Source organism: Oncorhynchus gorbuscha, linkage group LG26 (genome assembly GCF_021184085.1).
Source record: "Oncorhynchus gorbuscha isolate QuinsamMale2020 ecotype Even-year linkage group LG26, OgorEven_v1.0, whole genome shotgun sequence".
NCBI lineage: Eukaryota > Metazoa > Chordata > Actinopteri > Salmoniformes > Salmonidae > Oncorhynchus > Oncorhynchus gorbuscha.
Window position 1 is genome coordinate 25,286,659 of NC_060198.1, and position 121,896 is coordinate 25,408,554.

The 121,896-nt window shown below is 42.8% G+C and overlaps 1 protein-coding gene and 1 pseudogene across 1 annotated transcript; both read left to right on the forward strand.

Annotated features, from left to right (window-relative positions):
* Positions 1 to 38,662: 38,662 nt before the first annotated feature.
* On the forward strand, positions 38,663 to 41,784 carry LOC124015342 (annotated as a pseudogene).
* A 5,678-nt stretch (positions 41,785 to 47,462) lies between these two features.
* LOC124016106 (syntaxin-1B) lies at positions 47,463 to 120,575 on the forward strand. The gene is made up of 10 exons (XM_046331634.1): positions 47,463 to 47,742; positions 83,167 to 83,241; positions 85,787 to 85,886; positions 90,509 to 90,583; positions 104,230 to 104,303; positions 108,431 to 108,539; positions 109,975 to 110,048; positions 110,320 to 110,457; positions 112,301 to 112,411; positions 112,947 to 120,575. The coding sequence occupies exons 1-10, from the start codon at positions 47,713 to 47,715 to the stop codon at positions 113,025 to 113,027; spliced, it is 867 nt and encodes a 288-aa protein (XP_046187590.1). The 5' UTR covers positions 47,463 to 47,712; the 3' UTR covers positions 113,028 to 120,575.
* Positions 120,576 to 121,896: the final 1,321 nt, after the last annotated feature.

Consider the following 121,896-nt stretch of genomic DNA (forward strand, 5'->3'; position numbering starts at 1 on the left):
AGATGAACGCTAGATCCACATCCGGTCCTCAAAGATTTTTTATTTTTTTATTTCACCTTTATTTAACCAGGTAGGCAAGTTGAGAACAAGTTCTCATTTACAATTGCGACCTGGCCAAGATAAAGCAAAGCAGTTCGACAGATACAACGACACAGAGTTACACATGGAGTAAAACAAACATACAGTCAATAATACAGTATAAACAAGTCTATATACAATGTGAGCAAATGAGGTGAGAAGGGAGGTAAAGGCAAAAAAGGCCATGGTGGCAAAGTAAATACAATATAGCAAGTAAAACACTGGAATGGTAGTTTTGCAATGGAAGAATGTGCAAAGTAGACATAAAAATAATGGGGTGCAAAGGAGCAAAATAAATAAATAAATTAAATACAGTTGGGAAAGAGGTAGTTGTTTGGGCTAAATTATAGGTGGGCTATGTACAGGTGCAGTAATCTGTAAGATGCTCTGACAGTTGGTGCTTAAAGCTAGTGAGGGAGATAAGTGTTTCCAGTTTCAGAGATTTTTGCAGTTCGTTCCAGTCACTGGCAGCAGAGAACTGGAAGGAGAGGCGGCCAAAGAAAGAATTGGTTTTGGGGGTGACCAGAGAGATATACCTGCTGGAGCGTGTGCTACAGGTGGGAGATGCTATGGTGACCAGTGAGCTAAGGGGGGACTTTACCTAGCAGGGTCTTGTAGATGACATGGAGCCAGTGGGTTTGGCGACGAGTATGAAGCGAGGGCCAGCCAACGAGAGCGTACAGGACGCAATGGTGGGTAGTATATGGGGCTTTGGTGACAAAACGGATTGCACTGTGATAGACTGCATCCAATTTGTTGAGTAGGGTATTGGAGGCTATTTTGTAAATGACATCGCCAAAGTCGAGGATTGGTAGGATGGTCAGTTTTACAAGGGTATGTTTGGCAGCATGAGTGAAGGATGCTTTGTTGCAAAATAGGAAGCCAATTCTAGATTTAACTTTGGATTGGAGATGTTTGATATGGGTCTGGAAGGAGAGTTTACAGTCTAACCAGACACCTAAGTATTTGTAGTTGTCCACGTATTCTAAGTCAGAGCCGTCCAGAGTAGTGATGTTGGACAGGCGGGTAGGTGCAGGTAGCGATCGGTTGAAGAACATGGATTTAGTTTTACTTGTATTTAAGAGCAATTGGAGGCCACGGAAGGAGAGTTGTATGGCATTGAAGCTTGCCTGGAGGGTTGTTAACACAGTGTCCAAAGAAGGGCCGGAAGTATACAGAATGGTGTCGTCTGCGTAGAGGTGAATCAGGGACTCACCAGCAGCAAGAGCGACCTCATTGATGTATACAGAGAAGAGAGTCGGTCCAAGAATTGAACCCTGTGGCACCCCCATAGAGACTGCCAGAGGTCCGGACAGCAGACCCTCCGATTTGACACACTGAACTCTATCAGAGAAGTAGTTGGTGAACCAGGCGAGGCAATCATTTGAGAAACCAACGCTGTCGAGTCTGCCGATGAGGATGTGGTGGTTGACAGAATCGAAAGCCTTGGCCAGATCAATGAATACGGCTGCACAGAAATGTTTCTTATCGATGGCGGTTAAGATATCGTTTAGGACCTTGAGCGTGACTGAGGTGCACCCATGACCAGCTCTGAAACCAGATTGCATAGCAGAGAAGGTATGGTTAGATTCGAAATGGTCGGTAATCTGTTTGTTGACTTGGCTTTCGAAGACCTTAGAAAGGTATGGTAGGATAGATATAGGTCTGTAGCAGTTTGGGTCAAGAGTGTCCCCCCCTTTGAAGAGGGGGATGACCGCAGCTGCTTTCCAATCTTTGGGAATCTCAGACGACACGAAAGAGAGGTTGAACAGGCTAGTAATAGAGGTGGTAACAATTTCGGCAGATAATTTTAGAAAGAAAGGGTCCAGATTGTCTAGCCCGGCTGATTTGTAGGGGTCCAGATTTTTCAGCTCTTTCAGAACATCAGCAGAATGGATTTGGGAGAAGGAGAAATGGGGAAGGCTTGGGCGAGTTGCTGTTGGGGGTGCAGTGCTGTTGACCGGGGTAGGAGTAGCCAGGTGGAAAGCATGGCCAGCCGTAGAAAAATGCTTATTGAAATTCTCAATTATGGTGGATTTATAATAATAATATAATATATGCCATTTAGCAGACGCTTTTATCCAAAGCGACTTACAGTCATGTGTGCATACATTCTACGTATGGGTGGTCCCGGGGATCGAACCCACTACCCTGGCGTTACAAGCGCCATGCTCTACCAACTGAGCTACAGAAGGACCTATCAGTGGTGACAGTGTTTCCTATCTTCAGTGCAGTGGGCAGCTGGGAGGAGGTGTTCTTATTCTCCATGGACTTTACAGTGTCCCAGAACTTTTTTTGAGTTAGTGTTGCAGGAAGCAAATTTCTGCTTGAAAAAGCTAGCCTTGGCTTTTCTAACTGCCTGTGTATAACGGTTTCTAGCTTCCCTGAACAGCTGCATATCACGGGGGCTGTTCGATGCTAATGCAGAACGCCATAGGATGTTTTTGTGTTGGTTAAGGGCAGTCAGGTCTGGGGAGAACCAAGGGCTATATCTGTTCCTGGTTCTAAATTTCTTGAATGGGGCATGTTTATTTAAGATGGTTAGGAAGGCATTTAAAAAAAATATCCAGGCATCCTCTACTGACGGGATGAGATCAATATCCTTCCAGGATACCCCGGCCAGGTCGATTAGAAAGGCCTGCTCGCTGAAGTGTTTCAGGGAGCGTTTTACAGTGATGAGTGGAGGTCGTTTGACCGCTGACCCATTACGGATGCAGGCAATGAGGCAGTGATCGCTGAGATCTTGGTTGAAGACAGCAGAGGTGTATTTAGAGGGGAAGTTGGTTAGGATGATATCTATGAGGGTGCCCGTGTTTAAGGCTTTGGGGGGGGGTACCTGGTAGGTTCATTGATAATTTGAGTGAGATTGAGGGCATCAAGTTTAGATTGTAGGATGGCTGGGGTGTTAAGCATGTTCCAGTTTAGGTCGCCTAGCAGCACGAGCTCTGAAGATAGATGGGGGGCAATCAGTTCACATATGGTGTCCAGAACACAGCTGGGGGCAGAGGGTGGTCTACAGCAGGCGGCAACGGTGAGAGACTTGTTTTTAGAGAGGTGGATTTTTAGAAGTAGAAGTTCAAATTGTTTGGGTACAGACCTGGATAGTAGGACAGAACTCTACAGGCTATCTTTGCAGTAGATTGCAACACCGCCCCCTTTGGCAGTTCTATCTTGTCTGAAAATGTTGAAATTTGGAATTAAAATTTCAGAATTTTTGGTGGTCTTCCTAAGCCAGGATTCAGACACAGCTAGAACATCCGGGTTGGCAGAGTGTGCTAAAGCAGTGAATAGAACAAACTTAGGGAGGAGGCTTCTAATGTTAACATGCATGAAACCAAGGCTATTACGGTTACAGAAGTCATCAAAAGAGAGCGCCTGGGGAATAGGAGTGGAGCTAGGCATTGCAGGGCCTGGATTCACCTCTACATCGCCAGAGGAACATAGGAGGAGAAGAATAAGGGTACGGCTAAAAGCAATAAGAATTGGTCGTCTATAACGTCTGGAACAGAGAGTAAAAGGAGGTTTCTGGGGGCGATAAAATAGCATCAAGGTATAATGTACAGACAAAGGTATGGTAGGATGTGAATACAGTGGAGGTAAACCTAGGTATTGAGTGATGAAGAGAGAGATATTGTCTCTAGAAACATCATTGAAACCAGGAGATGTCATTGCATGTGTGGGTGGTGGAACTAATAAATTGGATAATGTATAGTGAGCAGGACTAGAGGCTCTACAGTGAAATAAGCCAATAAACACTAACCAGAACAGCAATGGACAAGACATATTGACATTAAGGAGAGGCATCCTTAGTCGAGTGATCAAAAGAGTCCAGAGAGTGGAGTGGTTGGTTTCGGGGTCAAGGCGATTTAGACAGCTAGCCAGGACATCGGTAGCAAGCTAGCATAGGAAGGGGGTCTGTTGTTAGCCACCTCTTGCGTTCCGTCAGTAGATTAGTGGGGTTCCGTGTGGTAGAGGGAATTAGTCCAAATCACACAACAACAAAAATAAAATAAAAACAATAGATATAGTTATAGAGGCCCAAGAATAAACATAATAATAATAATTAATAAATAAAAATTGTCCGATTGTCTATTCTGAGAGCTGCCGGTAAGACAGCTAACGGTAGTAGGCCGCAGATGGGCGTTCAGGTAACGTCGAGACGGAGGAGCCAGCCGGATCTCCTTCGGGTAGACAACGTCGGCAGTCCAGTTGTGAAGGCCCGGTGGGGCTCCGCGTAGGCAGTAAAACGGGTCCGGATAGGTGACTGCAGCCCAGGAGTGATTGACGGAGCCCAGGAGTGATTTACGGAGCTGGCTAGCTCCGGAGTAATTGATGTTTGCTCCGGAATCGACGAGAGCAGATAGACACACGGATAGCAGCTGGCTAGCTGTGAGATCCGGGAATGAATGTCCAGAGAGCAGTTGAAATCCAAGGACATGGAGAGAAAAATTGGTCCGGTATGTTCCGTTCCGAGCCGCGCTGCGCCGTACAAAACTGGCGATAGATTTTCAAGCTAAAGGATAGCTGATGACCACAAACCGTGGTTAGCTGAATACTAACGATTTGCCAGTAAAGAAGCTAACTAGCTTCTGAACTAGCTTCTGATTAGCTTCTAGCTAGCTCCTGGCTAGCTTCTGGCTAGCTTCTTGGAGTTTCTGGCTAGCTTCTGGCTAGCTTCTTGGAGGATTGCAGATTTGAGGTAAATAATACTTATTTATAAATATAAATTGGTGAGGCGGGTTGCAGGAGAGTGTTTTGAAGATGAGTTGATGGAAAATAAAAAAAAATGTATGTGAAAAAAAGTTGTAAATATATATATATATACAGGACACGACAAGACGAGGACAAAAGACGTCTGAACTGCTATGCCATCTCGGGAAAATTAATTATTAAATCCCTGGACATGAACCAAATCACTGGACATGAACCAAATCCCTGGACCTGAACCAAATCCCTGGACATGAACCAAATCACTGGACATGAACCAAATCCCTGGACCTGAACCAAATCCCAAATCCCTGGACATGAACCAAACTGGACCTGAAAATCCCTGGACCTGAACCAAATCCCTGGACCTGAACCAAATCCCTGGACATGAACCAAATCCCTGGACCTGAACCAAATCCCTGGACCTGAACCAAATCCCTGGACCTGAACCAAATCCCTGGACCTGAACCAAATCACTGGACATGAACCAAATCCCTGGACCTGAACCAAATCCCTGGACCTGAACCAAATCCCTGGACATGAACCAAAATGAAGATGGAAGGAGGCAAGATCAGATGGAACCATTCTAGCCAATGAGAGAGCAGATACGTGTGTGAACAACAGGCACAACTCTGATATAATTTTTTTTCTCTCCAAAGTTTCCAAAATCCACGTATCAGTGCATTCATAACAACCTAACCATTACGAAACGTCTTTTTTCACATAGCAAATTAGAAACTACATTTTTAAATGTTTTGACCGAAGTCGAGACTCTGACCTCAATACAGAAATTCCTCACTTTGTGGTCATATTTTGAAAATTATTTTTTCACTTCATGTACAGATTTTGGGCGGAGTAAACCCTCACGCTTTGCCAAATCCTCTCTGGTGTAAATGTGTTAGTAGGTGGACAGAAGAGTGTCCTCCCCAATAGCCACATTTTATCAAGGATAGTCATGTGTATTCTATCTGAGACCTTTGTGAAAGATTTTTGATATTTGCCACACCCCATTTGAAGCAGATACTGTTTTCTCAAAGTAGAAAAGTATGCAAACATTTTAAAACGATATACTACTTAACCTATCATTTTATCTATAAAATGTCTTGCACAACTAGCTAAATTAGTTTTATAATTTGTACACATTTATTTTGGGATTCCACCCCTGTAAATGTAATTTGCCTGATGACACGTGAGTGGAGAGGAGTGTCATTTCATACAAGTGCATTTTCATCCAGGTTTCTTTTAGTCGCCGCCTCTCCTCGGTTACCTTTGACCTTTTTAAAGGAGGCGAGAGATGACGCAGGAGTTGAGCAAACCAATAGAGAAAAGGCCAGGGCATTGTTTTCAAGAGAAAACAAACTGTATACAGGCAGACAAAATGTTAAAGTGAAGTTGATTGAATGAAAGTTCTGGTACATAAGGCATGTTGAGGGATAAAAACAATGCCCTGTTGGGTTGCAGAGTGCACGTAGGCCTACCCTACACAAAAATGATTGTGCCGATGTGTTTGCCTACTCCCCAGAAATGTCACAGTTTATGTATGCTTATGTATGATAATTTATCATGAAGTAGTTTGGCTGTAGTGAACTACTTTTTCAGAAATAACGTTAGTTAAGTAAACTGTATGTTTCTAAGGGTACTTTTAGTGTAGCTTAACTTCTACCAGTGTGAAGTAATTGGTAGCTTGGTAAACTACACCGAGTGTACAAAACATTAGGAACACCTTCCTAATATTGAGTTGCACCCCTATTTGCCCTCAGAAAAGTCTCAATTCATCGGGGCATGGACTCTACAAGGTGTCGAAAGCTTTCCACAGGAAAGCTGGCCCATGTTGACTCTAATGTTTCCCACAGTTGTGTCAAATTGGATGAAAAACCCAGCAGCTTTGCAGTTCTTGACACACTCAAACTGATGTGCCTGGCACATACTACCATACCCCGTGCAAAGGCACTTCAAACTTTTGTCTTGCCCATTCACCCTCTGAATGGCACAAATACACAATCCATGTATCAATTGTCTCTAGGCTTAAAAATCCTCCTTAACCTGTCTACTCCCCTTCATTTACACTGATTGAAGTGGATTTAACAAGTGACATCAATAAGGGATCATAGCTTTAGCCAGGATTCACTTTGTCGGGAAAGAGCGTTTTGTACACTCAGTGTATATTTTCAAAGTAGCTTCCCCAACACTAATCAATACAAACTCTAATATTTTACAATACCTTCAGAAACTATTCAGACCCCTTGACTTTTTCCACATTTTGTTACGTTAGTCTTATTCTAAAATGTATTAAATGTTGTTTTTCCCTTGTGAATTTACACACAATACCCCATAATGACAAAAGCAAAAACAGGTTTTTAGACATTTTTGCAAATGTATAAAGAAAACAGAAATATCACATTTACATAAGTATTCAGACCCTTTACTCAGTACTTGGTAGAAGCACCTTTGGCAGTGATTACATCATCGGGTCTTCTTGGGTATGACGCTGCAAGCTTGGGGAGTATTTGGAGTTTCTCCCATTCTTCTCTGCAGATACCCTCAACCTCTGTCAGGTTGAATGGGGAGCGTTGCTGCACAGCTATTGTCAGGTCTCTCCAGAGATGTTGGTTCTGGTTCATGCCTGAGCTCTGGCTGGGCCACTCAAGGACATTCGGAGACTTGTCGCGAAGCCACTCCTGCGTTGTCTTGGCTATGTGCTTAGGGTCATTGTCTTTTGGAAGGTGAAACTTCGCCCCAGTCTGAGGTCCTGAGTGCCCCAAAGCAGGTTTTCATCAAGCATCTCTCTGTACTTTTCTCTGTTAATCTTTGCCTCTGACTAGTCTACTACTAGTCACTGCCGCTGAAAAACATCCCCACAGCATGATGCTGCCACCACCATTCTTCACCGTAGGGATGTTTCCAGGTTTCCTCCAAATGTGATGCTTGGCATTCAGGCCAAAGAGTTGAATCTTGGTTTCATCTGACCAGAGAATCTTGTTTCTCATGGTCTGAGAGTATTTAGGTGCCTTTTGGCAAACTCCAAGTGTGCTGTCATGTTCCTTTTACTGAGGAGTAGCTTCCGCTGGCCAATCTACCATAAAGGGATGATTGGTGGAGTGCTGCAGAGATGGTTGTCCTTCTTGAATGTTCACCCATCTCCACTGAGGAACTCTAGAGCTCTTTCAGAGTGACCATCGAGTTCTTGGTCACTTCCCTGACCAAGGCCCTTCTCCCCCTATTTCTCAATTTGGCCACGCGGCCAGCTCTAGGAAGAGTCTTGGTAGTTCCGAACTTCTTCCATTTAAGAATGACGGAGGCCACTGTGTTCTTGGGAACCTTCAATGCTGCATAAATGTTTTGGTACCCTTCCCTAGATCTGTGCCTCGACACAATCCTGTCTCGGAGCTCTACTGATAATTTCTTCGACCTCATGGCTTGGTTTTTGCTCTGACATGCACTGTCAACTGTGGGCCCTTATATAGACAAGTGTGTGCCTTTCCAAATCATGTCCAATCAATTGAATTTACCTCAGGTGGACTTAAAGATGATCAATGGTCTCATAGCAAAGGGTCTACATACTTATGTAAATAATGTATTTCTGTTTTGTTTTTCTATACATTTGCTAACATTTCTAAAAACCTGTTTTCGTATTTCGTGTAGATTGCTGAGCAAAACATAATATTTAAGCAATTTTAGAATAAGGCTCTAATGCAACAAAAATGTAGAAAAAGTCAAGGGGTCTGAATACTTTCTGAAGGCACTGTATATGACTGACATGCAGTATGCCATTTGTCTGTACAGAGTAGTCCATAACTTTATACGTTTGTGTAATTTTATTTGATCAAATCTGTCATTTAGGAAATTAGGAGACACATCTAATGCAGATCCTATAAATATTCAAATGGTCCACTAGATTTATATTTAATTGCAGATTTTTTTTTCAATCAGGCTTGTAGAATGTAAATTTGACATACTATGGTAACTCCCCTGTTTCCTCTTTTGATTAAAAGGTTATTACAGCCCCTCGTGCAATATACTCATTCCCAATCTGGTATCTTTTGTCTTTGTGGTGGACAGATTGTATTTGGCATTAAAAAGTATCTCAGGAGGCTCAGTGAGAGCAGTGGAGTGACTGCTAAAAAAACATTTGTGACTCAGTGGAGGTCAGAGGAGGAATACCCATTAATATAGTCAGAACGGGTTTCCTCCTTTATGATAAACCACATATTTAAATTTCATGTTTCCTCGAAAACCCAATTCAAACACTGAGTAACTTTTTTTCATCATGTATTTTAATGTGATTGTAATGTTTTTTTCCCCCACCAGAAGACATGACCCACTTAGTATTTAGTATTTTATTAGGATCCCCATTAGCTGTTGCCAAGGCAGCAGCTACTCTTCCTGGGGTCCAAACAGAGATAAAAACATTTAATCAAACAAAGCAATGTGCATTATACAAATTTTCATTGGTCCATTATAATATTACAATACTATGTTACATTACTAAGAATAATGTGTGGGTGTGTGTTTTATAGTGTGTGTGTGTTAGGTAGTGTGTAAGTGTATGTCTCTTCACAGTTTGCGTCGTGCCGTTTAATCAGGGTTTTTTAAAATCAGATTTTACTGCTAGCTTGAGTTACCTGAGGTGGAAGAGTTCCATGTAGTCATGGCTCTACATAAGTTATGTATGGCAATTTGGTACTTTAACATGTCAATACCTCTCACAAAGACCATTAGTGATGCAGTCAATATCTCCTCTACTTTGAGCCAGGAGAGATTGATATGCATGTTGTTGATATTATCCCTCTATGTACATTTAAGGGCTAGTCATGTTGCTCTGTTCTGGGCCGACTGTAATTTACCTATGTCCTTCTTTGCCACACTTGACCATAAATACGGTGCAGTAGTCCAGGTTTGATAAAACTACGGCCTGTAGGACTTGTTTGGTTGATTGTAATGTCAAGAAAGCAGAACAGTGCTTTGTCACGGACAGCCCTCCCCATTTTAGTAACCGTTGAATTTACATTATTTTAACCACGTCAGCTTACAATTGAGGGTTACACCAAGCAGTTTAGTCTCAACCTGCTCAATCGCCACCTCATTCATGTCTGGATTTAGCGAATGATTTGTCCCATAAACAATGGTTTTCATTTTTTATATATTTAGGTCTAGCATATTACTAGCCACCTATTCTAAAACTGACTGCAGCTCTTTGTTAAGGGTTGCAGGGATTTCTTGCTGTGGTAGCTGATGTGTACAATGTTGAGTCATAAGCGTACATAGACACACAGGCTTTATTCAAGGCTAGTAGTAGGTCATTAGTAAAAAAAAAAAATTAAAGAACAGTATAGGGCCAAGGCAGCTGCCTTGAGGTATACCACACTCTACCTGGTTTACGTTAGAGAGGCTACCATTAAAGAAACCCCTCTCTGTTCTATTAGATAGGTAGCTCTCAATCCATAATATGACAGAGGACGTAAATCCATGACATATACATTTTTTCATCAATAGATTATGCTAAATAATATCAAGAGCTACACTGAAGTCTAAAGATACAGCTCCCACAATCTTCTTCTTCTTAATTTCTTTCAGCCAATCATCAGTTATTTTTGTCAATGCCATACATGTTGAGTACCCTTCCCTATAAGCATGCTGAAAGTCTGTTGTTAATCTGTTTACAGTGGAATAACATTGTACAGTGGGAGAAAAAAGTATTTAGTCCGCCACCAATTGTGCATGTTTTCCCACTTAAAAGATGAGAGGCCTGTAATTTTCGTCATAGGTACATTTCAACTATGACAGACAAAATGAGAAAAAGAATCCCGAAAATCACATTGTAGAATTTTTTTATGAATTTATTTGCAAATTATGGTGGACAATAAATATTTCGTCACCTACAAACAAGCAAGATTTCTGGCTCTCAAAGACCTGTAACTGCTTCTTTAAGAGGCTCCTCTGTCATCCACTTACCTGTATTAATGGCACCTGTTTGAACTTGTTATCAGTATAAAAGACACCTGTCCACATCCTCAAACAGTCACACTACAAACTCTACTATGGCCAACAACAAAGAGCTTTCAAAGGACACCAGAAACAAAATTGTAGACCTGCACCAGGCTGGGAAGACTGAATATGCAATAGGTAAGCAGCTTGGTTTGAAGAAATCAACTGTGGGAGAAATTATTAGGAAATGGAAGACATACAAGACCACTGATAATCTCCCTCGGTCTGGGGCTCCACACAAGATCTTACCCCGTAGGTTCAAAATGATCACAAGAAAGGTGAGCAAAAATCCCAGAACCACACGGGCGGACCTAGTGAATGACCTGCAGAGAGCTGGGACCAAAGTAACAAAGCCTACCATCAGTAACACACTACTCCGCCAGGGACTCAAATCCTGCAGTGCCAGACGTGTCCCCCTGCATAAGCCAGTACATGTCCAGGCCCATCTGAAGTTTGCTAGAGAGCATTTGGATGATCCAGAAGATTGGGAGAATGTCATATGGTCAGATGAAACCAAAATATAACTTTTTGGTAAAAACTCAACTCGTCGTGTTTGGAGGACAAAGAATGCTGAGTTGCATCCAAAGAACACCATACCTAATGTGAAGCATGGGGGTGGAAACATCATGCTTTGGGGCTGTTTTTCTGCAAAGGCTGATGTGAGTAAGCCCTTTAACACTCATAAGGCCGCTGACCAGACGAAAAACCAGGGTACGACCTCAGGGCATGTGTAGACCAGCTGGCAGGTGTCTTTATGAACATTTTCCACCTCTCCCAGTCCCAGTGCGTAATGATCACATGTTTCAAGCAGATCACCATCGTTCCTGTTCCCAAGAACTCTAAGGTAACCTGCAACAATGAATGCCACTCTATAGCATTCACATCTGTAACAATGAGGCGCTTAGAAAGCCTGGTCAGGGCACACATCAACTTCATCATCCCTAACACCTTAGACCCACTCCAGTTGGCATACTGCCCCAACAGATTCACAGACTATGCAATGATGAACAAACATATAAATGCAACATGCAACAATTTCAAAGATTTTACTGAGTTACAGTTCATATAAGGAAATCAGTCCATTGAAATAAATTCAATTTGGCCCTAATCTATGGATTTCACATGACTGGGAATGCAGATATGCATCTGTTGGTCACAGATACCTTTAAAAAAAGGTAGGGGTGTGGATCAGAAAACCAGTCAGTATCTGGTGTGGCCAACATTTGTCTCATGCAGTGCAACACATCTCCCTCACATAGAGTTGATCAGGCTGTTGTTTGTGGCCTGTGGAATGTTGTCCCACTTCTCTTCAATGGCTGTGCTAAGTTGCTGGATATTGGCGGGAACTGGAACACGCTGTCGTACACATTGATCAAGAGCATCCCAAACATGCTCAATGGGTGACATGTTTGGTGAGTATGCAGGTCATGGAAGAACTGGGGCATTTTCAGCTTCCAGGAATTGTTTGCAGATCCTTGCGACATGGGGCTGTGCATTATAACGCTGAAACATGAGGTGATGGCAGCAGATTAATGGCATGGCAATGGGCCTCAGGATCTCATCACAGTATCTCTGTGCATTCAAATTGCCATCAATAAAATGCAATTGTGTTCATTGTCCTTAGCTTATGCCTGCCCTTACCAAAACCTGACCGCCACCATAGAGAATTTGACAGTACATCTGTTCACAATGTTGACATCAGCAAACTGCTCGCCCTCATGACGCCATACACATAGTCTGCGGTTGTGAGGCCGGTTGGATGTACTGTCAAATTCTCTAAAACGACAATAGAGGCGTCTTATAGTAGAGAAATTAACATTAAATTCTCTGGCAACAGCTCTGGTGTACATTCCTGCAGTCAGCATGCCAATTCCACGCTCCCTCAACTTGACATCTGTGGTATTGTGTTGAGTGAAAAAACTGCACATTTTAGAGTGGACTTTTATTGTCCCCAGCACAAGGTGCACCTGTGTAATGATCATGTTGTTTAATCAGCTTCTTGATATTCCACACCTGTCAGGGGGATGGATTTTCTTGGCAAAGGAGAAATGCTCACTACAAGTGATGTAAACAACTTTGCGCACCAAATAAGCTTTTTGTGCATATGGAACATTTCTGGGATGTTTTATTTCAGCTCATGAAACATGGGGCCAGCACTTTACGTGTTGCGTTTATATTTTTGTTCAGTTTCATTTTCAATCCGCACTGCCCTCACCCACCTAGACAAGAGGGGAAATACAGTGACTTGTGAAAGTATTTGCCCCACTTGGCATTTTTCTTATTTTGTTTCCTTCCGACCTCGAATTAAGATTTGTATCATTTGATTTACACAAAATGAGTACCATTTTGAAGATGCAAAATATTTATTTTGTGAGACAAACCAGAAAAAAGACAAAAAAGAACTTGAGAGTGCATAACTTCACCCCCCCCCCCCCCCCAATAAGTCAATACTTTGTAGAGCCACCTTTTGTAGCAATTACAGCTGCAAGTTACTTGGGGTATGTCTCTATAAGCTTGGCACATCTAGCCACTGAGATTTTCCCCATTCTTCAAGGCAAAACTGCTCCAGCTCCTTCAAGTTGGATGGGTTCCACTGGTGTACAGCAATCTTTAAGTCATACCACAGTTTCTCAATTGGATTGAGGTCTGGACTTTGACTAGGCATTCCCAAGACATTTAAATGTTTCCCCTTAATCTGCTCGAGTGTTGCTTTAGCAGTATGCTTAGGTGAACCTCCATCCCAGTCTCAAATCTCTGGAAGACTGAAACGGGTTTCCCTCAAGAATTTCCCTGCCATCCATCATTCCTTCAATTCTGACCTGTTTCAAAGTCCCTGCCGATGGAAAAACATGCTCAGAGGATGATGGTTCCACAACAAACATTCTTCACTGTGGGGATGGTGTCTGGGGGGGATGAAAGGGGTTTGGGTTTGCGCCAGACATAGCATTTTCCTTAATGGCCAAAAAGCTACATTTTAGTCTGACCAGAGTACCTTCTTCCATATGTTTGGGGAGTCTTCCACATGCCTTTTGGCGAACACCAAACGTGTTTGATTATTTTTTTCTTTAAGCAATGGCTTTTTTCTGGCCACTTTTCCGTAAAGCCTAGCTCTGTGGAGTGTATAACTTAAAGTGGTCCTACGGACAGACTACAATCTCCGCTGTGGAGCTTTGCAGCTCCTTCAAGATTATCTTTGGTCCCTTTGTTGCCTCTGATTAATGCCCTCCTTGCCTGGTCTGTGAGTTTTGGTTGGGGGCCCTCTCTTGGCAGGTTTATTGTGGTGCCATATTCTTTCCATTTTTTAATAATGGATTTAATGTTGTGCCGTGGGATGTTCATTGTTTGGGATATTTTTTATAACCCAACCCTGGTCTGTACTTGTCCACAACTGTCCCTGACCTGTTTGGAGAGCTCTTTGGTCTTCAAAGTGTTGCTTGTTTGGTGGTACCCCTTGCTTAGTGGTGTTGCAGACTGTGGGGCCTTTCAGAATAGGTGTATATGTACTGAGATCAAGTGACAGATCATGTGACACTTAGAATGTACACAGGTTGACTTTATTTGACTAATTATGTGACTTCTGAAGGTAATTGGTTGCACCAGATCTTATTTAGGGGCTTCGTAGGAAAGGGGGTGAATGCACATGCACGCACCACTTTTCCATTTAATTATTTTTAATAATTTTTTTAAACAAGTCATTTTTTTTCATTTCACTTCACCAATTTGGACTATTTTGTGTATGTTCATTACATGAAATCCAAATAAAAATCTATTTAAATTACAGGTTGTAATGCAACAAAATAGGAAAAGGGCCAAGGGGGATGAATACATTTGCATGGCGCTGTACCTACAGTTGAATTCGTAAGTTTACATACACCTTAGCCAAATAAATTTAAACTATGTTTTTCACAATTCCTGACATTCAATCCTAGTAAAAATTCCCTGTTTTAGGTCAGTTAGATCACCACTTTATTTTAAGAATGTGAAATGTCAGAATAATAGTAGAGAGAATTGTTTATTTCAGCTTTTATTTCTTTCATCACATGCCCAGTGGGTCAGAAGTTTACATACACTCAATTAGTATTTGGTAGCATTGCCTTTCAATTGTTTAACTTGGGTCAAATGTTTTGGGAAGCCTTCCACAAGCTTCCCACAAGAAGTTGGGTGAATTTTGGCCCATTCCTCCAGACAGAGCTGCTGTAACTGAGTCAGGTTTGTAGGCCTCCTTGATCGCAAAATCTTTTACAGTTCTGCCCACACATTTTCTATGGGATTGAGGTCAGGGCTTTGTGATGGCCACTCCAATACCTTGACTTTGTTGTCCTTAAACCATTTTGCCAAAACTTTGGTAGTATGCTTGGCACACCCCCATCCACACCAACAGAGTGGAGATGAGAGGGTCAAGCACTTTAAGTTCCTTTGTGTCCCAACCACGGATATCTTAACATGGTCCACAGTTGTGGAGGCGTGGCACCGCCTCTTCACCCTCAGAAGGCTAAAGATATTTAGCAAGGCCCCTCAGATCTTCAAGAACTTCTACAGATGCACCATTGAGAGCATCTTGACTGGCTGCATCACTTCCTGGTATGGCAACTGCACCGCCCTCGACCGCAGAGTGCGGATGACCCAGCACATCACTGGGGACGAGCTCCCACCCATTCAGGACATACACACCAAGCAGTGTCTGATGAAGGCCTGAAGCATTACCAACGACTCCAGTCACCCCTGCCATAGACTGTCCTCTCTGCTTCCATCTGGTAGGCGGTACCAAAGCATCAGGTCTCGGACCAACAGGCTCCGAGACAGCTTCTACCCCCATGCAATGAGATGTTTAAACAGATAGACAAAATATGCCCACCCCCACCAAGGACTATATGCACTGACTATATGCATACTCACAGGTCTCTACCCACACACCTACACTGACACTCTTGCACACACACACACACATACACACACACACACACACACACACACACACACACACACACACACACACACACACACACACACACACACACACACACACACACACACACACACACACACACACACACACACACACACACACACACACACACACTCATGTGCCTTCAGAAAGTATTCACACCTCTTGACTTTTCCACATTTTGTTGTGTTACAGCCTGAATTTAAAAAACAAAATGTATGTAGCTTTTTGTAACAGTCCTGCACACAACACCCCATAATGTCAAAGGGGAATGATGTTTTTGAAATGTAACAAATTAATAAAAAATATATAAAAAAGCTTTAATGTATTGAGTCAGTAAGTATTCAACCCCTTTGTTAGAGCAAGCTAAATGAGTTCAGGAGTAAGATTTTGCTCAACAAGTCACATAATAAGTTGCATCAACGCTGTGTGCAAAACAAAAACATGATTATAGAATGACAACCTCGTCTCTGTACCCCTCACATACAATTATCTGTGAGGTCCCTCAGTCGAGCAGTGAATTTAAAACACAGATTCAACCAGAAACAACAGGTAGGTTTTCCAATGCCTCGCAGAAAAGGGCACCTGTTGGTAGATGGGTAAAAGTTAAAAATAAAAGCCTACATTAAATATTCCTTTTAGAATGGTGAAGTTATTCATCACACTTTGGATAGTGTATCAATACAGCCCAGTCACTACAAAGTTACAGAGTTTAATGGAGGTAATAGGAGAAAACTGAGGATGGATCAACAGAATAAAAATATTCAAAAACGTGCATCCTGTTGGCCATAAGACACTAAAGTAAAAACGGCAAAAAGTGTAGCAAAGAAATTAATACAAAGCGTTATGTTTGGGGGCAAATCCAACACATTACTGAGTACTACTCTTCGTATTTTCAAGCATAGTGGTTGCTGCATCGTGTTATAGGTATGCTTGGCAAGGACTAGGGATTTTTTTAATGATAAAAATAAACAGAATCGAGCTAAGCACAGGCAACATCCTAGAGGAAAACCTGGTTCAGTTTGCTTTCCAACAGACACTGTGAGACAAATTCACCTTTCAGCAGGACAATAACCTAAAACCCAACTATACACAGTTATCATAAGCGTGGTTTTGATCAGAATGTTCGTTCTTTCTCGATGACTCACTTGGCAGTTGATACATCATTATTGAGTGTTTGATATACCAGACCTGGGTTGAAATACTATTTGAAACCTTTAAAATACATGGATCATTTGCTATAGCCTGCCTGGTGGGCAGAGTTTGCATTTTGTTTTAAATAAATCTATTGGTTCTGTTATGCTAGTCAACCTCAATCAAGCACAGCTGTAGTATTTGCAATTATTTCAAATAGTGTTTGAATCCAGGTCTGGTAGATACACAAATGGCCTTTCAAAAACTTATACCAACCAAGGCTTATACAAACCAATGCTGTGGCTTCTGCTACTTTTGCCTTTGCTTCCACCAGAGTAGTGGAGCCCACGTCTGAACTCGAAAGCTTCATAAGTTCCATGATCGCCTGTTCCCCATTCCATATCCCAGAGGGCACACATGTGTTCAGCTATCACTCTGGAGGTGTAATTTACACCTCCCCAGCTGAGGCAGTCTGTTGCATCATTGGCACATCTCCTACCTTTGTCTGGTTGTTGGGGAAGAGATCCAAATGCCTTTGGAACCTGTTGAAATGTTTTCGTACCGTTTGGCTTGTTCTGAGATCACTGCCGTGCTGTTAGTTGATATGTCAGTTTGGTAACATAATGACGGCCTTGTGTAATGCGCTATTATAGCACCGACTTCAAGCCTTTTGCACTCTACTCGCTTGTTTTGTCCTGTTTTAACCAACTAACCAATTGTAATTGCTTAATTTTCAGATCAGTGTAAATGTCTAAATATATAGTTGTTGTTACTTGGAATTGTACACCTTGGAAACGTACCCCTGCTGGCCCCCACAACTGATCTGTCATACACTTAGATGGGAGTGCCTGGCTCCATATCAGGCCTCTATCACCGGGTCTGTCTCAACCTTTCATTGCCTGTCCCAGAATCCTTACCTAGGTAGTTGTTTGGTCTTGAACTTCAAGATCACATAAGGAATCATTCACAAAAATTAAACTCATCTGTTGTGGCACTTAGTATATTAATGCTGTAACAATGCATTAGTGTTTAGTAATTGTTCTTTAGTTAACTAATGTTTTATGGACCATCTATGTCCATATTTCAAGCATTTAAAAAAACTTTTATAAATGAGGCACATTCAATGCCTTATGAGTGTTTTTCAGAGAGCATGGAGGCCTGGTCACTGAGATCCATTACTTTCGGTGAAAGCAGAAAACTTGGAAAGTAAGTGAAACATGTGCCTTAATCCTCCAATGCTCATTCAATTAGCCAGTTACTCAATTTACAGTATGTCAAGTAGAGGTCGACCGATTATGATTTTTCAATGCAGATACCGATTAACACTTGTTTTAACTTAATATAATACATCAATAAAATCCATTTAGCCTCAAATAAATAATGAAACATGTTCAATTTGGTTTAAATATTGCAAAAACAAAGTGTTGGAGAAGAAAGTAACGTTTAAATTCCTTGCTCAGAACATGAGAACATATGAAAGCTGGTGGTTCCTTTTAACATGAGTCTTCAATATTCCCAGGTAAGAAGTTTTAGGTTGTAGTTATTATAGGAATTATACGACTATTTCTCTCTATACCATTTGTATTTCATTAACCTTTGACTATTGGATGTTCTTATAGGCACTTTAGTATTGCGCGTGTAACAGTATAGCTTCCATCCCTCTCCTCGCTCCTACCTGGGCTCGAACCTGGAACACGACAACAGCCACCCTCAAAGCAGTGTTACCCATGCAGAGCAAGGGAACAACCACTCCAAGTCTCAGAGCGAGTGACGTTTGAAACGCTATTAGCGCGCACCCTGCTAACTAGCTAGCAATTTCACATCGTTTACACCAGCCTAATCTCGGGAGTTGATAGGCTTGAAGTCATAAACAGCGCTGTGCTTGCGAAGAGCTGCTGGAAAAGCGCACAAAAGTGCTATTTGAATGAGTGCTTACGAGCCAGTTGCTACCTACCATCGCTCAGTCAGACTGCTCTATCAAATCATAGGCTTAGTTCCGTATTTTATCTAACGGGTGGCATCCATAAGTCTAAATATTCCTGTTACATTGCACAACCTTCAATGTTATGTCATAATTACCTACAATTCTGGCAAATTAGGCAGCCCAAACTGTTGCATATACACTGACTCTGCGTGCAATGAACGCAAGAGAAGTCACACAATTTTACCTGGTTAATATTGTCTGCTAACCTGGATTTCTTTTAGATAAATATGCACGTTTAAAAATGTATACTTCTGTGTATTGATTTTAAGAAAGGCATTGATGTTTATGGTTAGGTACACATTGGAGCAACGATACGCACCGCATCGATTATATGCAACGCAGGACACGCTAGATAAACTAGTAATATCGTCAACCATGTGTAGTTAACTCGTGATTATGATTGATTGTTTTTTATAAGAAGTTTAATGCTAGCTAGCAACTTACCTTGGCTTCTACTGCATTTGCGTAACAGGCAGGCTCCTCGTGGAGTTCAATGTAATCAGGTGGTTAGATCGTTGCACAAGTTAACTGTAAGGTTGCAAGATTGAATCCCCCGAGCTGACAAGGTAAAAATCTGTCGTTCTGCCCGTTCCTAGGCTGTTATTGAAAATAAGCATGTGTTCTTAACTTGCCTAGTTTAATAAAGATTAAATAAAGGTGTAAAAAAAAAAATCGGTGTCCAAAAATACCGATTTCCGATTTGTTATGAAAACTTGAAATCATCCCTAATTAATCGGCCATTCCGATTAATCGGTCGACCTCTAATGTCAAGTACTGTGGGCCAGAGTACCACAGAGGTCCTGACCCCCAAATGATGGGGGATAAAAGGAGGGGTACAGACAATGGCTTTGCTCAATATACAGGAGCAACGGCTTAGTTTACAGATAGATGTAGAATTCCTGCACTGCAAGAATGTTGTCCTGAAAAAAGGGTGAACAAATTAAGATACCTGGGATTAAACCTGCATGACTCACACAGCATGGTGGAATTTGTACCCTCTGTAAATGTAGTGGTACATTCATTATGGCAATAAATAAGGAAGAATTATTGTGTGATAGTCACACACTGCACAGGTATTGGTTTTATGTTTAGTCAACAACACTTTGCTGCAATGTAGTCATGTTGGCAAATCAAGTACTAAGACTCATTTTTCGATTACAAACTCAAAGATAACAGGGCAAAGAACTTCCTGTATGTATATTAGGAATGTTGAAAGGCTGCAGGGATGACTCTTTCTACCACACTCTTCTTTACAAGTGGTACTGAGTTCTCATGTCCCAAAATTTCTCACCAAATTTGTCATCCCAATTGCAGTGCTATCTTGACCGTTTAGAATGTACTGAGGGCTGTGGGTTTGTAGAGAGCACTGTACTGCACACTGATATGCTGCGGCTTCCATCATTAATCCTCGTATTGCCATACCATAAAAGATCTAACCTCAAATATATACACAATTTTAAAATCTGATATCTATAGGAAATAACAGTTTCATTCTATTTAAAAAAAATGTTTAAGAAATCTATAAATTCAGTAAATACCAATTTAAGAAAATCAAATGTAGATTAATAATTTATTGTCGGACATAAACAATAATATATTTATTTTGAAGATGATCTTGTAAACATTTTTCTTCTATGTTACCTCAACTCAGCCAAGTAATGCTGTGCTATTGGATTCGACCAGCAGGTGGTGCAGTTTGAAGGAATTTTATTGTGGAAATTGTATGCATCCTGCATATTGTATGCATCTTGCATACAAGGCTCATTGGAATTGATCACCATGCACTGGATGACAGTGTTTTAGAGCAAAAAGTTACAGGGCGTTTGGAAAGTTTTCTTAGGGAAGTTGGTTCTCTCACACAGATGCCACTGGAATTCCTTAGTTAATAAGGAGCTGACACACACGCCTACACACACACACACACACTGTCTGTCTCTGTCTCTGTCTCTGTCTCTGTCAGATATGAAGTGTGAAAAGCAACAACAATTGCAACGCTGCAAACCACACAGAAATATTGGAACACGGGAGTGATGTTTCAAAGTAAAGACCAGGCCTCTTCCTCAAGAGCCTGATCGAATGTCTTCATTGATCCAGACAGACAATGACGTCATTGGCCTTGGCAAGCTCCCTTACTGTACTCTGGGTCTGTTGTTGTACCTGCAGAGAGCCGAAGGGGACATGCGCACATAATGACAGGGATCTTCTAAACATGTCTGTCTGAGCCTCAGGTCACCTTCACCAGAGACAAACATAACGCCTTTCCAAATAGAATTGAATAAGGATTCAGTTGTATTAGAAGCCTACATTGCAACACTATTGGAATTGTATTGTATACTGTCTACCCTTGGAAACCTACTTTATAAACCTGAGCTCTTTAATAACTGACAATTGAGCCGTTTTAAGAGCCCATCTGATTAACCCAAGCGAAAAAATTAATTGAAGTATATTTAAATCATACTACATTAATATATTTGAATATATTTAAGTAGGTGTGTGATAAATATACTTAAGGATATTTAAAATGATCTAAATTGGAACAGTTTTAAATACATTTAAAGTCAATTGTATTTTTATTAGCATTTTATGTATATTAAATCTTTTTTAAATGATCTAAATTGGATAGAAAAAAAATGTACTTAAGTATATTGTACTTAGTATATTAGATAAAGAGCAATGCAAATATGCATTGAATACACCTTAAATACATTTTATGTATATTTGTCATGATTTTGAAGTATATTGAAATTGTATTTGAATTAGAATTTCTGTGTTTCCTTTACAAATAAGGTGTATTTACAATGTGTTTCCAGTATTATTTTACAAATAGACTTCACCTCATTAACAACATTTGATATTGTAATTAGCCATGTAAAGGTTACCTTGGATTGACCAAGGCATCTTCTCAGCCAATGTTTACATGTTATTTACAAAGCAGTGCTGGCTGCAGCAACAATTGTCAAGTAATGTGTTTGACTGTGCACCAGTAGCATTTCACACTTTAGTTGCTCATATTACGGTGATAAATTAACATTTAAATAAAATGTGTAATGTGTAATATGCCATGTGTAGTTAAAAGTACACTATTCAGTTTGAAAATGAACATGAAAACATTTTAATAAGCTAAATATGAGGAAAAATATCAAATTATAAATCAGAACTTCAGCTGCAGAAAAGGATGCTGGGTAATATGCACATATTTTTGGCACATGCGTTTTTGAAAGCAGACTTTAAGTATATTTTGTGGACATTTAAGTTAAGTGTATTTTCAAAAAAGTATATTTAATTATATATTTTTGAGATATGAGTATACTCTCGGGAAGCATGTTCCTCAGCTGTGCATGTTTCCTTATGTTGAATAAACAATCTTATCATTGCCAACTGTCCCTGCACACTTCTGAACAGGAATTCAGAAAGTACTTAACTCATTATTGGTACTGAAACTATTGTACCTTGCAAAAGTATTCATACCACTTGGATTTCTTGAAATTGTATTGTTACAAAGTGGGATTAAAATCCTGTGGTCCTTCTGTAGCTCAGTTGGTAGAGCATGGCGCTTGTAATGCCACGAAAGTGGGTTCGATTCCCGGGACCACCCGTTCGTAGAATGTATGCACACATGACTGTAAGTCGCTTTGGATAAAAGCGTCTGCTAAATGGCATATATAAAATGGATTACATTTTTGGTCAACAATCTACACAAATACTCTGTAATGTCAAAGTGTAAGTGTGTTTTAACAGTTTATAGAAATGAAATAACTAAAACATAATCATTGCGTAAGTATTCACCCCCTTGAATCAATGCATGTTAGAAACCCATTTGACACAGATTACACTGGTTTGTCCTCTTGGGTAAATCTATCTAAGAGCTTTACATACCTGGATTGTGCAATATTAACACCTTATTGTTTTCATAATTCTTCAAGCTCTGTCAACATTTTGGGTATCATGGCTAGACAGCTATTTTTAAATCTTGCCATAGATTTTCAAGCAGATTTAAGTCAAAGCTGTAGCTTGGCCACTCAGGAGCATTCACTGTCTTCTTGGTAAGTGACCAGTGTAGATTTGGCCTTGTGTTGTAGGTTACTGTCCTGTTGAAAGGTGAATTCCTCTCCCATTGTCTGGTGTAAAGCAGACTGAAGCAGGTTTTCCTCTAGGATTTTGCCTGTGCTTAGCTCGATGTTTTTTTTTATCCTGAAAAACTCCCCAGTAAAAGATACCCATACCATGATGCAGCTACTACCATGCTTGAAAACAAGGAGGCAGTTCCTCAGTGATGTGTTGGATTTGCCTCAAACATAATTATTTGCTTTGCATAATTATTAACTTGACAATGCTTAAAGAGCTATTCAATGTCTGATTTGATATTGTTACCCATCTACCAATCAATGCCCTTCTTTATGAGGCTTTGAAAGGCTCCCTGGTCTTTGTAGTTGAATCTGTGCTTGAAATTCAATACTTGACTGAGGGACCTTTATAGATGTTGTATGTACTGTATGGGGAACAGTATGGTTAGTCATTTAAAAATCATGCCAACCCCTATTATTTTTGTGCATCTTTGTGATTTGTTAAGCTTGACATATTTAAACATTTGCATAACATTATCTACACAGTTGTCCTGTCAAGGGTGTTACAGATCCTTCTTTGAAGTTCTGCTTTTAGGGCGATTTGTTTTTGCAAGAATGTGTGGCTATTTTGGTGATTTCCCTATTTTTGAAGTCAAATATAGGCTAATACTTCAACTTGATTATTTATAATTATTTCAGAGACGTATAACTCACAACAACAAACACATTTGTTGACCAAATGATAGAGCTAATGATCTTGTTTAGAGCTGAGGAGGCTCCCTCCAGGCAAACCAGCCTATACATACTGTAGCCCTCAAGGAATTGATTTCGCTGTTCCTGTCGTACACTGTACTATAATTAGCTTCAGGCTTCACAGTTACAACAACTCTGTAGGATGGCCTCCCTCGCATCCCGACATAATTATTTATCGCTGTTACCTACAAACACACCGTAAACCAATGTGTCTTTAGTACAGTTATGTTGGGGGATTAAGTGCAGTGATGGATACACAAGCAATACCGTCACTGTAGCAGTGCTTTTCTAAATAGGCCCACTCTCTGTGCGGGTGAAAGAACATCGCCTACATACAGTACATTACCAAGCCTCTACCTTTTTGTTTTAGTTAGAGGATACAAAAAGAGGACACAGCCAAAGACTGTGAGTTTTTTTTCTCTCCTCTCTTCTTTTTCATTATCTCATATGCGCTGGATCATTCTGCTAAGTGTAGCGCTGGTATCTCCTGGCTGGCATCAGTTAATTGGGTAACCTCAACAGGGAGAGACAGGGTCATCGCAGCAATCTAAGATCCTCCACATACCCGCGGTTTTGAAAAGATTGACCTTTATAACCATAACACTTGTAGATATTAGTATCATCAAACCAGAGGGCTTTGGTTAAATGCAGAATATACTTTTCATTTCAGGCATTCAGTTGTACAACTGACTAGGTATCCCCCTTTCCCTTGATTTTGACAGAGAGGTCATGGTCTCTTTTTCATATGAGCCCTGTGTAAAAACATCAAACATACAGTATATACAGTGCATTCGGAGATTATTCAGGCCATTTTACTTTTTCCACATTTTGTTACGTTACAGCCTTATTCTAAAATTGATTCAATATTTTTTTTCCCTCATCAGTCTACACACAATACCCCACAATGACGAAGTAAAAACAGGTTTGTAGACATTTTTGCAAATATGTTAAATTAAAAAACGGAAATATAACATTTACATAAGTATTCAGACCCTTTACTCAGTACTTTGTTGAAGCACCTTTGGTAGCGATTACAACCTTGAGTCTTCTTGGGTATGACGCTACAAGCATGGCACACCTGTAATTTGGGAGTTTCTCCCATTCTTCTCTGCAGATCCTCTGAAGCTCTATCAGGTTGGATGGGGAGCATCGCTGCACAGTTATTTTCAGGTCTCCAGAGATGTTCAATCGGGTTCAAGTCCAGGCTCTGGCTGGGCCACTCAATGATATTCAGAAACTTGTCCCGAGCGCTCTGGAGCAGGTTTTCATCACAGATCTGGCTGTACTTTGCTCCGTTCTCTTTCCCTCGATCCTGACTAGTCTCCCAGTCCCTGCCACTGAAAAACATCCCCACAGCATGATGCTGCCACCACCATGCTTCAACGTAGCGATGGTGCCAGGTTTCCTCCAGACTTGACGCTTGGCATTCAGACCATTCACCTCACTAACCAAGGCCCTTCTCCCCCGATTGCTCAGTTTGGCTGGGCGCCCAGCTCTAAGAAGAATCTTGGTGGTTCCAAACTTCTTCCATTTTTAATAAATGTATTTATTTTATTTCACCTTTATTTAACCAGGTAGGCCAGTTGAGAACAAATTCCCATTTACAACTGCAACCTAGCCAAGATAAAGCAAAGCTGTCACGCCCTGATCGAAGTATTTTGTGTTTATCTTTATTTATTTGGTCAGGCCAGGGTGTGGCATGGGTTTGTGTATGTGGTGTGTATGTATTGGGATTGCAGCTAGTGGAGTGTTCTGGTTAAGACTATGGCTGTCTGAAGTGGTTCTCAATCAGAGGCAGGTGTTTATCGTTGTCTCTGATTGGGAACCATATTTAGGCAGCCATATTCTTTGAGTTTGTCGTGGGTGATTATCCTTAGTGTCTTTGTTCCTTGTTCTGTGTGTATGTGCACCAGTATTAGGCTGTTTCGGTTTTCATTACGTTTATTGTTTTGTAGGTTTTGTATTTAGATTTGTGTTACGGTTGTTCATTAAACATGGATCGCAATCTACATGCTGCATTTTGGTCCGACTCTCCTTCACACCTAGAAAACCGTTACAAAAGCAGTGTGACGCAAACAGCACTGAGTTACACATGGGATAAACAAACTTAGAGTCAATAACACAATAGAAACATATATATATACAGTGTGTGCAAATGTAGTAAGATTAGGAAGGTAAGGCAATAAATAGGCCATAATAATAATTACAATTTAGCAATTAAACACTGGAGAGATAGATGTGCAGAAGATGAATGTGCAAGTAGAGATACTGGGTTGCAAATGAAAAATAAAAATAACAATATGGGGATGAGGTAATTGGGTGGGCTATTTACAGATGGGCTGCTTACAGGTGCAATGATCGGTAAGCTGCTCTGACAGCTGATGCTTAGTTATAGTGAGGGAGATATAAGACTCCAGCAGGTACTCTTCCCCCGATCTCTTCCTTGACAACCCTGTCTTGAAGCTCTGAGGACAATTTCTTCGACCACATGTCTTGGTCTTTGCTCTGACATGCACTGTCAGCTGTGGGACCTTATATAGACAAGTGTGTGCATTTCCAAATCAATTGGATTAACCGCAGGTGGACTCCAATCAAGTTGAAGAAACATCTCAAGGATGCCTATTTAAATAAAGGTTCAATAATATAAATAAATAAACTGCTCAATGGAAACAGAATGCACCTGAATCTCATAGCAAAGGGCCGAATACTTTGGAAATAAGGTATTTATTTTTCAAATTTGTAATACATTTCCAAAAATGTCAAAAAACCTGTTTTCGATTTGTCATTCAGGGGTATTGTGTGTAGATTGATGGAAAACTTTTCTTTAATCGATTTTAGAATAAGTCTGTAATGTAACAAATTGTGGGAAAAGGGAAGGGGTCTGAATACTTTCTGAATGCACTGTACAATATACAAAATTACCAAACACATTAAGAAAAATGGACACATTTACCAGCATAGGTCTCTGATCATTTCTCTGAGCTGACCAAGGGGGACCAGAACATCTCATTTCAGAGATCCTTTATGAGTTGTTCCTCATAAAGGGGGAAAAATTAAAACCAACTCTATTTTAGTCAATAAGATTCTTGCTACGTAAGCTTAACTTTCTGAACATTCGAGACGTGTAGTCCACTTGTCATTCCAATCTCCTTTGCATTAGCGTAGCCTCTTCTGTAGCCTGTCAACTATGTGTCTGTCTATCCCTGTTCTCTCCTCTCTGCACAGGCCATACAAACGCTCCACACCGTGTGGCCGCGGCCACCCTAATCTGGTGGTCCCAGTGCGCACGACCCACGTGGAGTTCCAGGTCTCCGGTAGCCTCTGGAACTACCGATCTGCGGCCAACAAGGCAGAGTTCATCTCAGCCTATGCCTCCCTCCAGTCCCTCGACTTCTTGGCACTGACGGAAACATGGATCACCACAGATGACACTGCTACTCCTACTGCTCTCTCTTCGTCCGCCCACGTGTTCTCGCACACCCCGAGAGCTTCTGGTCAGCGGGGTGGTGGCACCGGGATCCTCATCTCTCCCAAGTGGTCATTCTCTCTTTCTCCCCTTACCCATCTGTCTATCGCCTCCTTTGAATTCCATGCTGTCACAGTTACCAGCCCTTTCAAGCTTAACATCCTTATCATTTATCGCCCTCCAGGTTCCCTCGGAGAGTTCATCAATAAGCTTGATGCCTTGATAAGCTCCTTTCCTGAGGACTGCTCACCTCTCACAGTTCTGGGTGACTTTAACCTCCCCACATCTACCTTTGACTCATTCCTTTCTGCCTCCTTCTTTCCACTCCTCTCCTCTTTTGACCTCACCCTCTCACCTTCCCCCCCTACTCACAAGGCAGGCAATACGCTCGACCTCATCTTTACTAGATGCTGTTCCTCCACTAACCTCATTGCAACTCCCCTCCAAGTCTCTGACCACTACCTTGTATCCTTTTCCCTCTCGCTCTCATCCAACACTTCCCACACTGCCCCTACTCGGATGGTATCGAGCCGTCCCAACCTTCGCTCTCTCTCCCCCGCTACTCTCTCCTCTTCCATCCTATCATCTCTTCCCTCTGCTCAAACCTTCTCCAACCTATCTCCTGATTCTGCCTCCTCAACCCTCCTCTCCTCCCTTTCTGCATCCTTTGACTCTCTATGTCCCCTATCCTCCAGGCCGGCTCGGCCCTCCCCTCCCGCTCCGTGGCTCGACGACTCATTGCGAGCTCACAGAACAGGGCTCCGGGCAGCCGAGCGGAAATGGAGGAAAACTCGCCTCCCTGCGGACCTGGCATCCTTTCACTCCCTCCTCTCTACATTTTCCTCCTCTGTCTCTGCTGCTAAAGCCACTTTCTACCACTCTAAATTCCAAGCATCTGCCTCTAACCCTAGGAAGCTCTTTGCACCTTCTCCTCCCTCCTGAATCCTCCCCCCTCCTCCCTCTCTGCAGATGACTTCGTCAACCATTTTGAAAAGAAGGTCGACGACATCCGATCCTCGTTTGCTAAGTCAAACGACACCGCTTGTTCTGCTCACACTGCCCTACCCTGTGCTCTGACCTCTTTCTCCCCTCTCTCTCCAGATGAAATCTCGCGTCTTGTGACGGCCGGCCGCCCAACAACCTGCCCGCTTGACCCTATCCCCTCCTCTCTTCTCCAGACCATTTCCGGAGACCTTCTCCCTTACCTCACCTCGCTCATCAACTCATCCCTGACCGCTGGCTACGTCCCTCCGTGTTCAAGAGAGCGAGAGTTGCACCCCTTCTGAAAAAACCTACACTCGATCCCTCCGATGTCAACAATTACAGACCAGTATCCCTTCTTTCTTTTCTCTCCAACTCTTGAACGTGCCGTCCTTGGCCAGCTCTCCCGCTATCTCTCTCAGAATGACCTTCTTGATCCAAATCAGTCAGGTTTCAAGACTAGTCATTCAACTGAGACTGCTCTTCTCTGTATCACGGAGGCGCTCCGCACTGCTAAAGCTAACTCTCTCTCCTCTGCTCTCATCCTTCTAGACCTATCGGCTGCCTTCGATACTGTGAACCATCAGATCCTCCTCTCCACCCTCTCCGAGTTGGGCATCTCCGGCGCGGCCCACGCTTGGATTGCGTCCTACCTGACAGGTCGCTCCTACCAGGTGGCGTGGCGAGAATCTGTCTCCTCACCACGCGCTCTCACCACTGGTGTCCCCCAGGGCTCTGTTCTAGGCCCTCTCCTATTCTCGCTATACACCAAGTCACTTGGCTCTGTCATAACCTCACATGGTCTCTCCTATCATTGCTATGCAGACGACACACAATTAATCTTCTCCTTTCCCCTTCTGATGACCAGGTGGCGAATCGCATCTCTGCATGTCTGGCAGACATATCAGTGTGGATGACGGATCACCACCTCAAGCTGAACCTCGGCAAGACGGAGCTGCTCTTCCTCCCGGGGAAGGACTGCCCATTCCATGATCTCGCCATCACGGTTGACAACTCCATTGTGTCCTCCTCCCAGAGCGCCAAGAACCTTGGCGTGATCCTGGACAACACCCTGTCGTTCTCAACTAACATCAAGGCGGTGGCCCGTTCCTGTAGGTTCATGCTCTACAACATCCGCAGAGTACGACCCTGCCTCACACAGGAAGCGGTGCAGTTCCTAATCCAGGCTTTTGTCATCTCCCGTCTGGATTACTGCAACTCGCTGTTGGCTGGGCTCCCTGCCTGTGCCATTAAACCCCTACAACTCATCCAGAACGCCGCAGCCCGTCTGGTGTTCAACCTTCCCAAGTTCTCTCACGTCACCCCGCTCCTCCGCTCTCTCCACTGGCTTCCAGTTGAAGCTCGCATCCGCTACAAGACCATGGTGCTTGCCTACGGAGCTGTGAGGGGAACGGCACCTCAGTACCTCCAGGCTCTGATCAGGCCCTACACCCAAACAAGGGCACTGCGTTCATCCACCTCTGGCCTGCTCGCCTCCCTACCACTGAGGAAGTACAGTTCCCGCTCAGCCCAGTCAAAACTGTTCGCTGCTCTGGCCCCCCAATGGTGGAACAAACTCCCTCACGACGCCAGGACAGCGGAGTCAGTCACCACCTTCCGGAGACACCTGAAACCCCACCTCTTTAAGGAATACCTAGGATAGGATAAAGTAATCCTTCTCACCCCCCCCTTAAAAGATTTAGATGCACTATTGTAAAGTGGCTGTTCCACTGGATGTCATAAGGTGAATGCACCAATTTGTAAGTCGCTCTGGATAAGAGCGTCTGCTAAATGACTTAAATGTAAATTTAAATGGAGACAGAAGGGGCCTCCAGTGTTATCCAAGCCTGTGCCTGGGTTTGGTCATTTCTAAGTCTAAATTGAATTAATGATGATAGATACAAATGACATTTCTGCATGAGTGCTTTGTAAATAAACACAAGAGAATACTGCTCTCTCCTTACATACAAAGAGGCTCCAACCCTCTTTTTGATAAAAACATAATGTTGAGTTCTATAAGCATCACCAATAATAACACTAAGGGCAAAATGGAATTCAGCATTTAGCGGTTTAAGAGCAAATGCTGCTGCATGCATATAGATAATATCCACATAATCAAAATGGACCATTTCCTTCCTTTTAACAAAAGTCAGACATGCTTTGTTTCTGTAAATAAATCAACCTTGAACGTCACCTTCTTCACCAGCTCAGTGACCTGTTTTGTTTTTAATGACAGTTTTCTCTCAAGCCAGAAACGAAGACATTTGTTCGAAGGAACTCGCTCACTTTGTTTAAAGTTCAAACGAGTCATTACAAGTTAATTCAAATCAGGTTTATGGGACCTAGAAAAAAACATATATTTTGTTTTGTTTGCATTTAGCACTAACTTTAGGTCCAATAGTGACCACAGCAGTGCTAGAAAATCTGATTTAAAACTTGAAAAGCCGAATCCAATCCAGTAATGGAATACAACACTGTATCATCTGTATACAAATGAATCGATTTTGTTTTTACAGCATTACCAATGATATTTATATTGTTTGTAAACAGTAGAGGGCCGAGGAAAGGGGCACCCCTTTATGTAATTCAAGGAACTCAGATTTGACCCCATCTACCTTGATGGTCTGAGTTCTGTCATTGAGATAATTATCAAACCATCGGCAAGCATCAGTACCCAACCCTACCAGGGACAGCTTACTCAACAGAATAACATGGTTCTACAGCATCAAAAGCTTATGACAAGTCTACAAACATGGAAGCCCAATTCTTTCTGTCATCTAAGGCATTTGCAATATTGTTTACAACATGCATGGTAGCCATAGTGGTACTGTGATTAGGTCTCAATCCGGATGGATTAATATTAAGAACACCATTTACAGACAGATAATAACGTAGCTGTTTGTTGACCAAAGATTCTAGGAATTTCGCAAGACAAGGGAGCCTGGAAATGGGTCGATAATTATCGAGATCACTACGATCCCTGCCCTTATGGAGTTGGGTGGCAACACAAAAGCTACTTTCCACACTTTTGGAATATTTACTGATACTGAAGTTATTATTTTTTTTAAATGTGTGTTACTGAGCCAGCAATGGTGCTGCATACTTAAGCAAAGACGGGTTCATATTGTCAGCCCCTAAAGACTTCTTGGTGTCAATAGCTTTTAAGGAAGCAACAAATTCTGTTTCTGTGAGTTGCCAAAAAGAAAAACCCTGATAAAATGCCCTTTGCTAATCAAACATGAGATGGACACCACAATTTCCATCTAAATTGGAAATCAACATTTTTAGTACATTTTGTACATTTTTAGAGCATGTCTTTGCCCTCTTTGGCCTCTAGGGGGAGCAGGGCCTGCAGCATTATGACTCGGTGGACTTTTGACTTGAAGAGCCGGAGGAGAGGAGGGATGGAAAGAATGACTGTGACCAAGGAGGCGTGCCAGGGAGCTGTAATGGGACAATATAACACCATTTCACCCACACATACAATTGGCCCAATGGTCAATTAAGCGTAACATGTTGCAGTGCATTGTGGTTCCAGCTGTCCTGTAACTATACTGTGGAGAGGTGATAAGGGATTAGGCAAGTATGTTGATGCCCTATTTTGGTGTTTACAATCACTAATTGTTATTCGGATATAGGGCTTTAAAAAAATACAAATCTTAAATTTCAGCTCATTCTTTTTGAGCCATTCACATGAGAAGTTTTATTTTCAAGGCAAAGGCATTGTTCCATCTTGCACTGTCACAAATGAACAGTTTTGAATTCTCCCATTCTCCTCCCCTTTCTGAAGACGGCAATACAATTCTCCCTCGTCTCCTGGCTTGCTGTCTCATCGTTTTTGGAAGAAATCCAACGAGACTAAGGTTGTTGTTGTTTTTATAGCATCCCATTTCTGCCATGACTATGTGAAATAGTACATCATCATAGCAGTATCAGGGATTTATCTGATCTGAATCCATGTTGAAGAACTAAGCATAAAAGTCTCATTCTGGACTTTTCCATTCACTTCCTGGTGTGTTTCATTGTCTTTGCAGCGTCTCGCGCAGAATGCTGAGTTGTCAGTAAAGTACTGCAGTGGGCACCAGGCCCTGGCCTTTATTTTGGAATTCTGTGACACTGTTTGATGGCTTGGCTTCCGCCTGAAACTGAAACAGTAAATCTATATGTCTGTCATCAGTCCCCTTACGCCTCCACATCCTGCCGATTAGACTGCACATAATTTGATCTCTCAGAGGCCTGCATGGTTACATGTCAAATTCGGATCTCGGTTTAATCTGTAACCAAGTACAATTCCTCACATGAAACATAATTTACCTTTAATTACAGCACATTTAACAAAAATATGTACTTTTTATAAATATACATATTTATTGTAAATCTGCGGAGGTCATGTCTCAAGCCGTGTAAGTATCTGAGATTTCCTCTAGCTGCTCAGACGGTTAGAGGATTCTCCTGTGTGAAAAATGTAGCGTTAATTAGTTTCATGACAAGGGCTGGGGTGCATATGTAGTTTGTATTTTGAAGTGCTTACAACATTGTGGTCTGAATTTGAATTGAGCTTATAGACTGTACATTTGGAAGTCTTTGAGGTCTTCAATCATCAGTCTTGTATCATCATAGAACCTGACAAGCCCCCCCCCCCAACTAAAGGCTTGAACAACCCATTTCACTATGCTACATACGAATAACCACTACTGCAACAGACAGACATCAGTAGATGGACATGGAAACCCACACCCTCGTTCAAACCAGACCAAGCAGACAGTAACATGCAACACTTATTGCAGCATGCTCAGCAAAAACCATGCTGGCAGGCAATTTGTCCGTTGACCAACTTTTTGGAGTGAATTGAGAAGTAAAGACAAGCAGATGAAGCTTATTTTGAATGAGTTGCTATAAAAAAAAGGGAATTATGTTCCTCTTTGTGTTATAAGAGAATGTGCCATTTGAGAGGTGTGACTTTTTTCCAACTTTTCTGCTGAGTCATCTATCTGTCTTCTTTCCTTTCAAGACCTCTGAGGCTGCTCTGTACACACATACATGCAAATTCTCACACACACAGTTACACTCTTACAAACATACCCAAGCAATGTGTTGACTGTAGTCATTTCTACTACTAGTACAACTAATACTACCACTACTACTACTACTACAACTACACAACTAGGCCTACTAAATAAACAAAACAACCATTTTGGAATCTAACAATCAAACTCAGATCTCTACTGTACCAGCATCACAGCTGCTATAATGAGCCGATGGAAATGTTATTTCTCTGAAAACAAGTTGTACCCCCATCACTAATGGTGCTTTTCCATTGAGTCTTACCCCCACACCAGTGGACTGCCAGTTTTTTATGTTAATGTACGCTCTAGTGTTATTTTGGTTCCATCAGGAGTGTGATCCTTTAGACTTGTGGCGAGCAGAATCAACAAATGCATCACGCAAGACTGTTGCTTTGTGAGAAGGTGTAAACGTTCACAGTTAGCCATTGCCATGTCATTTTTTTATTTAACCTTTATTTAACTAGGCAAGTCAGTTAAAAACAAATTCTTATTTACAATGATGGCCTACACTGGCCAAACCCTAACCCGGATGACGCTGGGCCATTTGTGCACCGCCCTACGGGACTCCCAATCACAGCCGGTGGTGATACAGTCTGGAATCGAACCAGGGTCTGTAGTGATGCCTCTAGCACAGAGATGCAGTCTTAGACTGCTGCGCCACTCGGGAGCCTGCTAAAAAGTAACCAGAGCCTTGGCTCCAAGATAGAGCAGGTCCCCTGGAGCCATGGCCCAGTGAGACATGGGGGACATCACATGTAGATGAAAACAGAAAAGTCTGAGCCTTTTGGGTAAAACACTGGGGTAAATGCACCATGAGTGAAAATGACGCAAGGAATTATCTGCTGCTCAACAAACCCTGTTTCTGAAATCAATGTTGAGAGCCATATTCAATACATTTTCTGTATGTTAGTTGCGTAATTCATGTAACACATTTATAATAGTAACACATTATAATAGTAACACAACACAAAGTTGTATGACATGTTTGTGTGTGTGTACTAAACAATGTGCTGGAATACATTTGTCACACATACAGGACAAGCTGTCTAAAATGTTTACAGTATTTGCCCAAGTTCACTTCAGACACAACATTAAAGTGCCAATATGCAACATTTTTGTGCGACCTGACCAAATTCACATAGAAATGTGCTTTATAGATTTATCATTCTACTTGAAATCAAATCTAAGAAGCGGTGGATCTGTTCTATGTGCACTATTTCTATGTTGTTTTGTTTTTGTTACTTGTTTTGTACCTTAGATTCAAACAGCATGTCACGCCTTGGTCTGTGTATTTTGTGTTTTTGTTATATGTTTGGGTAGGCCATGGGTTTATATGTTGTGTTTCGTATTGGGGTTTGTATATTTGGGATCGCGGCTGATTAGGGGTGTGGTATAGGCTTGGCTGCCTGAGGCGATTCTCAATTAGAGTCAGGTGCTTATCGTTGTCTCTGATTGGGAACCGTATTTAGGTAGCCTGAGTTCGCTTTGTATTTTGTGGGTGTTTGTTCCTGTCTCTGTGTAGTGTTCACCAGATAGGCTGTAATAGGTTTCACGTTCCGTTTTGTTGTTTTTTGTATTTATGAGTTATTTCATGTATCATTCCGTTTTCCTTCATTAAAGTCATGAGTAACCTACACGCTGCGCTTCGGTCCGACTCTCTTCTTTCAACAGACGAACGCCGTTACAGACACACCCACCACTCTCACGGACCGAGCAGCGTAGATAACTGGCAGGAGCTAAAGAACGACGTTATGGACAGCAGAAGCATGGAGTATACGACGTGGGAAGAAATCGACAGGTGGGCGGCCGACCCAGAGAGAGTGCAGGAGCCCGCCTGGGATTCCCTGCAGCAATGCGAAGAGGGCTATAGACGAATGGAGTCGAAAAGGAAAACACGGCGACGCAGAGCGAATACCGAAAGTAACCCCCAAATATTTATTAGGGGAGAGCGCAGAGAGAGAGTGGCTGAGTCAGGAGTCAGACCTGAGCCTACTCTCCCTGTTAATCGTGAAGAGCAGTTGCAGTGGGAGAGGCTGCACCACTTGGAGATTTGGACATGGGAGGAGGAATTAGACGGAAAAGGACCCTGGGCGCAGCCGGGAGAATATCGCCGTCCCAAGGAAGAAATGGATGCGGCTAAAGCGGAGAGGCACTGGTATGAGGAGGCAGCACGGCGAAGCGGTTGGAAACCGGAAAAGCAGCCCAAAAAAATTATTGGGGGGGGCTAGAAGGGAGAGTAGTTATGCCAGGTAGGAGACCTGCACAAACTCCCTATGCTCACCGTTGGACTAGAGAGACCGGGCAGGCACCGTGTTATGCTATGGAGCGCACGGTGTTTCCAGTGCGGGTGCAGAGCCAGGTACGGCACATACCAGCCCTTCCTATTGGCCGGGCTAGAGTGGGCATCGAGCCAGGTAAGCTTGGGCAGGCTCGGTGCTTAAGAGCTCCAGTGCGCCTGCACGGTCCGGTCTATCCAGAGCCACCTCTACACACCAGTCCTCCGGTAGCAGCTCCCCGCACCAGGCTTCCTGTGCGTGTCCTCGATCCAGTACCACCAGTTCCAGCACCACGCACCAGGCCTCCAGTGCGCCTCGCCTGTTCAGCGCAGCCAGCGCTTTTCTCCTCTCCTGCGCTGCCGGAGTCTCTCGCCTGTTTAGCGCAGCCAGAGCCTTTCTCCTCTCCTGCGCTGCCGGAGTCTCCAGTCTGCCCAGCGCCGCCAGTGCTCCCAGTCTGCCCAGCGCCGCCAGTGCTCCCAGTCTGCCCAGCGCCGCCAGTCTGCCCAGCGCCGCCAGTCTGCCCAGCGCCGCCAGTGCTCCCAGTCTGCCCAGCGCCGCCAGTGCTCCCAGTCTGCCCAGCGCCGCCAGTGCTCCCAGTCTGCCCAGCGCCGCTAGTGCCGCCAGTCAGCCCAGAGCCGCCAGTCAGCCCAGCGCCGCCAGACAACCAGTCTCTTCCAGATCTGCCCGACAACCAGTCTCTTCCAGATCTGCCCGACAACCAGTCTCTTCCAGATCTGCCCGACAACCAGTCTCTTCCAGATCTGCCAGACAACCAGTCTCTTCCAGTTCCGCCAGCCAGCCAGGATTTACCGGAGCCTACTACCTGCCTGAGCTTCCTCTCAGTACTGGGCTTCCTCTCGATACCGGGCTTCCCCTCTGTCCCGGGCTGCCCCTCTGTCCCGAGCTGCCCCTCTGTCCCGAGCTGCCCCTCTGTCCCGAGCTGCCCCTCTGTCACGAGCTGCTCCTCAGTTATGTGGGGATCTGGGTGAGGACTATTAGGCCATGGTCGGCGGAGAGGGTGGATTATCCCAGGACGCGAAGGGGAGGAACTAGGACATTAATGGAGTGGGGTCCTCGTCCCGAGCCAGAACCGCCACCATGGACAGACGCCCACCCGGACCCTCCCTATGCTCTTGAGGTGCGTCCGGGAGTCCGCACCTTAGGGGGGGGTTCTGTCACGCCTTGGTCATTGTATTTTGTGTTTTTGTTATATGTTTGGGTAGGCCAGGGTGTGACATGGGTTTATATGTTGTGTTTCGTATTGGGGTTTGTATATTTGGGATCGCGGCTGATTAGGGGTGTGGTATAGGCTTGGCTGCCTGAGGCGATTCTCAATTAGAGTCAGGTGCTTATCGTTGTCTCTGATTGGGAACCGTATTTAGGTAGCCTGAGTTCGCTTTGTATTTTGTGGGTGTTTTGTTTCTGTCTCTGTGTAGTGTTCACCAGATAGGCTGTAATAGGTTTCACGTTTTGTTGTTTTTTGTATTTATGAGTTATTTCATGTATCATTCCGTTTTCCTTCATTAAAGTCATGAGTAACCTACACGCTGCGCTTCGGTCCGACTCTCTTCTTTCAACTGACGAACGCCGTTACACAGCAGAAATAATAATATTTTTGTTTACATAAAATATATATCAGGTTTAGGTTTAGATGGTACAAAGATTCTCTACACAATACCAGCTTATTTTGTCACATAAACTGAAATTTGGCGAACTACTAGAGTTTTAGCAACCAGGAAATGGTGGAGCGATTGTGCATAGCAGAGATGATAACAGAGATGATGCAACATTAATGTAAATTTGGCACGTCTGGTTTCAGGGCTGGGACTGTCACACAAATATGCAGCTGGAGGGAACAAGACAGAGTGTGTGTCCGAACTATTTTACTGGTCTGTCAATGGGAAATTGTCAAACTAAATAAGGCTAAATTAAGCAGTGAAGTCAACGTTTTTCTTATTAAGTATGCCTGTCCCTTGTATTTGTGTTGTGTGTATGGGTATAGTTGGGTGTTAGAGGTTGTGAGAAAGTGTGTGTGTGTATGAGAGTTTGTGCTTGGTTGGTTGTTTTGGTTTGGCACAGACTACTCCATAAATGGGTGTATCTCTGTTAGCCACTCCCCATTTGACACACTGTGTGTTGGTATATAAAGATAGGTTTACTGTTGTCCTATCCAATGTATTTCACCTCGAAATACCAACGTCTCTGCGTAAGGTGAGTCCAAATCATTTGATTTGCATTCCTCTTGTCGAAAACTCACTATTGTTGTTTCACTGCCACTCAATGTGCATATCTTATGAATCATCACTTGATGATCAATGTGCATATTCGAAATGAATTTCAGATCTCTTTCCTTCATCGACATGATGGTCATATAGTCACTATTGTGAACCCATGATCTATTGTTAACTCACTTGACTATTTACAACAGTCAATAAGAGAACTACTCAACAATCCAAAGAATTGAAAGAGCTCGAGGGTCGAAAAGGACATTACTGCCTAATATAAGGTTTAGTTATTTGGATTCTCAAAGACAGTTCAAATGAGAGAGCCATTCAGTCGGTGAAGAGTATGAATACTGTAATCATTGTTGCACAGTATGGAGAAATTGAGAGATAGAAAACAAAACTAAATCATTATTTATCTTTTAAGTAAAAAGTCCTCTTTAGGATATGATGGAGGCTCAGTAAATCAAATAATAATTTGTTTGTTCCTCAAATTACCTTTCTTTTTTTTTTTAAGATATACTTTATCAAAATGATTCTCTCATATGTACAGCAAAATCTTCCCATTAAATGTCAACCAGTTTTCTTTGCTTGGATTTAGATCTATCCCCTGCCTTTGTCACACCACGTTTGTCAATTTTCTCTCTTGGATTTAGATCTGAATCCAAGATGTTTGCATCAGTAAATCCTCTTATATCCAATGTATGATCTATGTTATATTTTTTTCCAATTCATTCACTTTTTAGTGACCTTTTCAAGGCAATGTGGGAAATACAAATCTCGGAATGCCTGAACGAACTTCCGTGTGGATTTCACAGTGACCTGAGACATTTAAAAAAATTAATCTGTCCTTTAATATTACACCCAAATTTAGTAAATACATCCATTGTTGTGATGTTGATGTGACATCTTTTCAAAAATCCCTTTATTAAATTCTTTCTGTCTATCCCCTGCCTTTGTCACACCACGTTTGTCAATTTTCTCTCTTCCCAGCACCTGCAATGCCTGTCAACCTTCTACTCTTCCTCCTCCTCTTCCTCCCTGTTTGTCACAACTGCCACACTGGCTCCTTCACCGACCGCCAGAAGGCTCCGTTCGTCACCCGGTCACAACCTGGCCGGAGAGGGTTTTGACATCGTCAAGATGCAGACCTCCGGCACCTTTGTGGTGGATGTGCGGAAGTTCATGGTGGGTGGACACGACGGTAACTGCACCCTGTGCACCAACACTCTGGTGGACAGCCAGGTTAAGAAGTTACCACTCTCTGTACTAGACTGGAGCACAAAGGTGACGTGTCGTCGGAGCCTCAGCAGCCAGATGTACGAGTCGAGCAGCTCCGTTCTGAAGGAGACCACTAACTCTGCCAGCGTCAGCTGGAAGGCTGGCCTAGGAATCAAGGGCATTACGGGGGTTGCTGTTGGAGGCACACACTCCAAAACTGCCATGTTCGCCAGAGGCCACTCCGCCAAAGACACGGTCTCTTTCACCAGCCATAAATTCAAATGCAAATACTACACGTGAGTCAAGGTTTTGATTTTAGTGCCATAGGATGTAAATGAATGCCGTCTAAAGCAACAACAAAAAAGCCAACAGCAATTTATATCGATTTTGTATGGGAAAAAAACAGTGTTCTCCATGTTGTTGAAGTTGTTTTCATTCATCATACCTTTCTCCCTGTCCTTAGCTTCCGCCTCTGAACCCAACCTCCCCTGAGCCAGGAGTTTCAGGACTCCCTAAAAAACCTCCCCAGCACGTACACTCACAAGACCGGCCCTGCCTACAGCCACTTCATCTCCATCTATGACAGCCACTACATCCGCAAGGTGAACTTGGGGGGCCGGGTGCACTCCACCACAGCACCTGTGAGATTGCCATGAGCGGCTAATCCCTCCATTCTGTCAGCAACTGTCTGGAGGTGGAAGCCAGTGACGCCATCAAGGGGGTCACGATCAGCGCCGAGACCAATTAAGTCCCAGAGCAAAAAACTGAAGACAGGCCATAGCTTCGGAGCCACCTTCTCGGACCGCATCACTGAAGTGCAGGGCGGCAACGTTGAGGTTGTGGACATCCTCTTCAACTCTGACATTAAGTCTGACTATAAAACCTGGCAGAAGTCCCTGGAGAAGGTCCCTGGTGTGGTCTCTTACCAGCTCAGCTCCTTGCACTTCCTGGCCAGAGACAACCCCATCCTTAAGGCCAACCTGCGCAATGCCGTCAGAGACTACATCCAGAAGTACGCTGTGTCCACCTCCTGCCCTTCTGCTTGCAAGACGGGGAGATGCAACTAAGACTGCATCTGTAAGTGTAGCGGTTACAGGAACGTGGACTCCAACTGCTGCCCCCGTAAACTGGGCATGGCCAGGATGAATGTGACGGTGGTCCGACCTACGGGGCTCTGGGGCGACAACTTATCTAAGACAGATGGCTACGTCAAAGTCTTCTACGGAAAGCAAGGCAGTTCCACTCCTGTGATCTGGAACAATGACTTCCCCTACTGGAACTACAGGATTCAGTATGGAACGTTGGATTTGAAAAGTAGACCGAGTTTTTTTTTTAAATTTTATGTTAAATAGTCAGATCCGTCTCTTGAGGGTTACTATGTATAGGCTTCCGGTACAAAGGAATAAGTGGAGCAGCAAGACATATGTTAAGGGTGTTTTGGGCTCTCTGTGTCTTTGTCGGTGGGATCTCCAGGGTAGTTTCCAGTTTGCTAATTATGCTCCCTATTCTATAAAACTTTGTAAGAGTAAAAAAAAGAAAGATACATTTAGAAAAAACATTTTTTAGACAGCATTGTGAATATTTTGTGTATTACCACTGCTCTTACTTAGAGTGCTCTCTCTCATTCACCCACTCTCTGTGTTCCCTAACAGAGCCTTGAACTTTGAGGTGTGGGACCGCGACCACAGATGGAACGATGACCTGCTAGGAAAGGGCTCCATAACCCCTCAAAGGGGCATGGACGTCAACCAAAGTTTGAAGTTGAAACACGGTACAATTTTTGTGTCCCTGTCTGTAGTTTGCAGCCCCATCCTTCTGTGATCAGTATGGCCCCTCGCCTGGGTCCCAGGGTAGGCTGAGTTATGTCCATGACTGGGACAGAGAGACCGAGACGTTACCCACCCTCTTCCAGGGTTCTCACAGTAAACGGAACAGGACCGGTGCCCTTCATGTTAAATTACTTACTTAATTACAATATAGTAATAATATATGCCATTTAGCAGATGCTTTTTATCCAAAAGGACTTACAGTACAGTGCATATATTTCAGAGTATGCGACCACCAGCGGGAATCAAACCCACAACCCTCTAAACAATACTCTTGCCATCTGAGCCACATAGGACTATTTACTCCTCTTCACTCCCTGTGGAGAATAAGGCCGCAACAACACACAACATGCCAGACGGTCCTTTGCAGTTCTCTCACTGCTGCTTCACCTTTGTTACATGAGGCTAATGGTAAATCAGTTCAAAAATATTCATTAAATCTATAGGTCAACCAATTAGCTTGCGTTGAGAAGCTCGGTCTTTCCTTTCCAAGGCGATAAAATGATTCATTGCTTCAGGGTTGCCTCTACATTCGTATCGTTTTTCTTTCTGTCACAAAACTAAATTATTTCTCAATATTGACCCATTTTTTTTCCTACAATTCTATGTAATGTCTGATACATCCAAATAGTTGGGGTTTCAGTATTACTCGTATAACCGTGACACACGAAAAAAAACTTCTTCAAAGTAATGTGAAAGGAGGGATTTTAGGTCTACTTGAGGCCTGCTTGAAGGGGAACATTACCCAAGTGCTTTTGCTGATTCATTACCACCCAGATGAAGTGGGTGAGACGAATGACTCTGGATGCATCACTCTGGATGGTTGCAAATGGCATCCTATTCCATTTATAGTGCATTACCTCAAAAGTAGTGCACTATATAGGGAATAGGGTGCCATTTGGGACGCATCCTCTGCATTAGACGAAGGTAACAGAAATATGACCACATTCCTCAACTGGCTTGGCAACAGCTGAGAAAGCAAATGTGGCTTACATTTAGTTTTCACTGTATTTATTTAAATAATTATGTTCCTTTCCTTTCACATTTGTTTAAACTTTGTTAATGAAAATTACATTTGATCATTGAATTTTCTTTTTTCTGCTTGTACTGTCATTCAATAAATTGAGTAGGCCTATCATGGTGCCAGTGATTATTGAACTACTGAATAATTTGATACATGTGGGCTGAATCCTACCTGTGGGCTGAATTTACACGCGTTAACCCAGACATGTAAACCATGTTATTGGGGTCACTGGTAGACATGAGAATTCAAGTTATTCATGGATTTAACAAGTTACACTAGGGTTTTGGCCCTGAATGCCTTTACAGAGAAACAAAAATATTTCACACGTGTACAAATCACATGATTTCACATGAAATGTCATGTTAACTTCACATAAGCTCATGTGTTCACATGAAATTCAAGGATTTTGTGATGACAGTTTAGAATTCTAATTCTAATGGCTGATTATTTGGAAAAGGATATAATCACCTCTCAAGATGAATTCCTGGAGTAAAATGTTTTTATGACTTTTTGAAGGGAGCACTTAAACTGCCAGAGATATTTGTGGTGTATACGACATGTATAATCTTAACTACCTCCAGATCATGGGTTTTTTATTTCAATTGTAGGCCTTAACTCTGAGTCCTTTTCAGCAGGCCTGGTTTTGTGAGGACAGCCAGGAACTTCTTAGAAGTGATAAGAACAGGTTACCCAGATGGCATCAGTTAAAACAAGCAATGTGCACAATGGGATTCCATTACTGTATCTACTTCACACTACTCAGCCAAACTGTGCTGAGCCAAACTGTGCCGAGCCAAGCCAAGGTGCACTGGGCTGAACGGGTTACACATCCACCATAGTTACTGTAACGCTGCAGGACTATGTAAAAAATAAATTATCAGAGACAGCAGGGTATAGTTCAGGTCGGCCCTATAGTGTGAATCATGTATACAGAATGTGACATGTAATGATTCCTCCTTCAGGATACAGTGAGGGGAAAAAGTATTTGATCCCCTGCTGATTTTGTACGTTTGCCCACTGACAAAGAAATGATCAGTCTATAATGTTAATGATAGGTTTATTTGAACAGTGAGAGACAGAATAACAACCAAAAAAATCCAGAAAAACGCATGTCAAAAATATTATAAATTGATTTGCATTTAAATGAGGGAAATAAGTATTTGACTCCCTCTCAATCAGAAAGATTTCTGGCTCCCAGGTGTCTTTTATACAGGTAACAAACTGAGATTAGGAGAACACTCTTAAAGGGAGTGCTCCTAATCTCAGTTTGTTACCAGTATAAAAGACACCTGTCCACAGAAGCAATCAATCAGATTCCAAACTCTCCACCATGGCCAAGACCAAAGAGCTCTCCAAGGATGTCAGGGACAAGATTGTAGACCTACACAAGGCTGGAATGGGCTACAAGACCATCGCCAAGCAGCTTTGTGAGAAGGTGACAACAGTTGGTGTGATTATTCGCAAATGGAAGAAACACTAAAGAACTGTCCATCTGCCTCGGCCTGGGGCTCCATGCAAGATCTCACCTTGTGGAGTTGCAATGATCATGAGAACGGTGAGGAATCAGCCCAAAACTACACTGGAGGATCTTGTCAATGATCTCAAGGCAGCTGGGACCATAGTCACCAAGAAAACAATTCGTAACACACTACGCCGTGAAGGACTGAAATCCTGCAGTGCCCGCAAGGTCCCCCTGCTCAAGAAGTTTGCCAATGAACGTCTGAATGACTCAGTGGACAACTGGGTGAAAGTGTTTTGGTCAGATGAGGCAAAAATGGAGCTCTTTCGCATCAACTCAACTTGCCGTGTTTGGAGGAGGAGGAATGCTGCCTATGACCCCAAGAACACCATCCCCACCATCAAACATGGAGGTGAAAACATCATGCTTTGGGGGAGTTTTTCTGCTAAGGGGACAGGATAACTTCACCGCATCAAAGGGACAATGGACAGGGCCATGTACCATCAAATCACGGGTGAGAACCTCCTTCCCTCAGCCAGGGCATTGAAAATGGGTAGTGGATGGGTATTCCAGCATGACAATGACCCCGAAAACACGGCCATGGCAACTGAAGAATGGCTCAAGAAGAAGCACATTAAGGTCCTGGAGTGGCCTAGCCAGTCTTCAGATCGTAATCCCATAGAAAATCTGTGGAGGGAGCTGAAGGTTCGAGTTGCCAAACGTCAGTCTCGAAACCTTAATGACTTGGAGAAGATCTGCAAAGAGGAGTGGGACAAAATCCATCCAGAGATGTGTGCAAACCTGGTGGCCAACTACAAGAAACATCTGACCTCTGTAATTGCCAACAAGGGTTTTGCCAACAAGTACTAAGTCATGTTCTGCAGAGGGGTCAAATACTTACTTCTCTCATTAAAATGCAAATCAATTTATAACATTTTTGACATGCGTTTTTCTGGATTTTTGTTGTTATTCTGTCTCTCACTGTTCAAATAAACCTACCGTTAAAATTATAGACTGATCATTTCTTTGTCAGTGGGCAAACATACAAAATCAGCAGGGGATCAAATACTTTTTTCCCTCACTGTATACCCCCTTTTTAGTGAGATGAACCCCAACTCTATCGGCTGTGTTTTAACCCTGCCTCATCGCTGATTTTTTTCTTTCTACTCTATGCTAGCTAAATGGAAGACATCAAGGTGGGTTATACAATACAAGACTGTTGGTTCGTCACTGGGCATCATAATGTCCAAGGAAATTAGAGTAGAGTGTGAGTTCATCACAATCCTAAAATCCTTATTTGAAATGACTCTGCACCGTGGCCCAATTTATTAGTGATCTTACTGGATATAAGATGGCACTGCATGACATACAGTTGAAGTCAGAAGTTTACATCCACCTTAGCCAAATACATTTAAACTCAGTTTTTCACAATTCCCGACATTTAATCCTAGTAAAAATTCCTCGTTTTAGGTCAGTTAGGATCATCACTTTATTTTAAGAATGTGAAATGTCAGAATAATAGTAGTGAGAATAATTTATTTCAGATTTTACTTATTTAATCACATTCCCAGTGGGTCAGAAGTGTACATATTCTCAATTAGTATTTGGTAGCATTGCCTTTCAATTGTTTAACTTGGGGCAAACATTTTGGGTAGCCTTCCACAAGCTTCCCACAATAAGTTGGGTGAATTTTGGCCCATTCCTCCTGACAGAGCTGGTGTAACTGAGTCAGGTTTGTAGGCCTCCTTGCTCGCACACACTTTTTCAGTTCAGCCCACACATTTTCTATAGGATTGAGGTCAGGGCTTTGTGATGGCCACTCCAATACCTTGACTCTGTTGTCCTTAAGTCATTTTGCCACAACTTTAGAAGTATGCTTGGGGTGATTGTCCATTTGGAAGACTGATTTGCAACCAAACTTTAACTTCCTGACTGATGTCTTGAGATGTTGCTTCAATATATCCACATCATTTTCCATCCTCATGGCACCATCTATTTTGTGAAGTGCACCAGTCCCTCCTGCAGCAAAGCACACCCACAACATGATGCTGCCACCCCCGTTCTTCACGGTTGGGCTGGTGTTCTTCGCCTTGCAAGCCTCCCCCTTTTTCCTCCAAAAATAATGATTGCCATTCATGACCAAACAGTTCTATTTTTGTTTCCTCAGACCAGAGGACATTTCTCAAAAAAGTATGATCTTTGTCCCCATGTGCAGTTGCAAAGGGTAGTCTGGCTTTTTTATGGCGGGTTTGGAGCAGTGGCTTCTTCCTTGCTGAGCGGCCTTTCAGGTTATGTCAATATAGGATATAAGTTTTACTGTCGATATAGATACTTTTGTACCTGTTTCCTCCAGCGTCTTCACAAGGTCCTTTGCTGTTGTTCTGGGATTGATTTGCACTTTTCGCACCAAAGTACCTTCATCTCTAGAAACAGAACACGTCTCCTTCCTGAGCTGTATGCATGGCTGCATGGTCATATGGTGTTTATACTTGCATACTATTGTTTGTACCGATGAACGTGGTACCTTTAGGCATTTGGAAATTGCTCCCAAGGATGAGTTTGAAGTTAGCAAGCAAAGAGGCACTGAGTTTGAAGTTAGGCCTTGAAATGCATCCACAGGTACACCTCCAATTGGCTCAAATGATGTCAATTAGCCTATCAGAAGATTCTGACGCCATAACATCATTTTCTGGAATTTTCCAATCTGTTTAAAGGCACAGTCAACTTAGTGTATGTAAACTTCTGACCCACTGGAATTGTGGTACAGTGAAGTGAAGAGGCAGTACAGATAAGTTAAATAAACTGTCTGTAAACAATTGTTGGAAAAATTACTTGTGTCATGCACAAAGTAGATGTTCCAACTGACTTGCCAAAACTATAGTTTGTTAACAATAATTTTGTGGAGAGGTTGAAAAACTATTTTTAATGACTCCACCCTAAGTGTATGTGAACTTCTGACTTCAAACTGTAGGTACTGATTAATTGGTAGATAGTATATGTTTATCCTTTTGAATTTCTCCCATTTTAATATTGGTAGCCTAACAACTTCAGTCTAACCTCCAGTACCTGTTACTGTACATTGGTTGTAGAGTTTAAACTGAGGAGTATTACAGATAATACTGGACCATGCCAAGCCACAGGTCGGGTCATCTGGGCTAGACGAATGATTCCAGTGAATGAGTATATAATGTACATTATTAGGACATGAGGTCCATACATTTCCTTGAATACAGGCATTGAATAATATTAGGAGCTATTATTGATTATTCTTTAGGCTATGCTCAAACAGTCAGGGGCCATTCAGGGATACCGTCAATATGGAATGTGAGTGCACAACTCCGATCAATTGAGTCTTCATGTGAGGAAATGGAGACAATATTCATGTTATGTTTAGTAATATGACTCCTCCTGTTGGTTTGGGGGGAAAGGACACTGAATACGGTATACGACATGATAACTTGGACCCAAGATGTAAACTTAAAAAGCAATCTAACATGGTAGCCTATTCTAATTTAATTAAACAAAGATACCTGAAATGTTGAAACAATTTTGATGGCATTTGCCTCGGGTTATAGGCTATTATAATGCAGGTCTAGACGTATTACAATCAAATAACTGTAAAAATAAATAAATAAATAAAGTATACAACTACGTTAAGGTTTTCAAAATCTAGGCCTATCAGTAAAACAGTGTGCTGTAGCCTAATATTAAAGCAGAAAGTCAAGTCTGATATCGAATTCTCTAAATCATTAGGCTACATTGCCTTTTAACCTACAGCTGACTTCTATTCCAGTCATTATGATGGCGTTTGCTGGGTTGTGGTGGACAGCTCATACATAGAGCCCTTGTGCATTGACGTGGGTGGCTTCCGATAAATAAATAAAAACGTGTTTAATGGGGGTAACATCACCTCATCCTCTGATTATCTCACTTCCTTCTGCCTGCCACTATTGCCCACCCTGAGCCCCTTGTGGAAACCGCTCCTTTGGGAAGGGAGGCTGGGGTTTCCGTTGCCCTACCCAGTCTCCATGCTTGTGGACTGAATTTCACCAAATTATTTTAATTCACCGAAAACAAACTACAGTTCACTGTGTTGGCATGGGGCGCCGACCGATTACGCGCTGCGGATAGACACCGAAGGGAAAAAAGGGCGGAGGGGGAGGGGTAGCAGGTAAAGTGATAGAGATGGAGACCACGCGTGCGCACAGAGTTCCATCCCTCCGCATCGCTTCTTTTTTTTTGCAGCATCAGTACCGCGCTCGTATCGCATTCGTTTGCTGGAGTCGGAGCGCGCTGCGGGGCGACACTGCACCGCCAAGGAGGACGCACAAGCACGGTAGAGGGGGGACTAGAGAGAAGGGGAAAAAAGACAGAGAAGGTAGCGCACAGGGGAGACTCATAGCCTACCCCCTCATTTGAATACTGGAAGAAAATATAACATTGTCGGACCTTTAGACATAAGAAGACAACGAGGCGGAAAAACCCAGGCGATTATATTTTAGCCAGCACGGCGGGGAAACAATGAAGGATCGTACACAAGAACTACGAAGTGTAAGCTTATATATTTCTACCATTCCTTCTCTCCTCCCTTGGTCCCACTCTCTCCTCCCTTCCGAATCCTCACCGCAATCGGGCGTCAGCGTCTGACATCTCCTTGCTGAGCGCTAGCTCACGGCAAACATAACAAATATGTGCACTGAGGTTTCGGTTCTTAACAAAAATACAGAGGCTGATACCTTTAGGCTATTCATTTATATTTTACGCATTCGAATGTGTCTTCCCATCAGTGTCAATAGCCTAGTGGTGCCCGCATGCGTGCACTGATGATCATACACGTAATGTAAGCATGATAAAACGATGACTTCTCTATTAAAGGTCCGTTAAAATGCAGTGATTTGAGAAAATAGTATAGGGCTATTAGCATTGCAGGCAGGAAAGCATATAAAACAAACCCATCTACCATAAATAGTCTACTGCTAGAAATAACCCTAATCAATATAAGCTTATGAATGCTTATTGGATGGACAGCTACCCAGAATAGTGGTAAAATACTGTGGATGAAAGCTATCCTAGCCCAGAGTGCTCCTAGTCTAGCAATCACTGCAAACACCGTTAAGGATTTATATTCAACCCTTGGTAGAACTAAATATTTGTTCAGAATTGCCTCAGCCCATCGGATTTATCTTTTTCTAGATAGTTGATGGAGAGAGCGTTTTATACGAGTGGGACGGGGTCGACTACGGTGGGGGTGGGGGGGTCATATTATGAGATTGTACATTTTCTTATAACTGGCCTCTATAATAGGGTATAGTTTACATTATTGCTTGTATTAGACCCAAATTCGACCAAGGAGAAAATAATTTTAGCTCTCTCCCAACTATGCGTCTATAGGGTTCAATTGGGTTCGCTTTGGCGACACCATGCTATGGCAGGATCTGCACCAGGGTTTCATTTTTCCCTGCATTGGAAAACCACATGCATACTGGTTTACAACACATTCAGTGACTAGATATATACCACGAGGATAGCCACTGTCATATATTTGTGCAATTTGTCTGTCTAGGTTTAATTGAAAAACAAATGTCTCCTATCCTCAAGGGAATCAAATCAATATGAGGCCCGAAGCATGAATGCCTTTTTTTGGCGTAGCCCAACCTCCCAACGTCTGGAGATCAATAAAATATCCGAGGAAACGCCTGGACTCACTGCCGCTCTGCACCTATATCTATAGCGTGTGTGTGCGCGCGCGTGCGTGCCTGTCTGTGATTTAGTATATCCAAATGTAGAGCCAATACAGGCTATACTGCTGTGAACATTATAGCACATGATTGTGATTGTGCCACCGTTCCTGAGATAGCCCCTGGTCAGCGGAATCACCTTGCACGAATTCTGTGCCTCCTTCTATGCCTTCCCACTGAAACGCTGAACACAGCTAGATCCATACTCAGTCAGACACTAGGCACTTGCCTCACTGCCCACTGCAGATTCAACGAGACTAGGCTACAAAAAATATCTCGGTTATGATGCTTTCGTGTCCAAACGAACCATACTAGCGTTTATTAGACGTGCTCATTTTTGTAGATTATCTTGCTCTCTGAGACAAATTTTCGTTATTTCTTTAACTGTAATTTAGCCCTTCACATTCCCGATATAATCTATGCCATTTGAAGTGAAATTTATAAATAATCGCTACCGTCAGTCTAAACTCTATGGAAATAATATTGTTAATGTTATATTATAATGATAGAATATCACGTAATTCTGGCAACAGATGTTATATGATTGGGTAATAATTACGTTTTATGTAATCATCAACATCACAGTGACGTATACGTCGCGCGCTACATCGTCCTGCTCTGAGCAAGCCGTGTCTGCACGGGTTTTACCGAATGTGCTACGTGTGAGTGAGCAAAAGATTGGCCGGCTATATTTACCATGTCTATACCGACTATTCCCGTGTAAACCAAAGAATCTGCTGATAGACCTTCGGTTGAGGGTGCGCGCGTGCTGCTGCACAATATATGTTCCAATGTTATTGATTATAAACTGGGGTAGTGGTTGCTGAGAAGGGACACATTCTGGGGGTTGAAAATGCACAGGCATAGTTTTCTTATTCAAAAACATATTTCTAAGCATTATAAGCTACAGATATGTCAGTGCAATTTCTTACTCATAAAATTAATATTGCTCTCTATCATTGACACACACACACACACACATATTATTGATTTGTTCTCCCAAGACCAAACTATTTCACTCACTCAATGTCCTTAACATTTCTGTAAAGGCACTATCATTTTGCATGACACTCACTAGACATTTATTCAGAGAAAAAAATGTGTGTGCTTTTTACAATTTTAAATGGTTTTATGACTGCATTTTGTCCCCCACTTTTTGTACCAGTTGGCTTTTCATAGCCGATCATTAATAGTATCTCTACCCGCTCCTGCTGTCTATAGAGAGTTGAAAACAGCAGGTCTGGGACAGGTAGCACGTCCGGTGAACAGGTCAGGGCTCCATAGCCGCAGGCAGAACAGTTGAAACTGGAGCAGCAGCATGGCCAGGTGGACTGGGGACAGGAAGGAGTTATCATGCCAGGTAGTCCTGAGGCATGGTCCTAGGGCTCAGGTCCTCCGAGAGAGAGAAAGAAAGAGAGAATTAGAGAGAGATTTACATTTTTACATTTAAGTCATTTAGCAGACGCTCTTATCCAGAGCGACTTACAAATTGGTGCATTCACCTTATGACATCCAGTGGAACAACCACTTTACAATAGTGCATCTAAATATTTTAAGGGGGAGGGGGGTGAGAAGGATTACTTTATCCTATCCTAGGTATTCCTTAAAGAGGTGGGGTTTCAGGTGTCTCCGGAAGGTGGTGATTGACTCCGCTGTCCTGGCGTCGTGAGGGAGTTTGTTCCACCATTGGGGAGCCAGAGCAGCGAACAGTTTTGACTGGGCTGAGCGGGAACTGTACTTCCTCAGTGGTAGGGAGGCGAGCAGGCCAGAGGTGGATGAACGCAGTGCCCTTATTTGGGTGTAGGGCCTGATCAGAGCCTGGAGGTACTGAGGTGCCGTTCCCCTCACAGCTCCGTAGGCAAGCACCATGATCTTGTAGCGGATGCGAGCTTCAACTGGAAGCCAGTGGAGAGAGCGGAGGAGCGGGGTGACGTGAGAGAACTTGGGAAGGTTGAACACTAGACGGGCTGCGGCGTTCTGGATGAGTTGTAGGGGTTTAATGGCACAGGCAGGGAGCCCAGCCAACAGCGAGTTGCAGTAATCCAGACGGGAGATGACAAGTGCCTGGATTAGGACCTGCGCCGCTTCCTGTGTGAGGCAGGGTCGTACTCTGCGGATGTTGTAGAGCATGAACCTACAGGAACGGGCCACCGCCTTGATGTTAGTTGAGAACATACTTAAGAGAGCATACTTAAATTCACACAGGACACCGAATAAGACAGGAGAAGTACTCCAGATATAACAAACTGACCCTAGCCCCCCGACACATAAACTACTGCAGCATAAATACTGGAGGCGAGACAGTAGGGGCCAGGAGACACTGTGTCCCCATCCGATAATAATACCCCCGGACAGGGCCAAACTGGAAGGAAATAACCCCACCCACTTGGCCAAAGCACAGCCCACACTCCACCAGAGGGATATCTTCAACCACCAACTTACCATCCTGACACAAGGCCGAGTATAGCCCACAAAGATCTCCGCCACGGCACAACCCAAGGAGGGGGGCGCCAACCCAGACAGGAAGATCACGTCAGTGACTCAACCCACTCAAGTGACGCAACCCTCCTAGGGACGGCATGAAAGAGCACCAGTAAGCCAGTGACTCAGCCCCTGTAATAGGGTTAGAGGCAGAGAATCCCAGTGGAGAGAGGGGAACCTGCCAGGCAGAGACAGCAAGGGCGGTTAGTTGCTCCAGAGCCTTTCCGTTCACCTTCACACTCCTGGGCCAGACTACACTCAATCCTATCACCCACTGAAGAGATGAGTCTTCAATAAAGACTTAAAGGTTGAGACCGAGTCTGTGTCTCTCATATGGGTAGGCAGACCGTTCCATAAAAATGGAGCTCTATAGGAGAAAGCCCTGCCTTCAGCTGTTTGCTTAGAAATTCTAGGGACTATTAGGAGGCCTGCGTCTTGTGACTGTAGCGTACGTGTAGGTATGTACGGCAGGACCAAATCGGAAAGATAGGAAGGAGCAAGCCCATGTAATGCTTTGTAGGTTAGCAGTAAAACCTTGAAATCAGCCCTTGCCTTAACAGGAAGCCAGTGTAGGGAGGCTAGCACTGGAGTAATATGATAATTGTTTTTGGTTCTAGTCAGGATTCTAGCAGCCGTATTTAGCACTAACTGAAGTGTATTTAATGCTTTATCCGGGTAGCCGGAAAGTAGAGCATTGCATTAGTCTAACCTAGAAGTAACAAAAGCATGTATGTATCCATACATTTTTCTGCATCCTTTTTGGACAGAAAGTTTCTGATTTCTGCAATGTTACGTAGATGGAAAAAAGCTGTCCTTGAAACAGTCTTGATATGTTCTTCAAAAGAGAGATCAGGGTCCAGAGTAACGCTGAGGTCCTCAGTTTTATTTGAGACAACTGTACAACCATCAAGATTAATTGTCAGATTCAACAGAAGATATCTTTGTTTCTTGGGACCTAGAACAAGCATCTCTGTTTTGTCCAAGTTTAAAAGTAGAAAGTTTGCAGCTGTCCACTTTCTTATGTCTGAAACACAGGCTTCTAGTGAGGGCAATTTTGGGGCTTCACCATGTTTCATTGAAATGTACAGCTGTGTGTCATCCGCATAGCAGTGAAAGTTAACATTATGTTTTCGAATGACATCCCCAAGAGGTAAAATATATAGTGAAAACAATAGTGGTCCTAAAATGAAACCTTGAGGAACACCGAAATGTACAGTTGTGTCCTTGACTGGCAGAGCCATAAATGCAATACATGCATCCAATTTGTACCTTCTTGGTAAGGTAATGAGTTTATTTATACAGATTTATAACATATCCAGTAACATCTTTGTGTCCAATGCAGAATTAGCAAAACATTCTGTTATTCCAGTTACTGTATATTTTGTGTCGTTTTGCTTAAAGCTTTGTGTGCCTCGAATCCCTGTGTTGCTTTATTTATCCCCACATGTATTTAGCATTCATATTCACCACATGTATTTAGCATTCATATTCGCCACATGTATTTAGCATTCATATTCACCCCATGTATTTAGCATTCATATTCACCACATGTATTTAGCATTCATATTCACCACATGTATTTAGCATTCATATTCACCACATGTATTTAGCATTCATATTCACCACATGTATTTAGCATTCATATTCACCACATGTATTTAGCATTCATATTCACCACATGTATTTAGCATTCATATTCACCACATGTATTTAGCATTCATATTCACCACATGTATTTAGCATTCATATTCACCACATGTATTTAGCATTCATATTCACCACATGTATTTAGCATTCATATTCACCACATGTATTTAGCATTCATATTCACCACATGTATTTAGCATTCATATTCACCACATGTATTTAGCATTCATATTCACCACATGTATGACATGACGTAAGTTTAAGAGTGAGAAAAACAGCATTCACCTCGCTACCATGCAATGTGTCCCACATAAACAGGGATTTTAGTAAGACATAAGCTGGAACTCCCTGATTGCGTCAGAGGAAAGGAGTGTTTGACTTCCGTCTCCGACCTAGACAGCACACCTTTATTTTACATTGACAGGCTTTTCCCTATACTGTAGAGTTCTGTGGTAATGTATATAAAGTGCCTTCAGAAAGTATTTATCCACTTTACTTTTTCCACATTTAGTTGTTTTACAGCCTAAATGTAAAATTGATTACATTTCAATTTTGTGTCACGGATCTACACACAATACCCCATAATGTGAAAGTGGAATTTAGTTTGTAGAACATTTTAGATATGTATAAAAAAAATGAAACGTTTAAATGTCTTGAGTCAATAAGTATTCCCACATACAATTATCTGTAAGGTCCTTCAATCGAGAAGTGAATTTCAAGCACAGATTCGACCACAAAGGCCAGGGCGGTTTTTCAATGCCTTACAAAGAAGGGCACCGAATGGTAGCGTAAATAAATAAATATCTGAGCTGAATATCCCTTTGAGTATGGTAAATTAATTAATTAGGCTTTGGATGGTGCATCAATACACCCAGTCACTACAAAGATACAGGCGTGTTTCCTAACTCTGTTGCCGGAGAGGAAGAAAACGACTCAGAGATTTCACCATGAGGCCAATGGTAATTTTAAACAGTTACAGCGTTTAATGGTTATGATATGAGAAAAATGAGGATGGATCAACAACGTTGTTGTTACTCTACTCCACAATACTAACCTAAATGACAGAATGATAAGAAGGAAGCCTGTACAGAATAAAAATATTCCAAAACATGCATTGTTTGCAACAAGGTAGTTAAGTAATACTGCAAAAAATGAAATTAACATTTTGTCCTGAAATTCAACACAACACATCACTGAGTACCATTCTTCATATTTTCAAGCATGGTGGTGGCTGCATCATGTTATGGGTATGCGTGTCATCGGCAGGACTACAGAGGTTTTTAGGATAAACATAAACGGAATACAGCTGAGCACAGGCACAATCTTAGAGGAAAACCTGGTTCAGTCTTCTTTCCAAAAGACAATGGGAGACGAATCCACCTTTCAGTAGGACAATTACTTAATTTAGCAGGCCAAATCTACACTGGAGTTGTTTACCAAGATGACATTGAATGTTCCCGAGTGGCCGAGTTACAATTTTTACTTAAATCGGCTTGACAAAATATTGTACAAACCAGGTGTGCAAACTCTTAAAGACCCCAAAAGACTCACACTGTCAATGGTGTTTCTAACATGGATTGTCTCAGGGGTGTGAATACATATCTAATTCAGATATATTCGTGTTTTATTTTTCGTAAATGTTCAAATTTTTCTTCCACTTTGACATTACAGAGTATCTTGTGTAGATCATTGAACAAAAATGACAATGAAATACATTTTAATCCCACTTTTTAACACAACAAACTATGCAAAAAGTCAAGGGAGGTGTGAATACTCTTTGGAACCTTCATCTGTACTAACAAGTCCCATACGTCTCCATTAGCAACACGGTTAGCTCAGCTTATACAGTACCATACTTAAATGTTGCAAAACATTGTTATTGCAATGTAATAACAATGAAACAGCTTTAAGATGACATTGTTCATATTTTTATCAAGGCTGTTGAGAATTAGTGCTGGAATAGGATACATTTATAGCCAACTATTCTGAATCAAAAGCCTTTGTTTTTTAACAATTCATAATCGAAATGGGTACAATCAAACACAGATAGCAGCTGATGAATGAGTGAACCTTCTATGACCTTTTGACCTTTGACAACAAGGGTTAATCAAGGCTCCCTCAGCACAAATGATACGGAAGCTAATAGGGCTAACGTGTTGTAATGATAGTGATGATAGTACACGCGATAACAAAGAACAATTTGCCAGCTGTAATAAAGATTATGCCACATTGAAAGTTGTGATATATCTTGCCTCTATTGTGCCTTAAGCTGTCCTTGAGTCATTGAAGGGCAAGGCCCAAACCACCACTTACAAAACGTAGAGTGGAACTGTGTATAGGGGAGTGGGGAGAGACACTAACGAATTCTGCTGGATGTATTTCAGAAATGATCACAGTTAGGAAAATAACTGCATGTTCAAATCTGTGTGAGGGAAGTTCTGTCTTAATGGCACTGCCTAGCAGTTCTGCTGGACTGAATGCATTTGACATATTTGCATCTGCAGCGGCTTTTGTCATTTTATTGGCATATTTGAAGTTTAAACGTTCATCCACTTTTACGTTGTCTTTTATTTGAAGTGTGCATCTTTTATGTTATACAATTCCATATTAGGACAATTCTGTCAAGTTTCTAGGAGACAGTAATCCTTCCTGACCCTAAAATGTCACCATGCTCACTGCTAAACAAATGATATCAGAGAACACAGTGGCGATTGGCATTTGATGCAGTTAGTAGATGTACAGGCTATCATTACTGAAAGGATTCTTGTCCTAAAGTGTATTTTTTTCAAAAGGAAGGGGGGTGTAGCCGAGCATCTCCATTTGATGGCCCTCCAATAGTCACTCCCCATGAGTGATTACCGCAGCTAGTAATACATTATGTATGAGCACCACCCCTGACTACATGCCACATCAATGTAGTAGCAGATTGCACCAGAGAATACTGGTCGCTCTGTTTTGAGTATTTTCCTTAAGGCATGATGTTTTTCGTGGATGGAGAATAGACTCCAGGAGAGGTCAAGGATGTGCATTATCTATTCTAAAAATGTGTTTGTATCAAGCGGTGAGTCATAACGGCAGCCATGTTGGAAATTAATAACCCAGGAAAAGCCACAGTTTCCTGGTTTAGCCCTAAAGTCTGCCGCGTCTGTGGTAGAGTGGGGGATGATGGGGGGCGGGCGCAGTGTTCTGTGCGGTCATATGCAACCAAGGGCAATGACAGCCACTATATTTAAAATCACAGTGGTTTTCAGTGGTACACACAATGCAAGCACAAACCTAGAACTACCGGTAGATAAGTCCTAAATTTGATTTATTTCCCAATAAACAATGTTGCGCAGACCCAAGCTGAACGAGTGATGTGTGTTTTGAGTCCTCCTCCACAAAGTCATTTAAGCAGAGGGATCTTCATTTGCACTCTGTCAACCCAAAATGCAATTAAGCTTGTAACTGTAGTCGTAGAGACACAAACGTTCAACAATGAAGTTTTTAAAAATGCTAATCAGGATTAAATAGCAGGAGGGAATGTTACGCATTTATTGCAGCAAGACGTCTTTCATCTGACCGAGGGATCTGTTTGCCCACTGGTACTTACAGACTGGTACACGTGCCCTTGACCTGGTGGACACATTATACAATAAAAAATAGCCCTCCAAGGCATGTTTTAGCATCTATATTCCTCACAATGGCAATGAACTGAACAATGGAAGGAAAGTCACTTGAGGTGGACAACAAATAGCCTTTGTGTCGAGTGTAGTATGTTTTTTGTGTGGATTGGGTTTGGGGGTATGGAAGCTGACTAGTTTAGTAGGCTTTAGGGTACTCAGGAACAGTCTCTGTCCCTGTCTTTGAGTCTTACTCACCTCCACACTGGTGAACCTGTCACATGTTGTTTATCCACACATATTTGAACTTCAGGATTTTTTATTAATCAGAAACTACCTGCTTTTTTGATATAGTTAAGTTTACCTCAATACAGCTAGTCGTTTCTCCTCGGGGTTAATACCTTCAAATGAGTTCTAGAAAGTCCAAAAACCATCTAATAATTCCTACTCCACTTTTACTCAATTGTTTTTACTATGTGCCATATAAAGAATAGCTTGCATTTTTTAAATGTCAACGTAGGGTAAAGAAAGACATGCTGACTGGCCAATCCAGGCCGGACCACTTACTTCCGTCAACAATTGTAGCCACTAAATTAACACGCTGAACAATTACTTTCGCTCTGGCGTCCATCCTACATTTCTGAGGATTTTGTGCCCGACTGTGCCCATACAAGTCAGAGAGGAACGGGTTGATCAGTCAGATGAGATCAGGTGGCTGTCTAGCGGAAATCTGTTTCTTAGCCTACCTCACATCCCCTTTCACTCAGACTGAGCTGAACAAAGGTGAAGCAGTGAGATCACCACCGTCTCAGGATGCTTACAATGTCGTACAGTTGGGATTTATTGTGACTCACAATGCTTTAAGTAATAAGATGTTCCAGGGACTATCATTCTATCGTTCAAGCTATGTAGAATCTAAATCTCTTTGATATTGAATGCCCATGATCATTCAAGTCCGTTTTTGTAAGTTTTGAAGCACGGAATCCAAAGTTTTGGGTATGCCATCTTGTTGCCACAAATTCAGACTTTTATTTAACCCTTTACACTCGTGAAAATGGACCCATATGGATAGGGCTACATTTAAATGTTTATAACGGAAGAAATGTGAAAACATATGCATAAGCATGGTAGCAATTGAAAGGGTTTGGAAAATGTCATTATAGGGAAGTTATTAGATCAAAGTTTAGGACACAACAGTTCCCCTGACACAAGAACAAAATGTTATCATGTGATTTAACATTAAATCCGAAAATACTCTGGATCCATTCAGTAACATGATAAGAATATCCTTGGAGAATGTGGGGTAGGTGCAACGTAAGACAAACACATCACATCTGTTCGAGTGAGAGGACTAACTGGTGTATTCAAGTGGCCACACAGCTCTCCAAGGTGTGCTCAGTTACTAAGTCATTTCAATGCACTTTAGTGACTCATAGAAGAGTCGTCAACTACAAGGTGCTTTTCTGAGCTCTCCTAGCTGTGCCGTTGAGGAGCTAGAGCAAGTACAATTGTGGTTGTTTGGAACGCAGCCCTGCATCCCAGCCATCACACAATTACTGTTGTTTACACAATCCAAAAACAGACCATTATAAATCACAATCAGGGTCAGGTGGGCATCATCATTTGAAGCTTGTTGTATTGCCAAGCTAGACTAGACAAGTTATAAAATACTATCTTCCCGTGTAGGGCTTTCATAAAGCAATTCAGAAACAGACCGTAATTTTGGTGCGCGTATGGAAACCTTTTGAAGAACCATTTCTGGTTCCAGGTAGAACCCTACTGGGTTCCATGTAGAATACCTTCCCCAGAGGGTTCTACATGGAACCCAAAATAGTTCTGCATAGAACCAAAAAAGGTTCTACCTGGAACCAAATAGGGTTCTCCTATGGGGACAGCCAAATAACCCTTTTGGAACCTTTTTTTTTCTAAGAGTGTAGAAAGGAGTTATGAGTGCATTCAGGTGCGTGTTCCACGGCAAATTTCCTTCACAATAGATAAACATAGGCTCATTCTGTTCAGAACAACACAGGGTATTTTTTATTTTATTTATTTTTATTTCACCTTTATTTAACCAGGTAGGCTAGTTGAGAACAAGTTCTCATTTGCAACTGCGACCTGGCCAAGATAAAGCATAGCAGTGTGAACAGACAACACAGTATAACATCATCTAATCTTGTAACTGTACATCAAACATAGTGATCAACAACGTTGACATTGTATATGACATGAGTTTTATGATCATGGAAATGTGAAGTGCGAAGGTGTTTGGCTTGCTTGTATGACATCAAAGCGGTATTTATTATAATCCTCAATGTCTCATCTTTCAAAATACACAGAGTCCTCTTAATATAAAGCATTTCCTTTACTCAGACAACAAAACATTTGCAAAACTTTCAATTAGCAGGAGGGATTGGGGCGACTTCTTGTCGCGTGCTGTGCTCAAGTTCAGAACGGCTGTCAGTCAGCACTGTGAAGCTTAGAGACCGGAACTCTGATGTCATTTATAGCAGGTTACTGTACAGCTAATTTGTTCCAATTTAGGCGCTTATCAGTGCCCAAATCTGCCATTTTCAATCACGGGTATGATTGTAAAGGACTACGTCAGGTGATATGGTTTTAATCCAACATCTTTAAATGACTCATGAGCACAATGATAGGACAAAGGAAGGAAAAGAGTTCAGCAGCAACATGTCTCTTAAGGACCACTATGTTGGGGAGATGTTATTGAAGTGTGATTATCACCTGCTCTCTCAGTTTGCATGATCACCATGTTATCGGTTCAGAATATTATTTCGGAAATTGCTAGTTGGGGAAATTGTCTTGGAAACAGTCTAGGGATGTCAGATGGTCTGATTGTGTTGTAGGATCTTTTAGAGGTCAGAGTTTTGCCATTTTTGGGTGGCGAGGAGATACAATGTCTTTTTTTTCTGATTGTAAAGGGTAAATGTCAGATCCATTTACTGCACTGTGACGCAATCATACACCCGGATGGCAAACACATTTAAAAGGCGCTCCCAGATATATCAATCCAACCACTAAAGTGAGTCAAATAGTTTTACAGCAGAAGACAAAAAACATTATTTGATGACCGATTTAGATTGATGTACTGTATATTTGACATCCTCAAGAACCCAACGCCTGCAGGTAGCCTAACTATCGATAAAGCCACAGACGTATGACCCCAACAAGTAATCAATATCTCTCTCTAGTACAGCGCATTATTAAGTTAAGCACAAGTTAAGAATTCTGATGGGTGAGAAGCTACTTATGGCTGATGTAAAGTCCTCAGAAGGTTGCAAAGAGGGATGACCCTTCTGTAGAACTAGCTTTTACATAGAAACTATACTATAGCAATATAGTAATGGCTGACAATTCAAAAAAATCAAACAATTGAATCCTGCATTTAGGGAGGAAATTCAGGTTAGAGAGTACCATTTATAACTGTACAATCAAATCCTGATACTAGAAACAGCTTTGCGTGTATTTGTCCCATGCTGTCACTTTCATTCCGGATATCCATCCTCCTTTGTGCATCTATTTTTCTAAAAGACGGCGTCACTGGTGCTATCGGCCCAATGCCCCTCGCATCCTTAAAGGGCCGAGTTTACCAGTACTGCTGATCTCACATTGGTATGGAGGTAGTAGCAGTAGTTGCACACTTTGAATATCCCACATTACATAATAAGTTGTAGCCGTTGAATTTTAGTCTGGACATAAGTAAGTAAATTACAACGAAACAGCATTCGGATGCTATACTTAAGTGGGCGAGCTCATTTACATATAGTTCAGACTGTTCTTTTTTTGTGTAAGTTGAATATGTAATTGATCACCCACTTCCTGTTTCATTCATGAGGCAAGGGATGGAAGGAGGAAGGGGTGGTGATGAAATATGCAGCTCACTGCTCCCTATAATGTCTTCTGCAAGGGGATTTGGCAAGGCAACAGAAACCCAATCAATCAATAAGTCAAAACAGCTTAATCTTCATAATTGGCTATTTGCCACCCACACTTTACTGTAGGTGGCCTTATGTATGCATTCATAAAGCCTTTATAACAACTATATAACACACAACATTTGTCATAAGCTGTTATGTCATTTTAAATAGTTATAAGTAACGAAATAAGATGTTATAAAATGAGTTATAATGGGTGTTATATTGTTGACTGTCCTGTATGTCACTGTTAATAACAGCTGCTATTACACAGTCTGCATGACAACTTATGTAATATGTTATTACATGCTACATAAGAGTCTACATACCAGATGATATTACAGTGTTATCTCATTTACCAACCTCTGTGTCACATTATTACATGGAACGGAATGATGGTGGTCATAACCATGTCATATGCCGTTATAGTGTGTAGAGACACCTTACGTAACGTGACCGTCATTTGATGTCTAATAAAACATTTGTGAATGTGCTTATACCACAGGATGAGTTGAGAGTATCACAACGTTGTACCATTCAAAGGATTTTAAAAAAAAAACATGGGCAAATGGGAGCACATATGTACTTATTGATTGTTTTATTTGGAGTTGTACAAATTGGACCACGTCAAGATATCAAAAAGGACACATTATAATACCAACAACTTGCCAAAAAAACCACTGAAGTTATGACAAAATCAAGGTTGGTTGGGCACAACAGGATTTGTGACAGCTGTGAAAAAAAAGGAAGATGAGCAGGCTACAATACAAATGTCAGCTATATTATAAAGGAGATGGATAATTAGTCAGGCGGTTAGCTAGCTAACTAAGTAGTTGATGGTGTCACGCCTTGGTCATTGTATCTTGTGTTTTTGTTATATGTTTGGGTAGGCCAGGGTGTGACATGGGTTTATATGTTGTATTTCGTATTAGGGTTTGTATTAATTGGGAGTGTGTATTATTAGGGGTGTGTCTAGTTAGGCTTGGCTGCCTGAGGCGATTCCTAATTGGAGTCAGCTGATTCTAGTTGTCTCGGATTGGGAACCGTATTTAGGTAGCCTGAGTGCGCGTTGTATTTCGTGGGTGATTGTACCTGTCTTTGTGTTAGTCACCAGATAGGCTGTAATTAGTTTCACTTGTTTGTTGTTTTCGTATTTTCAGTTATTTCATGTACCGTATTTTCTTCATTAAAAGTCATGAGTAACCTACACGCTGCATTTCGGTCTGACTTTCTACAAACAACAGAAGAAGATCATTACAGAATCACCCACCTCGATTCACAGACCGAGCAGCGTGTGAACTGGCAGGATCTGAAGGAGGACGATATGGATTATACTACGTGGGAAGAAATCGACAGGTGGGCGGCCGACCCAGGGCGTGTGCAGGAGACCGCCTGGGATTCCCTACAGCAATGCGAAGAGGGCTACAGGCGAATCGAATCAACGAAAAAGACACGCCGGGAAAAACGGAGAGGCGCTGGTTTAAACAGGCAGCGACAGCTGGAGCAGCAAAGGGAGGATGAATTATTTGGAGAATGGACATGGGAAGACGTATTGGATGGTAAAGGTTGTTACACTTGGGAGGAGATATTGGCCAGAAGAGATCGCCTCCCATGGGAACAGGTGGAGGCACTAAGGAGAGCAGAGGCAGCGGGAGATAGGAGCCGACGATACGAGGGAACACGGTTGGCAAGGAAACCGGAAAAACAGCCCAAAAAAATTATTGGGGTGGAGCTAGAAGGGAGAATAGTTATGCCAGGTAGGAGACCTGCGCATACTCCCTGTGCTCACCGTTGAGCTAGAGAGACCGGGCAGGCACCGTGTTATGCTATGGAGCGCACGGTGTTTTCAGTGCGGGAGCATAGCCCGGTGAGGCACATACCAGCTCTTCCTATTGGCCGGGCTAGAGTGGGCATCGAGCCAGGGAAGCTTGGGCAGGCTCGGTGCTCTAGAGCTCCAGTGCGCCTGCACGGTCCGGTCTATCCAGAGCCACCTCTACACACCAGTCCTCCGGTAGCAGCTCCCCGCACCAGGCTTCCTGTGCGTGTCCTCGCGCCAGTACCACCAGTTCCAGCACCACGCACCAGGCCTCCAGTGCGCCTCGCCTGTTTAGCGCAGCCAGAGCTTTTCTCCTCTCCTGCGCTGCCGGAGTCTCCTGTCTGTCCAGCGCCACCAGTGCTCCCAGTCGGCCCAGCGCGTCCAGTGCGCATCGCCTGTTCAGCACAGCCAGTGCTTTTCTCCCCTCCTGTGCTATCGGAGTCTCCAGCCTGTTTAGCGCAGCCAGAGCCCTTTCTCCTCTCCGGCGCTGCCGGAGTCTCCTGTCTGTCCAGCGCCACCAGTGCTACCAGTCGGCCCAGCGCGTCCAGTGCGCCTCGCCTGTTCAGCGCAGCCAGAGCTTTTCTCCTCTCCTGCACTGTTGGAGTCTCCCGCCTGTTCAGCTCAGCCAGAGCCTTTCTCCTCTCCTGTGCTGCCGGAGTCTCCTGTCGGCCCAGCGTCACCAGTCTGCCAGGATCCACCAGAAGTGCCAGTCTGCCAGGATCCGCCAGAAGTGCCAGTCTGCCAAGATCTTCTAGATCGGCCAGACAACCTTAATCATCCAGGTCATATTATTATTATTATTATATTACAGGTCCACCAGCCAGCCAGGATTTACCGGAGCCTACTACCCGCCTGAGCTTCCTCTCAGTACTGAGCTTCCTCTCAGTACTAGGCTCCCTCTCTGTACTGGGCTCCCTTTCAGTACCGAGCTTCCTCTCAGTACCGAGCTTCCCCTCAGTACCGGGCTTCCCCTCAGTACCGGGCTTTCCCTCAGTACCGGGCTTCCCCTCAGTACCGGGCTTCCCCTCAGTACCGGGCTGCTTCGGTCCCGGGCTGCCCCTTTGTCTCGGGCTGCTCCTCTGTCCCGGGCTGCCCCGCTGTCCTGAGTTGCCCCTCTATCCTGAGTTGCCCCTCTATCCCGAGTTGCCCCTCTATCCCGAGTTGCCCCTCTATCCCGAGTTGCCCCTCTGTCCCGAGCTGCCCCTCTGTCCCGAGCTGCCCCTCTGTCCCGAGCTGCCCCTCGGTCCCGAGCTGCCCCTCGGTCCCGAGCTGCCCCTCGGTCCCGAGCTGCCCCTCAGTTATGTGGGGATCAGGGTGAGGACTATTAGGCCATGGTCGGCGGAGAAGGTGGATTATCCTAGGACGCGTAGGGGAGGAACTAGGACATTTATGGAGTGGGGTCCACGTCCCGAGCCAGAACCGCCACCATGGACAGACGCCCACCCGGACCCTCCCTATGCTCTTGAGGTGCGTCCCGGAGTCCGCACCTTAGGGGGGGGGGTTCTATCACGCCTTGGTCATTGTATCTTGTGTTTTTGTTATATGTTTGGGTAGGCCAGGGTGTGACATGGGTTTATATGATTAGGGTTTGTATTAATTGGGAGTGTGTATTATTAGGGGTGTGTCTAGTTAGGCTTGGCTGCCTGAGGCGATTCCTAATTGGAGTCAGCTGATTCTAGTTGTCTCGGATTGGGAACCGTATTTAGGTAGCCTGAGTGCGCGTTGTATTTCGTGGGTGATTGTACCTGTCTTTGTGTTAGTCACCAGATAGGCTGTAATTAGTTTCACTCGTTTGTTATTTTCGTATTTTCAGTTATTTCATGTACCGTATTTTCTTCATTAAAAGTCATGAGTAACCTACACGCTGCATTTCGGTCTGACTTTCTACAAACAACAGACGAAGATCATTACAGATGGTGCAATTGCAACATGTAGCTCTCCAGGAACAGAGTTGGAGAGCCATGCTTCTCACAATCCAAATATCGCCAGTAGCTAGGTAGCCACAGCCGGTAGGGCCATGACATGAACACAAGCAGCCCCACTGAGCCCCCATCTATGCATAGCTAGATAGTTAGCTAGCTAGCTATCTTGCTAGCTACCGGAGGAATTTCAAATTTTTAAGCACATTTTGCAGCACATCACACAATACATTCTCTAACAGTACACTTTAAACACAATTACTTTTTAAATTTAATTGTTTCTCATGTGTTGTTGTTCTGTTGTTAAGTCCCACACTTCGTCTTCAGATTTCAGCTATATGATTCACTGACACGAGCTCTAGATAAATAACTATAGTTTCTGCAAACTGTCTTCTTCTTCTTCATGGAGTTTTCCGTCTGACTAGACGCTTTGTTGCGTATTGCTGCGTTTCACAGTTCAGAAAGTGCATTGACCCTTTGTTCACAAAAAGAAGGAAATGAGGAAAAAAGGAAATTGCACCACCATCTACCCCTACATACATACCACTATCCCCACCACACCTTTACACTACTTTTGCCCTAACAGCTCATACACCAGGGAGGCTGGAACCCCTTCTCTCAAAACCCCCTGTAGTTCTTCTGCACTAAAATCTATGGCACCCCAAAACTTCTCTGCTTCTGCTACTACCATTTCAATGTTCTGGGATTTCCTTTCCATCTGTACGGTACAATTAATGACTATAGCAATAAATGCCAAGAAGCCAACCTTACTAAAGAACAAACTGTTTGGGTCACTCTGTACTGGCCTACTACCTAATCATCTCAGGCTCCCTCACCCTTTGCCCACAATCCTTACTTTCCTCACTGCCTCAGCATATGACACTTTCTGAGCTGCCCTCACCCTGGAAATGTAAAATCGGTCTCACTAGCACAGAACATTTCTGATCCCCAGCTACATGGCCACCCCCACAATTGAAACACTCCACTTTGTCCCATGTCCACCTGCACAATTCGCACACCTCGGCATCTCCCTCCTACATACTGCTGCATCATGACCATAAACTTGGCACCTGAAACACTTTAGTGTGTTCAGAACAAAAGCTCTCATGGGCTAACTTATATACCATAGCATGACTTTATCTGGCAAACACTCTGCATCTTAACTTAGAAGAACAGACAAGGTCTCCTCAGTCTCGTGCTCACCATCGGGTCTGCTTTGTACGAAACAGTGTCCATCACAGACACAAGGGATCCTCATCTTCAGTAGATCTACCTCAACACTCAGGTAGATCACTCCAATGAAAATCAAATCAAATTTATTTATAAAGACGTTCTTACATCAGCTGATATCTCAAAGTGCTGTACAGAAACCCAGCCTAAAACCCCAAACAGCAAGCAATGCAGGTGTAGAAGCACGGTGGCTAGGAAAAACTCCCTAGAAAGGCCAGAATCTAGGAAGAAACCTAGAGAGGAACCAGGCTATGAGGGGTGGCCAGTCCTCTTCTGGCTGTGCCGGGTGGAGATTATAACAGAACATGGCCACGATGTTCATAGGTGACCAGTAGGGTCAAATAAAAGTAATCACAGTGGATGTCGAGGGTGCAACAGGTCAGCACCTCAGGAATAAATGTCAGTTGGCTTTTCAGTAGCCAATTCTTCAGAGTATCTCTACCGCTCCTGCTGTCTCTAGAGAGTTGAAAACAGCAGGTCTGGGACAGGTTGCACGTCTGTTGAACAGGTCAGGATTCCATAGCCGCAAGCAGAACAGTTGAAACTGGAGCAGCAGCAATGCCAGGTGGACTGGGGACAGCAAGGAGTCATCATGTCAGGTAGTCCTGGGGTATGGTCCTTGGACTCAAGTCCTCCGAGAGAGAGAAAGAAAGAGTTAGCGAGAGCATACTTAAATTCACACAGGACACCGGATAAGACAGGAGAAATACTCCAGATATAACAGACTGGCCCTAGCCCCCCGACACATAAACTACTACAGCATAAATACTGGAGGCTGAGACAGGAGTGGTCGGGAGACACTGTGACCCCATCCGACGATACCCTCGGACAGGGCCAAACAGGCAGGATATAACCTCATCCACTTTGTCAAAGCACAGCCCCCTCACCACTCGAGGGATATCTTCAACCACCAACTTGGAATTCTGAGACAAGGCCGAGTATAGCCCACGAAGATCTCCGCCATGGCAAAACCCAAGGGGGGGCCGTGGCGGAGATCTTTGAGGGCTATATTCTGCCTTGTCTCAGGATGGTAAATTATTTAAAGTGTCAGTGAATCATATCCCTGAAATTGGGAGAAGAAGGGTGGGACTAAGTAAAAGAATGGGAGAAGACAGATCTCGGCTCATGTGGCAAATCCAATGACTGTAAAAAGAATGGCCAAAGCCATCAATCACATGACACCATTCATTCCTATGTGGAGACTCAATAGCACATTTGAAGGCCAGAAAGCTTGCTAAGATGGCGTCTCATGGAGACATAACATGCGCATATTGACCTACTCAGGGAACTGACGTTGCAGGCTATCTCAGTGCTGTCCCCTTTCATTGAGTAACCCAGGTTGAAGGCTGACCGGAGTACTGCAAGCTGCCATTAGCAACAAAACAATCATTATAATGTCTCCTGTGTGCGATTTTTAAATAATTGGTTCAATGACATACATATGGTGTATTAGAAGCAATTATTAGTACCATGATTGTCTTCGCAACATTTTTTTTTACACAAAGATTGGCCACGAATATTTACATTTTTTAATCTGCCTTAAACTTCCGTGGTTTCAAGGAGTTGGGGCAGTAGTTCTCTCATGGGGGAATCCAATGATTTATATACACTCTAGATGACTGACAAGGGGGCACCGTTTTGAAGCCTCCATCTTGGCAATCCCCCACCATTGTAAAGATATTTTGCAAGCTGTGGAAATGCATTTATTAATGCCTACATTTGGGCTCCTGAGTTGCGCAGCTATCTAAGGCATTGCATTTCGGTGCTAGAGGCGTCCCTACAGACCCTGATTTGATTCCGGGCTGTATCACAACCGGCCGTGATTGGGAGTCCCATAGAGTGGCGCACAATTGGCCCAGCGTCATCCAAATTAGGGCTTGGCCGGGGTAGGCTGTCATTGTAAATAAGAATTTCTTCGTAACTGCCTCTCCTAAATAAAGATAAAATAAAAATAAAAATGTCCATGTCTATTCTATTACAGACATTTACATTATATTATGTGAGCTAAACATACAAATTTAAACTGAAAAAATATATGGATTTGTTTCCTTTAAAATAAAAATGTTTTGAAAGTACTAATGTTACTGTCCCCACCACAGCAAAAATAAATCTTAAATACTTGTTATTTTGTTTGTGAAATATTTAACTGAAATACCTTAGAGTGCCAATATGACCAACCGGTGGCTTCAAATCCTCTCATTGGCCAAAACATACACAATACAAAAGTATGTGGGCACCCAATGCTGACAGGTGTATAAAATCGAGCACACGGCCACGAAACATCCATAGACAAACATTGTCAGTAGAATGGCCTTACCGACGAGCTTAGTGACTTTCAACTTTGCACTGTCATAGGATGCCAGCTTCCCAACAAGTCAGTTCATCAAATTTCTGCCTTGGTAGAGCTGCCCTTGTCAACTGTAAATGCTGTTATTGTGAATTGGAAACGTCTAGGAGCAACAACGGCTCAGCCGTGAAATGGTAGACCAAACAAGCTCACGGAATAGGACCGCCGAGTGCTGAAGCGCGTAGCGCATAACATCATCTGTCCTCGGTTGCAACACCCACTACCGAGTTCCAAACTGCCTCTGGAAGCAACGTCAGCACAAGAACTGTTCGTGGGGAGCTTCATGAAATGAGTTTCCATGGCCGAGCAGCCGCCCTCAAGTCTAAGATCACCATGCTCAATGCCAAGCGTCAGCTGGAGTGGTGTAAAGCTTGCCCCCATTGGACTCTGGAGCAGTGGAAATGTGTTCTCTGGAGTAATGAATCAGGAGAACTCTACCTGCTCCAACGCATAGTGCCAACTGTAAAGTTTGGTGGATAAGGAATAATGGTCTGTGGCTGTTTTTCATGGTTCAGGCTAGGCCCCTTAGTTCCAGTGAAGGGAAATCTTAACGCTACAGCATACAATGACATTCTAGATTATTATGTGGCAACAGTTTGGGGAAGGCCCTTTCCTGTTTCAGCATGACAATGCCCTCATGCACAAAGCAAGGTACATACAGAAATGGTTTGTCGAGATCGGTGTGGAAGAACTTAACTCGGATGAGTCCTGACCTCAACCCCATCAAACATCTTTGGGATGAATTGGAACGCAATATTGGAATGTTCTTGTGGCTGAATGGATCAAGTCCCTGCAACAATGTTCCAACATCTAGTGGAAAGCCTTCCCAGAAGAGTGGAGGCTGTTATTGCAGCAAAGGGGGGACCATCTCCATTATAATGCCCATGATGTTGGAATGAGATGTTCGACGAGCAGGTGTCCATCTACTTTTGGTCATGTAGTGTAGGATCCTCAATCAAGGCTTTATTTACATCATTGGGCAAATCTATCAGAAAAGTCTAAACGGAGTCCTTGGGATGTCCTAACTCTGAAGTCACCCCATTGAAATATACATTTTAAACGGTTAAGGTAAGGTTTAAGGTTATGGTTAGGTAAGGATTATGGTTAAGTTTAAGGGTAGGGGTTAAGGTAAGGGTGAGGGTTTAGGGTAGGGAAGTCCCAAGGATACTTGATATCACTAACTCAAATCTAGCCATAGCAAATAACATGGTAGCAATAGCTAATGGTAACAATAGCTAATGACATTAATTAGATTGTGTAAAATACTGTGGATTAAGATGAAAATGTTATTGCATTTAAAGTGTCAAAGAAAAGTGTAAAAGAGGGTGTTAATGTGCAATGTGCTACAGAATTGTCACGGGTGTCGTTGGAAGTAGACCAAAGTGCAGCGTGCACCCTGATTGAGAACCATACCTGGCCAAAACAAAGAAATACCAAAACATAGAAAATATTAACATAGACTGCCCACCCCACATCACACCCTGACCTAACCAAATAGAGAAAGAAAATAGAGAAATAAAACGGCTCTCTACGGTCAGGGCGTGATGCCCCCCCAAAGATGCGGGCTCCAGCCGCAAAACCTGAACCTATAGGGGCATCTATCCGCGGTGGAGTCTCTGGTGCGGGACGTAGACCCCGCTTCACCTCTGGCTCACCCCACTTTGGTAGCGCCTCTGGTGTGGAGACCCTCGCTGCCGACCCCGGACTGGAGACCCTCTCTGCGGGCCCCGAACTGGTGACCCTCGCTGCGGGCCCCGGACTGGGCACCCTCTCTGCGGGCCCCGGACTGGGGACCATATCTGCGGGCCCCGAACTGGGGACCCTCGCTGCGGGCCCCGGACTGGGGACCATATCTGCGGGCCCCGAACTGGGGACCCTCTCTGCGGGCCCCGGACTGGGGACCATATCTGCGGGCCCCGAACTGGGGACCCTTGCTGCGGGCCCCGGACTGGGCACCCTCGTTGCGGGCCCCCGACTGGGCACCCTTGCTGCAGGCCTCGGACTGGAGACCGTCGCTGGATGCTCCGAACTGGAGGCTGTCGCAGGAGGCTTCGTGCCATGACTCCTCACTGGAGGCTTCTTGCCATGGATCATCACTGGAGGCTTCTTGCCATGGATCATCACTGGAGGCCTCATTCGTGCAGCAGGCACAGGACTCACCAGGCTAGGGAGACCCACAGGAGGCCTGGTCCTTGAAGCAGGCACAGGACTCACCGGGCTGGAGAGACACACAGGAGGCCTGGCGCGTGGGGCGGGCATCGGATACACTGGGCCGTGAAGACGCACTGACAGTCTCGAGTGCAGAGCTGGCACAACCCGTTCTGGCTGGATGCCCACTTCCACCCGGCAAATGCGGGACGCTGGCACAGAGCACACCGGCATGTGAATTCTCACTCGAGACACCGTGCGCATCACCCCATAACACGGTGCCTGACCAGTCACATGCCCCCCACAGTAAGCACGGGGAGTTGGCTCAGGTCTAAACTCCGACTCCTTCAATCTCCCTGTGTGCCCCCCCCCCACATTTTTTTAACTGCCTCTCGGGCTTCCATGACCGGGTCTTGTCCTCTGACATTCTCTCCTCCCCGGTCCAGCTCTTTTGGTGGCGTGTAGTTCTGTCACAGGTGTCGTTGGAAGTAGACCAAAGTGCAGCGTGGTAGGCGTACATTTTCCTTTTATTTAAAAATGTCGCCAACAAAACAACAAACTAAAGAAACAACCGTGAAGCTTACAGGGCTAAGTGCCACTAACAAAGATAACTACCCACACTGAAAGGAAGGGGAAAGGGCTACGTAAGTATGATTCCCAATCAGAGACAACGATAGACAGCTGTCCCTGATTGAGAACCATACCTGGCCAAAACAAAGAAATACTAAAACATAGAAAATAGAACATAGACTGCCCACCCCACATCACACCCTGACCTAACCAAATAGAGAAATAAAACGGCTCTCTACGGTCAGGGCGTGACAAGAATATGTGTTTTTTATTTCCACCAGTAGCTAGTGAAGCTAACTAGCTAGTGCTAGCAGATTGGTAGATAGTAAGCTGGTTAGCCAGCTAGTTGGTCAACAAAATGTTGCAGTTGCAACATCAACTAATTAGCTAGCTAGCTCGATACCTGACTAATTAGCCATTGTTACTGTGGCCTGCACATCTTCCTTTTTTTCACAGCTGTCACAAATCCTGGTGTGCTCCAGAAACCTTTATGTTGTAAAATTATATTTATTTGCTTCCATTTTATTAGGACATTTTTGTGTTTTGGCAAGTTGTTAGTATTATAATGTTTCATTTTTATATCCGGAGTGCAGTTTTTCCAAAAATGTACAATCCTAAATACATCTGTGCTCCCATTTGCCACAAATTCTTGGAGATCCTTTGAATGGTAACATTTTCTGATTCTCAACTGATTCTGTTGAGCAGCCACACCCATAACTGTTTTATAACACCTCAAATGAAGCTCACTTTACTTCCGGGTTATCTGTGCACACTCTATAACGGCTTATGACCTGGTTATGACGCCCGTCATTCCATTCAATGTAATAATGTGAAACAGAGGTTGGTAAATGACATAACACCCTGTAATATCATCTGGTATGTAGACTCTTATGAAGCATGTAATAACATATGACAGAAGTGGTCATGCAGTTGTTATTAACAGTGGACCTATGACAACAGGATGAAGTATAATCTAGGTAGACACTAGTTGTAAGATGGAACACTCCTTCCTATAGGTTCCTAGGCTACATGATGCAATATATTTTAGAACAGGCAATCATACATTTGTTAAACCCTCCCATCATTCACCATTTTATATATTGATTACATGGCTCAATGAATTCTGGGAATTGGTCATGTACAATGCCCCAAAAATGTCTAGGCAGCGTCACGAACCTGTCTCCATTTCTCAGCTGTAATCCCCTGAGGGAGACCACAGACTTGGTTAAAGTAAGTCTAAATGTATTTTGGGGGCTTTGCATGCAGTTCAGAGAAGGTCTAAATTGAGTTTTAACTTAGCACCATGCCACATGTTTCCAAAAACACCTCTGGCAATATTTCTACTCCTCTTATCATACTTGTTGATAACACACAAACTTCTAATAAAAACTGATAGTGATAGTCATTAAGTTTTTATTCATTAATTTAAAGGGGAATTAGAAGATTGTCATTTTGTATTAGGGTTTTAGAGATATGGCTCAGCCGACACTCAACCTTTCGATTAGCCCTCTTTCATTAGTTACTTTAACCCCTAACCCGTTCCACAAAATTATAAATTATAAACTGGGTGGTTCGAGCCCTGAATGCTGATTGGCTGACAGCCGTGGTATATCAGACCGTAAACCACGGGTATGACAAAACGTTTATTTTTACTGTTCTAATTACGTTGGTAACCAGTTTATACTAGAAATAAGGCACTTTGGGGGTTTGTGGTACACTACATGACCAACAGTATGTGGACACATGTTCGTCGAACATCTCATTCCAAAATAATGGGCATTAATATGGAGTTGGTCCTCACTTTGCTGCTATAACAGCCTCCACTCTTCTGGGAAGGCTTTCCACTAGATGTTTTGAACATTGCTGCAGGGACTTGATTCTATTCAGCCACAGTATTAGTGAGGTTGGGCACTGATGTTGGGCGATTAGGCCTGGCTTGCAGTTGGCGTTCCGATTTATCCCAAAGGTGTTCAATGGGGTTGATGAGGTCAGGACAGTCAAGTTATTCCACACCGATCTCAACAAACCATTTCTGTATGGACCTTGCTTTGTGCACAGGGACATTGTCATGGTGAAACAGGAAAGGGGCTTCCCCAAACTGTTGCCTCAAAGTTGGAAGAACAGAATCGTCTAGAATTTCATTGTATACAATAGAGTTAAGATTTCCCTTCACTGGAACTAAGAACCATGGAACTAAGAACCATGAAAAACAGCCACCGACCATTATTCCTCCTCCACCAAACTTTACATTTTGCACTATGCATGGGGGCAGGTAGCATTCACCTAGTATCCTCCAAACCCAGATTCGTCCGTTGGACTGCCAGATGGTGAAGCTTGATGCACCACTCCAGCCAACGCTTTGCATTGCGCATGGTGATCTTAGGCTTGTGTGCGGCTGCTCGGCCATGGAAACCCATTTCATGAAGCTCCCAGCTAACAGTTGTTGTGCGGACATTGCTTTCAGATACAGTTTGGAACTCGGCAGTGAGTGGTGCCAACCAAGGACAGACCATTTTTATGCGCTACGCGCTTCTGCACTCGCCGGTCCCATTCTGTGAGTTTGTGTGGCCTACCACTTCGTGGCATAGCCATTGTTGCTCCTAGACGTTTCCACTTCACAATAACGTCACTTACAGTTGACCGGGGAAGTTTTAGCTGGGCAGAAATTTGACAAACTGACTTGATCATCCTATGACAGTGCCATGTTGAAAGTCACTGAGCTCTTCAGTAAAGCCATTTTACTGCCAATGTTTGTATATGGAGATTGCATGACTGTGTGCTCAATTGTATACACCTGTCAGCAACAGGTGTGGCTGATATAGCCCAATCCCCTAATTTGAAGGGCTGTCCACATACGTTTGTATATATAGCGTGTATTGCCAATATACCATGACTAATGGCTTTACCCAGGCACTCCACGTTGCGTCATGCATAAGAACAGCCCTTAGCCATGATATATTGGCCATATACCACACCCCCTCAAGCCTTATTGCTTAAATATAAGATTAATACTTTCCCATTTCTCACTAATTATATTTCAGGATTTTTGGGGGATGCGCAGTGCAGTGGATGAGTATCTTACCGTGTAAAATACTCTGGGAAGAGCGGTTGATATGACTGTGTGCATCGTATTGATGAATTAGTGAAGTGCGTCCCGATTCTCCACACTTCTCCCAGCATGTGCACTTCCTGTCATGGATTTAAAAGCATTGGAGTGGTGTAAGCGTAGAATGGAGGGAGTTTCCACCAGAGGTGAGTGTGCTAGTGCACACTTCGGGAGAAGAGAGAAGAATCGGGTCGAAACCTGCGTCTCTCTACTGGAGCCTAGCCTCACGTCCTGACCTTGTTTGTTACTTCACTTAAGACACTCCCCTGAGTTTCTCGCTGAGTCAGTCTGGAAGCCACAACATCTATTTCTATCTAAACATCCCCTCCTCCATCCTCCATCCATCCCCCCTTCATTATGAGCCATATAAACGATGGCTCGCTTCCATTTCCTCCCTTAGCCCCCTTAAAGCATCAGAATGACGGTTGATAAAGGAATATGGACACTGACAATCAATGCTTTTGGAAGTGGAAAAGCAAACATGGATTGACAAAAGATGGACATGAAGTGGATGATGGTTGACGTGTGTATACATCAGGGCGTCTTTATTTAATCTCTCCCCTCTCCATGCCCTCGACCTCTGCTGCCACCACTCACCCCCCCCCCCCCCCCCAAGTCTAACCCTAACCCCTGTGTACTACATTGGGACATTAGTTAATGTTGTTACCAGGCCCCAAAGACGGGCAGTAATGGTGGACAAGGGGTGTCTCTCTCTCTCCGATGGCTTCTTCCACTCCCAGCACAGATGGACTAAGGGTTGGGCAAGGCGCACATGACATTTGTATTCACCCTCACACCTGAGGTCACCCAGGCTTATGTAACTCTCCCTGACAGAGAGTTGTGTGGCGTGGATGCAGAGGGATGGCGTTGGGGGTGGGGTGACATATGGAATGGGCGACCCCTGGTTGGGTCACAATGGCTGTTTGATCCACTGTGCTGGGAGCAATGAGATTTTTTTGTAGGTGGTGACAGATGCTGTTTAACCTGCATCATGTGTGTTAGCTAGCTACAGACTCTCTTCCCCTCCCCCACCCTTTCCCAATTTCCCTCCCTCTCTCCATCTCCGTCTCCCTCTCCTTCTCTCTCTCCCTGGATCTCACCCTCCCTCTTCCTCCCATCCCCCACTCTCTCTCTCTATCTCCCCTCTGTCCCCTCCCCCACAGCCGCTCTCTCTTTTCTCTTGACCCTTTCTCTTTATCTCTCTCATGCCATCCCCTCTGCTCCTCCTCCACACTCACCATAGCTCCATCTTTGCTGCAGGGCTTTAGCTGTCAAAGTGCAGTCAGTCAAATTAATCCAATTAATATGCACATAAACACACTCCTATACACATGTGTACACATTTGTACAAATAGGTTTATAAGCTGTATGACCAAGCATCTGCACATACATGGGCCCTATCAATCCATCCAACCTCCCAGCAGCCCATTTGTTATAGCATCAGCAGCAGGGATCGCAGTAGTATGCATCCGTCCTCTGTGGTTGAACTGGTACACTGTTTGTTAGCTGTCTGGATGCTACTCACATTATTCCTGGTGGATCCAATGCTGTCCGCAGGCTAGCAGGCGATCACGGATGCTGTTTGCTGCAATATCTCCCATAAAACCTCAACTGGGTCTCAGTTGTTTTTTAAGCTGCTGAATGGATCAAATTTAATATGATTTACTCAGTATGATCATTTTGCGAGCCTTCAGTTTCAAATGGTTTTGGAGAACGTTGCAAGAATATAATTCTGCATTTCAAATGTGCTTTGGCTGTTTTCTCTAGGGTGTGTGTTTTTAGGAGATAATCAATACTGGTGTGTTTAGGCAATCTCAGAGATCCAGTTTTGTGAATAACACTTCACACAGATACACATCCACATAAATATTCACTTGCAAGGCTACACATATACACACGTGCATAATACTCACATCCTGTGCATCCATAATCTCTTCCCCCATCCATCCCACTCAACCATCCACTCATCCATCCACCCACAAAAGCAAAGCAGTGGGACATGTTATATTTTATGTAGACATTTTTGCTGCAGGGCCAATGTCATAGCGTCATGTGATCCCATGGACAACGGCATTGTAACTTCCCTACTCCTCTACCAATAAAACAAAATAAATAGAGGGAAGCTCCCCTGCCACTAGATCCAAAACAGCTGGTTAGGCTGTCAACGGCTTGATGAATAAGCGATAAATGAAATATTTGCCTATGTAATAGCGAGTGAGAGGGTGTACATTGCTCAGCGTTTACGTACATTGTTCAGCGTTTGCGAGGATAATTTAGTATGGGAGGTAATTAATTGCACTGTTTTAAAATGCTTTAGCGTATCATTATAGTGCTCCATAAGGGTAACATTGCCTGTAGTAAAACATACTGTACATACTGTACAGTACATAGTCATCTCTCGGGTGTGAGGGATTAGCCTATTGAAGGTTTTGAAATGAATACATTTTCATTGATGGCTAGATTTTTCTTCTTTTTATTTGTGACACGATATCCAGAGATACAACTTTAGAATGCATGCTTCCTTCCTAGCATTGCATCTCCACGACTATAATGAATGAACTACTTAAAAAGGCGCGTTACAGTCTGCGAGCAGATAACCCCCACGGCTAGCTTTGAGGTGGTTAATAGTTTCATTGTGTCTCGAGTCTCTGGCATGCATCTGGAACGGGGGGCTGGCTACTTAAAGGGGGTGAGTGGGACACAGACAGGGCTTTTTCATGTGGGTTACCCAGTTGAAATGCGATTATGTATGTCTTTGGATCACATGCAGAGTACACACACTTTTAACTAGGGCGACTTTTTAGATCCCTCAACAGTTTAGAACCGTGTACTGTTCTATATTCTATAGCCAGAATTACTGAGACTCACATGGCAGGTGTATTAGGCTTGCCCTACATTGCTCAGAGCTACACACCAGCATTTCCCTGTGGTGCCCTCAAGAGGATATTCTCCCAGATGTGCAACGCTTTATGTACTGCTCTGAACACTATGAGGTCGCATTCACACCTAGCAAAGAATGTGTTTTTGAATGTTCTGGTATATCTGAAAGGAGGGAAATGGTGGAAGTACTGTGTATCCATTACATTACTGTCAAATCCTTTTTGCTGCTTGTTGTAAGTCAGAATAGTGTGTACAGTGAAGAGTAGGTTGCCTGGAGTTAGTTTGAGTGATAAGCTCTACATTAGCTATCGTCCCTACTTAACATTTGATTAAATATTATTTGGTTCGAGCCCTGATTAACCAGTCTAGCGATTTAGCCTGTCCAGTGTAACATGAGTGCTAGCGTGATATTTTGTTTAGTTCAGCTGTTACAACAATTCATTGCCACAAGCAAGTGAGCGGTACACTAGGTAGGTACATTGGTTATGCTCAACTGTGTATGACATTTCTGTGGATTGTTCTGGAACCCCATCTGATTCCACTAACCATGTTCCTACCGCATTCAACCATATCTTATCTCACAGCATCTTTTGATGTCTATTCTCTGCTAAATAATTAGCCTTTAATTTCCTCAAAAACCTTTCAAACAAACCAGTGTCTACATTGTACCATTGTTGACCATACGAGTTATGAATACTGGATTGATCTATCTGGTAACCGTTGTAACACAACCTAAAAGATTTGAATTCTGACGTTACTGCAGCAAACCTTTCTCAAACCTTATCTCCGCAGCCCAGACATGCTGTGCACTATTGTCGTCACATTCCTATCGTCAGTTGAATCCCACCTAAACCCCGCTCCATTAAACACATAGTCCTAGCAGATTTACCTGCTCATATATGCAACTATTCACACCTACCTACCACGTACATGCCTGCTCTCCTCCTGGATATCTGTTGTCGTGGAATGTTTTGCCCCTTGTCCCCTTTTCATTAGTATGCACATGCCTCTCATATGGAAGACATGAGCTGTAAAACTAGATTGTTTGCCCATTGGCAAGCAAGGGCTAGAGAGGCTGCCATTCCCCCCTGTCGGGTGAAACCGGATGCAGGTGGAGTGCTGGGAGGGCCTGGGAGGAGTAAAGGAAGAAAACAGCCAAATATAGCTACAGAGAGTAGACGACACACACGGAAATGTAAAAATGCTGACCAGTTCAAGAGGAGATAGCCGTAGCCTAGCCGACATAGCTGCAGCTTGTGATTGAGGATCCCCTCAGAGGCATCTGGCAACAGACCTAGCGACGAGTTAGCATTTAGCCCTGCTGCTCGTTTCACTATACATTTTAATTCACATGTTGGGCGCTTTCTGTCTGACTTTAGGTAGGCGCCAAAAGTAGTGATTGTAGGTACCTACCTTGTAGTAACACCAGGGGGTGAATGAGGTGCATATGCTACTCACATCGTAACATAATACTTCTGAATAAGATTTGCCATATTTAATTAATAATTGGTGCGGGTTCAAACAGAGCTGCTGCCTGACCTCGAGTCATGAAGGGCTGCAGTGGCTGCTGGTTTTCATTCTTGCTTTTTTAATCAGTGGCTGATTTAGACCTGTGTTACTAGGTGTGTGGACTCTCTGGGCAATCAGTGACATTAGCTGATTAATTATGGGCAAGGGCGAAATGGAAAACCTGCAGCATTGCAGTCCTAGAGGACTGTTCTACACCCCTGTGTCACGCCCTGACCTTAGTTATCTTTGTTTTCTTTATTATCTTGGTTAGGTCAGGGTGTGACAAGGGTGGTAGGTTTAGTTTTTGTATTGTCTAGGTGTTTTTTGTCCAGTATAGGGGTTTTTGTATATCTATGGGGTTTTAGTATGTCTAGGTATATGTAGGTCTATGGTGGCCTGAATTGGTTCCCAATCAGAGGCAGCTGTTTATCGTTGTCTCTGATTGGGGATCCTATTTAGGTTGCCATTTTCCATTTTGGTTTTGTGGGTTATTATTCTATGTATAGTTGCCTGTTTCGCACTAGTCATATTGCGTCACGGTCCGTTTTGTTATTTTGTGTAGTTTTGTTCAGTGTTGCATTCGTTTAATAAAGAGAATGTACACTTATCACGCTGCGCCTTGGTCTCCTCCTTATGACGACCGTGACACCCTGGGTGAAAAGCATGATTGGTATCCTCTTCTTTTCTTGGCTAAACACATAGTATAAAGCCACCACGTATGCACGCACACATACTCAAACAATGCATAGTGGTGTAGGGTGATAGCTAGCAAACAAATGTAGCTATTCAGGCGCAGCTATTTACAGCTGTATTGATTTAGAAGGGGTCTGTGTTAGTGTGTAGGTAAGTGTGCTAATGTGATAAGAGATCCATATTGTAATACAACACTAACACAGACCCCTATTACTCCAACTTGTAATACAACACTGACATTGTGAAATATGAGAAGACATTGCCTCTCTGAAGAGGTCAGCTATCTTGGACATTCTGAATATCTTTGTTGTTACCTGACTCTTTTACAATCAAAGCTACTAATATTAGATTTTTTATTAGATTTTTCTGCGATCACAATTTATATTTTTAAAGTGCGCAAATATATATTTCTCACTTAATCTCTGTAACATATCAGGATTAAGGTTCATTTATCCATGTATGTGTGTTTGCCTTTTCAAATAAAGCCAACATGCTTGTGTGTTACTGCAAGTATGTGTGCTTATGAATATTTGTTTGTGGCTTACCATATACAGTGCATTCGGAAAGTATTCAGACCCCTTCCCTTTTTCCACATTTTGTTTTGTTACACCCTTATTCTACATTTGATTAAATAACCATTTTCCCTCATCAATCTACTCAGAATAAGTAAAAACAGGTTTTTAGAAACTATGGTCGCTAAATTGAAAAACAGAAATTCCTTATTTATATACGTATTCAGACCCTTTGCTATGAGACTCAAAATGTAACTCTTGTGCCTCCTGTTTCCATTCAACATCCTTGAGATGTTTCTACAACTTGCTTGGAGTCTACCTGTGGTAAATTCAATTGATTGGACATGATTTGGAAAGGCAGACACCTTTCTATATAAGGTCCCACAGTTGACAGTACAGATCAGAGCAAAAACCAAGCCATGAGGTTGAAGTAATTGTCCATACAGCTGAGAGACAGGATTGTGTCGAGGCACAGATCTAGGGAAGGGTACCAAAACATTTCTGAAGCATTGAATGTCCCCAAGAACACAATGGCCTCCATCATTCTAAAATTGAAGAAGTTCAGTACCACCAAGACTCTTCCTAGAGCTGGCCAAACTGAGCAATCGGGGGAGAAGAGCCATGGTCAAATTTGCATCAGTTATCTTAATTGGAAAGTATCTAGGAATAGGCCACTCTCTTATCAAATAAATTATTTACTTGCAACACTGCAGTTATATCGCAAGCATAGTATATTACTAAGTCTGCTATATGGTTTTCACTTGCTTTTTTACACCTATAAAAACATTACCGCATTATCCAGATTGGTGGTATCTGTATGCCTATTATAATCAATACTTTGATTGTCTGTTGTAACCACACCCTTTTTAATCACGTTTCAGGTAAGACCCAAATGCAGACTGTGTTGAAGTAAAAATGTTTATTACAGCAACAGGGGCAGGCAAATGACAGGTCAAGGCAGGCAGGGGTCGATAATCCAGAGTTGTGGGGGAACGGTACAGGACGGCAGGCAGGCTCAGGATCAGGTCAGGCAGAGTTCGGGAATCCAGAGTAGGGGCAAAGGAACAGGATGGCAGGCAGGGTCTGGGGCAGGCAGAGTGGTCAGGCAGACGGGCTCAGAGTCAGGACAGGCAAGGGTCAAAAAGAGAGACTGGGGAAAAGCAGGAGCTGAGACAAAATGCTGGTTGACTTGACAAACAAGATGAACTGTCAACAGACAAACAGAGAACACAGGTATAAGTAACCAGTGGATAACGGGGAAGATAAGTGACACCTGGAGGGGGGTGGAGACAAGCACAAGGACAGGTGAAACAGATCAGGGCGTGACACTTTTACAATGAAAGCTTGGAGGACAACACAATGCGTGTATGACCACAGTCACTTGATTGTACACAGTCAGTCGTGTTCATATCTTACTCCAACATGCTCCGGTCCAAGGCCTTTTGAATGAAACGTACCACGCAGATGAACCACAGTTCCAGATCTGTAGCCTTTGATAAAAACCAAGGGAACCTAAACTGATTCAGGCGAGTCTGTCAGAATCGCTGTTCTCTGTGGAAGCCTGTCAGTTGTTTATTCTGATTGAACATTCTATGTATCTTTCTCTTTGGTGATCATGTGTAGAGGTGAAACCAATTAGTCATTAACCCACATTTGAGCAACATGTCATTTAATCAAATAACCACAGCATATTTTTTGTTTTGCATAGCAATGGCCATTTAAATGGAGCTGGTACTAAATACTTCAGAAAATAATTGCTAGAAATTGATACGAATATGGTAGGTCATTGATATTGCCTGTGTGAATGTTAGCACAAATGTGAGTCACCGCTCGTTAGCCTGAACACTACTGTGAAAACTCAACACATCATATTCTCTATTATGCGCTTTAATGGAGCAAGAAATTAACAAAATGGCATGTCATGACATGTTTTTCAGAAAAGCATTTAAATGACAAAAAATCTATCCAACGAGGTAAGAGAAAAAAAAAACATAACAACAGCAAAGTGGCTAAATGGTGCCATGTCCTCCAAGAACTGCAGTGTGTATCAATATCAAAGCTCAAAGCTTTGTCACACGAACCCCATATACACGAACATCACATTACATTGAACAGTGAGTGACCCAACCAGGAACCGTCTCTCAGCATACCATACAAGGCAGAGTGGGTGACTGTCATCTGAGGGCACAGAGGGCAGGAACATGAACTGCACAGCCTCGAGGTGGAGCTAGCTAGTTAGAGGTGGGCACTGGAGGGAAATGTTTCAAACCCTAACCAATGCAAAGCCAGCCCCAACAGCTGGAGACGTAGTTAACTGTCCGTTACAATCAGGGAGCCAGCGCTCAAGTTCAACACTCAGCAACTCGACTCGGCCTCCCAACGCATCCAGCTTCTCCCTTGGAGCTTTTTTTCCCCTCCCATATGCGCCTATGAAAAAACGTTGCCTCCCCGACACACATGTCTGCTGCTGTATGTTTTGGCATGAGATACGATTTAGAGGACTTACCTCTCCTGTCTTTTTCTGGCCAGAAGACATACAGGAAGCAATGGAGAGTGAAGGGAAAAGGTTAACTAGAGTGTGCCCAAGTACAGGGCTGCCATTTTGTAGATTTCTCTGTTTGCCAACAGTTATAGATAGCTGTCCACTAGCTGTGTTTATGACTAAGCTGTTCAGCAATGACTGTTCTTCTGTTGTGGACTTCTGTAGAGGTCTTGTCGGTTTGTTATTTTTCCCCAGGTGAAATGGATTTGTCTACCCTTCTCCCCCTCACAATGTGATTCATCATGGCTGCCATTAGGTCACAAAACACTCTAGGGGCTCGATTCAATCCATATCGCTGAGGTTCAGCGTGATGGTGTAATTGAAATGTATAGGTAATTTCCGATTGAGCCGGCATATGTAGCGTTTACTGTGAATGCAGTCTCCGCTAACGCGGAAACATTGCCTTTTAATGTCTATCGCGCTATAGCACAGCTCTTCAGCACTACGGATTAAATAGAGCCCTAGATCTAACTGCTGCTTGCTGTTATTGCTTGTCTGTTTATTGAACATAAATACTACGCCCTTCTCTGGCGCAAATAGGCAAAATACCCATCAAGCTGTTGCCTAAACAGTTCATCAATTTGATCATACACACACGGTGATCTATCTCTGGCCTATCTATTGCCTTTTTTTTGGGGTGTATAATTTATAGTGCCCCTAATATCAGCAACAGAATGAGCTGTGTGCTGCCCTATGGCAGACAGACCACGCTCCACCTTGCCAACACTACACACCTCAGGCCCTCTCCATGGGCCTCTGGCAATTCATCAACGCTAAGCGCGACAAGAAGCCGAGGACACATCTTTATTATTTTAGCACAAATGTAAGGTGTTCCATCGATTCTCCTGCCATTTTCAACACCTTCGTATACAGCCTTTCTTTCTCATTGTCTCTTAGTCCTTGACCCTGTTGAGTGAGGTCAGTTTACACAGCCCGCATCGCTCTAAGCCGAGGAGGTTTTGTGTAAGACGCTGAGGGTCACTCCCTTCACTCCCGTCAAGGGTCATTCCTTTCATATCATGAACTGTTTGAAGTGACAGCGCAAATATAAGACACGTATTTCAAAGCCTTTTTTGTAGCTTTATCTAAAATGGCTGCCATGCAGGTCACCAAGCAGTATGGATACAAGGGTTTTCCTTTCTTATTCTCTACCCCTTACCCTTCCATCCTTACTCTATAGCCACGTGTGGTCCTGTGTTATCTGCGGTTTGCACAGGTCACAAATACGCTATCAACAATAAATAGTAATATGCCAGTGTAGTGCATGGGGGACTGATTTTGTTTTTCATTTGTTCTGTTTTAGGCTAAGGACAGCGATGATGATGAAGAAGTTGTCCAGGTTGATCGGGATCACTTCATGGATGAGTTCTTCGAACAGGTAAGTGCAACAAAATAACTGTAATACATGCCATTTTTGGCATGCAAAATATCCTAATAACCATTATTACAAACATAACCTGGTAGTTTCTTGTATCCACACGTCTGCTGGTCATATTTAATAAAAGGCTGCAAATTGACTAATTAAGGTCTATGCATAATGCCATGAGGTCATAATTGGCAATTAACTGGTAGTAAATGCCTTATAACTGCCATATCTCTAAAGTTAAGGTGTTACTGTTTTTACGTGTTACCCATTTACTAGTGTTTCCAAGTGCAGTGTTATTAATGCCATATTATATATATATATATATATATATATATATATATATATATATATATATATATATATATATATATATATATATATATATATATATATATATATATATATATATATATATATATATGCCATTTAGCAGACGCTTTTATCCAAAGCGACTTACTGGGGGCCATCGGGCCACATAATGTAAACACACGAAAAGAAAATAGACCTACTGGCGACATTACCTCCAGGTCATGTTCCCTTCAGCTTTATCTTTCAAAATTGAAAGTGCATAATTTCTTTCCACATTCATCCTATGCAACAAGGAACATACCATGAGAGGAAAAGGAGAAGGGGCAGGATATGCAAATAGAGCAACATTATGATTGGTGTGTTCAAACACAAGAAATCGGAATGATTTGCATACTAACTGACGATCCAATGGTGGGGGAAAGCTACTAAAAGACCAATGTGTGGAGGATGTAACAGCTTTTAAGTCCCTCCCCCTGGGTTTCTTGTGATTTATTTAGCCTAATATGCCAAAATTGAGTGACTTTTCTCTTCTTCCTACCATAATAAGACTGCAGTCAATCCATCAACTCTATCAGTGGAGGTATATTTTATACTTGGGAGATGCCTCCAGAACTCTTTATCGCTGAGTGTTAAGTCTTAACGAAGACATTAACACCCTGGATGTTTGACAATATGGCTACAGAATGTCCCAGCATTTCTGGGAGTACAGACAATCTGTGGCTTAACATTTCCAGTAATTCATTCTTTCTGTAAGACCGCTCCATTTTATACACAGAGGAATTGTTTTCTCTCTTTGGAAAGGCTTTTAAAGCAAAAACCTTGAACAGATACCCAGTTATCTGCAATACAGCACCATGAATCGCAAACAAAATCCCCAACTCTGGTCCTTGTCTTTTGATAGGCATCTTTTCAAGCCTGGAAGACCAGGTAGACACTGTTAGTGGGGCCCCGAGGGGCTAGCTGGGATTGAGGACACCTGCCTTTGAAGAGCTCTGCTGCTGCTGCAGGCAGGGTGCAGTCATTGAGCCTGGCTTAGCTGTGCTCCTCACTACCTTATGGGCCGTGGCTCAACTCCTCTGTCCTAATGAAAACAAATCTGTCTGCTTTACAAAGCTTTCCTCTAAAACTATTAAGTGAACACTATAAGGGAAGGGGAATTGGCTCAATCTGGGCTAAACAATGATTCACTATAAAGCATGAGTTTATTCGGTATGCCTTAGCTTCGTTGCGGAAGTAGCTCACAAGCCATTGTCGTTGAACTCTCTGTCCCATAGAAAGAACAATAGGGAGAGCTATTAATAATGGAGAAGAGAATGAATAGGAATGCAGAGCGCATAGATGCTCATATCCATACAGTCATTGCAAAAGTGTCTGCATATCCACAAACAGTGCCAAGAATAGGGGGACTTTGACACGTCTGTATCTGCCTTTGACACATCTGTATCTGCCTTTGACACATCTGTATTGGGAATTGGATTACATAACCCATTCAGATGGAGAGGTGGAATGAATGCAGAATGTGTGGTTAGGCTGCTGAGGCTGACTTTGCACAGGATTTCAGGGGATAGTCAGAAGTTCTTGGAAATGTATTATCTGCAGGCGGTTTGGAGGAGTTTGAACACCCACCATTGAAACAGCGACCGTCTTGTATCATACAAATGTTAGATGGAGATATTGATCCCCAACACGTGACGATATATAGCTAATACTGTAATAAGGTATTAAAAATCGAATCAAATTTGATTTGTCACATGCACATGTTTAGCAGATGTTATTGCCGGTGTATGTATGTATTTTAACAGGTTTTGCTGTGATGTCTCAGTATGAAAACCATTTAGACTAAATAACATTCCTAAATTCCCCCGACGATGGCTAAGAATCAAGCCTCCCAACCCTAAACCAGCAGGGATGATAATTATCAGTCAGTAATTGACTTATGTGGACTTATGGAGATTCCCCTGCTCTCCCACCCATCAGAAAAGTGCTTCCATTGGGTCGTCGTGTCAGTCGATGATCGATGTGTGAGGCAATCCGGTCCATGATGAGGTTCAGAGGCCTCAGCTCTCCCACACCATACACACATCCTCTCCATGGGTGGCTGTGGTTGGTCAATTCCATAGAGATAGAATTACTAGAACGGAAAAGCCCCTTAGACCACGGCCATTTGACAGTACACTCATTTAAAGGGTACAGGAATTAAGCCCTCGTGTATGTTGCCTCTGCCCCCTCCTTCTCACTCCCTGTGCAGGTGGAAGAGATCCGAGTCTGTATAGATAAGCTGTCAGAAGATGTGGAGCAGGTCAAGAAGCAGCATAGCGCCATCCTGGCAGCGCCCAACCCTGACGAAAGTAAGTCTCGGTGGCCACGAGCCGCATCCATGAGTTTGGAATGGATACTTTTAAGACGGGGCCCAATTCCATACCAGTTCCATACGGCTTTCCCTCAGTCCTCATGGACTCCATCTTGCAGCACTGACAGGACTGGATAGGTAGACATGATATTTAGTATTGGTGTCAAATCCTTTCAGGTCTGTGTGAGGAGGAGTAAGTAAGGGCCTGAGGATAGCGGAGACAGATTGGTTTAAGTGTGTGTGTGACCCTGTCTATATACCTGTAGGAGATACTCCACCCACGCACTCAGTGAATGTGACCCCACCCACTCATCTCTTACTGAGTCACACCCGGCCCACGCACGCACACCCGGCCAACACACACGACTCAAATGAATTTGCAAGGGTGGGACTCCACCCACTGGTTGACGAGGGTTCACCACCACACTCACGGAATACTCAATGAAACATTTTTTGTTGTTGTGTGTGTTTATTGTGACAATATTATCATTATTATAACACATTTTAATATTACGGCCAATGAAGACAACACATACATTTGCCCTAACATGAAATGAAGTTGTTTGGAGGCAGGCTTAAAAAAAAGAAGAGCACTAAAGTTTTACCATGGATAACACTTATGAGTATGGTATAAAACAGACATGAAGATGTGTGTAAATATTTAAATACTATGGTATTTTCGCCATTAATTTGATTGAAATCCAATCCTGTTAACCTTCAACCACTGCTTTTAGGCCCTTATGACTGTCTGGCATTTTGTCAAAACCTCAATAGGGCCCAAAGGATGCCACAATCAATCAGCCAAGAATGTACAGTGAAAGACGTTTCAGTAAATGGCCCCTTCATTGTTGCCGTGCTGCTGTAGGGCCGTGCGGTTGTTAGGAGATGAGTGTAGTATGTTCTTTAGAGTTCACAGTGACCCAGGCTGCTAGTGACTCAACTGGAGTGAATGAATGTTTCATTGCTAATGTTTAGGCCTTGTCAGACAACCTCTAGTCTGGGTTAACCCAGAGTCTCAGGGCAGGCAGTGGCACAATACCTACTGTACCGTCATCACGGAATCCTTCAGATTTCATTTCCTTTTCTCACATGTTCACATCACTTTTATTGTAGCTCCTCAATGGGTTTTTGCATACAATTCTTTTTTTTTTGCCTTATGATTTCAATATTTGATTTCAATTTCTACACATGCATGTTTTATCTTATGTAATGTTGTTGGACTGTTTCTGTCTTTTTCTGTCTGTCTGTCTTTCCTTCCTTTTTCCCCCCATTTCCCCTCCTTTTTTTTCCTGTGATGCATGCTTCATGAAGGACTTGCTCCAGGGGACTTGTTGTTGGAGTTCAGTTTTTGTGAGTGAGCTAACTGGTTACTAGTTATCTACCCAGGTGGTTTAACTAGTAAGTATGTGGTTGCTATGCTATGTGTGTGTAGGTTGTCTGATTTCTTTATGTGATAAATGTAGGGAATCTGGTCATTTGGAACATTTCTTTGTGACTAAAGCGTCTAAGTAGGAAGATCATTTCTTACATATATTCACATAAACATAATATCTTTAGATTCACTGTTATTATTGATTATATTAAATATTCCAACTCAGACAGTAATGTATGTTGTCCCTACAGAATTGCCAGCATATTTCTGTCTCTGTTGTTTTTTTATGATATTCATGCTCGCTTAATCTTACATTTATGTCCTCAAAATGAACCAAAAGCTTAAATTTGGCCTCTCCCTATGTCAAGCCATTCCAAATCATGTTTGGTCGTCAAGCCATTCCAAATAATGTTTGGAAGTCAGTGGATGATACAAAATGCATTCCAGTGTACTTCCTTGAATAATGCATGCTGGGAAGTGTAGTTGTTTACTGAAGACATCTGTGTCGAACAATCATCTTCACTTATCATCACTTGGAAACCCAACGCTGTAGCCTGTAGTTATTCAGATTGCCCTGTCACACTTTGCTATTTTCAAATGAATTGTGAATCGTACAAGGAACAATCATTCTTGGACTTAGCAACGGAACATGTTTAAATCTCATGCCTCTCTCCAATCATGGCCGAAGGGCATCTCCATAATGCATAGTGAAATCCTGAGGAATCACTCCATTTGAGTTAGCACAGAATTCACTTATCACGTCACACACAGGGTGAAGACAAGGACAGGGAGGACCCGTCAACAGAAGGCAATACATTACATGGCAGCCAACTTATTTAGTAAGCTTTTTAGTTGTAGTCTTTATGCATTTACACTTACAGATATAAAATGCCTTATCGGTAAAGGCCTTATAGGAAAGGGCCTTTCAGGAAATGGTCTTAAAAGTAAAGGTCTTATAGGTAAAGGTTTTTTTTTTTTTCTTAGAGGCCAAAAGCTAAATCTTTCAACTGAAATGGCTTTGTGTTGTAGCCAGCTCTTGTGTCTTGAAATATAGATCACGGATGCTAGTCCCAGACAACAGTATTGACCAACAAAGAGGTGTCGTTGTGTGCAAATATGAGTTGCCAGTTCAGTGACATAGGACCCTTTTTGCTTTGGGAGAATCGATAGACAGGTCAAATGCAGAGGCGTGGAGTAGCTACCGGACACCTTAAATACACTAACATTTAGACATAATCTCAGAAAAAACGTGGTATTGAAAACACAACACAACACAACAATCAAGGCATCCAGTGTCAACCTATTAAGTAGCAGACAGGAGCTTGTTAGCATCTGATTGGTTTGTTGATAGCACCTAAAATGTGCCCAGTGATTACAGGTTCATTTGCACTAATTGACTCTAAATATACCCCAAACAAATATCACAAATCTACAAAGGCTTTCCTTGCTGATACAGTACTTTGAAAGGTAATTGTCCTATCTGTGTTGTCTGTATGCAAATGACTGGTTATCCTAATGTCCCTGTAAATATATCATTGACTTACTTGTGATGGACAGAACAGAACCCTACATTTCAATGCATATAATAACGCCGTAGAGCAGTTGTAGAATACTGTATCATTGTAGTAGCTTACTGTTGTGTATGATGAATATCCTTTTCTACAACAAAATTCGATTTTAAATTATATTATTTTAGTGTGTTGAATGATTTATTTTAAACCTTTCCGGCTCTCAATAGTGCTAAACTACACTCTTGTAAAAAAATAAATCAAAACGGTTCTTCAGCTCTCCCCATAGGAGAACCCTTTTTGGTTACAGGTAGAACCCTTTTGGGTTCAATGTAGAGCCCTCTACATGGAACCAAAACGGTTCTATCTGGAACCAAAAAGGGTTCTTCAAAGGGTTCTTCTATGGGGACAGCCGAAGAATCCTTTTAGGTTCTAGATTCTTTTAGGTTCTAGGTACTTCCAAGCGTCAGAATTAGATATATTTCTTTATGATTCTTGAAGTACGAGGCACATGTTTTAAGATTAACCAGCGGATGTAGGTGCTGCACTCTTGTGAAAACTCTTATCTGAGGTAAAGCACAAACTATCTTAATGAGCCGACAGCCAAATTACAACACGAGAGAAACATGCCGGCAATTAACTCATTAGTTATCTATAATCATGGGTAGACGTTATACATTTGTTGTCGATAAACAAATTATGCATATGAGTTTCTATTACCAGTTAATGATGTGTTAGGAGATAGTCCTCTTGTTAGTGGAGTGCTCTGGAAAAACATACTTTTGCACTAGACTAGATGAGAGTGTTGGGGTGTTTGCGGAGGTGGGCGAGAGAGAAGGGAGGGATTGAGGGAATTTACAGGTGCGAAGGAAGGAGAGGATGAGGTAGGAAGTGAAGTATGAGGGAGGGAGGGAGGGGGAGGGAGGGAGGGAGGGAGGGAGGGAGGGAGGGAGGGAGGGAGGGAGGGAGGGAGGGAGGGAGGGAGGGAGGGAGGGAGGGAGGGAGGGAGGGAGGGAGGGAGGGAGGGAGGGAGGGAGGGAGGGAGAAAGGGCTGAGCTGGTTTCCAGTGACTGAATGAATGGCACTGCAGCGGTAATAAATCAGCCCAAACACTGCAGCTGAGTCCCACACACACAAACACACTCGCACGCACATCAGCACACACGCACACACACACAAACACACTCGCACGCACATCAGCACACACGCACACACACACAAACACACTCGCACGCACATCAGCACACACGCACACACACACAAACACACTCGCACGCACATCAGCACACACGCACACACACAAACAAACTCGCACGCACATCAGCACACACGCACACACGCACACACACAGTGTGCACTGTTTCATGCATGAGTACATTTTCATATAGACGCAAACACACACAGGCTTAAACACTGTCACACACACTCATCCACTCCAACCTACACAATCCCATATTCTTTGTCTAGATAATAAACTGGTGAATAAATGTATTTTCACATACAATACCACTTTTCATTCACCCACTAGTATGTTTGCACACTGTTATACATAAATGAGAAACTTTGCAATATCACTCGCATACAATACATTAATTTACTGACAACATAAGTTGTTTTATCAGTGGTATTGTGATTGACACAGGTTGGGAATTGTGATAACTGAATATTGTTGCCATAAAGGTATAATATGGAACACAATGTTGAGCATGGCATAATTTTGTCTCTCTTTCTGTATCTCAGAGACCAAGCAGGAGTTGGAGGACCTCACAGCTGACATCAAGAAGACAGCCAATAAAGTTCGCTCAAAATTAAAAGGTAATATAAAATGAAAATGGAAAATGTTGTGTGAAACACTGGAAAACACTTTGCCTGAAAAACACCATGTCAACCAACGCTGCACGGGGTTAAGTTGTCCACGCTAGATGTTGAACACAAGATTAGAACCTCTTGGCTACGAAGGAAATGATGTCAAACCTACCCTATTTATCTTTTCCATTTTCATACTGAACCCGCTACTTAAACACTTGCTCAGAGCCAGAACACTTGCTTCATTAGATTACCTGACTAGAAGACTAATGGTCAGAAAAAGCCAATGAAGACATTTATGTAAAGGCAACACAGCAGACTACTATAGCCCAAATAAAAACACAAGACAATATTTAGTCTTTATCAGCCCCTTAAATCCGAGAGTGTTTGTCCTCAATGGAGTCCCCATGATTTCAGGCCCAACATCCTAAAACAAAATGGTTACGATGAACAAAAATGACGATATTTGCTACATCTAGTGGCCCCCTGCAATAACGTCAAATGAGCGTCTCAGGGACTTTTGTTAAGGACAAGAGTCAATTGGGGTCAGAGTATCATCTACAACAATTGTATTTTTAATGAGGGGAGAATTATAGCTAAGAGCAAAGCTGGATTGACAGTGAACAATTCAAGCCATGATGGTTCAAGGGCATTGCTGCATGAATGTGTGACGGTCGAGCAGTGAAACCATCTATCTGGGAGTTCCACCCAACCCTTCGCCCCAACACACATCCCATTCACACTCGCATATGCAAATGAGCGTGCAGACATGTTATCATTTTCCGTCCGTATCTCGAACATACGGACAAATATTTGCATACGTTGAATACACAGATCATACTGCAGTCTTGCAAGTATGTGTTTGAAACGTATCTGTGATATCGTTTGTTAATACAATCGTCTCTCTCTCTCGTGGGTTAGATTTCTAATATAATTGAGTAGGAAGTAAAGATCAAAACAGAGAGCATTCAAAAATCTTGGGTGCTCTTTGATTCGACCTTATACAGAAAAAACTGCAGAATTTGTCAGTTGACTCTCAAATTATATATATATATATTTTTTACAGTAGCATTACTATACATTTCAACCCTACCCACTGTGAACACATGAATATATATAAATCATTTGGCATTTAAATCAGCTCGTCAGCTGCCTAGTTATGTGTACAGTGGAGAACAAAGAATATACTTCTGGGGGTTTTGCTGTAGAAAATAGGTTGTCTCTGGTGATCCCCCAAGGGGCATATTGTAAAAAACAAAGCCGCAATGGAGCTGACATCACTCTTGTCATCCAAACGCCTTCTGCCTCCAGCCTCTGCCCTCAGACTGGCAGCATGCCAGGTCGCATATCAGTTGACGCCTGGATCTAGGTGCAATATGTTGCTTTGCTCACCATTTCCTAATAACTAATAAAGTGAGAATTGAAAAATGCCCTTTAAAAACTGTAATAGGACTTGATGGTGTAGCAATTTATATTTTAGGCTGTGCGTTCTTCTTAGGAATACTCTCTTGTGCCTCATATGATTCAATAGCATTTTATTGAAAATTATTATTTTACAATGTAAGAACTACCATTTACAGTTGCTCACCAGTCTAGTTTGTAAACTAAGAAGCTACCTCTTCAGCCTCCAAATACACTGAATAGTGCATTAAACCAGCATCAGTACAGAAAAGGTAATCACATTCAGATTAATTGAATGCCAAGTGCATTATACACTGTGCTCCAAAAATGCAACATTTTCCATCAGACCTCGTGTGAAAGATTGCCTCAGGTTTACAGGCGACCGCTACACTATGCTATGTTATGCTACTACTCTGCTTCCTTGTACAGTATGCCATGCGGTAGCTTTGTAGTCCAGGAGAGAGAAGCAGCTCCTGTCTCATCCAGTCAGACAAAGTGTTTAACCAACAGAACAACAATGATCAATGACCTTTCAACCAGCCATGTAGAGTGTTGATATTTATATATAATAATAATAATATATTCCATTTAGCATACGCTTTTATCCAAAGCGACTTACAGTCATGTGTGCATACATTCTACATATGGGTGGTCCTGGGGATCGAACCCACTACCCTGGCGTTACAAGCGCCATGCTCTACCAACTGAGCTACAGAAGGACCATTTACTGAAAATCTAGAGAATCTACCGTACAGTTTTACTGAAAGACAGGTAAACCCTTGTTTAAGACCACATTAAGGAGACCCCCCTTAGCATTATTATGCAAATCAGCTGAGTCATGACACAGTGAAAAATGAAAAGGCAGTATGCAGCAAGCCAGAGGAAGTGCCTCACCGGGGAGCGCTGCTATACTGTAGGTAGGTAGCTGACCAACCATAGATCCACCACTATAGATACAGTTGAAGTCAGAAGTTTACATACACCTCAGCCAAATACATTTAAACTCAGTTTTTCACAATTTCTGACAATTTATCCTGGTAACAATTCAGTTAGGATCACCACTTTATTTTAAGAATGTGAAATGTCAGAATAATAGTAGAGAGAATGATTTATTTAAGATTTTATTTATTTCATCACATTCCCAGTGGGTCAGAAGTACACTCGATTAGTATTTGGTAGCATTGCCTTTAAATTGTTTAACTTGAGTCAAACATTTCGGGTAGCCTTCCACAAGCTTCCCACAATAAGTTGGGTGAATTTTGTCCCATTCCTCCTGACAGAGCTGGTGTAACGGAGTCAGGGCTTCGTGATGGCCACTCCAATACCTTGACTTTGTTGTCCTTAAGCCACTTTGCCACAACTGTGGAAGCATGCTTGGGGTCATTGTCCATTTGGAAGACCCATTTACTACCAAGCTTTAACTTTCTGACTGATGTCTTGAGATGTTGCTTCCATATATCCACATAATTTTCCTTCCTCATGATGCGATCTATTTGGTGAAGTGCACCAGTCCCTCCTGCAGCAAAGCACCCCCACAACATGATGCTGCCACCCCTGTGCTTCACGGTTGGGATGGTGTTCTTCAGCTAGCAAGCCTCCCCCTTTTCCTCCAAACATAACGATGGTCATTATGGCCAAACAGTTCTATTTTTGTTTCATCATACCAGAGGACATTTCTACAAAAAGTTTGATCTTTGTCCCCATTGTAAACCGTAGTCTGGCTTTTTTATGCCGGATTTGGAGCAATGGCTTCTTCCTTTCTGAGTGGCCTTTCAGGTTATGTAGATATAGGACTCATTTTTACTGTGGATATAGATGCTTTTGTACCTGTTTCCTCCAGCATCTTCACAAGGTCCTTTGCTGTTGTTCTGGCATTGATTTGCACTTTTCACACCAACGTATGTTCATTTCTAGGAGACAGACCTCGTCTCCTTCCTGAGCGGTATGATGGCTGCGTGGTCCCATGGTATTTATACTTGCGTACTATTGTTTTAACAGATGAACATGGTACCTTCAGGCATTTGGAAATTGCTGCCAAGGATGAACCAGACTTGTGGAGGTCTACAATTGTTTTTCTGAAGTCTTGGCTGATTTCTTTTGATTTTCCCATGATGTAAAGCAAAGAGGCACTGCATTTGAAGGTAGACCTTGAAATACATCCACAGGTACACCTCCAATTGACTCAAATTATGTCAATTAGCCTATCAGAAGCTTCTAAAGCCAGGATATCATTTTCTGGAATTTTCCAAGCTGTTTAAAGGCACAGTCAACTTAGCGTATGTAAACTTTTGACCCACTGGAATTGTGATACAGTGAATTATAAGCTAAATAATCTGTCTGTCAACAATTTTTGGAAAAATTACTTGTGTCATGCACAAAGTAGATTGACTTGCTAAAAAAAACGATAGTTTGTTAACAAGAAATGTGTGGACTGGTTGATAAACTAGTTTTAATGACTCCAACCTAAGTGTATGTAAACTACCGACCACAACTGTACGGTAGATTCTCTAGATTGATCAGGAAGTTATGTAACGATAGGGAAACCATCATGCATAGATATTGTATGACCTCACAGATGCTGTGGGTAAATACGCTATAGATTCCCTGCATTATCCACATTACCACAGGTGCACTACACAAGATACAAGACCGCAGATAGGTCAAGAATACATAACATAAAATCGATCATTTCAGATACAAACTAAAACAAATCATACTTATTATATGTAGTTGATATCAAAATACCTGAAGCACCACGAGGCAAACATCTCAAACATCTCAGTGTCCAACACACTCACTGCTGATAGACCACCACTAAGGTACTCTACAAACGTGCACAAGAGGTCTGATTTTGGGGCGTGAATTCAAATACCAGTAGGAGTTTTAGACTAATCTCCTTTGAAGTATAAGCTCCCTCTGAAGCCAGATAGGAAACCACTCACTCAATGGCGCTGAGTCACATTCCTCTAGCTTCGTTCTTTATTTCAGTCCAATAATCTAGACGACTCCCTCTCATCTGGTTGTTTCTTCTAAATTGCATTATAAAAGACTTTGCTGCCGAGAGAGGGCTTCCTCTATCAAAGGTAATGAACGGTGATGGGACATTGGCGTCTGGGCACCATGCAGCAGCAACAAAACATCCAATCAGCAATATGGAAATCTCCTTTGCTTTTGATCTAAGGTGGGTTCAAAGTGGGCCTAGCTTATTGAGACACCAGCGGAGCACTGTGTCTTTGACCAGGGCGCACAGTAGTCATAAAGAAAAATTACAGGAAGAGTATGCGCAATATGGTAAGACAATTAATCTGGAATATTTATTTTAATTTATTTCACCTTTATTTAACTAGGCAAGTCAGTTAAGAACGCTGTCATTATTTTACAATGACAGCCTACCCCGGCCAAACCCTCCCCCTAATCCCAAACAATGCTGGGCCAATTGTGCACCACCCTATGGGACTTATGATACAGCCCGGGATCGAACCAGGGTCTGTAGTGACACCTCTAGCACTGAGATGTAGTGCCTTAAACTGCTGCGCCACTCGGGAGCCCAAAAGATTTTGAGAGGTGGGAGATATTGTGAGGAGGGGTTGCGCAGTTACATTGACAATCTTATGAAGCTTAATGAAGCCCTTATAAAGCCTACATAGATGATTCACAAATGATGATTCTTGGGGAAGGTCACACAGAGAGAAAATCAATGTAAAATGATGAATAATCACATACAGTACACAATAGATTATATTGGGAATCACATTATCTCGTAGTTGTGAGAAACCCAACATTTGTCCATAAGTATGTATCAGGAATTATCTCTTTTTCCAAAAGCTTTTTAAGGACATTGCCTCTATTTAAAAGGGGCTTGGCAGAATACCCCAAATGTGTTGTTTTTGATCAATGTTTTATAGTTTTGGGAGCATTGCATTTGTTCAAAAGGAGATGGTATGTCATAAGCTGGCAATTTGACATCCCAAAATCCTGCTATTTCTCTGTTTTGTCAATCCAAATCAAATGCACAGAGGGCATTTTACACCCTTAAATCACACTTAGAACACAACTGGAAAATAATGTTTGGTTTATGGTCAGCAACACACTATGGATTCTTACTTAGGAAATCTATTCCTTTTTGATGCATTTTGATTTAAAGAGTGACTGCAACTTCTCGTTTTGAAAATGGCCTACAGTGCCTTCAGAAAGTATTCACATCCCTTGAATTGTTCCACATTTTGTTGTGTTTACAGCCTGAATTTGAAATGGACTACATTCATATTTTGTGTCACTGATCTACACACAATACCCATAATGTCAAAGTGGAATTATGTTTTTAGAAATGTTTACAAGTTAATAAAATTCAAAGCGCAAATGTCTTGAGTCAATAAGCATTCAAACCTTTTGTTATGGTAAGTCTAAGTAAGGACTAAAAATGTGCTTAACAAGTCACATAAAATGATTTTTAAATGACTACCCCATCTCTGTACCCCACACATACAATTATTTGTAAGGGTCGAGTAGTGAATTCAACCATAAAGACCAGGGAGGTTTTCCTATGGTTTGCAAAGAAGGGCACATATTGGTAGATGGGTAGAAAAAAAAAGCATGGTGCAGTTGTCATGCAGGTGAAAGAGGACCCAAAAGCGACTTGGCGAAAACAGAGTCTTTAATCCAGTAAAGTAAATACAATCAAAAAAAAACACAACTTTCACTCGAAATGACGAGGACAAACTGGAGACTCGATCTTGAACAGCAGGTGAACAGCAGGTTGCCTCGGGAAGGCACTTGAACCAGACAGACTCAGACACCTGCTCACCACGCAGCATCTGAGGAAAACACGACACGACAGGGCGATACACAAACACAGCACGGTGAATACTAAACAAGGAACCGACAGGGCAGGTACGGGAAACAAGGAGTGAAATAGGGACTCTAATCAGGGAAAAGGATCGGGAACAGGTGTGGGAAGGCTAAATGATGATTAGGGGAATAGGAACAGCTGGGAGCAGGAACGGAACGATAGAGAGAAGAGAGAGCGAGAGAGTGAGAGAGGGAGGGGGAGAGAGAGGGATAGAAAGAGGGAAAGAACCTAATAAGACCAGCAGAGGGAAACGAATAGAATGGGGAGCACAGGGACAAGACATGATAATAAATGACAAAACATGACAGTACCCCCCCACTCACCGAGCGCCTCCTGGCGCACTCGAGGAGGAATCCTGGCGGCAACGGAGGAAATCATCAATGAGTGAACGGTCCAGCACGTCCCGAGACGGAACCCAACTCCTCTCCTCAGGACCGTAACCCTCCCAATCCACTAAGTATTGGTGACCCCGTCCCCGAGAACGCATGTCCATGATCTTATGTACCTTGTAAATAGGTGCGCTCTCGACAAGGACGGGAGGGGGGAGGGAAGATGAACAGGGGTGCGAAGAAAGGGCTTAACACAGGAGACATGGAAGACAGGATGGACGCGACGAAGATGTCGCGGAAGAAGCAGTCGCACAGCGACAGGATTGACGACCTGGGAGACACGGAACGGACCAATGAACCGCGGAGTCAACTTACGAGAAGCTGTCGTAAGAGGAAGGTTGCGAGTGGAAAGCCACACTCTCTGGCCGCAACAATACCTTGGACTCTTAATCCTGCGTTTATTGGCGGCTCTCACAGTCTGTGCCCTGTAACGGCAAAGTACAGACCTCACCCTCCTCCAGGTGCGCTCACAACGTTGGACAAACGCTTGAGCGGAGGGAACGCTGGACTCGGCAAGCTGGGATGAGAACAGAGGAGGCTGGTAACCCAGACTACTCTGAAACGGAGATAACCCGGTAGCAGACGAAGGAAGCGAATTGTGAGCGTATTCTGCCCAGGGGAGCTGTTCTGCCCAAGACGCAGGGTTTCTGAAAGAAAGGCTGCGTAGTATGCGACCAATCGTCTGATTGGCCCTCTCTTGACCGTTAGACTGGGGATGAAACCCGGAAGAGAGACTGACGGACGCACCAATCAAACGACAGAACTCCCTCCAAAACTGTGACGTGAATTGCGGGCCTCTGTCTGAAACGGCATCTAACGGGAGGCCATGAATTCTGAATACATTCTCGATAATGATTTGTGCCGTCTCCTTAGCGGAAGGAAGTTTAGCGAGGGGAATGAAATGTGCCGCCTTAGAGAACCTATCGACAACCGTAAGAATCACAGTCTTCCCCGCAGACAAAGGCAGACCGGTAATGAAGTCTAAGGCGATGTGAGACCATGGTCGAGAAGGAATGGGGAGCGGTCTGAGACGACCGGCAGGAGGAGAGTTACCCGACTTAGTCTGCGCGCAGTCCGAACAAGCAGCCACGAAACGGCGCGTGTCACGCTCCTGAGTCGGCCACCAAAAGCGCTGGCGAATAGACGCAAGAGTGCCTCGAACACCGGGATGACCAGCTAACTTGGCAGAGTGAGCCCACTGAAGAACAGCCAGACGAGTGGAAACAGGAACGAAAAGGAGGTTACTAGGACAAGCGCGGCGACGCAGTGTGCGTGAGTGCTTGCTTAACCTGTCTTTCAATTCCCAGACTGTTAACCCGACAACACGCCCATAAGGAAGAATCCCCTCGGGATCAGTAGAAGCCACAGAAGAACTAAACAGACGGGATAAGGCATCAGGCTTGGTGTTCTTGCTACCCGGACGGTAAGAAATCACAAACTCGAAACGAGCGAAAAACAACGCCCAACGAGCTTGACGGGCATTAAGTCGTTTGGCAGAACGGATGTACTCAAGGTTCTTATGGTCTGTCCAAACGACAAAAGGAACGGTCGCCCCCTCCAACCACTGTCGCCATTCGCCTAGGGCTAAGCGGATGGCGAGCAGTTCACGGTTACCCACATCATAGTTGCGCTCAGATGGCGACAGGCGATGAGAAAAATAAGCGCAAGGATGAACCTTATCGTCAGACTGGAAGCGCTGGGATAGAATGGCTCCCACGCCTACCTCTGAAGCGTCAACCTCGACAATGAATTGTCTAGTGACGTCAGGAGTAACGAGGATAGGAGCGGACGTAAAACGTTCTTTTAGAAGATCAAAAGCTCCCTGGGCGGAACCGGACCACTTAAAACACGTCTTGACAGAAGTAAGAGCTGTGAGAGGGGCAGCAACTTGACCGAAATTACGAATGAAACGCCGATAGAAATTAGCGAAACCTAAAAAGCGCTGCAACTCGACACGTGACCTTGGAACGGGCCAATCACTGACAGCTTGGACCTTAGCGGAATCCATCTGAATGCCTTCAGCGGAAATAACGGAACCGAGAAAAGTAACGGAGGAGACATGAAAAGAACACTTCTCAGCCTTTACGTAGAGACAATTCTCTAAAAGGCGCTGTAGAACACGTCGAACGTGCTGAACATGAATCTCGAGTGACGGAGAAAAAATCAGGATATCGTCAAGATAGACAAAAACAAAGATGTTCAGCATGTCTCTCAGAACATCATTAACTAATGCCTGAAAAACAGCTGGCGCATTGGCGAGACCGAACGGCAGAACCCGGTACTCAAAATGCCCTAACGGAGTGTTAAACGCCGTTTTCCACTCGTCCCCCTCTCTGATGCGCACGAGATGGTAAGCGTTACGAAGGTCCAACTTAGTAAAGCACCTGGCTCCCTGCAGAATCTCGAAGGCTGATGACATAAGGGGAAGCGGATAACTATTCTTAACCGTTATGTCATTCAGCCCTCGATAATCCACGCAGGGGCGCAGAGTACCGTCCTTCTTCTTAACAAAAAGAACCCCGCCCGGCCGGAGAGGAAGAAGGCACTATGGTACCGGCGTCAAGAGACACAGACAAATAATCCTCGAGAGCCTTACGTTCGGGAGCCGACAGAGAGTATAGTCTACCCCGAGGAGGAGTGGTCCCCGGAAGGAGATCAATACTACAATCATACGACCGGTGAGGAGGAAGGGAGTTGGCTCGGGACCGACTGAAGACCGTGCGCAGATCATGATATTCCTCCGGCACTCCTGTCAAATCGCCAGGTTCCTCCTGAGAAGTAGGGACAGAAGAAACGGGAGGGATGGCAGACATTAAACACTTCACATGACAAGAAACGTTCCAGGATAGGATAGAATTACTAGACCAATTAATAGAAGGATTATGACATACTAGCCAGGGATGACCCAAAACAACAGGTGTAAACGGTGAACGGAAAATCAAAAAAGAAATAGTCTCACTGTGGTTACCAGATACTGTGAGGGTTAAAGGTAGTGTCTCAAATCTGATACTGGGAAGATGACTACCATCTAAGGCGAACATGGGCGTAGGCTTCTCTAACTCTCTGAAAGGAATGTCATGTTTCCGAACCCATGCTTCGTCCATGAAACAACCCTCAGCCCCAGAGTCTATCAAGGCACTACATGTAGCACCCGAACCGGTCCAGCGTAGATGGACCGACAAAGTAGTACAGGATTTTGATGGAGAGACTTGAGTAGTTGCGCTCACCTGTAGCCCTCCGCTTACAGATGAGCTCTGGCTTTTACTGGACATGAATTAACAAAATGTCCAGCAACTCCGCAATAGAGGCACAGGCGGTTGGTGATCCTCCGTTCCCTCTCCTTAGTCGAGATGCGAATCCCTCCCAGCTGCATGGGCTCAGTCTCTGAGCCAGAGGAGGGAGATGGTTGCGATGCGGAGCAGGGAAACACCGTTGATGCGAGCTCTCTTCCACGAGCCCGGTGACGAAGATCTACCCGTCGTTCTATGCGGATGGCGAGAGCAATCAAAGAGTCCACATCTGAAGGAACCTCCCGGGAGAGAATCTCATCCTTAACCACTGCGTGGAGTCCCTCCAGAAAACGAGCGAGCAGCGCCGGCTCGTTCCACTCACTAGAGGCAGCAAGAGTGCGAAACTCAATAGAATAATCCGTTATGGATCGTTCACCTTGGCATAAGGAAGCCAGGGCCCTAGAAGCCTCCCTACCAAAAACTGAACGGTCAAAAACCCGAATCATCTCCTCTTTAAAGTTCTGGAACTTGTTAGAGCAATCAGCCCTTGCCTCCCAGATAGCTGTGCCCCATTCTCGAGCCCGGCCAGTAAGGAGTGAAATGACGTAAGCAACCCGAGCTCTCTCTCTAGAGTATGTGTTGGGTTGGAGAGAGAACACAATCTCACACTGCGTGAGAAAGGAGCGGCACTCAGTGGGCTGCCCGGAGTAGCAAGGTGGGTTATTAACCCTAGGTTCTGGAGGCTCGGCAGGCCAGGAAGTAACAGGTGGCACGAGACGTAGACTCTGGAACTGTCCAGAGAGATCGGAAACCTGAGCGGCCAGGTTCTCCACGGCATGGCGAGCAGCAGACAATTCCTGCTCGTGTCTGCCGAGCATGGCTCCTTGGATCTCGACGGCAGTGTAACGAGCGTCTGAAGTCGCTGGGTCCATTCCTTGGTCGGTTCCTTCTGTCATGCAGGTGAAAGAGGACCCAAAAGCGACTTGGCGAAAACAGAGTCTTTAATCCAGTAAAGTAAATACAATCAAAAAAAACACAACTTTCACTCGAAATGACGAGGACAAACTGGAGACTCGATCTTGAACAGCAGGTGAACAGCAGGTTGCCTCGGGAAGGCACTTGAACCAGACAGACTCAGACACCTGCTCACCACGCAGCATCTGAGGAAAACACGACACGACAGGGCGATACACAAACACAGCACGGTGAATACTAAACAAGGAACCGACAGGGCAGGTACGGGAAACAAGGAGTGAAATAGGGACTCTAATCAGGGAAAAGGATCGGGAACAGGTGTGGGAAGGCTAAATGATGATTATGGGAATAGGAACAGCTGGGAGCAGGAACGGAACGATAGAGAGAAGAGAGAGCGAGAGAGTGAGAGAGGGAGGGGGAGAGAGAGGGATAGAAAGAGGGAAAGAACCTAATAAGACCAGCAGAGGGAAACGAATAGAATGGGGAGCACAGGGACAAGACATGATAATAAATGACAAAACATGACAGCAGTTATACATTTTTACACTTTGGATGGTGTTTCAATATATATATATATATATATATATTTTTTTTTTATATATATATTTTTTTACCTTTATTTAACTATGCAAGTCAGTTAAGAACAAATTCTTATTTTAATATACCCACTCACTACAAAGATAAAGTAATCCTGCAAAGAAATGTACTTTTTGTCCTGAATACAAAGTATTATGTTTAGGGCAAATCTGAGTACAGTACCACACTTCATATTTTCAAGAATGGCGGTGGCTGCATCACGTTATGGGTATGCTTGTCATCTGCAAGGACAAGGGATTCTTTTTAGGATAAAAAGAAACAGAATAGAGCTAAGCACATGCAAAATCATTGAGGAAACCTAATTCAGTCTCCTTTCCAACACCACTGTGAGATAAATTCACCTTTCAGAAGGATAATAGCCTAAACGTAAGGCCAAATCCACACTGGAGTTGCTTACCAAGAGTATCTCTAACGGAAAAAACACGTACATTTCACGTGAACAAATGTGAAGTGCTTCAAAAACACATTTCCATGATCTTGTGGGAAGTTAATGTGATAACGTGACAACGTGTAAAGCAACCTGTGATACTCGTGAAAATGTGATCACAGGTGAAGTGTTCCATGAACACAGGTTTTCAAATGATTTCACACACAAATCATGTGATTTTCCACATATTTTTTCTTCAAGGGCGACATTGAATGTTCTTCAGTTGCCTAGTTGCAGTTTTGACTTAAATCGGCTTGAAAATCTGTGGCAAGACTTGAAAATGGTTGTATAGCAATGATTTACAACCAATTTGACAGAGCTTGAAGAATTTTGAAAATAATAAGGTGCTTACATTGCACAATCCAGCTGTGGAAAGCTCTTAGAGACTTACCCAAAGGTGGTTCTACAAAGTATTGGCTCAGCAGTGTGAATACTTACTGTATGTAAATTAGATATTTCATTATTTAATTTTAAATAAATGAGCAAAAATGTCAAAAAACATGATTTCATTTAATGTTTTCACTTCATTACGGGTACATTGTGTGAATTCAATTTTGTAACACAACAAAATGTGGAATACTTCAAGGGGTGTGAATACTTTCTTAAGGCACTGTATATTTATAATCCCCTAATCCAAACGGATGATTAATTTACCTAGGTCTTATCAATAGCTCTTAGAAGTTTCTAAGTGATAGTGCATGGAGATTGGTGTTATTTCTATTTGTAAAGTAGATATCTTTCCACTTGGAACTGACAGTTTGCTCGACCTCATTAATGATGTCTTTGCGCGTAAAGGCGGTGGAATGATGAGGGAATCAAGTCAAGATCAGAATACAGCGTACCGGTAGACACACCTCTGCCACACCTCCAGTTCTATGATCTCCACCCCAAACGAATAGCTGGCTGGCACATACTTTACCTCATGCTTATGTTCAAGGTCACGATAACGCCTAGAGAGAAAGGTGCATAAAAAGGGAATCGGTTCCATTTACGCGCATAACTTGGGTCTGAATTCCTCTATCGGGTTTGGTACTGTATGATGACTCATTAAGTAAAATGCCTTTTTTTTTTTTTTTTTTTTTTTTACACAAATCTGTTGTAAAAGAGTACAATTGTATCATCAGGCCTGGGACTATATGTAATTGTAGCATTAGCATATTGCACATGACATACAGTACTCGTTGCTCCACCCAAGATTACATAATGTTAGCATATTGGCATGCTAGCAGCATAGTCGGCATAGTACCAGCAGCATACCACCCTGCATACCACTGCTGGCTTGCTTCTGAAGCTAAGCAGGGTTGGGTCCTGGTCAGTCCCTGGATGGGAGACCAGGTGCTGCTGGGAGTGGTGTTGGAGTGCCAGTAGGAGGCACTCTTTCCTCTGGTCTAAAAAAAATATCCCAATTCCCCAGGGCAGTGATTGATTGACACTGTCTTTCAGATGGGATGTTAAACGGGTGTCCTGACTCTCTGAGGTCATTAAAGATCCCATGGCACTTGTTGTAAGAGTAGGGGTGGTAACCCTGGTGCCCTCAAACCATCATCGTCATCTAATAATCCCCAGTTTCCAATTGGTTCTTTCATCCCCCTACTATTCCCCAGGTTGTTGTTGTAAATGAGAATTGTGTTCTCAGTCAACTTACCTGGTAAAATAATGGATAATTGAGAAAGAAAGTACCAGACTCTGGTGAAGAGGTTTACTGACTGAAGTTGGGGGGAATCTCCTTTCTGTTTGTTTGGCGGTTCCATTGTTTATTTCTCACGGTTTCTTGCCTCTTTCCCAAGCAATCGAGCAGAGCATTGAGCAGGAGGAGGGGCTGAACAGATCATCTGCAGACCTGCGAATTCGTAAGACACAGGTGAGTCACTCGCTCGTATCTTCTGCACATCCACTGAGGAGATGCCAAGTACCAAAAAGGTGTTGATCAAACATAAAGCTGCTGGTGTATCATAAAGACGGAGAATACATGGCCTCACCACCAGTTTAGCCTTCTGCCAACTACACTTTTGCAGACTTGGCTTTGAAAAAGAAACAAAAACAAATACTATTTGAATACAGGTCTGACATTTAAAGCTATAATGTTATTGTAACCATGTGGTCTGATGCCTACCCAGAATACCACCAATTAGGCCTAGTGTATAAATCTTCATATAGTAGGAGACTTAAGGGATACCCCTATGAAGCGGGAATTCCTAAGGCCTTCATGACCATGGACCGTGATGCACCATTGAATGTAAAAGCTCATTGACATACATTTGTCTTTTGACATGATAGAAAATGTGTTAGATTGATCATGTCATTTCAAGGATGAAGTAAGCAATTATGTAGAAGAATGAAGCTATGAAATATATATTCAAATGTACTTTTAAGATGAAACAACTTGGCATATATCAAGAGTTTTAGAAAAGCCATGTGAGAAATGTGCTTAAAAAACGAACGATTAAAAATTAGGATATATGTTCTGCTGGCTTGGGGTAGGTCCTCCCCCTTGGGTTGTAACCAGTTCTCAAATTAACCGGGGATAGTGAATGAAGCTTCATTCTCAAATAAAGATTCATTTGGTTATGACGTCTGTATGAGGACTAATTATCTTTCCCCTAGGACCACATTTAAAAGCATTGGTTAACTTTAGAGTAACACAAAAACCAAAGTATGTTCTTTGAATATGAAGTGAAATTATGACGCCACCACATTCTCTGAATAGAATTGTGAAAGATTGTCAATCTGCTCAATTACCAACCGTTATCAATTGTGGCACAAAGTGTTTGTTGGTAGTTAAAACAAATGTACTTTGAAACCAAAGTATACACCTCACACACACATGGTTATGGGCTTTAAAAATGAAGACACCTGTACCATGTTAGATATAGAGTTGAAATGTATTACATTTTGAGTTTGCACCCCAATATTACACTTTATATACAGTTGAAGTCGGAAGTTTACATACACTTGGGTTGGAATCATTAAAACTCGTTTTTCAACTACTCCACAAATGTCTTGTCAACAAACTATAGTTTTGACAAGTCCGTTAGGACGTCTACTTTGTGCATGACACAAGTACCTTTTCCAGCAATTGTTTGCAGTGTAATGGCAGGAACGGACCAAGATGCAGGGTGGTAAGTGTCCATAATGTTTTTAATAAAGACAAATGAACACTCGAACAAAAACAATAAATGATAACGTGAAATCTACAAAAAACGAAACAGTACCGTGTGGCGACAAACACACACATGGAAACAAACACCCACAAAACAACAGTGAAACCCAGGCTACCTAAGTATGATTCTCAATCAGGGACAACTAACGACACCTGCCTCTGATTGAGAACCATACTAGGCCGAAACAGAAACCAAACATAGACAAACATGTGGATATATTGAAGCAACATCTCAAGACACCAGTCAGGAAGTTAAAGCTTGGTCGCAAATGGGTCTTCCAAATGGACAATGACTCCAAGCATACTTCCAAAGTTGTGGCAAAATGGCTTAAGGACAACAAAGTCAAGGTATTACAGTGGTCATCACACAGTTCTGATCTCAATTCTGTGGAAGATTTGTGGGCAGAACTGAAAAAGTGTGTGAGAGCAAGGAGGCCTACAAACCTGACTCAGTTACACCAGCTCTGTCAGGAGGAATGGGCCCAAATTCACCCAACTTATTGTGGGAAGCTTGTGGAAGCCTACCCGAAATGTTTGACCCGAGTTAAACAGTTTAAAGGCAATGCTACCAAATACGAATTGATTGTATGTAAACTTCTGACCCACTGGGAATGTGAATAAATAAATAAAAGCTGAAATAAATCATTATCTCTACTATTATTCTGATATTTCACATACTTAAAATAAATCCTAACTGTGGGGTTCCTACATTTTTATGAGGATGAAATGTCAGGAATTGTGAAAAACTGAGTTTAAATATATTTGGCTAAGGTGTATGTAACCTTCCGACTTCAGCTGTATATATACTAATCAAAAATATAAACACAACATGCAACCATTTCAATAAAGTTGCTGAGTTACAGTTCATATAAGGAAATCAGTCAATTTAAATAAATGAATGGCAATAATCTATGAATGGGCAGGGGCGCAGCCATTGGTGGGCCTCGGAGGGAGCGAAGCCCACCCAATGGTCAGCCAGGCCCAGCCAATCAGAATTAGTTTTTTCCTTCAAAAGGGATTTATCACAGACAAAAATACTCCTCAGCACCCATGTCCCTCCCCTCAGACAATCCTGCTTGTGAAGGACCCGAATGTGGAGGTCCTGGGCTGGCGAGGTTACACGTGGTCTGCAGTTGAGGCCTGTTAGACATATTGCCAAATTCTCTAAAACGAAGTGGTAGAGACATTAACATGGAATTCTCTAGGAACAGCTCTGGTGGATATTCCTGCAGTGTATCATGACAATTGCACGCTCACGCTAGCATTGTGTTGTGTGAATAAACTGCCCATTTTAGAGTGGCCTTTTATTGTCTTTGTGTAATGATCATGCTGTTTAATCAGCTTCTTGATATGCCACATTTGTCAGGTGGATGGATTATCTTGACAAATGCTATAATGCTCACTAACAGGGGTGTAAACTAATTTATGCGTAACATTTGAGAAAAATAAGCTTTTTGCGGATATGGAACATTTTTCTGGGACGTTTTATTTCAGCTCATGAAACATGGGACCAACACTTTACATGTTGTGTTTATATTTTTGTTCAGTGTACATCACAAAGACTGAAAAATAACAAAACCATTTGACGTAGAAACACCTGATTTTCAGCAGGTTTAAAAAAATATATACAGTATGAGGCCACGAGTCACAAAGAAAAATACTTGTTGAACAAAATCATCTCTTTCGCTGAGCAATTGTATTAGTATAAAATAATATAATTCCCCTTATTTTTGAGCATATAATATAGCTCAGTATTTGAGTTATTATCAAATACTGAAATTGCACTGAATTGTGACTTTTTCAAAATGACACTTTTCTTTTAAACCACCCAAATGTTCATTCATTTGAAATTCAGATAATCTCACTCTGAACCAATTTTCTTCAGAGGTGGCCAGAAAGGATATCTGTCATTTGAATATCTTGACTCTCTCAACCACCTGATCCTCTGACTCACTGCCACAAATTCCAGCCTCTCTTCCATCCTCACCATAGCTGCACTTAGAAAAAACAGGTTCCAAAAAGGTTCTTCGGCTGTCCCCTTAAAGATAGCCCTTTTTGGTTTGAGGTAGAACCTTTTTTTGTTCCAGGAAATGATAGTTACTGCTGATGCAGTGTGCAGTCTTCATTTGCACTGCAGATGAATTAACATATAAAAATGTTGTTTTGGTCCCCACCATGATCGTTGATAGCAAACATTAGAACTATTTTGGGTTCCTTGCAGAACCATTTGTGTAAAGGGTTCTACATGGAACTTAAAAGTATTCTACCTGGAACCGAAAAAGGTTATTCAGAGGGTTCTCCTGTGGGGACTGCCAAAATAACCGTCTTAAGTTCGAGATAGCACTTTTCTAAGAGTGTACCTCTCCCTTATTCTCTGCCCTGCATTGTTAGTGGGTTATTCAGGCAAGCCGAGCAGGAGACAGAGCTGGGCTGAATATCAGGCCTTCCCTTCAGGACACAGAATTGAGCCATCCTTGCTTTGACCCCTGCCTGTATTATTTTCGGCAGTAATTCAATGCACAAGGCTCAGTGATACTCAATGATCCCCTCTGGTGGACGGAACGTTCAACTGCCACTGTCATTGACTTTGCAGCATCAGCAAAATCTCTAATGCAGCAGCCACTATTTGAATTCAGGTGCGTGTGTGCATACATATGCAGGCGTTTCTGCCATTTTCATCAAGGCCATGATTGATGCACACTGCAAATGGCCAATTAGGCATCATCACATTATCAGATGGTGTTGATCGACCTTATTTATTATTTTCTTTGCTCCAGTGGCCACTCCCTAACCCCCCCCGTCTGATCTCCCTGTGTCTGTTCTTTTAGCACTCGACGCTGTCACGCAAGTTTGTAGAGGTGATGACCGAGTACAACACCACGCAGTCCAAATACAGGGACCGCTGCAAGGACCGTATCCAGAGACAGCTGGAGATCAGTGAGTATCTGTAGCCCACCACCATCATAGGGCACAGTTAAGGCACCGCTGACATTCCATACTATACTCTATATCATGGATCATTGGGGGGGCCAAATGAAAAAAAAAAATGGGGGGGCCAAATGAAAAAAAAATGGGGGGGCAAATCATTCCACCCGCGGGCCAAATTCGGTCCGTGGGCCACCAGTTGGGGAACCCTTCTCTATATAGTATCTATGTATGGCAATACTTTTCAAGTACAGTACAGTTCGTAGAGCATAGAACCATCCAGTACACAGACATTACAGTATATTGACATTACCAACCTAGATTCTCTCTTTTAAGGTGGGTTAGACCCAGACTTCATTTAGCGTTCTTTGTAAATGACTTTGTTAAAAAGGCTGCACAAATATAATCCAATTGATTGATTGGATGATTGATTTTGTGATTGGTAATACATCAACAAGACTAATGCCATGCACACACATGCTGACAGCAGACAGGGTTACACCGACTGACAAGGAGGTACGTTAGTATCTTACACAAGAAATAGCCAGAGTTCTTACTAAATATACACTGATACCCAACAGTGCAGACACAAAAATGGGTTTTGCAGACGTAAGGATATTTTCAAGGCAGCCTCACTGACCTTCATATGAGACAGACTGTAATTCACAGACAGTGAGTATCCTTTTAATACTGAAGTATTAGATAATACTGAAGTACACAGATACAGACACTGGCAAGCGTTACATACACAACTCACAGCCATAGTGACATCTGAGATCCGGACATCAACTAGTATTATGCACAGACACAGTATTTTTCGAAGACTGGGACAGACTAAGCAGTATAGATGCATTTTAAGTTTATTAAGACAATATTAAGTAGACAAGGGGGTTGAATGGCCACATATGACCACATATTAGCCAATGATAAGTTGTATAGTCATGCAGTTTTCAAAAACAAAATACTTTCCTTATAGTACAGTGATAGCTTGATTGTAATTCAGCTCACACATTTAATTTAAAAGCTGTGTTTTCTTTCATATTATTTCATTTTGAGTCATATTTTTAGGATACCTTAGAGCTTTAAATTGATCTAGATTATTCTAGACATCTGGTTAGAGATACATGGTCTTTTTTCATTACTACCCAAAATCTGTGCTGTGCCTCAAATTGGCACTAAAACAGTGGGAATGTGTTGATTTAAATAACTAAACTTGAAGTGCATCAGGCAAAGCATTATGATCATTTGTTGGCAATATATTTCATTGTGTGTGTGTGTGTGTGTGTGTGTGTGTGTGTGTGTGTGTGTGTGTGTGTGTGTGTGTGTGTGTGTGTGTGTGTGTGTGTGTGTGTGTGTGTGCGTGCGTGCGTGCGTGCGTGCGTGCGTGCGTGCGTGCGTGCGTGCGTGCGTGCGTGTGTGTGTGTGTGTGCGTGCATGTGCTCGGCAGCTGGGAGAACAACCACCAACGAGGAGCTGGAGGATATGCTGGAGAGTGGCAAGCTTGCCATTTTCACCGATGACGTGAGTACAACACCTGAGCCAGGCCATTCCCCATGGCAGACATATATCCACAGCGAAGGCATGGGGACCACAGATGCTAATGACCTGTGTGGCTAGTCATAGCTAACTCGCTACATCTGTCACGTTTGCGTTCAATGAACTACCGCTATGTCCTGATATGAATTTTACCAGAAGAAGAATGTTGATTATTACAGGTGGTAAAGGAACACATCAAATCCTCTTCTATCCTCATCCTCGGTCTCCTTCTCAACCCTTTGTTTTGGGTCCTTAGATCAAGATGGACTCTCAGATAGACAAGCAAGCCCTGAATGAGATTGAGACCCGACACACCGAGATCATCAAGCTGGAGAACAGCATCCGTGAGCTGCACGACATGTTTGTGGACATGGCCATGCTGGTCGAGAGCCAGGTAAAGTTTTGTTTTTATTTGAAATGTTTTTAAAAGATGAATGAATTCACGAAAGCCCAGTTTTATGCCATTAGCCTTGTGTTGAGCACAGATTACAATCGAATAGGTTACAATCGGGCCTACTCATGCCAATATCAAGGGTGTGGTTTAATTCTGCACCAATGGCATCAAGAGTCCTTTTGTGATGTTAAAATGAAAACATTGTAGATTCTATGTATCTTCGAACTGTGCCTCACGTCTTCCATAATGAAATCTGTCCAACTGTGATTTCATTTTTGACACAATTGTCTGAGAACAGGGCAGATACTTGGAGCTGAACGTGTGAACGTATGACATTTAGCCTCAGGCGTGTGGGTTCACAGGCATATTTGAGTAATTGTGCTTTGAGACAGGACAAATGTTGCATGCTGTTATCGTTCTATGTTGGACATGTTTATATGTTTATATCCTGGTTTCATCAGTGTAGCCGGCTCTCTGCTTCTAGGGCTCAGTTATCTTAATTTGTCAGATATCCCCAAGGAGACGTGGGTGGGTGTGGAATCAGGCGCAGGAGAAACAAGTTCTGAAGGAAAAGGGGCGTTTATTTAAACAAGTTCAAAATAACAGGACACCGGACTACAACAGTAACCACAAAACCCCACTCAGACACAGTCCAGGGGGAAAAACCACCTGTTAAAAATGAACTGAAGAAAACGCAACCCAAAACACATTGACAGTCAAACTAAAACAATCCCGCACAAAAACCCAAAGGAAATGGCGAGATTAAATACCCCCCCCCCTCCTCCCTAATTAACCAAAATGAAACCAGGTGAAACACGAAACAGACGTAACCAAAAGAAAAGGGATCAGTGGCAGCTAGTAGACTGGCGACGACGACCGCCGAGTGCCGCCGGAACAGGGAGAGGAGCCGCCCTCGGTGGAAGTCGTGACATAATTAATGAAGGGTTCTTGCAGTACGTTCAGGGTTCTGGCTGTACATTGTGGTTGCACTTAGATTAAAATGGTATAGCAAATACTTGCACCTTAAAAATGCATGAGAAAAAACATCACTTAAATACTGGATGATATTCTAGAATTGTTGTCTTACATGTGTCGTTAACATACGACAGTTTATTCCCAAAACTTAACTTAATTAAGTTACATGATCAAATATTTTCATATTTACAGAACATTTATTAATATTACATAGCATCTCTATACATTATGTGAGATACAATATGAGAATACTATGTTGCCAATTTCGATTCTCACTGTGAAGAAATGACCGTTGACATCCAATAAGAGCCTATGAATCTCATCAGGACGACCTAAATTAGGAAATTGCTTCTGGGTAACAGGGAAATATGGTTTCTAAGTTTAGCTCATGCACTATAAACCGTTTGTGAGTTGGATTATTTCATCCAAAGTACAATAGGGGAGAAAAGCTTTTGGGTGACAATTCTTCTCTTTCTCTTGAGGGCTTTTCCTCATGGACAACATGCAATTGTGTGTGATGAATAAACACAGGTACTTAGCTATGCTCATCTCAGTTATGAATCAATACGTTTGTTAACATAAAATAAAAATCCATCTTTTACATGGAAGACGACATTTAGATGCTAAGTGCCTGCATCAATATCACTTAAATAAAAATGAAAATGAATAGAAACAGCATATATTTGTGCGAGAAGCTTTGTTTGGATTCAAAAGACCAGAAATACAATACCACACATGAGCCTTATACAAACATGGGGCAGAAACATATGCATACAATGTGGGTTGAGGCTGACTTTAAGTGATAATGGACAAGGTATTCTCCTCAGTCCCCTTGCATTTTGAGGACGGTGCTTTTTGCTGTTTACAGGGAGAGATGATTGACAGAATCGAGTACAACGTGGAGCACTCCGTGGACTTTGTGGAGCGGGCGGTGTCTGACACCAAGAAGGCTGTCAAATACCAGAGCCAGGCTCGCAAGGTAAGTCACAGGCTCTCCGTAGAGCAGGGCTAACGCATGTATTGTGCATACACATGTTTTATCACTGTCACTTTGCTGTAACCCACATCCTCGACCTACATGAGGATGTATACATACATGTATACATTCTAATATACATACTATACGTATGACATCATACAAACAAACACACATACTAAAATAGGCACAGCATCCTCCTACAATCAATCACACCACAGAAATGCCCACCACCCCCTCATACTATATTATTAAATAGTACACACACACACACACTCTTATAATAATAATATCCACCACCTCTTCATGTACAGTGCATTTCCTCTTGGGCGTTCCACCCTCATTCTCTCAGTACCTCAGTGATTACCAAGCGACCAACCTCCTCAGGCGTGATAGCTTTGGACACAATGTACACACTGATGTGTTGTATAGATAAATGGCATTGTCCCTGACCGTAAAACTGTCCCGTAGCATGTATACAATCACAAGCCTCCCTGTGTCTCACTAACACCATCACCACCTTGTCCCCCCCTTGCAGAAGAAGCTCATGATCATCGTCTGCTGTACTATTCTGGGAGTCGTCTTGGCGTCCACTATCGGCGGATACCTGGGCTTTTAATGACGACGACAACGATGACAGACGGCCACAAGAGGAAAAAAAAACACAGAGAGAAAAATATCATATACAATATCAGATAAGGAAAACGTTCTAAAAGTGGTTGGGTGGGGTTGAAAAAACAAAGACCAAAAAAATACGACAATAAACATACAAATAAACATAATATTTGCAATGTACATGTAAATGTATTGAACATAAGAAACAGCACATGGGTTAGCTACCTGGAAAGAAATATGACGTAAAATATTTTTTTGGAACGTTTCATTCTTTTTTGGGGGATCTCCAGGACAGTGCCAATGACTGCTAAATTGTGTGTTGTTCCAGCAAAGGTAGTTTACTTGGAATGCGATTTTAGAACATAATGCACAAAACTGTAGAAGGGAATTAGGATGATCGGTGTACCTTATTTCATAGATACAATAATCACGTTTCGTTGGGAGACACTGACTTTGGTTTTGGTCTTTTAGAGACTTCTCATGGGTTGATTATTCCTGTCAATCAGGTTAAACAGCCAGTCAAATTAGTGTAGTCAATTTGAGTAACCTGCCAATGGGCTAATCAAATCTCCTAGATAGGCATTCATTTGCAACAATGTCTTTACTTCGACCAATAGGGACAGGAGCTGACACCCATGGAGCTGTTACAACGGCAGATGAAAGGCGTGGCACTGCAGTAGCAGGTTTAAAAAACAAAAACAACTGACAGTTTGCAGGTGCTCCATCAAAGCCCTTCTCTGCTCTTATCCATACAGTAGGAGCATGGAGAGAGGAATGTCTCAGGGTCTTCAGCTAATTCGATATGTCTGCGGCAGAAACCAAATTCAGAGAGACAGATTAGAGAGGTGAGGGGGGGGGGGGGTAAACCGACGGTCGAACGATGCAATTTTGACAAAGAAAGCCGATCAGCTCGAGTTTTCCCAGGGATGTTAAAAGAGAACAGACAGAGTAAAGATACACCAGAGAGGGAAGGAAGAGAGGGAGGTAAAAGAAAGAGAGACCTATAGCCGTCACGCCTGTTCTACAGATTTTGCAAAAAAATTGGAACATGTTAAAAAGTCAAGATGGAAATTGAACAACGGAATCTCAAAACTTGAAATGCTGGCTAGCCCTGGTGTCGAGTCTCATGTCTTGCTTTGGAAGTGGTTAGTTCTACTGTGGTCGTGTAGTGTGTGACGTGTCCTGTGACAAATAGTCTGGCCTCATATTTCCAATGGACCTTTAGCTATATTTAGCATTTTGCAGTTTGCTTTATTTTAAAAACATATAAGCAAATGGGTACTTTGAATGGAACAAGTTTGTGTGCCCCTCTATGTGAAATTGTATTTTTTACTAAGCAAAGATATAATCTTAAAAAACACGCAACTATAGAATCGATTCATAAAACATGTTAGGTATTGATAATCTATCAATCGGTAGGTCATGTCGAGTTTGAAGGGTTTTAACCCTCCGCTTGAGTTGTTTGGGTGCCATTTCATAAAGATGGGCGTTTTCCCTCTTAATAGCCCGTTGGTGGTTCTGAACTCGTACCAGTTCAGAATGACAAGGTCAGGAGAGAATACTGTGCTCTATGATTGCACAATCTTACAAACCAATGCCATTTGAGTTCAGGCTAAGAACAGATATGAATGCTGCTACATTTATCTGACGGAGACAACTCTACCTTGCCAAGGAAATATGCATGGCAACATGACACGGATGTCACAGTGACTCTGTTGAAGCCAGCGCTGTAATGCCGCAGATTAAGATCCAAACTGCGGGGAATGACTGGATCTAAATCATGACTCGTGAGCCTCTTGCCCTCGAAGTCCCAATTCCCTGGCATGCGTTGATGGTCTTGGCCCCCGACTAGATGAACTGAAGCGTTCTGACTGTTTGGGGTCACCTTCATGGAATAGTGTCCCAGTGTAGTTCATATGACAAGGCCTTATACCCCCTGTGTTCTAGATTGGACATGGACCTAATCAGAGTGTAGAATATACTCTACGATCAATAGATATTGAAAAAAAGCAACAATCGTATTGCTGGTGTATTGATTTGATTATAGCCAATTTAAATAGTAACCCAATTATCCTTTGACATTAGCTTCCTATATGTAGGAACGTCATAGGATATAAGTTGTAGCCTGGCGGTTAAGAGCGTTGGGCCAGTAACTGAAAGGTTGCTGGTTCAAATACCTGAGCTGACTGGGTGAACAATCTGTTTATGTGCCCTTGAGCAAGGGCACTTAACCCTAATTACTCCTGTACTACCCTCTGGATAAGAGCGTCAGCTAAATGACTTAAATGTAAGTCAGAAGTTGTACTCTTCTTCATTTCAAGTGCCCAAACAGACTATGTTGGCCACTACAAGATGAAACTGTGTTTTCTTGTAATTGATACTTTGACTGTATATGTAATAATTGTAAGGAAAAAACAATATGTTGTCAAATGTTTTCTTAAAATACTAATTTTGTGTTGAATATGTCCTTAATATTGTATATTCAAAGGGAGGAGCCAGCTTTCAGTTTTCTGAACTTGGATTTTAAGAGTGCTACGGAAATGTAGCTAAAAATTCAACATTTCCAAATGCCAAAAGTGACTCTGTTCAGTGTAAAACCAAAGGCAGATGATTTTACTTCACGGGTGCCCCAACACAGATAATCACGTTAGATTAACCTTCTGACACAGAATAGTCTATTAATGCAAATCTCACAGGACATTGGATAGGATATTTCAGAGTTAGACCTAATTCATCTTACCTATTGGCTGCTACAAAATCAATACACACCCACTCACCCTTCACAGTTACATGGTCATTCCCCTGTCATTGTCATCAGCGAGGAATGTTATTTTCTAAGTCATCGGTTTATTGGTGAATTTCTAAGTCAAGTGGTCCTATGATGGTCATCCCTGACTGACATTGAACTGTCTCTGTTGTTGTCCAAACTTGAAACTATAGTAACTACATTAAAGTTATGTTCCACTTTCAGCTCAGCGGCCAACCAAATCATGTCCTTTTCAAGTGCTAAGTAGTAGTTAGCTGATGCTTTGTGCTAAGGCCCACCATATCATCATAAGGACAATACTTGCAATAAATAGGAAGCTGAAACCTTCAATGAAAGGTTCGGTCATTTCACAAATCCATGCAAAAGGCTCTTTGGTTCTGAGTGTGAAACAGTGGCCTTTGATAGTGGGATGTCCTTACAGAATGGGAGTTTGCGTTGCTGACTTTTTCCATGAACAACCACATAACATTGGGAGTTTGGCACTCACGTACAGCTTGGAACACATTGAGCGAGAAACAACAACAAAAAATGGCCTCTATTTTAACACGATTTAACTTCAGGACTAACCCATGTCACTGTTTTCTACGTGCATACCGGTAACCACTTTTGAGTTCTGTACAATCTCGATCACCACATGAGACGTGATATTTCAGTCCCACCATGACTTAAAGGCGCTTATATTACTTTGGTGAGCCTCTGAAGTCCAATTTGTATCTTTCCATGGCAAGAACGTCTTTCTGCAGCAAGAGATATTGAGGGCATAGGAATGGCAAACGGGAAATGTAGGTTAATTTGACCAACATCTCCACCCACAGATTCAGGGGGGAATCTGACTGTAGTCCTCAAGTCATTCCAGCACTGGCCAGCATGTTATTTTGAAGCTTCTGTGTATTTAATGTGTCCAACCACTTACATGTACAGTTAAAATGGGGTTCTTATTGATGTCGTCGTTGTTTTTTAAAAGGAATATGGCTCGGGAGCCCTTATTCTTTAAGGCATGCAACTTTCGGCTTTGTGAGTTTGCATGGTGATTTCCGCTCTCGATCATGTGCGCACTTTACACTCTATAAGAAAACACTGTCTATCACATTCACGGTTTAATTTATCGATCAATTATTTATATTTACTCACTGAGGACGGGGTGAGGGCTTATAGTTATATCACTGCTGGTGTCTGTTTTATCGCAAGTCTACAGAGACACCATATTTACAGTGGTACGTCCAGAGAGGTGATCTACGTATGTACGAGTGTGTGTAAACCTCTGGGTACTGTTTGGTGCAAAATGTCCTCTCACCCTTCATCCAGAGTACTGTAGTGTGCGGTTTTTCCCCACCATGGCAGAACCCCTAGTAGTAATTCTGATACATTCCATTCTGTACCCCTCTTTCTCTCCCATGGCATCTTTCCCACTTTGCTCTGTGTGCTTCTATGGTGGCGTATGTGTCCTTTGTGAGGAAACGTTAATCGTGAGTCTTTAAAGCTGCGACTGCAACTTGTGAGCTCCTAGGCCTTGTGTGCATGCCCCTCGTCCCTGGCACAAAAAAAAACGATGGTGCGTGTGTGTGTTTGTGTGTGAGCATGAACGTTTGTTTGTGTACAGTATGTGTGTGCACGTCTGTGATCGGCGCAGATCAGTTGCATCACACATTGAGCACGCGACTAGGCGTAAGGGCTGTTTGGGTTTAGCAGGTCCATGGGTTGTAGCTGTTGAGTTCCAGTTTTATGTTGAAAACAGAACAACAAAAATACACTATTTATATATGTTACCAAATTCCAACCAAAGCATTTTGCCCCACGTGTTCTCAGTCACCTGATCAAAGAGCACAAAGAAAGTCAAGTTTACAAAAAAATGCTTATAATATAATAATAGGAATCTAGAGTTATCATCCAGATCATATCCCCACCTTCAAATCATTGTACGTTGATCTGTCAGCTAATTGATTCAAACGTTTGAAATGACTTGTTGAATAGACTTCACAAATTGTCCTTTAATCATTCGTAGTTTGTAGTCTTCATGGTTGCAACAGTGAGAAGAGATGGATAATCATATGATGTACATGCAGTCCTCTGACACTTGAGTCCAATGGAGACAACAGTGACTACTATTATTTCTGCATAGTCTATACACCTATCTTTATGCACACAATATCGACATGTTTTTTTTTGTTATGCCCTCTTTTACCACCCAATTCAACGCCCACCTGCTTTGCTTTCTGTGTGCTGGCAACACACCTGAATGGAGTGTACCCAGATCAACTTTGGTGAATATAAGGGCACTGACCTGGATGAACCAAAGTATTCTATGTTTCTATTCCTGTATTGTTTTGAAGTGAAAAGAGGTGCCGGGTGTGCGGCACATCGGTAATGGCCCCCAAGCGTAGTGAGCATAGAGAAAGCGTTCTGTAAAATGAGTGGAGAAGGAATGACGGTAATGACCTGGCCATCTAGCTTCTGTCAGTGCGAAGCCTTGTCGGTGCAGTCAATGGAAAGACAAAACGTTCTTCTGGAAAAGGGGTTTGAATATGGTCTTGAACTGCAATTATAACCAGTTCGATCTTTCAAAACGAAATATCATGTTTTATTTTATCATGGTTCATATTTGGAGTTTCGCTGGCTATATATATGGGCACCCATACATATTTGCTTTGCTTGTAGCCACAAGAAATCCAAGGCCCTATGCAATGGCCCCTGGCTTTTATCCTCAACGTTATGTCAATATTCAAACTGCTTTCACAGAAGAGGTTCATTTCAAAAACCAACTAAGCCCTCTTCAGAGATGCTCATTTCTATTGTGGCTTACTAATGTGCTACTGTTATTTGCCACGACGAAACCGTTTGTTGTTGTCTTTGCTTTATGGTCCTATTTTGGAAAATACTCACCATATCTCACAACAGTATTCCTTTGTAATCAGTGTTCTATTTGGGAGCGGGGTTGGCGGTGTAGGAATGGTGCCCCGAAATTGTGACTTCAGAAAGTCGATCATTATCTGAATGGCTAACAGTAGGTTAACAGAAAACTGAATAGATATGAAATATATTGTTATAATGAGAAGAAAATGCAGTAACCTGTGCAAACTGAGGGAGAAAGAATGGCAAAATGATCAAATGCTAAACTAAAAAAATGAGTGATTATATTATAGCAATGATTTAAAGAAATAAAGGAGTTATGTTAACAAAAATAATAGTAGTAATATTGAAATGCTCGCAATTTTGTCCAACTGAACTGGATCTTTGTGTCTTGTAATTATTGTAAATACTTCAAAGAGAGAAAAAATGACTTGCATGTCCATGTATAAAACTACTGAGAAACTTGTTCCGGTCAAAGTTGTGAAGTGGTTCGATCTCTGCCCCATACCCACTGTCCCCCCCCCCCTCTTTGGACTGACTGTCTGTACATATATGTTCTTTCAGTTTTAATGTGTGTTTGGACAAAAGAAAGAATCATTTGTGTGACCAACCATATCAGTCAAAACCCCACCCGTTTGATTTCGTTCAGAGGCATCCGTCTCTGATGAATAGTGCTTCCCTCCATCCGTAGTAAGAAGGGAGTGGCAATGCATGTTGCCATGCTGTCTCGGTTTCCTGCTTCCAGGCCAAATATGAACTCAAACACTCTCTTTGTCTCCAATTAGTAGCTGGTAGTCAGCCAAAAACAGCCCTGTCATTGTGATTGGCATTGTCTTGTATAATGACAATGTCAACCTTGTCACTTGGCTTTGGGCTTCTTCTCATGGGTCTAGGGTCTCTCATCGCTGTGGAAAGTGTACTGTGGTGAAAAAACAAGTCCTTCTCTTAATTGAACCCGCCATTACGTAGTGGTCATGACATTTAAAGTCATTAAGCGCTCATTTGTGTGATCTTTAATGTCTGGCAAGTGTTGCAACTCTCCTATGTTCATGGGAGAGAACTAGGAGAGGCAATTATTTATATTGTCAAAATTGTAAGAAGAATTTCAATTCTTGAAATTAGTTAGGCTCTGCGTTGAGTTTTGTCCTCTTTTGTACTGATATCTTAGCGCGTCAGATGCAAACAACTGAGTTTGAGAGGATTTTGTCCCAATTGTGAGAGCAACCCAAGGAGGTCTGATCATCCTCAAAGGGAACGTTGTGGATCATACTGAAAGATTGGCCCTGTGACAATATAGAAATCCACTTTTATGTGCAATACAAAAGAAAAAGGGCTTTCTCTAACATGCAGAAGTGAGACACATTTAACCCAGACTTCGATCAACCACAACACAGTTTTGGTTGCAGATCGAAAGCCACAGTTGGTAGAAGTGATTTGAAATGTGTAACAACACAGGCAGAAGAGAACAACTCCATCATGTTCAGTGAAAGTCCGTGAAGAGGGGGGTTGGTCAGGGTGGAAGAGATCGAGGAAACAAGAAAATGATACTGAGAGAGACTGACAAAAAGAGGACAGTTGGATCGTTTGCTGCAACTTTGACTGGAAATGCAACTTGTGTCCCGTTTTTTTTGTGTGCGTGTGTGTGTGTGCGTACCGTAATGTAAAAAACTATCTGTCCCTCTCTCTCCCTCTCTTGTACTGCTGTTTGCTGTTCTGTTTAGTTAGTGTGATGTGCCAGTATTTCCCCTCCCCAGCCCTCTTGCTCTCTCTCTCTCCCTTTTCTCCATGGATCTTTAAGATGACAACTCTATGCAGATGCTGTCTTTTATAAGTGTGTCAAATTTTAATTTAAAATAAAAACGATTTTAAAAAACTAACCCGACAGACATATTGAAATGATAACAAAAAAATGAATAAATAAAAGGATTGTTCAGTGTACCCTCGCAGTGGTTGGTCTTCATTACTGTTGTCAGTCTCCATCGCTATAGTACACAATGGCTCAAATTCAATTGTAATGTTTGTAAATTATGTTCTTAGATCATAATCTACCAAACATATGGCAACGTAATGTTATTTTGTGTTATTTTGATTCAGGAATATGGGATATTAGTTTGTGTTAAACATCCTCATGTTATCCTTTCAACACCTTGAGTGTGTCTGAAGTCCCTGGGGCCAATTCATTGAGTTGTGGATGAAGTCACAGTGAGTATCTCTGTAGACCCCGATCGCCCTCCACTGGGCTAGCAACATCTCAGACAACTCTCCACTGTGATATGCGAGACTTGGCAAGCAATCTGACACAAAAAAAATGGCTGCTGTGCATCACTCGGGTAAGTCAAGTGTTACAAATTGGTAGTGGGCGAGGTGACGGAGTTCACTCCTTACAATTTAGCATATTTTGACACCTCGTGAAACGAACAATATAAATGTAATCCAGCATTATTGTATTATGTCAATGGTTTTCCTTGAAAGGACCCACTGTCATCCAGTATGTTTTTAAAGGTGGACTAGGCCATATTGAAGAAGCATCTCAGTGCGGATCTATGATCCGTCCATATATTATTCATTAAAATCCAATAGACTAAACTGATCCTATATCAGCACTCCTACTCAGACCCTTTGAACAAAGGGCTTTGAACAGCTGCTCAGCCATGCTGTGTGGGTTAGCTCTTCCAGCACAGTGCCCATCAGGTTCCCAGCCTCCCAAAAGCACCACTAGGAATCCATGACTCACGGTCCAGTCTACACATTATGACCTCATCATTAAGGCATGCAAGACATCTCCACTTTGATCACTCACCCTGGTGCAAATTCTATCCCCATCACCTCACCATGGCTACTTACCATTGAGGTTTTATGATTGTTTTGTACAGTACACGGCTGTTCATCTGTCCTCTGCTATGTGCTGATTCTAATTAGATAGTATGTTAAATGACACAGCACATATTTTAACATTTGAATGTACAATACTTTACACAAGGTTTCGGTGAAAGACTGACACAAAACCACAATGTAATGACCTGAATGGGGAATGTGGAGAAGTAGGAAATTCAAGATGGAGATAAAAAGGAAATGCAAACAAAAAGGCCTGTTTTTGATTAACTAAACCATTCCCATCTGTGTCAGCCATACAAATCTAGCTCCACCAATCAACAAAGGAAAACGCAAAGAACCAATTTGAACATTTCTGAAAAAACACCTAAATAAATACAGTACTCCATTTTGTGCAGGGATTCAATAGTCTGTTACCTCAACATCC

Coding starts and splice junctions, on each gene's coding strand:
- LOC124016106 (XM_046331634.1), top strand. CDS start 47,713: ATGAAGGATCGTACACAAGAACTACGAAGT. Junction 90,584..104,229: donor AGTTCGCTCAAAATTAAAAG/GTAATATAAAAT, acceptor CTCTTTCCCAAG/CAATCGAGCAGAGCATTGAG. Junction 110,458..112,300: donor CCATGCTGGTCGAGAGCCAG/GTAAAGTTTTGT, acceptor TGCTGTTTACAG/GGAGAGATGATTGACAGAAT.